The following is a 144,179-nucleotide window of genomic DNA, read 5'->3' on the forward strand; positions in this document are numbered from 1 at the left end:
CCCCAACTTTCCAAGCTGTGTGACTTGTCCCCAACTCTCTCCTTTTTCAGTCTCTGTGGATTTTCCCTCTACCCTGTTTAGGGGACAGTGGGGCTGGGGTAAGAGTGTGAGGCAACTCTGTCCTCTGTGTGGGTCATGTCAGGCAGGCAGTAATGGCCCACTCCTTGGTTAGGGACAAGAAGAAGAAACAGCACAGGCACCAGAGTCCCCATCTGAGGGAAGGAAGGTACACTGATTTTGTCACAAGTTCTTCTCAAAGGCTATTTCTGAGGGTGCTATGTTTCTTTTCTTTTTTTCATTTTTTTTTTTTTCAAGACTCTGGGTGGATTGTTAATGGAGAAGAAATAGGAATGAGGCTTATATCTAAGGTACAAAAATCTTGTATTTGTAATAACCTAAATTTATAGATATAAAACAAGTCTTTTAAAGACCCCCCTAAAGTACCCAATATAAAACAGGAATTACTTCTCTTAGATCGTCCTTGGCTAGATACACATTATTCCCTGTGCAAAAAGCTGGTGGACATGAGTAAAAGCTGCTGGGTTTATAATTTAAGAAAATGTTTTTTCTCCTTTCAACAATACAGGTGTAGGGTTGAAGGTTATTTGTATCAGAGGAATATTTTCTTAAGCATTTTGGATACTCTTGCTTCTCAATTTATTACAAAGGTGTCATGGGTCTCCCTCAGTGGAAGGTGACTCAGCTTAGAGTAACTTTGACACAATTTGCCAAGAGGGAAACAAAACTTCACTTGCTAGGTAACCCAAATGTGTGGTTTAATATGTTTACCAAGGTAAGAAGTCATTCTCACCCCCTTCCCAGCTGAGAACACTCATTGGAGAATGTCTCTGCATAAAGCAGGATGTAGTACCAATGAGGCCACTGGACTGCTAGAGCCCCCGGCTGCCAGGTGATCAGAGCCACCTCAAATATTGGGCAGGTTCTGATCCAGCAATGGCACACACCCTGTCACTCTCTTACAAGTATCCCTGTGTGCTATGTTAACCAAAGTAGGCAAAATACTTATGAAACCATTTTTTTTTCTGTAAAGCAAAATAACTATATACAATTCAAGATTCTTTTCTAAAAAGGTACAGATGATGTGAGTGGAACATCGGCAGGAAAATTATTAACAGAATCTGGATGTGTAATAAATAAACATGATTGATGATCATGTTTTCAAAGTTTTAAGGGACCAGGAAGTCACAAAAAAATAGTTAGAAGAGTGAAAAATAACTGTGAAGAGCACGGAGATACACAATTGCATGAAACTTAAAAAAAAAAAATATCCACAATCCTTAAATTGATCTGAAATCTTATAGGGACTGGAACCATTATAGAAACTGGTTTCTGTTTTGCTACCAAAATGTTATTCCATTTTAAGTATCTTGTGAATTTCTGTTTGCTTCTGTAAACTTGCAAAAGAAGTGATGAAGATTGCTGATGTGGGGTGACATGGCCGAGCAGCGGTCTGGAAATGTCTCCTGTCCTCAGCTTGTCTCAGTGGCCTTCGTCACTATTTGATGAGCAGGCCCAGTCATAGATGACCAACGGGATGCTGACCAGGGAAAACAACACCCCCAGGCCCAAGAAGAGGGCAGCCTGGAGTAACACAAAGGCAAGGGTTATTTTCAGTGAAGCCAACCACATACACCTGGGAAAAAAATAGAAATGCCTTCCCTCTCTTTTTGTGTCCCCTTGTATTTGGGGTTTGTTACAGCCATTGCTGACCTGTGAGAATCGTTCCAAGGCTGTATGGATCTGATTCTCCAAGGATGGGGAAACAAGGACTAAGCTATGCAGGGCCATCCTCTCCAATCTAGTTCTTTGACTTCATGGTCACCTCAGAATGAATCCATTCTGTAATGCACTGGGTATCCTTACAGTTTCTTTCAAACTCAGACTACAACTAAAAGGGAAAAATGGCCTTTAAAACCATACAGGTCATTTTGTTGCTTTTTACCAACCAACCTAGGTTATCGCCGGCAGGCAAACATTTCTGTTTGAAAAAGTGGGGGGAAAAGATATATAAGAGCAAAGTAGATTTGATCAAGTGAAATAGGAAATGAGTATCCACAACTAAGTTATTTTAAGGGTTGAGGAAGGCCAGAGTGGGGATAGGTTACTAAATCCAGAATCTGAAGAACATGAGGTTAGAAATTGCTTGGCCGTAAAAGTGTCCAATGAGAGCTTTGCGGGGAGAAGGATAAAGCAACAGAAGAGCCAAGGGGTTGGACTGGAGCCTGGAGGACAGAGCTAAGGGAAGGAGAAAAGGTGAATGGTGGAGTTGTACAGATTTCACTGTCAGAGAGCTGGTCTGACTCCCAGTGGGGCCCCACATGGACAGGATCCCTTGTCTAATGCTATCTGGTAGATCCTATGACCAGCTTTAACATGGGAGCAGGGTTGGGGAGGCCCAGCGAATTCATGGGCAACAGGCCTCTACCATTTTCTGATTTAATCTGAGTATATTTTACTGCTGTGCCAAAGTGACTGCTCCTTCTCTGTCCTTGTGAAACCCCTACTGGGAAGGTTTAGAAGGGTTTGGGACTTACGGCTTCAGGGATAATCCTGTTGGGGAGGTAGGTGCTGTATCAGCATCAATGCTGCCTCTCCTAAATGTACAAGGATGATCCCTCCTGCCTACATCTCTGCTGACTCTGTAATACGTGCAGTTGGAGCGCTTACACTATTTGGGAGGGCAGCTGAGAAGCCTTCTCCGAGGCCAAACAAAATGGTGCTCCAGAAGGTACTCATGTAGCAGCCACTTCACCCCTGCTTCCCCCACTTTCTCCAAGTGCACCACCTCCAAGATGCCTTTGAACTTCACCAGACCTGGAAACAAGAATCCCAATATAGAAAGGTAGTTTCTGAATCCAGGTCTGTTGTTCGAAAGCATTTTTGTCAAATCATAAAAAAGGCTCTTTAAGCTAACTCAGCCACCTTAATTAAGGTGTCCCATGTTCCCTGGGTTGTCGGAAGGAGTTGCATGACTAGGAATTTTACAGAAAACAGTGGGCTACGTGAAATCTTTGAGTCTCTTTCCCTTTCCTGTCTTGATAAAGACAAAGCATTGCCTTACAGAGAAATAGGATGACAGCTGGCCCTAACCCTAGCTCAGAGCAAAAGCTAAGGTACAGTAAGAGTAACACATTTTGAGAGAATAGAGAAGATTCTGATGTGATATTTTAAATCTCCCAAAGGGGAAAACTATAGGACTGGTATCCCCTTTGCAGGTCACTAACAGTAGGATTAGGTGGTGGAGATGGACTATTAATTTGGTAAATTTAAATGAAAAACTAATCAGAAAACTTAGAGTGGCCGGCATGAGACATACCCAAATTCTTTGAGTCCCTTTATCTCCATCCTGACTTGTGATTTTTAAATAAAGAGATGAAGGAAGAATGAAAATAAGCATGTTAGCAGATGTAACTCCTGTAAAATAAGAAAAAAAAAAAGTTTGAAGTTGTTACGGTGAAACTGTAGCATTCTAAGCAGCTGTTGTAGAATGAGGAGCATAAAATAAAGCCATACCTACGACTCCAAAAATATCCTTCATGGAGGGTATGAAGATCACCAACAAGTTGATAATAACCAAGAGTATGAAGGTAACCAAGACATGACGACATAAATTAAACTTTGTTTTCTTAGCCAGTTCAAATAAAGATGAACGAACCTACAGGATCAAAAAACAAAGATTCTGTGAGGGCCTCTGGCCCGGCAACCCTCACATTCTCAGCAGAAACGAACATACTGGTGCATGGGAATCTGTGAAGTGTTTTCTAAGACCTTGTGCAGTATTATAACCAGGGGTCTTGATTTTAGGCAGGTATTTTTATTTATAAATAGGTAGTTTTCTTTTGTGGGGAATAATTTCTGTGTGTGTTTTTTTTAAGTTTATTTATTTATTTTGAGATAGAGAGAGTAGGGGGAGGGGCAGAGAGAGAGGGAGAGGGTGTGAGCCTCATGAGGGGCTCAAACTCATGAACCATGAAGTCATGACCTGAGCCGAAATCAAGAGTCAGAAGCTTAACTGACTGAGCTACCCAGGGGCCCTGATAAATATATTTTTTTAATGTTTATTCATTTTTGAGAGACAGAGTGCAAGAGAGGGAGGGTCAGAGGGAGAGGAAGACACAGAATCTGATAGGCTCCAGGCTCTGAGCTGTCAGCACAGAGCCTGATGTGGGGCTTGAACCCATGAAGCACAAGATCATGACATGAGCTGAAGCCAGACACTTAACTGACTGAGCCACCCAGGTGCCCCCCACTTTTTAAAAAAATTTTTTTAGTGTTTATTTATTTTTGATAGAGAGAGAGAGAGAGAGAGACAGAGCACAAGTGGGGGAGAGGCCGAGAGAGAGAGAGAGAGAGAGAGAGAGAGAGAGAGAGAGAGACAGGGAGGGAGAGGTAGAATCCAAAGTAGGCTCCAAGCTCTGAGCTGTCAGCACAGAGCCCAACACAGGGCTCAAACTCATGAACCATGATGAGATCATGCATGACCTGAGCCGAAGTTGGACACTTAACTGACTGAGCCACCCAGGCACCCCTGGTAATTTCTGTTTTTATCTATGACTAAGTATTCTCTTCTGGTCCTTTTATGTTCTCTCATCATGGACAATCAAGATTCAAACATTCTATCTACATTTCTCTGTAAAGGAGGAACAGATTAATTAGAATTAAGATTCATTCCATCAAAGGCTACCCTATCTCACTGATCCTACTTTCTTTCTGAAGAGCCTCAACCGAGTCTCGGGGTCCTTTCCTGATACAGTTTCAGTGACACAGGATAGTTACCTGCAGCAGGCTTTCTCTGGAACAGCCTCCTTAACACAGAAGGAAAGGCGACACCTCAACTTTCCTCATATTGCACCGAGGCCTTTTACTCACCGTGAAGAATAACACCGGCACTGTGAGGATGACAGCAACAATTACAGCCAGCCGCACTGTCAGGATGAGAATGTCATCTTTACTCTGGTACTTGTGAAGGAGGTCTGATTGCACATTTTCTAAACCGAGGAAAAGAGAGTATTAGAAAGAAAGCACATGGCCGAATGACAGTTTTTCTGAACATCAAAGAATTTATAAACTAAAGGGCAAGGAAAGCAATGTTCTGGGTGTTGAAATAACTATTAAAACAATTTATAAAGTTGAAAAGAAAAATCCCCGGTGTGAGACATGCTCCACCTGTCCATATGTAACTTCAAAAGGAATTTATAGTAATCACTAGAAAGAAGCTACACAGTGTAGGGATGCTTAATTTATACTAAATTCAACCTAGGTGTGAATTGGGATTAAAAATAACATACAGCTGAAGAACAAAACCCTTCTGGAGCACCTGAGTGGCTCAGTCAGTTAAGCGTCCAACTTTGGCTCAGCTCATGATCTTAGGGTTTGTGGGTTTGTGCCCCGTGTTGGGCTCTCTGCTCTCAGTGCAGAGCCCACGCAGGATCCTCTGTCTCCCTCTCTCTGCCCCTGCCTCACTCACACGCACTCCCTCTCTCTCAAAAATTAATATTTAAAAAAATGTTTTAAAATGCTTTAAAAACCCTTCTAATAATCTAGATTTTCCATCCCTTGTTGCCACTCATCAAACAATGCCAAATTGCTGCAGTCTTGCTGAGGGGACTATGGGCTACATAGAGCATTTTTCAAACCCTCCTCTTTTCACACAACTTCCAGTGGCCAAGCAACAGAGGTTCTAATGGAACTTCACCACAATCAGGAAGTAATTCTCTTTCATGTATGGTTTTCTTATTTAAAAAAAGTATTTAGCTTCTGTACCACTTTGAACTTTTTCTTAACTCTGAGCTTCTGAATGTTATTTCAAAGACAACCAAAGCTAGAATGAACCAATCTCAAGAGTCTGGGGGTGGGATTCCAATTCTATGCTGGGCCATAGACTGGCCTCAGTTTTGGAAAAAGGAGCCTAGGTTGTAATAAAAATCTCATTGGTTTTAATTTTCTTGATTTAAAACTCATAACCATCTAAAAATAGCTGAGCCTTTCGCTTTAACCTAAGAGTACGAAAGGGTTTGTATTCTACTTTATGTGGAAAAAGAAATGGATTTGCAAAGAAAACTCAAAACTTGAACAAGATAACAGTGAGACTGTTCAACTAACATGAAGCTCTCCCTCCCTCCCTTTACCACCCCCTCTCCCAGGCCTGCAACTCTGCAGGAAACTTAGAAACACCATTTTTATGCAAAAATTTAATGTGGCATTTATGGATTCATCAGACAATGCTGTCTGCCACTGCTTGTGAAAATGGTAATAATACAACTATATAATCAGGGTAGCCTTTCTCTCCAGGCTGAATTAATCATCTCTAAACATGTTTAAATTTTGAGGCGTTTGTATTTATGAAAAAAATGCCCCAGAGAAATATTATTTAATAGAGAACAATGTGAAATATATGTATTCAAATTTAAATCAGCTCCCAAATTATAATAATAATGAAACATGTTAAATACAGCTGGAGGATAATTTGAATAGGAGAGGATGAAGACTTAGTAAAAGAAGGTAAACTATTCATACAAGGTCAATAAATTACAAATAAAATACAGTATATCTCTTTTTCAGGTTTCATTCCTTTTAACCTTCTCTGCCATTCCTTCAAATCTTTGCAGGGCTCCAAATTGCAGTGAACAGTCAGGCGTTTTATTTTTAATTAACACAAGTGTCAGGAGGGTAGCGCCCTGCTCTTTCTCACTTGCAAAATCTGTCTCTGTCTCTTTTCTATTAATGGAATCTGACCCAATTCACAATAGCAATTAAGAAAGCCTCCTCTGGTATAGTTTTAAACTTTCCTCGGTAAAGGTGGAACACTTATAAAATGCAATTTCTTTTAAAGACAGTAGTAGGAGAAAAAAAATACAGTATCTTGTTTCAGTAATTATTCTACTGCGCAGTCTGCACAGATATATAAAGGAGTCATCACCATTTGTATAAGGAAAGACCAGCAAAATCAATGGGTAGATTTGTGGCTTTTTTGGGCTATCACGTTAAAAGTTATTTGGATACTAATTTTCGCTGATTTATTTACAAACACCTCTATTTATGTGCTAACAGAAGCCACTTACCATAGAATGTCAAGTAGCCAAAAATGGCAGTCAGGAAGTACATAACAAACATGGCGAAAAAGGAGATGTTGGAAACCATCTGCATCTTTTTCTGTGATCGACTATGAACAAAGATAAAGGAATTTTAAAAATTAACAACCATGTTACTGAATTTAAGTGCCAATGTTAATACTGAAGAATAATAACAGCCTTCTATCAGGCTAGGACAGATCTGACCAGCTGAAATTACCTCCCTTTCCCGAACCCTCCCCTGCCCCCTGCAATTTCGCCAGCTTAGAATAACTTCTTTTATACCAAATGGGTATTGTGACAGAGAGATTCATGGAACTAACAATCCCTTAAGTGTTCTTCCCCATTCTTTTGAAAGAATATCAGGTTCTCATCTGAAGGGCAGAGAATATTTTTTAGTATTTGTTTTTGATATTATCTCCATACTCAGCATGTACGAGGAAAGGGGCAGAATAAATTCAGATGCTGTTCTCCCAGCCCCAGAGATCAGGGGCAAAGCTGGAACTTGACCTCAGGTGTTCTGTTGCTAAAGCTGCAGTTTAGGTTCCTTTTTTCCCACTAAGTGGCCCAGGGATGCACCAGAAAGTCTCCGTTTCCAGAGCGATTAGTACACAAGTGGTCATGGATACGATGATGAAGGGCTCCTAACTCTTAGGTCAAGTTTACCCTGAGAGTTTGGACAAACCTGTAAGTTGCTTTAATGGCCCAAATAATTAATCTACAAGACTTGTGCTCAATAAGAGACCACGACAGTCCTAACTTTTGTTTGTGTCATAACAGGAAATACGGCAAACAAGAAAAATTAAGAATTACACACATCAGAAAATTACAAATGAAAAGCTGGACTATTCAATTTAAAAGATGTTAAAGACATATGTAAATACCCTAAGTATAGGATCATAAAGTATGATTGATGTACATTATGATTGATGTACACATAGGTAGCTGTAGGTATTTCAAAATTTACCCATATATCAATTAAATATGAAAGAGTCCTGAGTGAATCAATGCTAAATGACATCTATTTTATTTTTGTTTCAAAATGGAAATAGACAGCTATATTGTATACATTTGCTGAGCTTAAGACTATGCCATGATGACTATTTTTGTATGGAAAGTCTGCTGACAGTGGGCTAAAAAGAGAACCCAGGATGGAATTTATAAGCAGGACTTTAATTTTCTCAAGAACAGCAATCAAAAATGTATCTATAGAATCATCTTAAGAGTTTAAAATGAATAATAATATACTTTTGTCCAGTTTGTGGCCTTAACATTAATTTCTTTCTGCCTGATTGAGCAGCCTTTTCCATCTAAACCAAGAGGCAAATCAGACACAGCGCATTTTGCAACCTGATTATTATTATACACTTATAAAATAAGCATAAGTTACGTAAAGCAACACAAATACTTGAACTCGCCTAAGCAACACAGTATCTGAAAAATCAATTTAACAAAAAAGTCCACACACTTGGCCACTTTATATATTTATGGTCAAAATATGCTGCAGCTTTCTGATGTTTCTTGCTCTTTTTTTTTTTTTTTTTAAATATACTACTTGCTCAAGAATGTGAGAAAGTAAATGCTGAAGCTGGGTGATGAGTCTGTGGGGTTCATTATACAAGTCTATTTATTTTAATATAGGATTTTCCCATTAATGAGGGAGATTATGGGGAGAAAAATGATTAAGGGGAGAAAAAAAATCTCTTACTCTTTAAGTTCACTGTAAATCGGCAGGACTGATGGGTGGCAGACAAAAGCAAACGCAATGGTTGGCAAAGCATACACGGTCTATTGGGAAGAGAGAAATAAACATTAAGAAAAAGCATTCTTACCATAAACCTTATTCAGCTCCAGTATTTTTTATTATTATTAATATGTTTAGTTATTTTTGAGAGACAGACAGAGAGTGGGTTGGAGAGGGGCAGAGAGAGAGGGAGACACAGAATCTGAAGCAGGATCCAGGCTCTGAGCTGTCAGCACAGAACCCGACCCGGGGCTCGAACCCATGAATCGTGAGATCATGACCTGAGCCCAAGTCGGATGTCTAACAGACTGAGCCACCCAGATGCCCCTTTCTGAGCTGTCTTTTTGTCTGATAGCTCTTCAGAATCCCTGGATTATTTGGTTATTAGTAGGGCTTTGATCTCTAAAATAGAAGCAGCTTTTCTAAGAGGTCTTATCTAGCTGGAGACATTAGGCACTTCGCACAGAGGGGTTCAAGGTTCACCTCACCTATAGCATATTTCACATACTTCAAGCATAGCATCGTGCTGGCTGGTCACACAGCATGTTTCCTACGTTATTTCACTGAGTCTCTACAACCACGCTGATTAGTAGACAGACCACTGCTTTTCTCCTTACTCCCTCCAACAGGTTAGGTGACATGCCCAGGACTTCCGCCTCTATTTCACTGCTCTTTGCTTTATAGGGCGTGTCAATCAGACATAAAAGATAGCTCTAAAAAGAAAACTACTTCCACATTCACTACTTTGGCTGTATCATTAGAGTTGAGAGAGAGAGATCTATTTAGTTTTCTTAGATAAGACTTTTTAAAACTCAAACTCAGTGAGACTTCTTATGCAAAAAGAAGGAAGAAAAGTGACAATATATCATGCTCCAATTCTGCCCGAGCACGATACCAGGCACATTCTAAAAAATCCCATAAGATACAGAACAGAATCCTGTTTTTCACAGGGTTTGGTAACTTGCCTAAGGATTTAGATCCAAGCCTGACTGGTTCTATAGTCCACTGTTCCCCCATACTATTAACAATATCTCAACAGTATGCAAGTTTCTTAAGCGCCAGTTTGTGGTGGTATCTGTATTTCTGCCACCAGCAGATAAGGCGCAGTGGGCTAAAGATGTTATTTATCATTTTTAAAGATCTACAAGCAAGAGAGGAGCTGAGACAATTATCCAGAGAGAGATTTTCACAGAGAAAGCTTAAAGTTGCCCTATGTGTAAACTGGACAAGACGGAGCATGAAATATAGTATTTGTTTATTTCCCAAAGGTCTCTAGATTGTGGGAATTTGGAAGTACTGGTATGCTGTTCTATCGAGAATGAATATTTTCATCAAGGCAATTTAACTACAAATATGAAAAATATAATTCCCTCAATAAAATGCTCTTTATTATATTTAAAAGATAGGGAAACTTACCTTTGAATTGAAGGTAACATATTTTGGTGTACACATGTCAGGATTGGTTAAATTAGCACTTGTTGTTGAATTTAGCTCTGGAACAATGCAGGGAATTTGAAATTTCTTGTAGATAACCTGGTATTAAGAAATATGGGAAAAACAATATAGACTTTATCAAATAAAGCCAAACAATGAAAAATTGCTGTGTGGCCTTGTACTATGGCAAAACCAAGCCAACCATTTTCGTCAGCACTTACCACTATTAGGAAAAAAACCATACAGCTCAAAGAAAATCCACTGGTATAGCCAAGATACCCTAAAAGAAAAGTTGAAAAAATTTATTGTTATTATTTCACATATCACCTTGTTTCCTCCAATGCATCATTTCAAGCATAGTTCCAATAATATGCAAATATGCTTATGTAAATATAAGACTTATTACTTGAGAGTGCTACTTGATTTGGCAATATAATGGTGACTTTAAATAAAAACATCATATTAATGTTTTGATTCCAGTTTTCGCTGATAACACCAGACAACGCAGATTCCCAGATCTAGGGAAAAAGAGACTCCCAAATGTGGCCATTGCTCTCTTTTGCTATACTCTGATGGATTCCTATTGCCAAATCCATTTACTCTTTGACTCTGATCTACTCAATAGTTCTTTACTATGCACCTATTGTGCACGTACTGAATATCAGCTATAATGCTTCTCTTCTCAGATGAGGGGGATGCACAGAGGAGATGAAGTGATTTCTAGGAATAAACTGAGCATCTGGGGATCTTCACACTGGCTGCCCTTGGGATCCCCCAACCCCTATAACCTCCACATGGGCAGAGTTAAGTTGTTTCTGGGAGGATGCGCTATTCTTATCCCTGGAGAAGAAGAGGCCTTCCCTCCTTAAACTGCAAAGAGATAGGTGTATATACATAGACAAGCCAAAACACAGACCTCAAAACCAGAAAATTAAGTCATTTTTAAAGAAATATACTTATTTACAGGGGCACCTGGGTGGTCAAGTGGTTAAGCGTCCAACTCTCAATTTTGGCTCTGGTCATGATCTCACAGTTCATGAGATCAAGCCCTGCAGTGGGCTCTGCGCTATCAGCAGATTGGGATTCTTTCTCCTCTCTTTCTGCCCCTCTCTGGCTTGCGTTCTCAATCTCTCTCTCTCTCTCTCACAACAAATAAAAACATTAAAAAAGAGAGAGAAATATCTATTTATAGATTTTACAGAACAGCTACAGAGGCTTGATATTTTTCATACAAAACACTATGGTTACCAATCATTTGGGGAAGAACGTTAATCTAAAAATGTCTGCCTTGAGGGGTGCCTGGGTGGCTCAGTCAGTTGCATGTCGACTTTGGCTCAGGTCACGATTTCACAGTTTGTGGGTTTGAGCCCCGCGTCGGGCTCTGTGCTGACAGTTCGGAGCCTGGAGCCTGCTTCAGATTCTGTGTCTGCCTCTCTTTCTGCCCCTCCCCTGCTCACACTCTGTCTCTCTCAAAAATAAATATAAACATTAAAAAGAAAATGTTTTTAAAGGTAAATGTCTGCCTTGAGTTAGCCCAGAATTAAAGGAAATGCATTTTGGATTGGATAGCAGTTTGGCCACATTACTCAATGTGTAAAATTCCCATAACATCAGGCACGTTTGTCTCTGAATACACACAAAAAAATGTCAGAACCAAATGAATGGGACTTAGTGATTATCTATTGAGTTTGATTTCACTTCTCCCTTCCTCCTCAGTAAAGCAAATAATTGAAAATGGTTAGACTGATAATTTAAGAGTGATTCATAATACTTTTGGGGATAAATATAAGCAACTTTCTGTCTTGATAACAGATTTTTTTTTCTTAAAAATTTTTTTTTAACGTTTATTTATTTTTGAGACAGAGAGAGAGAGACAGAGAATGAACAGGGGAGGGGCAGAGAGAGAGGGAGACACAGAATCGGAAGCAGGCTCCAGGCTCTGAGCCGTCAGCCCAGAGCCCGACGCGGGGCTCAAACTCACGGACCGCGAGATCGTGACCTGAGCTGAAGTTGGACGCTTAACCGACTGAGCCACCCAGGCGCCCCTTGATAACAGATTTTAAAATCTACGTATCTAAATTATCAGGATATATAAGATCTTGTGTAAGGAGAATTCCATTTTTGGAACTTTTCTCAGAGGAGCCTGTAGGTTATGCTATTGGACATAGCACTGTGTGTGTTCCTGACCCCAGAACCTCCCTTTTCCCTCCACAGCCTGGTAGAGGGATTGCTGAGGAGGTCACATATTGACCAGTGTTTTTATCTCATATTAAAGTAAAGCCTGATTAATACTCGTAATTTATCACTCACTTAATCTTGACCCTACAAGGGAAAGTAGAGGGCAAAGTTGTTCATTTGTATTAGGTTTCTGATTCATCTGGGTTGGGCACTGTAGAGACATGATAAAAGCAAGATCTTTCCTTACCTAAGTTCTTCAAGAGACACAGAGGGAGGATTATGCCAAAGGTAACTACCACCACCAAAACACGGCCATCCACATACCAGGCTCTGAAAAAGGCGTTTAAGTGGTTGGGTCATATTTTCTTAGAAAGTATTATTTTTTCTCAAATGTAACATTTCACAATTTTACTAATTTTTTTGCTATCATTATTTTCTATTATTGCTATTATTATTTTGCCTTTTTTTGCTATTATTAATTTTTACCATGAATTTCTATCATTATTCAGGTTTACCCAAACACTATAACCCAACCAACCACTCCCGTTTACTACAGTCTCTCCCAAGTGATGGAAGAAAGGGATTATTTCCCGTCCCCCCATCCGCTAACTGTGGCATTCCTTTGAATTATTCACCTGGTTTCAAAGCTGAATGCATACACTGCATTCAGTCAGATTACAACATGTCTGATCAATTATTTAAGGAGAAGTTCCTTTTTGTTGTGTTTGGCTAATACCATTGAAAAACAAGTCACCACAGGTAGGCATTGCTTTCTCCCTAATCTCTTGTACTTGACCTTGAGCCCTGGTGCTACACCACTAGGAACTCTGGCTTCTAGGATTCTCCCTTGAAAGAAAACAGAGAAACTAAGACTAACAAGAGCAGTCAAAGAGGAAGTCAAAACAAGGGATATGTCAGGTGCAGCTGTAGCGTTTGCCAGTTGGCTCATGTAAATTTCGCTCTCCAAGACAGAGACTAGGGTCTTCATGTTGTTGCATGTTCCACTTCTGTGTTAAATATACTTCTGTGTTAAAAATACTCCCTATCTGTTCTATTTTCTAGAAACCAGACATAGATTTTAGGTGCTTGGGGAGATGTAGCATCTATTGTTTGCAGCATGACAGATAAAGCTACCTTTTAAATGTTCATATTCAAATAGCTTTCCCTGCTTCTTTCATTTACATAACCCCAGGGAAATTTGTTGGAGCTAGGAAGAAAGAGAAAAACAAGCTAGGGAAAGCTAGGGTTTCTGCTGTTTTCAGAAGACACAAACTTTGGTCAGTCCACATTTAAGTTAAAAATATTTTAGTTATCTCACAAAGGAAAAAAAATGGTCCGTAACTTACGAAAATGCCTCTTCCTTTCCCATCAGAAACTTTATGGCAGAGGGTAGTTCATTTTTTACGATGAAGAGGTAGCTCAGCATTGCTAGAGGAAGATGAGAACATTTTTAGAAAGGAGATACTAAGGCTCACGTTGCAGGCTGCATAAAAGGCTAACAGCCTGTTCTTACACTGACCTTCAATAGGACACAAAGACAGTTTTAGATACTCAGTATACTTGGTTTTGAGTAAGTGCTCTCTCTGCTTCACTTTCCATGTGCCATTTAAGCAATGAGAAGGACACTGCTTCCATTTTGTTAAAATTCATGTGGCCACCCAACCACCAGAATTAGAAAAGATAATAATATTCACATACTTCAAAGTTATGTATAGAAAAGCGAGTTCTTTTTACCTCCAGTGTTCTGTAGAGAGGTGGCTCCGAAGATTACGAGCTTCCCTGTGGTGCCAAAGACCTGTTCTCCCAGCTTCTCATAAACCATGCAGCCTATTTAAAAATCATAGTTGAGGACACAAGAAATGACAGCGTTCTAAAAGCTAAAGAAAGCCAAGATTTCATCGTTCTATTGACTATTCCCCAAGTTATTCTGTGTCTTTCTCAAAATTACACAAATGGCCTTTATGGCTTTGCAAGGGTTAAGGTGTTGCAACCTCTTGACATTTTAAAATGTCAGACATGACCACTATTTCTCCTTTTTCAGGTTGGCTACAAAAGCATTCCAATTAAATTGTTAGGTCGTAAGGCTTATTTTTGACTATCTCAAAGAGTCTTCCTACTTTACTGGGGGGAAATTCCTACTCTGACCTCATTCTCAGGTTTGGTGCATATCATTAAAATAAAGATTTGATTTAAAAATAAAAATCCTGATGACTGGGATGAAAGTTTCCTTTTGAATTAATTACATGAACTGATTAGGCTAACAAGGAATTACCTTAATAATATTCCATGAATGCCTCATGTGTCCTAAATAGAGTAACAAACTTAGAAACATAATAGTCAACACCAGAATTTTGATCATTTGTAAAATTTACTTCAAAGATATGCCACTCACAAAAGAGACCAATAGATAAATCTGTCAAAAGAATAATTTGGCTACAGCAAAGTCCTAAAGTGTTCAACTGGCTCATCTCAGTAAATACTAAACTGTTAAACCATTCATTAAAAAAACATGTTTATATTTCTTTATGACAGTTCAGCTCATGTTTTCAAAATGTTTACAGAAAGCAATATGGGTCAGACTATAATTAAACCTTTGTTTAATCCTTCATAAGACTGGTGTTTAAACTAGACAATGGTAGATCCTCCATCTATTACAAAATGTCCCAGTTAAATGGAGCCGTCTATGTACAATAATAGCTGGCCAATGTGGTTTTAGCCATTGTAAAAGTCAGAGTATTACAAACAGAATCCATTCGTCCCAGGAATAGAAAATAAACACTTCAGGTAGGACACTGCCCAGAACTTGGAGCCTTTCCACAGTACCCTCACTCCCACGTTGCCTTGGGAGTAACATTTTCTCCTTGGAATATACACAAAAAAAGAATGAAAGCTCTGTTTACTTTTAAAATCGTGAAGGTTATAATATCAAAACATGGGATCCTTGTTCTGAATTTATACAGAACTAAGGAAAAACTGAAGCCTTTCACATGGAGTCATCTTAAACTAGAAAAACAGGTATAATTGAGGGTTCACTTTAAATGGCAACGCTATTTTCTCAATGTTCATGACAATTTAATTTCTATGGTGCTGTATCTATTTCTCTGGGTAAATACCACTAGAGGTTTTCGAGTGACTGTAGGCCAAAGTGCTCTTCAATAATCAGTGTCTGAACTGGGAGGGTATCATTTGTTCACAGTACCCTGGCTTTCACAAAATAGACGTATTATCAGCTTACCTGTTTCCTTTGAACAGATCAAAAGAAGGTTTATTGAATATATAGACAGCAGTGTCACAGAAGTCAAAAGTATCCTAAAGCAAAGAAAATAAGTCTTGTAATAACTATAAAAGAACATACTATGACCTTACATTTTTTAGAAGGGCAAAGGCTTGTTTATATTGTTAACACTATTCGTTAGTAGCACCCAAATTTTGGGAACTATTAGTCATGCCCTCTTTAAAATCCTGAATAAAAATGTTCTACCCAATAAAGAACTGCTATTTAGAATCAGAGTAGCCCTAACAGTGCAAATCCCCTACATAATTCAAAGTCTAAATAGCTCTCTGAGGTCATTTCAGTTGAGATGACTTTCAAACAATATTATGAAAGATAGCTTTTATGGTCTATGATGCACTTTCCGTTACATCCGAGTGAGAAAGGGGTGAGAGGACAGGGTGAGGGTGGGGGCTGAGGAAAAGGCTTTTGTGACTCTTAGGTCAATGACTATGTGACTTTAGGCAACTTGCTCAATTTCTCCCATCCCTAGATTCCTTACCTATAGCATAGACACAGGCTCAATGATGTCTAAGGTACTTTTCATCTAACTACTCTAATGACTCTGTGGCTACTTTTGAATCTATACACTGGACCACAAAGATAATCCACTTTTTTTTGCACCTGGTATCTTACTCTTAAAGAAAAAGCACTTCTTTTAACTGATGGGAAAACTTTGATAAGAAAAATAAAAAGACTTTTTTGAATGACGACCTCATGTTTTTGTTTTAGTACATCCGGCTCATTATCAAACCCTCCTCAAGAAAAAGCACAGTTAAAATGATGCAGGAGATTACACAGATTATTTCTGAATCATTTGGTTCATATTTAGTAATTGAAAATAAAGCCTATTTACTAAAAAGAAAAAAATTCTAGTCCCCGTAGTGAAACCACTCACTTTCCTGAGGTAGGGAAATATAACCTTAGAACAATACGTTACTGCAGTTGATTCAACGTTTGAGTAATTAAGGCAATGATATTTCTAGCAAGTGCCATTGAGAGGTACTTGGCACATCATGTGTGGGCTCTCTCTTCCCAACCCTTCCCCCACCTTGCACACCCTCTGAACCACTGCCCTTGGGCCCAGCTCAGATGTCACCTCCTTGGGTGCCTTCCCTTGCTCCAGGCAGAAAGACAGCTCTGTGGCTCTCTCTTGTCTTACATCTCTCATGGCAGTTTGCTTCTCTTGTGTGCAGTGTGGCCATCAGGAGATAAGTGGGGACTACAGAATGGTTAACTGCAAAGTAGATGGAATGCCAGAGATTGGCCACAAAACATAAAAGAGGGACAGAGCTCAGTAGAGGTAAAACAAAACACTGGGAGAAATAATAGAAAAACCTAACACTTTGGGTGAAGACCAAACTGACCAGCTAATAAAAAGGGGAATTTAGGTTAAGATAGGATTGTAAGAAAGTGTATTCAGACACAGATTGACCTAGCTAAGATCCTTGAGTAGGAGGGTGATTAAGAGGGTAAGTCCCTTATTATCTATTCTGGCTGAGGGACTCGAGAAATAGATAGTTTCTCAAGAAACTGAGAGCAAGCATTTATTAACCAATCCAGTAGTTTTGAGATATGGTAATGGAACATGATTGTATATGCTCTGCCAGATAGGAAGATATAGGACACAATTGTGGTATGACTTTTCTTTCATCTCGAAGAGATAAACAATATTTATTTTAAAGAAGCAAGCTATGAAATTCACTCAGAGCCCACTCATATTTTTGGGGACACTGAACACACACTGGCAACTCCTACATGAGCATGCAACAAGCCACAGAGAAATTCTGTGTGACACAGAATAGCATGGACTTCCAGTTGGGGACAGGATAGATATCATTTTAGGAATCGCCATGGAGTAACCGACATCCTCGGAGAGTTTGTGTCCCCTGAGAAGAAAGAGGCCTGTTAGGAAACAATTCTAGACTCCTGGATCAGGGAGACAGCTTAGAGGCCACCCTGTCAAGCTTTGCACCCAGCACAGGAAACATCTATGCTCCATCCAACACACAGACATCCAGATCTATAGAGTTATCTTACAGGGGACACATATGCAACCCATTGTGTTTCTGGAAAGTGCCATGCACGGGAACTGAGGCTGAGCTGAAACTACCGCTGCTATTTCTACCCTTGGGTCCTCATTTCATCCTGTAAACCTACTTGAATCTGCTTGAAACCCTCTTCCACCAAACGGTCCATCTGATGGGCACTCATTTTAAGACTGTACCCTTTGACCCAAACCTCTCCAGTTCTTCCAGCTTTTGTCCTGTGATGGAGTGCTCAGGTTCTACATCTCAGTCATGGTCCAGTTCCTCCACTGTACTTTTTAATGGCTGTATGCCAAGAAAAGCACAATGCTGTCACCTCAGTTTCGGGCCCAACAGTACAAAGCATGTTAAGATTATTAACTTGAGTTGGACATCATGCTTTCTTTAAGGCAACCTATTTCAGTGTTTGTTTTTATGGTGGCCATGCCATATTCTTCATTCTTGAGCTTCTGCTGTAAACTGCTATTAGGTTACTCTTCCTGGTTCTATCCTATGTACTTTTTTTGAAAGCTAAGTGCAGGACTCTGCACTTATTTCCACTACATTTTAGCTTTCCAGTCTTGTGACATCTTTTAGAATCGTTGATCCTTTCTCCTTATGTGCCAACTACCTCATCAAGCTTCATATCTTGAATTTGCCTTCATCCAAGTCACTGGTACCAACTTTGAATAGAACAAGACCATCTAGAAAACGGCCCACCATCCAGTCAACTGCTCAAGCCAGAAACCTGGGAGTCACCCTTGATCTTTTATCTACTCTCTTATCCCTCATACCTAATTCACTGGCAAATGTCCTATCACTTCTACCTCCAAAACATATCCTAAATCCATATGCTTTTTCCCCCCAATCTCCATGGCCACTACTCCAATCCAAGTCACTATCACCCATAATTTCTGGGCAATTACAGTAGTCTCTATCTGTCTCCTGTTTCTTGCCCCCAATGATCCATCCTCTACCCAAGCACCCAAGTAATCTTTTTATTTCATTGCTTTATTATGTTCCTCCATTACTGGACAGGCCATGACAGTTTAATTTGGAGTCATGGCCTACCCTCTTTGCCTGTTTACATACAATACCAAACAGAGGAACACTCTTAGCTAAGAATAAGTGCATTTACAAAATATTAGAATCTCATTTGTAAGTCATGTGAGATTATGCCAAATGTCCTGCTAAAATCAAGATACACTTTGCCTAAGACAGTCCTGTGACCTACTAGTTCACTGTTGTCTCAAAAGATGAAGCTAGTTTAACACAACTATTTAGGAAAACACTACTGGCCTCTGTGGAGCAATATTTTCTGCGGTATTTGCACATAAACAAGCTATTTAATAAATTGCCCTAGAATATTACTTGGGATCTACTTTTTACCACTTCTGAAAGCTGGGATGAAACTTGCCTGTTTCTAGTTCTCTGGCGATACTACTGTTCTCCATGGTCCATGATATATTTACTGTATCTGGTGCAAGAAAATTTTGACTCCTACCTTAAACAGTAACATCTAAACATCTGTTTCAAAAACATTTATTGATTGTTTTGAATCACATTGATAAGACAGTAATTCTTTGTTCTTCCATAACTTACCCAAAGATTACATGGGTGACCTTATAATTTCATTTCTTAAAGCACTGTGTGCTTAGAAAATGGAAAACCATGAGAATAAACGGAACCAAAACATTCAAGGCAATTGAAATGTTCTATCCCATGACTGTGGTGGTGATTTCACAACTGGATTTGGGCAAACTTATCAAATCCTATCCTTTAAATTGGAAAATTTTGTTGTATATAAACTATACCTAAAACAAAACAAAACAAAGGACCAACGCCACATCACTTTAAGGATGATGAGATTATCTTTTAAAAGCCTAGCTGAATAACAAGAAATCATATGACACACTCCCCACCCAGCACCAGAGCCCTGGAAAGAGGTGGAGATGAGGCAGCAGTCACTGCTGCGGATCCAGAAATAGCACTGATGGGGGTGTGCAGAAGGGGGTGTTCGGGGCTGCCGTGCAGGTGAGCGCTTTCAACTCCTCCAGGACCCACCCACTCCTCTTAAAACATAAGGGAACCCTTCCCAATTACTCTCCCCACATTACTCTCCCTGTCCTCTTCCCTTGCCAAAGTTTAAGGCAGTGTCCTCAGACTTTAATGCTCCATACAGATCTCCTTAGGATCTTGTTAAAATGAAGGTTCTAACTCAGTCGGTCTGGGGTGGGACCCGAGATTCTGCATTTCTCCCAAGCTACCAGGTATTGCGGATGCTGCTGGTCCAGCACGTATCTAAATCTGCAAGCTCTGGCCCTGTGGCATACACCATTCAGCGTTTCTGTTTCTCACAACCGCTGAACTGGTGCCGCATCGCCTGCCACACTGTCTGGGTGAGGGGCCATGCCAGCACCACAACGTGATTAGCTGTAACACGGACCCCCCGGCTGTCCAGGTGAGACTGTAGTGAAGGGAAGCATTTACAGCTGAATCATTATTGTTCCCGTGGGACACTGACTGGTTCTCAGTGTGAATGCAAGGTCTGGTCAACTTCCTCAGGGCATTAGGGCATCACTTACTTGACCAACGTGTATATTTTTAAGTGATTTTCAATGCCAGACCTCTCCCCCCGACCCCACCCCCCAGCCAGGTCTCTTTCCTTCCAAAAGGGATCTGAGGCTCACCACACTTTTTAATTCTTCCTCTTCTAAACCAGGTTAAAAGTATAAAACTTTTGGGGCACCTGGGTGGCTCAGTCGGTTGAGCGTCCGACTCTTGATTTTGGCTCAGGTCATGATCTCACCTTTTGAGTTCGAGCCCCACATCGTGCTCTGTGCACTGACCATGTGGAGCCTGCTTGGGATTCTCTCTCTGCCCCTCCCCTGATTGCACTCTCTCTCTCTCTCAAAATTAATTAATTTTTTTAAAAAAAGCTTAAAACTTTTACTGTCCTCATGGCTAGAACAGTCCATATAAAAACTCCCAGCACTGGAAGAAAAGTAGTCTTTAGTATTAGTCTTGCTTTTACCTACCATCATCTCCCGCCAAATCCACAGCCCCTCTCTCCAAAACTCCGAGACATGTAAGCTGGTTGAGGCAGAATACTTACAAGAAAATTTAAAACTCCAATACAAGGGAATTGGACAAACTGTAGGAAACATATTGTTTTCTGGCCCGCCATCTTTCTCCAGTCCTTATCCTTATTACTGGTCTCTCCCTCACTCTTTTCTACCCCTTCCCTTGGTCCTACCTTTCCAAACTGTCTCCCCCTTCCTGTCTTCCCCCTCTCCACTTTTCCCTCATCTGTAATCTCCACTAACTCTCCCTACTCTTCCATCCCCTCCCTGCCAACTCCTCCGAAGGGAAGTATCAAAATGAGGTGAGTAAGGATTTAAAAACACAGAGAGCAGAGCACTAGCTGGGGATGAGGGAAGGGTTGGGCAGCATGGAGAACCCAACTGAGGAGGAATTGAAAGTGTTACCCATCTGTGTGGTTAGATAGAGCTCAGTTTCGGGGGGTTTCCAGCTAGTGTGACAGAGAGCCAGTGGAGAAGGGAATTTTAGCGTGTGGGAAAGAGAGGGGTTTTCAAGTGAAGGGCTTGTGACAGCTACATGGGACAGGAAAAGCAGCATAGTCCAGAGGTTCTCCATGACAGTAGAGGACAGGCACAGTGGCAATATCCAAGGGAGGAGCCTGGAACTGGAGGGGGCTGTGGTCAGTAGTAGGATGTCCGGCGGGTAACTGCAGAGGTAGGGTGGTGCATGCCAGCAGAAGGAGACAAGAGGAAGGATTGTCTATTTAATGAGAGCCCAGATGGAAGGAGACATCCCTGAAAGTGAGGAGAGAAGAATGAGCTGTCTGAGTCCCTAATTCAGTGAAAATTTTAAATATTTTGGAAAAATCAAAATTATCTTTTGTATATAAATGCATTTCCTAGAACTTTAATAGGGACTCAATATAATTACTAAAACACTTCACTGATCATTACTAATAATAAATTTAGCATATTTCCACTATGCCAGGCCCACACTAAGCCCTTTTTTTTATTAAATATTTCACTTATGGATAGTACTATTACTACTTGACAGATAAGGAAATCGAAGTTCAGAGAGGGTAAATATTTGTCTAAGGTCACACAGCTGGCATCAGAGCCCCAAACCCTCATAGTCTGATTCCAAAGTCCTTACCCACTATGCTATATTGTCTGCCAAAGTCAAATGTCCACAGAAGAATGAGAGTATAAAAGGTAAAACCTGGGGCGCCTGGGTGGCTCAGTCGGTTAAGCGTCCGACTTCAGCTCAGGTCACGATCTCGCGATCCGTGAGTTCGAGCCCCGCGTCGGGCTCTGGGCTGACGGCTCAGAGCCTGGAGCCTGTTTCGGATTCTGTGTCTCCCTCTCTCTGCCCCTCCCCCATTCATGCTCTGTCTCTCTCTGTCTCAAAAATAAATAAACGTTAAAAAAAAATTAAAAAAAAAATAAATAAAAGGTAAAACCTAAGCAAAGACAAAAAAACTTGGAATGAAATACGCCACAATGTTACCAGAGCCTGTTCTAACAGTGAGACTCTAGGTGATTTCTTTACACTTAATTTATTTTATGTACTTTCAAAATGGTCTTTAATGATTATCTTACTTTTACAGTAATAGTATTAAAATGAAAAATATTTCAAATGATAGTATTATTATTCGAAACTTTTTTTGCGGGGGAGGGGGAAGAGTTGCATTTGTTTAAACCCCCAAGGTCAGTCATTAATATTGTCCCTATTTCATTTAAAGAGCTCACAAAATACTTTAAAGGAGCAGAGGGGCGCCTGGGTGGCTCAGTCAGTTAAGCATCCAACTCTTGATTTTTTCAGCTCAGGTCATGATCCCACAGTTCATGAGTTCGAGCCCTGCACCGGGCTACCAGAATGGAGCCTATTGGGATTCTCCCTGTCTCTCTCTCTTTGCCCCTTTCTTGCTCATGTGCTCTCTTTTGCTCTCTCTCTCTCAAATTAAATACATAAACATGAAAAAGAAAAGAAAAGGAAGGAAGGAAGGAAGGAAGGAAGGAAGGAAGGAAGGAAGGAAGGAAGGAAGGAAGAAAAGAAAAGAAAAGAAAAGAAAAGAAAAGAAAAGAAAAGAAAAGAAAAGAAAAGAAAAGAAAAGAAAAGAAAAGAAAAGAAAAAGAAGCAAAAATGTAAATATTCAATCCCAAAGTGCACTTTTTATCATTAGATCCTGATTGACTTTCAACATTCTAAGAAGCAGAGGACCAGCACACCAGGTCTGATAGCATGCAATTATTTGTAATATTTACACATTAAACTAGGGAATGAAAGGGATGGTTTTTAAAGGCTGAGCCAGGAACAGGCAGGGATAAATTCTTTGTACAATTCCTTCCATTTATTTCCTCGTAGGTAAGTCTAAATTGGTGCAAAGTTGCTCTTAAACTAACCTCACTGCTGGTTAAGTATTTTGTTTTGTCTAATGAAAGAAATATGTCTCACTGATGACCAAATCAAATAATATCTAGTATAATCCTAAAAAAAAAAAAAAAGAAGTATTGAAAAGAGGTATGCAGATAGAACTTGTTGGTTTAGTTAGTGCTTTAAGAGGTAAAAAATTTAGGAGGAGGTCTGACTTTAAGTGAGGAAGCTGTACTGGTAAGAAAGAAAACTGTGCACCACCACCACTTCCTGTTTTTGCCTCCCGTCCTTAGAGGGGGTTGTGGGTTTTATGAACTCTCCCTTTATAACTTGACATGTCCTCCTTCCTCTTCTTCCACTCCACAAGAATAACTAGCTCCCTTTCCCCTCAAACCTAGATCCTTACTTTTCAAAGTGATGCCCTCTTTATCACATTCTTAAAATGTATCTCCTGAGTGACAGAAAATGCCATATAACCATTAAATAAAGGTGTGTGCTGTTTTGGGTGGGTATTTTGGACTTCCACTCCAGCAGGAATGGTGGATCTGGAGCTTCATTCATACTTTCCTACTCTTTTTTTTTTTTTTTTTTTTTTAATGTTTATTCACTTGAGAGAGAGAGAGAGAGAGGGAGGGAGGGAGGGGGAGGGGCAGTGAGAGGGAGACACAGAGTCCCCAGCAGGCTCCAGGCTCTGAGCTGTCAGCACAGAGCCCAACATGGGGCTCAAACCCATGAACTGCAAGATCGTGACCTGAGTCGAAGTCGGAGGCTCAACCTACTGAGCCACCCAGGCACCCCCCTCTCTCTTTTTTTTTAATGTTTATTTCTTTATTCTGTAACGTGGGAGTGAGCAGATGAGGGGCAGAGAGAGAGAGAGAGAGAATCCCAAACAGGCCCCACATTCAGGGCAGAGCCCTATGTGGGGCTCTATCCCACGACCATGAAGTCATGACTTGAGAGGATGTCAAGAGTCAGACCCAAAATAGACTGAGCCCCCTGGGTGCCCCCCCATTATTCTGTTACCTTGGTAACAATTCACATTTAAGGAGAGATGGAAGAGTTCAGAGGACTACACCAGGGGCTTGTTCCCCTCCCTCCCCAGCCCCACCACCAATCACACTGTCATCCTAACAAGTTCCTTAGCCTCGTGAGTTCTTAAGTTTCTTTACCTATAAAACAGGAATGATAACTAGGGGTTGTTCTAAAGATCCCATGACACACGTATACTTTATAACTAGCTTCTTTTTTTTCTAACTCTTAAAAAAAGTAAAAGCTATTCTCAGTCAGCAAGCCACGCAAAAAAAAGAGGCTGCAGGTCAAAAGAGGTTTTGGTCAGTATGTTGTAGTTTGCCAACCCCTGGGTATAGACGTAGATCACTGATACGAGGTACCTGATGTGAGGTGAAGCTTGTGGTCATAGAACAAGGCAAAACTAACTGGCCCACACCAGGGCGGTTTCCCACTCTACTAAACCAACTACCACTCTGAATAGTAAAAGTTCAAGCTAACTCGGAAATCCCAATTTCTGAACTATGCTGACCTGCAGTGCGGATACACATCTGGGCTACTGCAACCCAGGAAAGTGAACGAAAAGGCCGTGTGCATCGTGGAGGTATTAACACCGGTAAGACCTTAGAGAGTACACTTAAGTTGCCTCTTGCAGGCTACGAAAACACAGTGCTACAAAATAGAGGCCATGCTCTTCTCCTTGGGTCCTCGTCCTTGCCCGACAGCAGGTGCAACTCAGCGTCGATAGGACAGAGCCCACTCTCCGCACATGCTCTTGCACTCGCGCGCTGCACACACACGCCCACCTCTCTGGGGCCCCGAGAACTGCCTTCTCGGAACCCCTTATCAGACACATCTTAGATGACTCCCCAACTAAGCATAACTGCTCAACTTTTAAAAACAATGGGTGGGACTCCTCTCCTACGCTTGCCAACGCTCTCCGTTTAGAAAAGAGGCACTCGTTTTAAGCACAACATTAACCACTTTCCTATTTCCCTATTTCTGAAAAGCTTCTTAATCCAATGCATTTCAATAGAGTTCAATGGTACTGCCACTGTCCTTTCTACATGTATTTCAAATGTTGGCAAGCCTGAATGTGCCACTTCTCCCCTTCCAGCATTATTATTCCCAAACAAGAGGCTCTGATGCCAGTGATTTTCCCTGCCAGCTGAAGGGCAACAATTTTCTCTTCAGATCATTTCTAAGGAGCGGTGACTATAACTCAAAGAATTTTAAAAACAAGTAACTGATTGACAAGAGGGTAGATGAATGTGACTATACGGATGGGCCTCCCAGGATCACTGGAAGAGCAGGGCTTCCCTATTGACTTCCTCTTTAATCGCATCATTTTTATTTCACAAGATCCAGCGTCGTCTCTCCTCAAGAGGCAAAGAACTGCTGGCTTAGGAGCGCACAGGGGAAGACAACTTAACATTTACAAGGAAGAACCTGATAAATAGCCACACAGACCATCTGCATTACTGCTAAGAGCAAAGTGACCCTCTTGGCGAGTGTGATTCATACTTTTGGGAATCTACATAAAGTAACGAAGCAATGGCGGTTCTTGAACGTGCAGAGTACATATTTGTGAAGCTGTGCTGCAATCTCACCCGAACTCATAGAATTTGCTGGAAAAGATGCAGACTTCAGAGCTATGCTGAGGCACTTATGTAAGCCTTATGCAAGCCTCCTGATATCAGGAGAAGCCCATTTTTGGTGACAGGATAATAATGATGAAATACCTGTAAGACATGAACAGGACTCAAGGCACTGTGCTGATGGGTCTCTGGTTCCAATTCCATTTCTGTCTTCCTTTATGTAGGCGAAGGCCCCTGGAAGTCTGATCTTGGTTTACAGAGATCCTTATATTTTAGATTTACCCTTACTGGCATGGCTATTTACTGGTATGTTTGTAAACACTGTAATTATAGGTAATACAATGTTGCATCTTTTTGGTGGAAGGATAATGAAAAACACGCTCCACAAAGGTAAATATTAAGAAATAGACAGAGAGAATTCACCTACAATTGAGGCAAACACTCAACCACAAAGTGAAGGTAATTGCTGTAAACTAAAAATGACAATTACTGTCCTTTTTGCAAGTAGCAATTTAACAACAAATGCCCTTTTAGCAACGCAATACCAACCTCTTACAGTATTTAACAGCCTCTGAACTATTTAGAATTTTCACATGAAGGAGGCAATCCCAGGAAAGTAACCAAGTAATCACTTGTGGTGAGTCCCGTGCTAACCTTGTTATTATCATTACATCTCCAAAGCCCATTTCAAATTTGAGGGTGAACTAAGGGTTTTGGTTGATATTTTCCCTCTGATAAGTCTGCAATAATTATGAGAGCCCTTGTTTTGCCCTAAAGCCTTGTTTTTTGTTTTGCAAAATCTAATTCTTATATATTCATTCATTCATTCATTCATTTCAATGAAACTTTATTGAGCATCATCTTATATGCAAGCAACTATTCTAGATCTTGTCGGGGCAGAGGGGATGTTTGAACAACGAAGAATTAGACATTAGTCCTGCTCTTGTAGGGCTCAGAGTTCAATTAGGAAGGTAAAATATATGCCTAATTAATGGAAGTAATACTTGTAATTAGAAAGGTAGAGATTACACTGGAAACACAAGAGAGGGAGAGCTTCCCCTGCACGTAGGAGGATCAGGGAAACATTTTTGGAGATGGCATCCAACTGGGCTTTACAGGCCTATTGGCATTCAGCAGCAGAGACGGGCACGGGCATAGGGAGGTGAAAAAAATCAAGGTGACGAGGACAGTGCAGGTGACCTTTACAGAAAAGAAGGGGATTAGTGTAGCTGAAAGGGAGGCAATCTAAAGGGAGATGGGGTTGAAAATATAGTTTGGAAAGGTGGCACAGCACCAACGGCTTATTCTCGCTCTCGTGGTCTAAACATCAACACTGAAAATCTGTTTTTCCTCAAGTTTTCTGTAGGCAAGAGGGAAGAAAAAAAGCCTTATTGCATTGGTTTTAAGTTCTCTAAAACACAAGGTTTTTTTCCAACTAGATTCGTCCCCCAAAAACACATGGTAGAAAAGAGAATACAGGGGCATCTGGGTGTCTTAGCTGGTTAAGAATCCAAATCTTGGTTTCAGCTCCAGTCATGATCTCATGGTTCATGAGTTCAAGCCCTGCATCAGGCTCTGTGCTGACAGCTTGGAGCCTGCTTGGGATTCTCTACCTCTGTGCCCTTCCCCCACTAGCATTCTCTCTGTCTCTCACAGGATAAATAAACTTTACTTTAAAAAGAAAAAAGAGAGAGAAAGAAAATACAAAGAGCGTATTTGCACTTCTGCTCCACCCTAGACCCCGTGTCACTCTCCAGAAGTATCCACTGTCCACAGCTTGCTTATGTGCCCTCCCGACTAGTCTGTAGGGTATATACGTATACAGTCTCCCTCTCTGCTCACTTCCACCCAGCATTCAGGTTTTTTCACATAATAATATTCTGGGGAAATTTTTCCACACCAGTACATATAAATCTAGTTTACTCTTTGACATAGTAGCCTAATATTTTATTTTATAGAACTACTATGATTATGTAAGCAATTCCCTAATAATGGACTTGGCATCATCTGACATTGCTAGTACTTGTGTTTTAATTCTCAGGAAGAAAATTTAAATCTTTGGAAGGAATTAAATCCAAGGGCTCATGAAGACAGTGGGGAATCTTAAATAGCCACATGAGACCAAGTCAGGTGTAGATATGACAAATATGAAGCAGTTCAGAAGTTATATTGGTTTTATAATATACTTTAGGCATATATTTTACTGGCTGTGACCAGGAACTTGACCACTGCTGATCTACAATTTGGTGCATTTGATATTGCAGAACTATTTCCATTACAATGGTTCTTTTCGAAACAGTAAAATAATCCAGGAATACTGACAGATTACACAAGATGACTTTATTTTTTTTTTTTCTTCCAAGATTTTATTTAAATTCAAGTTAGTTAACATATAGTATTGGTTTCAGGAGTAGAATTTAGTGATTCGTTACTTACATATAACACCCAGTGCTCATCACAAGTGCCCTCCTATACAAAGTGATTTTAAAGCTAAAATATTAACTTGCTAGTATCTATTGATAAGAATAAAATTTCTCTTGTGATATACAGTAATAATGAAAATTTGGTTATGGAAGAGGCATCACTAAAAGGCAGTATAGTGTTTTGTCCCTTTTTCTTTTTAATGTTTATTTTTGAGAGAGAGAGAGAGCACACGAGGAGAAGAGGGGGGTGCAGAGAAAGAGGAGGACAGAGGGTCCAAAGCAAGCTCTGTGCTGACAGGAGAGAGCCTAATGTGGAGCTCGAACTCATGAACCATGATATCATGACCTAAGCCGAAGTCAGACACTTTAATAACTAAGCCAGCCAGGCACCCAAGCAGTATATAGTTTTAGTTTTATAGTATATAGTTTTAGATCACACAGGTTCTAGAGTCAAGAAAGCCTGGATGGAACCCTGGTTCCCCAACTTGCTAAGTAGTTATTAAGCCTCAGTTACTTCATCTGTAAAATGGAGCTAATACTTCTGAGTGGTGATGAAGATTAAATGAGATAATATGGCAAGTAGAATAGTGTTCAATAAATGTTAACCGTTATTTAGTGACTACCTAATTAATACTTCAGCAAATACTTACTATATAGTGCTACTGAATACCAGGTGTTACATTACTGGTACTCTCTTCATCTCTTTCTCTCCCTCACACACACACTCACAACATACACACCCACACCCACACACCCACACACTCTCTCATAGCAGCCCTGTGAGGTTGGAACAGTACATAATCTTCTTGCGTGCCACTTTTCAAAGTGTTTTTAGCTATTTATCTTTTGTATCCTTACAGCCATAGAAAATAGAAAACAAGACTCAAAAAAGTCTGGAGTTGTAATGAACCATACTAAAATTTAAACTATTGTCTACATAGATTGTTATGTTGTTTTAGAATTATATTTCAAACAGGTGGTTTAAAAACGCACTGTTTACAATAAATGATGACATCATTGAGCTCTCAGAAGTATCATGAATTACATTCTCCTTTTTCGTGGTTTTATACCTAAGGGCTACATTATTAAAATAATAATAAACAATAACACCTGCTAAGAAGTTATGGGAAAACATAAAGCATTTATTGCTTTGTCAGATTCTGTGTAGTTTAATAAACCTCTCATTTACCTACTACTATGAGATGATACGTTCTAAAGACATTAACTTTCTATATAATGTATGCCTTTAATAGATATCTTTAGAAATGTAACTTTCCCGTTTTGGGCCAGAGTGAGGGAGACGGTAAAGTGAAATAAAAACAAAACCTGCCATTCTTACATGCCAATATTTACTTTTGATGCCACTTTGGCTATGACAGAGTTAAGGAGAAACTATGTAAAAAAAAAAAAATTAGTGGTAGAACAGGAAGTTACGGTGGAAGATTCTTCAGCACCCATTGCATTTTCCTAGGATACCCACTCTTAGGAAAACTCAATTCAGTGGGTGCATTTTACCCTGAGATACTTGTGCCTCAGCACATCCCCAAACGGCTGCCTCTGGGTACGGCCCCGTTTTGTTTCCAACAGAGAACACCTACTGTCAGAACAACGGTCAGCTGAGATTCCCCATTCCCACACCTCCTGTTCCTCAGATGGAATTATAGGGCTTCGGAATTCAGGAAAACACAAAACTGAACTGTATTCTTACAACAGGGCAGAGTTCGCCGAATCCAACTGAATCAGATGTGTGCTAAACAGGGATGACAGCCATTATGGTTAGGTCAAAAAAAAAAAAAATGAGCCCCAAACTCATCCAAGAAAAAGAAATCACTCCTGCAAGTTTTCAGATGACTCCAGTGAAGAGCTCCGCACCCAGCCTCAGGGAGACTCGGAGGAGCCTTCCGGCTGCTTTTCTAAAGAAGTTTGGACAGGCTTGGACTCTTTTTCCATGTTGGCTAATATGAGTCTGGAACAGGGCCTTGTACCAGATGAAATATCTTGATCCTGCCAACTGCTTCTTGGCTTTGAGCAGCTGTAGGAGCAGCTGGTTTTACAACACACAGAGTGAGTCCTTGTTCTACATTTTGTGAAAAACTTTAAGTTTGGGTCTTTATACAGCTACCTTCGTGAGCTTTCACTTGATGATTTGTTGCGCCCGCTTTTCATGCATCTTGCAAATAACCGAATGATCTATAATAATTTTATGTGGGGGAAGTCTTCCTGCAACCATAAGAGTCAAGTTTTTCCAGTTCTTTGCTTCAGTTGGAAACTAAAGAGTCATGAGACAAGAGATCAATTATCCCTGAATCACTATAATTAAAAGTCAACTGAATTCTAGGAAAGGTAGATTGAATACAAGAACTTACTCCTGCTCCCTCCTAAGAGCATGAGAGGACAATAATAACAAAATTTCAGAACTGGAAAGCAGACAAAGCTGAACCTTAAATTAGCAGTGGAGAAAGCCAAGACCAATCTAATTTTCACCACAGAATTCTCAAAAGGCCCTGAGGGCATTACTGGAAATAGGGAACACTGGAAGGGATGAGCTAGAATAAAGGGGATCTTCAAGAGATAGTGAGAGTCCCCAGACCAGGCCCCTGTTCTGTAAAGCTATGATTGCTCCCCCTCCATCTGGCAGAAGTATATACGTGAAGATACATTCTCTGGAAAGTATAAAATATAGGTCTCTGGGTGAGGGACTCAATACAACTTGTTGGGGAGTGGGTACTGTCATGAAAGCTGGGATTCGGTGAACACATGCAAGTGAGATATTCACCACAAGCCCTACCCCCACCTTGGTTCCCAGAAAGATGGCAGAAATGCTCAGACCCTCCGGCAGGAGACAGGAAGATGCTGGGCAATCTGAAACAGCCAAAGAGTTACTGACACTGGTGGTTCCCCAAGTAAAGGGCTGTAGACAACCCTTTTAAGTGAAGCTATTGCCAACAAGCTCCCACTCACCTGTGCCGGGCTTGAATTAGGCTGGTTTCCCCCATCCCTTATTTTTAAATATAACAGACAAAGAAGTACCACCCGATATCTGAGGAAGGATTCCAAAATGAAAGATAGAGTCCAAAGCCAACAAACAAACCAAAAATGAACTTGCAACAGAGATACAATCAGCACAATTCAGACTGTGGGACCTCTATAGGACAAATGGCCCAGTTTCTTCAACAAATATATGGAATAGAATACAAAGGAGAGAGAGAATTGGGGGAACCTATAGATTAAAAGAAATTAGAACACATGTCAACCAATTGCACTATATGGACTTTATCTGAGTACTGATTTGGAAAATCCAATTGGTTTTTTTTTAAATGAGATAAACAGGCGATTCAAATATTGTTTGGCTATTTGATGATATTAAGGAACTGTTGATAATTTTTAGGTACGACTATTATGGTTATGTTTTAGTCGTCCATTATATATGTATGTGTATATATATATATATACACACACACACATACATATATACATATATATACACACATACATATATATGCAATACATATATATGTAATAAATATACATATGTATACATATGTAATACATACATATATGTAATACACATATATATATATAATGAGAAATATACGGAAATATTTATGGATGAAATGATATGAGAGCTGGGATTTGCTTTGAGAGAATCTAGGTGAGGTGGATGATTAAATAAGTGAGGCCAGGAGATGACGGGAACAGGGGAATCTCATACTATTCTTTCTACTTTTTGTTCAAAATTTTTCGTAAAAGAGGAAACCTGTCATTAGAATCCTTGGAGAATACACTGAAATCATAAAACAAAATAACAGAATATCAAAAAAGAACATTCCAAGAATTTTTTAAAAGCTCCTGTAAATAAAAAAATAATAACAGAAATAATATTCACTAAAGAGCTGGGAAAAAATTTTCCAGAAACTACACATATTCCAGAAACTACAGAGAAAAATTATCAAAATGAAAATTTAAGAAAAGAATAAAAATTAGAGGACAAGTCCAGAAAGGTCCAGAATCTGGGGAGTAGTTCCAGAAAGAGTAAAAAGGGGAAAGAGGAGGAAGAAATTCATTAACACAATAGTGTATAAGAAAATGTCCCCTGGGGCACCTGGGTGGCTCAGTCAGTTAGGCTTCCTACTTTGGCTCAGGTCATGATCTCACAGTTTTTGAGTACAAGCCCCATGTCAGGCTCTGTGCTGACAGCTCAGAGCCTGGAGCCTGTTTCAGATTCTGTGTCTCCCTCTCTCTCTCTGTCCCTCCCTCCCTAGCCTCTGTCTCTCTCTCTCAAAAATAAATGTTAAAAACATATTAGAAAATGTCCCCAAACTGAAGACCATGAACTTCCAAAAGAAAAGGATGTACCAACAGCCTGACACAATGGATGAAAACAGGCCCACATCAAGACACATCACTGTAAAGCTGCAGAACATGGGGGACAAAGAGATTCAACAAATTTCCAGAAACAAAATAAAATAAAACAAAAACCCTGGCTATACAAGGACCGGGAATCAGGAGGATATGGGACGTCACACCAGAAGAGACCGGAAAACAAGGGAGCAATACGTTCAAAATTCTGAAAGGAACTTACTGCCAATATAGAGTTCTATATCCAGCCAAACTGCCAATCAAAGGTGAAGTCAGAATAAAGTCATGTTGCAGACATGGAGGCCTCAAAAAATTATTTCTATTCATCCCTTCTCAGCAACAAAAGGAAGAACATTCAGAAAGAGGAAGAAATGGAACATGGGGAACAAGGGAAGGGATCTAGCAGAGAAGAGAGGTGAAGGGGATTCCCAGAATGGTGACAAAGAGAGATTCCAAACTAAAAGTCTGTTCTCTCTGTCTTGGTTCCCTCATCCATCAAGCAGGGAAGTACTAATAGGACCTATCTCACAAACTTGCAAGGATTCAGCAGAGAACACTTAAGAATAGTACCTGCTACAAAGTAAGAGCTGCAAGAGTTGCTGTTGTTACCACCATCAAAGAATGGACCCTTCACTATGTTAAACATAGAACTAACTACTTGATATACTGCAGTAACTAAAAAAAAAAAAAAAGTAAATCAATGTAAAACACATTTCTGAGCTGAACATATTTCCAGCTTTGGAATAACTAAAATTAGTCACAGAACCATAGGGTTTCGGAGGTTGGCAGGGTTCTGAGATTTTTCTAGGGCAATTTCCTTGTTTTACAGAATAGGAAACTGAAGCTCAGAGTGGCCAAGTCACTTGCTTAAGACTACACAGCCATTTAGAAGAGGAATTGGGACTAGCAGTCAGGTGTCTCCTGCCGCTGCTCTGAAAACCACAAGCGCAGCTGCACAAGCCACCCCGTGGCATCCTCAGAGGGTCAGAATTCCACAGATACCAATAAAAAAATCGCCAGAGAAATATTTTGTCCAACTCTTATCATTTTACCCTAAAACCTGGCACCTGGCTCAAGATATACATAAACAGAAAGGCTACATAGAAAGATCCACCCAGGGCAATAAAGAGAAGAGGCTACAGTTGGATTTACTGAGTTGGATGGACAATAAAGAAGAAATGCATTGAATTCACTGTCCTATACAGAGTTTTAAGTCTAGGAAGGACATCTTTAGTGATTTACACATAACAGTATTAATCACTAGAGGCGCCTGGGTGGCCCAGTCGGTTGAGCGTCTGACTTCGGCTCAGGTCAAGATCTCGCGGTTCACGAGTTCCATGAGTTTGAGCCCCGCATCGGGCTCTGTGCTGAGAGCTCAGAGCCTGAAGCCTGCTTCGGATTCTGTGTCTCCCTCTCTCTCTGTCCCTCCCCAGCTAGTGCTCTATCTCTCAAAAATAAATAAAAACTTTTTTTTTTAATTTATAAAGAGTATTAATCCCTAGTGCTACTGACCAGTATGGCACAGCATGGCTGGACATCACTGATCCCTGAGTAATGGAATGGGTAACAATGTACTTTCACTGCAGTTTTCTAAGTCTTTCTAAAGGTATATGCACAATTTGTAGGATTACTAGCCATTTTGGTCACTGCTTCCAAGCATAGATGATGCTCCTATCTAAACGACCCAGGGATACAGACTACTCAGCAAGGCCAACAAAGACGTGAGTGTAGTCTTGTGGGGAAAAGGCTGGAAGAAGAGAATGTCCTCCTTGCCTCATCAGGCAAAACACCCCTGACACTCCTTAGAGGTTTGAGAAGGGAATCAGGCTGGGTGAGAATTTTCCTGGTATAAATTCTATGTCTGTTTTCATCTTGTTCCAACTAAAAATAAGCTCTCTGTACATTTGCAGAAAATCCCATTCAACAGTGTGAGAAAAAGTTATTTAAAAACAAAATTGCCTAATTTCTTTTAACTAACTCTCAGAGAAAAGTACATGCTAATTTCTCATCTGTGCTTCTTGGCTATTTATTACAAACAAATTTACAATCACCTTTGGATATAGTACATGTTCCACTGCAATCCAAACACCGAAGTGGTGAGTGGTTGGATTAAATACCTCTTAATATTTTGACCTTTTAGCTGAGATTTAAAATGACAGGTAAAGAATCCAAAAATACCAAAAAATGCTATCTTGAAATCTTTTAATCCTTTTTATAAATGCTTATTTTGGTGTTTTTGATTAATGAAAAGATTTTCTCCTTCCATTTTCTTATAAACGTTAGGTGCAACTTGGAAAATCATTCCAATAAACAATATAAAAGTATGTACTCGCAACTTAGCCAAGTTAGTAAAAACATAAAATGAAATAAAAACTACTTGGAAATATTTCCAGTGTCTTCTGTACATGAACAGGAACATACAGAAAATACAGTTTTAAAATGGAAATTACAGCACTGTCAACACTCACAGAAAAAGTAGAATTCCGGTGTTTGCCAGGGCAAAGGCGAGTCCCAAAATCCCACTGCCCATAATGGCATTGCTTAGGTTAAAAACAGACATGCCTAAGGAGGTTGTTCCTGGAATCTAAACACAGAGACAAACATAAGCAAAACCGTCCCCAAGAAAGTTCATCATGTCAAAGTCTTTAAAGCACTATTAGGAACCAGTGCAGAAATAAAATTCAAGAAATACTTGTTTAGTGGTCTGGTTATTTTCCAAAATGGGTTTCAGGAGAAAACACACAGGGTCCATGGAATATCCTGGGGAATATAAATAGCTATACTTTTGGTAGGATGCTACATGCATTAAAAACATCTGTCCCAATTTATGGGATTCAAACAAATAAGCAAACTTTATTATAATGACACTTACATAGTCATCACATTTCTTTTTTTCCAAGTGGCTGTTAGTGAGACTTCTTCTACTTTCGCGATCAGAAATAAATTTGCTGTAAAGACATGCAGAATAATTTAATTTCACAATAATGATTGAAGGTTAACATTATTACTTATCAAAACATCACACAGGGAAAGTTATCAGTCAATTACTTAAGAGTTTACAGCCCTATTCAACCACCTTTCTGTTTTATTTTGCTTTGTCCCTTGCCAGTATTAGTTGTTTACACTCTTGTTTTACCAAGTAAACTATGAGTGTCCCAAGGGCAGATACTTTGCCTCATTTGTTTTTAATTTTTTTTAATGTTTATTTATTTTTGACACAGAGACAGAGCATGAGCAGGGGAGGGGCAGAGAGAGAGGGAGACACAGAATCCGAAGGAGGCTCCAGGCTCTGATATGTCAGCACAGAGCCCAACAAGGGGCTCGAACTCACAGACCACAAGACCATGACCTGAGCCGAAGTCAGACGCTCAACTGACTGAGCAACCCAGGGGCCCCACCTCATTTGTTTTTATACCCCTCACTGTACTTAGTACAAAACACTATTAACAGCAGGTGCTCATCCTGAGATGAAGTGAAAGACAACCCTAAATCAAAAAGAACTATAATCTCGAATCATTCAGATTCGAATCATTCAATACTAATAAATGACTATACACAATACAAGTTAACTTTTATGTAGATTTTTCTCTAACTGAAAATTAGGTAATGTCAAGGATACTATAAAGCTGGCATTTATTTTTTTAAATGATTATTTATTTTTGAGAGTGGGGGAGAGGCAGAGAGAGAGAGAGAGAGAGAGAGGGAGAGGGAGACAGAGGGTCCAAAGTGGGCTCCGCACTGACAGCAGAGAGCCCGATGTGGGGTTCGAACTCACAAACCGTGAGACCATGAGTCGGATGCTTAACCAACAGCCACCCAGATGCCCTATAAAGCTGGCATTTAAAAAAATACTGGAGCGGTGCCTGGGTGATTCAGTTGGTTAAGTGTCTGACTCTTAATTTTGGCTCAGGGCATGATCTCAAGGTTTGTGAGTTCGAGCCTTGTGTTGGGCTCCTAGCTAACAGCCTGCTTGGGATTCTCTCTCCCTCTCTCTACCCCTCCCCCACTCGCGCGCGCACACACACACACACTCTCTCTCTCTCAAAATACATAAAAACATTAAAAAAAAATAAAAACAGGGGCGCCTGTGGGGCTCAGTTGGTTAAGCGTCTGACTTTGGCTCAGGTCATGACCTGGCAGTCCGAGGGTTCAAGCCCCACGTCAGGCTCTGTGCTGATAGCTCAGAGCCTGGAGCCTGCTTCAGATTCTGTGTGTCTCTCTCTGCCCCTTCCCTGCTCATGCTCTGTCTCTCTCTTAAAAATAAAAAAATAAAAAAAAACTTGACCCTCCCCCACTCATGCTCTGTCTGTCTCAAAAATAAATAAACGTTAAAAAAAAAAAAAAAAGAGGGGCACCTGGGTGGCTCAGTCGGTTAAGCGGCCGACTTCGGCTCAGGTCACGATCTCGCGGTCTGTGAGTTTGAGCCCCGCGTCGGGCTCTATGCTGACAGTGCAAAGCCTGGAGCCTGTTTCAGATTCTGTGTCTCCCTCTCTCTCTCTGACCCTCCCCCACTCATGCTCTGTCTCTCTCTGTCTCAAAAATAAATAAACGTTAAAAAATAAATAAATAAATAAATAAATAAAACTAAAAATTAATAAATAAAATTTTAAAAAGTATGTTTTAAAAAATTGAAGCAGGAATTCAGAAAGCTCTAAGAATCATCAGATATATTCAGTGTTAATATGAGAACTTTATGGCCTAAATTTCTAATTAAAAAAGAAAATTCCCCATTAAGAAAACAAATGTTATTATTGTCAAAGAAAGGGCCATTCGTAGGTAAACTGTTGCATGTATTAGTAAAACACGTTAGGGATGCTTTTAGGCTCTTCTTCTGAAAATGTCATTGTCTGGTCTCAGCAAGAACTAGTCACAGTGAATTTTTTCACTACCAAACATGAAGCCGCTTGAACTGGACTATTTTCAAGCAGGTATCTTTAAACCGTACACTAGATTTTCATAAGCTGTTTTGAATGATGTGGTATTTCACAATAAAACATTTTTAAACGAAAGACAGACATCGTCAATGTTGGTTTACTATAGCTACCTACCTTTTTCATCTTTAATCTAAGAGGTCTGGCTTCTCCCTGGCATTACTTCTCCAAGTTTGCTTCATTTTGCCCTGACAAACTAAAGACAAGCAATATACATACTATAAACTTCCTCTGGGACCATCACCTCATATAAGCAGCACAATCTCTGGCTTATTCCCTTCAGCATCTGCCTGTGTCTACAACCTGTCCAGTTACCGTGAGAGAGCGAAAGGAGGTAGAAGGAAACCTCGGTCTCCTGACACTCAGGAGAAACTGTGCCACTAAAACCAGAATAGGTTTGACTGTGCAAACCTGAGATGAGATCAGGAATCCAGAGAAGGAAACGCTTCTTCTATTGGGTGGGACTAGCCAGAGGAAACTTAAAGGCAGACGCCTAAGAAATAGTATTGCAGGCTCTTAGCAAGAGAATGACATAATGAAAGTATCTTTGGAGACCAATCTGGCAGCTGGATAGCATTGTTATTAATGATTGGTGTGGCCCTTCTTTTGCCCTTAACATTTTAAATCTTTACACAGAACTGAGGTTTACAGATCTGGCTGAAGAGGGGCAAGGGAAAGGTGTCTTCCTTTTCACACAGGCAGCCCAAAGAAAGTGGGTGCTGGACTTGCCAAGGTGAAATGGACTCCTATTTAGCGTTGCTATTAAGTAAAAGGCTCTATTTAATCAGGTTAATTTTAATAACTCAATCCTAACCAAATCTTCATCTAGAAGCTCCCTCATTTGCCTTTCTTGTGGAGGGACCTGTTTTCCAAATAGAATTTCCATTATTTTTTTAATGTTTACTTATTTATTTTGAGAGAGAGAGAGAGAGAGCGCGTGTGCGCAAGTGGACACACAAGCAGGGGAGGGGCAGAGAGAGAGAGAGAGAGAGAGAGAGAGGGAGAGAGAGAATCCCAAGCAGGCTCCGTGCCATCAGCACAGAACCCAATGCAGGGCTTGAACTCACAAACCATGAGATCATGACCTGAGCTGAAATAGAGTCGGATGCTTAACTGACTGAGCCACCCAGGTGCCCCCAAGAATTTCTATTATTTTTAAGTCAAAAGAAAAACCCCAACATTTTCAAAGAAACCAAACCAAACACCGATAAAACGCCTGTGACAGCAGATCTAAGTTCCTAGCCTGGCGGCACTCAGAGCTGGTGGCAGAGGACTGGTGGGCAGGGGATGGGCCACAGACACCTTGACACCAGGGGCCTTCAGTAGGGTCAAACATTGTGCAACGTAAAAGGATAAAGAATAAAGTCCCTGCATGATTGCTGGGTCTTTCTTACGGAACTTCTACAGGGGGAGTATGATAAACTGACATACAGTAGCAAGTAACCATTAAAAAGCACATTAGAAAACATTGTGCATCAAGTGTCTTCCTGATTCTGCTCTTCCAGTCTACTTTCTGCGGAGGTTAGGCTTAATAGGTTTTCCCAAAAATCTTCACTGGCTCCCCCACTGAAAAAGCTTCAAGTACAGATTCCCTGTACTGCTTAATTTAATTTTGTCTCAATGTCCCAATCTTAGCTCCCCTGCTTCTCAAAATGATCTTCCCAAGAGGGGTGAGGCCTGAGACAAGACCAGTGCATTTTGAGAACAGAGACTGAAAACTCTGAAAAACAAGTACAGCTGACCCTTGAACAACAACAGGGGTTAAGAATGCTGACCTCCTGTGCAGTTGGAAATCTGTGGGGAAACAGGTTTTGCTTACATAAATGAGTTAGAAGTTTAGGACAGAAAGCCGCCACCATGGGGCGAAAGCACCCAAGGTTAGCTAGCAAGATATTATAATGGGATCACGAGTAACTTGTTATATCACTTGCTGGAAATTACTTTCCATCTGATGCCAATATACTATTGTGCTTTGATCACAAACTCCACTTGCCCCCCAGACCCTTTGCTTCTTACACACATAAGTTAATGATTACTGTCTGACTGTTTTCTCCATGCTCACGTGTGTAATATCTGGTTTTCTTCATGCTCACCATGTGGGTAATATCCTGTGAGCTCAATAAATACGGAGACAAAACACCTGTTTGGGGCTCTTGTCTCCTCCCTGACATTAGCCTGTCTTGTATTCAATTCTGCATCTGTTCTCTTTCTGGACAAGAGGGCACTCCAGACTCATAGTCTGCAACAGAAATCCACGTATCACTTTTGACTCCCCCAACACTTAACTAGTAATAGCCTACTGGAAGAATTACTGATAACACAAACAATTGATTACACATACTTTGTATGTTACATGTATTATATACTGTATTCTTACACTGAAGTGAGCTAGAGAAAAGAAAACTGTATTAAGAAAATTATTTCCGGGGTGTCTGGGTGGCTCAGTCAGTTAAGCGTCCAACTCGTGGCTTTGGCTCAGGTCATGATCTCACAGTTTGTGAGTTCAAGCCCTGCATCAGGCTCTGCACTGACAGTGTAGAGCCTGCTTGGGATTCTCTCTCTGTCCCTCTCTCTCTGCCCCTCCCCTGCTCTCTCTCTCTTTCTCTCAAAAACAAATAAAAACTTCTAAAAAAAAAAAAAAAATTATTGCCAGTACTGTACTGTATTTGCTAAAAAAATTGGACCCGTGCAGTTCAAACCTGTGTTGTTCGAGGGTCAACTATAGTCGGAATCCACTCTCTCTTCAGGAGACCCTCCTCTCAGCCAGTGCAGTTCTGCCTGTTCAAAATGCATTTTTTTTTTTTTAAGATTTTAAAAAGTTTATTTATTTATTTATTTTGAGAGACAGAGAGAGAGAGAGAGAGACTGCAGGAGGGGCAGAGAGAGAGAGAGACAGAGACAGAATCCCAAGCAGGCTCTGCACTGATAGCACAGAGACTGACGCAGGGCTCAAACTCAAGAACCTTGATGATATGACCTGAGCCGAAATCAAGAGCTGGACACTTAACTGACTGAGCCACCCAGGCATCCCTGTCCTCCCAGTTCAAAGCCCTCATCTTCCATGAGTCTTCTTATACTCTGGTCTGAATGGAGTTTTCTGACTCTTACCTATTTACTATTTTTCTGTGGCACAGACTGAGCCATGAGGTCACTTTGCATCCCGAGCGGTTATGTGGTGTCCTCACTCCCTCTCCTTCCAAATGTACCTGCCCATGCAGTAGCAACTCAGAAGACCCTCCACAAACCAAATATGCATCTTCTTTTTAGGAATTATGGAGTAGCTTAGGCTGCAGGGAAATCTAGCTCAGTAAGAATGAAGTACTGAAAGAACGCCTCTTTATTCTCTTTGTGTTGTTCCAAAATGTTCTCCTCTTTATATCTCTTTATATCTTTGTATTTCTGTAAACTATTTTCTAAAAACAAATAAAGCCAACCTTTTTTGTAATGGAAAAGTCTATTCAAAATAACTAGGTCATGCAGCTTATCACAAGTTTCTGTTATCTCACTATTTAAAAACTGCAATTGCGTGTTAAAAAGCACTGACCTCTGGCAAAGAAACTGAAATAAAATTTCTATTTACTGACTTAAAAATGGGCTATGGGCAAGGGTGCCTTTGACATGTGGTCTCAGATGATAAAGGTATTATTAAAAAAAGAGTTTCCACAGGGTCGGTCTGTACCCACAAAGCAGAATTCAACCAACTCTTAGGTAGCCAATTGTTCTGCAAACAAAACAAAACAAAACAAAAACCTACAGTGTCTGTCGTGGTGACCTTCAATAGACAAAGCCTTAAAGAGGATGTAGGCGTTATACTGAGGTAGTGTGAAAGGAGGAGAGAAACATAGAACAGTTATTTAAAACCAAAAATAAATCAGCAACAACAACAATCCAGTTAAGGATGGGTTGTACAACAAGAAGAAAATCTTCCTATTGTAATCTCCACCAATCAGGTTCTTACTAGATTATAGTGTTACATTTGAAGATTCGTCACACCAAAGGGATGAGTGGTTGAACTTAAATGACCTTTGTGAGTTCCTTCCCTGAAATGTTAACAATCTATTAAAAAGGAAAAGGAAAAAAGAACAAGAGCAAAGAAGCAGGTAACAAAGAGACTGGAAAACATGAAAGAATGAAAGACACAGGAAGGCATTTCAAGAGAAGACTGATACAGATGGTCAACGACACATGGAAAGATGATCAACATCACTCATCATCAGGGAAATGCAAATCAAAACCACAATCAGATATCACTCCACACTTGTCAGAATGGCTTAAATTAAAAAACACAAGAAACAATAAGTGTTGGTGAAGATGTGAAAACAAAGGAACCCTTTTGTACTGTTGGTGGGAATGCAAGCTGGTGCAGCCACTGTGGGAAACAGTACAGAAGTTCCTCAAAAAGTTAAAGACAGAAATGCCATATGATCCAGTAATTCCACTACCAGGTATTTACCCCAAGAATATGAAAACACTAATTTGAAAAGATATATGCGCCCCTATGTTTATTGCAGCATTATTTATAATAGCCAAATTATGGAAGCCACCCCAGTATCCATTCACAGATGAATGGATAAAGAAAATGTGGTATATATCTACAATGGAATATTTCTCAGCCACAAAAAAGAATGAAATCTTGCCATTCACAACAACATGAATGGACCTAGAGGGTATTATGCTAAGTACAATGTCAGTCACTGAAAGACAAACACCATGATTTCACTCATACGTGGAATTTAAGTAACAAAACAAATGAATAAAGAAAAAAAGAGACAAAAAAACAGACTCTTAACTATAAAGAACAAACTGATGGTTACCAGAGGGCAGGTGGGTGGGGGGATAGGGGAAATAGGGGACTGGGATCAAAGAGTGCACTTACTGTGATGAGCACTGAGTAATGTACAAAATGTATACAATCGTTGAATCACTATATTGCACACCTGAAACTAATATTACACTGTATGTTAACTATACTGGAATTAAAAAATAAATTAATGAAAAATTAAAAATAAATAAAGAGAAGACTGAGAAGTAAACAAAGCCTTACTTGATGGGTAAACTCTACTGAAAAGAGAAAAAAAGGAGGGGAAGGAGACTTTAACGGGAACAGGATCCATTAAAGAAAGGAAAGAATTTTCTGACATGAAAAACTGAATTCAAGAAGTTATGGAATCTCCTTCCCTAAGGTTTAGACAAGATAATTAAATTTTCAAGGGTCCTTCCAAGTGATACATATTTAGTACATAAATTCTGAAAGATACAGAGGGACCAAAACAAAGGCTAGTACAGGGCATAGTGACAAGAGTTGTCCCAGATTCTTTTAAGAAAAATCTTAGTAAGACACTCAAATTTTGTTAGATGCTTCTAGGGTCATAACAACACTAACTCTACATCGAGATGAGAACAGCAGTAGATAGATATTAAAATACATGAATATGTGCATGGACACAGAATAATCTACTAATATTTCGACAACTTTAACATTTCAACAGCTTTAAGGTAACAATAACCGGCCACCATGCAAAACCTTAAGCAATGCTATTATTCCTTGGGGTGGAGAAGACAGACGTGCTTACCAAAGAAAGAGGGTTGCACTGTTATTGATACATACTTTTCTCATACTAAAAGGCTTACTATTGCCGGACACTGCCAAGTACTTTACATGGGTTTTCTCATCTGTTTTCACAATAATTACACGGGCTAGTACTATTATTAGCTCCATTTTAGAGAAATTAAGTAACTTGACCGAAGTCACATTGCTAACAACTAAAACTCTTGAGCCAAGATTTGAATATGAGCTGGCTGAATGCAGAGCCTGAATTTTAACCTACAAACAGTATAACAGTATTGCATTTAATATTCCCCAACGATCCCATGAGGTAAGGTATTATTATTATCCCTGTCCCACAGGGGTGGCACTAAGGTTCGAAGCACCAGACCACACAACATCTATTGATGGAGCCAGGATTCAATACAAGTCTAAATCCAAACCATGCACTAACTGTTCTGTGTGTGTGTGTGTGTGTGTGTGTGTGTGTGTGTGTGTGTGTGTCTTTGTCTGTCTCTCTCTCATTTAACAGATATTTTGTAACATCCACCCTGTACCAGGCACTATTATCATACCATATCATACCATTACAAGGTATAAGAAATAGAAAGATGATTAAGATGGCTCTTTCTCTTAAGCTTACACCTAGAAAGTTTAGAGCTTGCTACTACTAAAGTGTAGTCCATGGATCAACAATAAGGCATCACCTGGGAGCTAGCTGGAAATTAGAATGTCAGGACCCATCCCAGACTTCCTGAACCAGAATCTGCATTTTAACAAGGTTTCCAGGTGTTTCATACGCATGTTAAAATATCACCACTACTGGTCTAGTGGACATTTTGAAAGGATTTGCTGTTTCAGGTATAGATTTCTAGGACTACAACCCAAAAATCAGGGCATGAAAGAAAACAAATGAACTGGAATAAGGGCAGGTGTCCTAATACCAAAATGGCTCTACTCTATTTTTAACTAAACTTAAAAAGACTAGTCTTTTTTTTTTTTAAGTTTTTTTTTTTATTTTTTGAGAGAGACAAAGACAGTGCTAGCTGGGGAGGCGCAGAGAGAGGGAGGAGACAGAGAATCCCAAGCAGGCTCTTCAATGCCAATGCAGGGCCTGATGCAGGGCTTGAACTCATGAAACCATGAGATCATGACCTGTGCCAAAACCAAGAGTCAGATGCTTAACCAACTGAGCCACCAGGTGCCCCAAAAAAGATGATTCTCATAGTATCCTAGTGGGGAGTTTCTGGGCAAAGTTGCCAGTTACATGCCAGGTAAGGAGAGACCAACATTTGTTTTCAACATTCTCTCTAGCTTCCTAAAAAGAGGCAGTGTGACCTAAAAACTCACTCCTTTGGGAGTTGGCTCTCTTAGATTCATATAATTGAGCCTACTTTCCTCTCACCAATGTGAAAAAGCCACAAGAAGTGTGAAAGGTATTTAGGTACAGCTTTTGCAGGAATCATGATGGGTGTCTTTTTTGTTTTTAATTTGCCTTTTTTTTTTTTTTTGGCTTCTCGTTGTCATATCCTGTTTTTAATTTGAATTGTCCTAGAGCCAGGAATGAAGCAAGATTCATGAACTGTGTCAGTGAAAGAGAGGATATTAAAGAAAGAAATGCCTCACACTGTATTTGCAGCAGCGGAACCAAATTCCACAAAGCAAGCGGTCAGCACCAGCCAGCTCTCCCGCTGTAGCTGCTTACTGCCTGAGTCACAGCCTGTGAGGAAGTGAGCTCACCCAGGCAAGGTGCCCAAGCCACAGGCGAGAATGGATATTTCCAGTCACTGCAAGCTGTAACCTCCTCAAAAACTTAGTATTTTCAGTTTAGTAAGTACAACATTTAAAGATCTGGCTCAGATTCTAAACTGAATATTATCAATGACTCACTTGAAGGTCCTCCAGGTTTGCACTGCTTTGGGAATGAAGCTTCATTATCAAACCAAAGTGTCCTAGTTGTGAAATGGTTAGAATCCCATGCACCATTAAGTGGAGGTCAGTAGTGACTGCGGGACGCTCCAGGTATACAGAGCTTAAAATAGCACTGGTAGAGTTAAATAAAACCAGTAAAGACGATCTTTTTCATTAATGCCCCAGCATTATAGTCAGAGGTGGCAGGAGAGAAGCAGAATGACAGGGATTTCTCACAGTCCTGCGTGTGCCCTTGGGCAAGTTACTTTATTTCTCAGAGCCTGAGTTTCCTTATTTGTAAAAGGCATTTTTAAACCATCCTTATTTGCAAAAGAATGCATTGTATGATGTTATAAGGAAAAATGGCAATATATGTAAAAACACCTGGCGCTCAAGAAATGGTAATTATTATTGATAATTACTCAGAAGAGGTGCAAGAAGCAAATTTGCATCCAACAATAAGAAACATCATGTAACACAGTGAACTTGGATAGTAACGAGGAAGTGTCTGGGTTGCAGACTTAACCTCTAAGAACATTTAAGGAAGGGAAAAGGGAGATGAGGCAGGGTCGGAATTTCTGAGTTTGTAAATGATGGCAGCTGAGTCCTTTGCTGGACTTCCAACTGTACACTGTATCAGAACACAGAGCAGATTTCCAGAAACACTTTCCACAAAGATGCCTGGTGAGCTGACATGTTTTCATTTTCCTCAATCCCAGTTTCCTTCTGACCACCCCCCAAATGTATAGATCGGTGGTGATCCCAATTTCCTTCTGACCACCCACCCCCCAAATGTGTAGATCGGTGGTGTTCTGATAAGGGATCGTGTCTACTCTGCTCTCTTCCCCTGGTCTTTTAGGAGGGCTGCATTCTTCAAGCAAACCACAACACTGAGTCCCAAGCTGGAGAGCGTCCTGCTAAGGGATCTACATATGCTGGCTATAAAATCAGTATGTCAGAAAATGCCTCAGATCACTTTTTTTAAAAAGACACTGGTCCTGGGACACCTGGGTGGTTCAGTTGGTTAAGCGTCTGCACTCAGCTCAGGTCATGATCTCACAGTTCGTGGGTTAAAGCCCTATGTCAGGCCCTGTGCTGACAGATTCTCTCTTCTTTCTCTGCCCCTATACTGCTTGCACTCTCTCTCTCAAAATAAATAAATAAACAAACCAAAAAGAAAAAAGACACTGGTCCTACTCTTCTAACTTAAGAAACATAGGACCCGAGAGCTGCAAGGACACGCTGAGGTCACAACTGGGGCCGAGAACTCTGAGGGCAGACTCTTCCCATCTGCCTCCCTACTTTCTCTCACTTGTGCTCTGTTTTCGTTCTGTTTCATGTACTAATTCTCAAATACATTTTCTCAGAGAGCCACTGGGGCTAACCCATTGTTATTATTATTTAAAAGCTGTGTCATAAATGATGCTTGCAATAATGTGTTTGCAGTTTTAAAATGGGAACATTGGCAAATAAGACGTGGACCATTGTTGGTTAGTATGTGGGTGAGGGCAGACGAGAGTGTTACACACTCAGATACGGGATGCGGCGAAATTCCAGTAGTCTGTCTAATTCACAAGCACAGAGCTTTGAAAAGTTAGGGCTGGTTGGGGTCCAGTGTATTGACATTTTTTTATTAGACTCAATTGAAAGGATGAATAAATTACTTTCCTATTTGTTTCATCTGCTATTGCATACTGTGCCCAACAGATGTCACATAAGAAATTCAGATTAGATTTTCAAATGGAGCATAACTTTAGTAATGAATAATTCAAGGGAAAAACTGAAAACCAGAATAATATTTTAGAGACATTTCTTTCATTGGATAGAAAGTGTTAGTGGAAAAATACTCACCTATTTATCTGACCATTTTCTACTTCAGTGAAGTCATTGGAATCGTTGCTAATGTTATCATCTTCGGGCACGGTCATGTTTTGCAACTCTGTTAATTCGAGTCCACTTTTGAAATGCATCATGTTTAGAAAGTATCTGTGGTCAAAAAATTAGTCCAAATTCTGCTCTGAGTGTATTACAAAGGGATAGCAGCAAAAATAGAAGCTTGACACCCCTAAAATACAACACAAGAAAACATTGTTAAACATATGAATACCGCCACTGATTAAACTATTACAAGCAAAAAAAAAAAAAAGTTTACCAATAATTTAACACATTTTGCTATCTAATGCATGAAAGCAATCTTTGTACATCTAGTTATAGAGGCTTATCTCTAAATTTTATGCCTGTCATAAATCTCTCTCCATCTCAACTACAGAGGGAATCATGTCCTGTAATCTTTGTGTTCACGTTTATAGGAACACCATGTCAGCTGCAGGCAATACCGATGCCCTTTTATGAAACAGTTGTGTTTAAAATGAAAGCGACTCAGTTATTTTAGTGCATCTGATCACAGGGCACACACATCGTGGGTGCAGACGACAAAGACACAAAAGCACCTCTGATTTAGCAATCCCAGTTTAATAACAATGCAAATCCTCAATAAATGGCATCATGAGGGATCAACTACCCAACCTGGAGGTCAAGCAGCAAAGGACAAATCTGTGTTTTGAAATTTAGCAAACACTTTATCCATCAACTGCAAGAGATTAAATCAATCTCTTCAATGAAATCACTCCATGTCAGGGAATTAGGGAATTAAAAACTCATACTCTGGGGATTTAGGTTAATCCACCTAAAACTATATTTCCTCTCCAGAAACGAAAGACTTGCAGAGTTCATATTCTCCCCCACATGGATGAGCAGAACTTACATTTCAGTGGTGTAGAAGAAGGAAAAGAGTTTCAGACACACAACATCACAAATTAAGAAGCAGATGGCAGAGTGCCTGGGTGGCTCAGTCGGTTATGCAGCCGACTCTTGATTTCAGCTCAGGTCATGATCTTGTGGTCCACGGAGTCAAGCCCTGTGTTGGGCTCTACGCTTAGGATTCTCTTTCTCCCTCTCTCTCTGCCCCTCCCTCATTCACTCTCTCTCTCAAAATAAATAAATAAACGTTAAAAAAATAAAAAAAAAGAAACGCAACCTAAAAAGCCAGGTCTATGCACATAGAGGAGCCTCAGCAGGATCATCCCAGTGAGGGGATAGAGACCATGGAATGAAGCAGAATGCCAGTAAGTTTGTTCTTCTTTTTACCTCCAATGGTAAACCCTTTTGGATGACATTCTGTCTGATCCTGAAACCTGTAAGATGACGGTAGCCTAGTTAAGAGTCAAAACTCTAGGGGCTCCTAGGTGGCTCAGTTGGTTCAGCGTCTGGCTCTTGATTTTGGCTCAGGTCATGATCTTGCGGTTTGTGGGTTTGAGCCCTGCATCTGGCTCTGCGTTGACAATGTGGAGCCTGCTTGGGATTCTCTGTCTCTCCCTCTCTCTCTCTGCCCCTCCCCACTCACACACATACTCTCTCTCAAAATAAGTAAATAAACTTAAAAAAAATAAAGGGTCAAAACTCTAATGTGCCCAGCTAATAAGCATCCTAGTATATCCCAAGAAGCATTTTGCGAATTGATAAAATTTTCAGGACCCATAGAAAGTACCTTAGAATGATACCTTTTTTAGAAATTTTCTTCTTCTCTTTCCCACAACCAGGCCACACAGTATTCCCGTTTGTTCATGCAGACTCACATCTAGAATGAAACTTTCCTGGCTCCAGAATCCTTTACAACTTCCAGCAGGGAGATTCCCCCAGTGCTGGGGACCTTCTGTTCCCCTTTGCACCTGTCCTCTTGAGCCTGGACCCCCAAAAGGATGGGGAGAACCTTAGACACCAGGCATGGATGAGGCTCCATGGGGCCAGGGTAAATGGACCCCGGAGTGGGGGCCTGGAGCTTCCTCCCACGCCCCCAGAGAGAGGGCGACATCTTTGTCCTCTGCTTGTGAAGACACTCTCACTGCCCACTAGCAGTGAGACTGGGGAAGCTAGGCTTCAAAAAAAAAAAAAAAAAAAAAAAAGGAAAAAAACATTTCCTAATGCCTCATGGTTTGAGAGCCTCACCTGCCTGCAGGGCAGGGCCTCTCCTGGAAAACAGGAAGCCAGGACAGGGAGAGTTGAGTGCCATGTCTCCTGGGCTAAGGCAAACCTGGCAGCTCAGGGCTGATTCTTCTAGCCAGCTAGCAACAGGGCCTCTCTGTTTTCTGTGCCTTCACACAGCAGCAATGTTTACAACTGCCTTTACTTCATAAAAGCTGAAGTGCGTTAACATGTGCTCTTACTTGCTGACCACCTTAACGAAAGCTGCACGGATGGGCTAGACTGGGCACTTCCCAGGAGTCTTGCCACACTAGCTGTCTCCTGTGCAACTTCCTCAGAGTCTGAAGTGACATGAAGCGATACCAATTCAGATACTGAAGTGACACTACAGGGCTGGTAGAAAGTTGATTCACTGGATGGCGTTTCCAATTTGGGTTGAGTCCTTTTCTCTCTCCAAATTGGTAGAAAATAGGACACTGGACAAAAATTTTCTGGGGACAGGAAAGATGGACTGATAATAGATCTAAAGTCTCCTGTTTGAATTTCAACTTTCATATCAATATATATATGTGTGTGTGTGTGTGTGTGTGTGTGCATGTGTGTATACAAATCATTTAATAAATGGGCATAAAAGCAAAAGAATAAAAAGACGAGAGGAAGTCCTGGCCATGAAAATATGTATTAGGCAAATCCCAGTACAAAGTTAATCACACAGAATTAATCCCCCCCCCCCCCCGCCTTTGGCTTAAAGAGAAAATATTTTTTCACAGTTCTGGAGACCAGAAGTCCAAGATTAAGGTGTCAGCAAGTTTGGTTTCTCCTGAGGCCTTTGTCCACAGCTTCTGGCCAGCTGCCTTCTCTCTGTGTCCTCACGTGGTCTTCCCACTGTCTGTGTGTTGTCTGTGTCTTAATCTCCTTTCTTTCTTTTTTTTTTTTTAGAATAAATTTTTATTGTTATGAAATAACCTATCTGAAATCTAACTTGTTCTTGAAAATGAAAACTGGAAAATGGGGTAAATTAACAAAGTTAGTGACACCTCTCACCAAGGCTGAGGTCACATTTAGAAATTACTCTCTATTCAGTTTATTTATTGAGGCTAGATGATTAAGGAATTTAAAAGGTTGAAAAAGGTCAAATTCAGGGATCTGAGGCAGCTTTGTAGAAAAGTCACATTTGGACTGCCTCTTGAAAAAGAATTTTTTCTTTTTCTGATTCTAAAACTAATACATACTCACTGTATAATCTTTAGAACAGAACTTGCAAAAGAAATCCCACCTGCGGGGGAGCCTGAGTGACTCAGTGGGTTGAGCATCCAACTCTTGATTTCAGCTCAGGTCATGATCTCACAGGCTTGTGAGTTCAAGCCCCTCTTGTGCTGATCTCTCTCTGCCCCTCCTCTGCTCTCTATATCCCTCTCTGCCCCTCGCCTTGCCCTCTAACTCTCTCTCAAAATAAATAAAAATAAACTTAAAATAACATTAAAAAAAAAAAGAAATCCCACCATCCAAAATTGGGCCACTGTTAGATACTGGTGTGTTTCCTCTCTTCTTTTCTTCTTTTTTATTATAACCCTTTCCTTCTTTTTCTTTTTCCCTCTCTAGCTCCCTCTCCTCCTCTTTCTCTTTTATTAACATTGGGATTTTAGACTCTTTTTAACCTACTTTTCTTCTTGTAGCATTACATTATAGGTACTTTGGAGAATAGAAATGTTTTTTTAAAAACATTACTTCCTTATTAACAAATAATATAAACCTTTATAGAAAAATTAGAAAATACATGTTTGTAACACAAGTAAAAAAGAAAAAAGTCACCTCGTATCTCAGCAAACAGAGATGATCACTGTACATATACAGGAGTATGACCTTCCAGGGCTTTTCTATGCACATAGATACAGTGCCTGGCATACAGCAGGCACTCAATAAATACCTGTGAAATGAAAAGAATGAATACAAATAAAAAATAGGTATACATTTACAAACATGGAAATTGTACCAGAGTTTTTAAAACGTATTTTTTCACTTAACAAGATATGATCTCCTACCCTGAGTTATGTCGAGAAAGTAAACACAGCCTACACCATTACTGCAAATGCTTGCTTATCTGCTTGATTGTGCCATAAACTGACATCCAACCTTTACTGCTGGACAGTCACACTGCTTGACAGACAAGTGACTGACTAGAGATGGGGCCTGAGCTGAGACGTCTCAGTAAAGGAGAGCATGGTCAATGGCACAGAGGCAGGAAGTGCAAGTTGAGCTCAAGAAGCAAAAAATTACAGTTTCACTGAAATACAGATGCGATTATCAGATCACATACAATTAATTAAAAGACCTAATAGGATCATTGTGTGAAGATCATGATGTTAGCCCAACCATAATTACTATCTCTCAACTTTTATAATAGCTTATAAATTAAAATTTACTCAGCACAGAACATCTTTTATCCTTTACCACAATCTTGTGAGGTACTCTTAAGCAAGCATTATCTTGGTATGCTTATTGGTACATTTTACTAATAGTACCAACATAAAATACATAAGCTTATTCTCTATTCTTCATAGTGTTATATATCAAAGGAGAAGATCTACAGAAAAACTTGTCTGGCCTTACATTGCTTAGACCCTGTTTAAGCAAGCAAGACCATCCCATATAAAGTGACAGTATACTATAAAATATCTGCATGATAGAGACCAAACTATATGGCAGAATAAAGGAAAAATCCAGAAAGATTTCAGAGATACACAGACATACCGATGTACAGAAGGAAGGAAGGAAGGAAGAAGGAAAGGAAGGAAAGAAGGGAGGGAAGAAGGGAGGGAAGAAGGAAGGAAGGAAGGAAGGAAGGGAGGGAGGGAGGGAGGGAGGGAGGAAAGGGAGAGTTAGAGAGTGGGAGGGAAGGAAGGCGGCAAGAAAGAGAGAGGAGAGAGGAAGGCAGGAAGGAAGGGAGGAAGGAAGGAAGGGAGGAAAGGAGGGAGGGATGGAGAGAAGGAAGAAGGAAGGAAAGAAGGAAGGAAGGAAGGAAGGAAGGAAGGAAGGAAGGAAGAAAGGAAGAAGGGAGATGGGAAGGTGGGAAGGAAGGGAAGGAGGGAAGGAGACAGGTATGAAGGGAGGGATGGAAGGAGAGAGGGATGGAAGGAAAGAGGGATGGAGGGAGGGAGAAAGGGAGGGAGGGAGGGAAGGAAGAAGGAAGGAAGGAGGGAAGGAAGGAAGGAAAGAAAATAAATGGTTGCCTGGAGAAAGTGCTAAGGTTTTACAGAGTTAGAACTTGAACTATGTCTAAAAACAGGTGGATTTAGACCAGGGGGTTGGGAAGGCATTGCTTGTACTGGGAACAACACAGGCCAAATGTACACAGAACAGCCCTGAGTGACCATTCAGATGAACCTACCTAGAGTAAAGGGAGCAAGGTACATGTTCTTAAGTAGTAGAAGTTTTATAGGTTTGGTAAAAGCCAACTGAAAGAAAACCAAACCAAAGAATATATTGTAACTTAAACAATGTCCAAAATCACTTTTAGGGATAAATACAATTTCAATTGCTCATGTACTTTGTGGTGGATCCTGCTCAATATTTGCTCCTACTTCTTTCTAGTCTAGTTCTGTAGATGATGGAAAGTTGATGGCATCCATTCTGCTGGTACAATTCTAACAGGTGCAGCAGAGAGTTCTGGAGCCAACAGCGTGGCTATGGATTCCTGATCATTGGATGTGGCTCAAGCGATGTGTTCCTGGAGCACGCAGTTGAGACAATAAGAAACTGGCTTCATGGTTTCCTGCCTTCCTGACAGAGGCACAAGTAGCAGTTCCCTTAGCAGACTGTTTTTAAGTGGTGGTATTCGGGTAATTATTTCTAAAGACCCAGCCTCAGGCCATCTGCCATCTCTTCTAACCATCTTACAGGTATTTAGTTGTTTGTATTAAATCTCTTTCACTTAACACACATAGGAAGATCTCTGTTACATGCAACTAAACCTAATTGATATTCTTATTTTTATTTCCCCCCTTTCAAACTTTTATGATGGGAACTTCTAAATACATATACAAAATAATAGACAGAATAGAATAATGAACCCTCATGTACCAACTTCAACAATTATCAGGTCAGGCCAATCTTACTGAAGTTTTACCCCCAACCATCACATAGAATTATTTTAAAGCATTCTGATATCGTATCATCTGTAAAATATTTTAGCACATATTTGTAAAAGAATGCTTTTATAAAACAATACCAACAGATCACTATCAAACCTAAAAACTAACAATAATTCCTTAATATCACTAAATGTCTGGTCACACATACTTAATTCTAAAATTGTTATGAATCCCTCTTGTTTTTTTTATTACTATTATTCTGAAAAACTAATAAGATCAAACCTTTCCTAGTTCAACTCCTGAGAATCAATTATAATAACTGGGCCAATAGTTTTGAGAGAGTGTTAGGCCTTCAGGCCAGTGATGGTCCTCTTCCTCCTGCCGTCTCTTCCCGGGCCTGAGCCAGTTTACCCACCTGGGATCTTTGGATCACCTGGCTCTTAGCTGGTAATAATGCGAACCCATGAGCTGCTTTTGTGTATCTCAAAAGGCCTCAAACATGCCAAACAGGTTGACTAAATGTCAGGTATCCTTGCTTTTAACTAGACTGCATTAACTTGGTGTGATGATCCTAAATTCTAACTGGCAATTTTATGTTTCTTTGAATAACAAAAATAGGAAATAAATTCATATATTAAGGTTGTAGTCAAAACTCATTAAACGGTATCCTTAAGATCTAGATATTGTATCTCATATAAATTATATTTCAATTAAAACAAAAGCTTAAAGGGGTGCCTGGGTGGCTCAGTTGGTTAAGTGTCCAACTTCAGCTCAGGTCATGATCTCATGGTTTGTGGGTTCGAGCCCACGTCGGGCTCTGTACTGATAGCTCAGAGCCTGGAGCCTGCTTCGGATTCTGTATCTCCCTCTCTCTCTGCCCCTCCCTTGCTCGCACTCCGTATCTCTTTGTCTCTCAAAAATGAATAAATATTTTTAAAAAATTTAAAAAAAGAAAAGCTTAAAACTGATAGAATCTTTGAAAACCTGTGATCTTTGGACCATGGGGAATAATACAAGTGCCTTTTGGTAGTGAACAGGCTGGGAGCCAGTAAGCAATCTCAAACTGTAGATGTTTTCTCTCTTTCTTATTCAAGACTCACGTCTTAACCAAGTGCAAGTGGCCTCAGCCGTGCCAGCACTTTGAATCACCACTTCCTCTCTGCCGGTTTCCCTGACTTCCTCCAGTTACTCTCAGCTCCATATCTGGGAAGTGACTTTGTCTATAACCTTGAAATACCACCCCCACCCCCTTTACTGCCAACAGTCTGAACAACTTGCTCCTGTCTTCATCACTCCCCTGAAACCACACTCAAGTGGCAAATTCTGGCTCTACCAATTAGGAGCTGTGGACCCTGGGCAAGTAGGTTTTCTCTTTGCCTCAGTTTCTTCATCTGCAGACGGGAGACGCGGAATACCCACCTCATTCGGTCTTCGGTCGTTATAAAGGTTTTACGATCGGCGGGGGGGGGGGGGGGGGGGGGGGGGGAGGGGGGGGCCTGGGTGGCTCAGTCAATTGAGCGTCCAACTCTCAGTTTAGGCTCAGGTCATGATCTCACCACTTCATGAGTTTGGGGCCCACATCGGGCTCTGTGCTGAGCGTGCAGAGCCTACTTGGGATTCTCTCTCTCTCTCTCTCTCTCTCTCTCTCTCTTCCCCTCCCCAGCTCACACTGTCTGTCTCTCTCAAAATAAATAAGTAAACTTAAAAAAAAAAAAAAAAAGGAGATTCCACTATCGGGCACATGGGCAGCACACACACCAGTACCTGGCCTAGTGCCTACAGGCTACTGTGACTATGCTTGCTACCACTGCTATGACTTCTAGTCAAGGCAGGTGGCCTTGTCTCAGTCCTCATTTTCCTCAACTCCTTCCATGACAGGGAGCACTGCTTCCTGACCTCCACCAACATGCTCCGGAGCACTGCCTCCAGGCCTCCTTTACCAGCCCCCTCGCTCCTCCCTTATGCAGGAAGAGGGGTAGCTCTTCGGGCACACGCTCCAAATTCTTTCCTTCTTAAGGTTTCAAGCTCGTAGTGTCAGGCTTCATCCCACAAAGGCATCTTTCCGATTTCTTTCCCCAGTCTTTTTCATCTTATAAAACTAGCATTCCTTTGCATTACGCAATAGGATCTCCCTTGTAAATACTACTTGATAATGATCGAGTCACTTAACATGTCACATGTTTCTTCATCTGTAAAATGAGAAGGCTGGAGGGAAAGTGGATCTCTCAAGCTCCTTCCTGCTCAGAAAAATTTCCACAAGTTCTTTGTAGACTCCAGCTGCCCGCTGGACTTCTCCACGTGGATGTTTGCCATTACCTCAAACTCTGCATGCCGAGCTGAACACATCACTGACCTCACGCATCAGCTGTCCTATTCCTGTTAAAGATAACGTTCCCTCTCCTCATCACTCAGACTTGGAGTCTGGGTATTACTTTAATGCTGCTGAGTATCTAATCAGTCACCAGCCCCCATCAACATTCTTTCATACATGCCCCCATCCTCTCTGCCCCTCATTCCTCCCCGCCCACAATCCTAACTTGCAGAGTTCAGTGCCTCTGTGCTACCTGCTGACTCTACCCTCTCCCTGCTGCAGACACACGTTCTGGCCCACTTCTCTTCCCCTCTTGCCAACTGTAACTTCCCAATGTCTGCAGGATGAAGTCTAATCTCTGGACCCTTACAATGCAACACGGATTGCTCATAACAATCTTTTTAATTTTCTCTCCCGTGATGTTCCTCCTGAACTTTCCATTCCCCACCGCGGATCTAGTTGTACGCAGTCTTCTGCTTTGTTCACACCATTCCTTTGGGCCTGAACGTGCTTCCTTCCCCCTTCCCGTGAAGCCCATGCTTACTTAAGGACAACATTTCTTTCAAAGCCCAGCTTGTTGACTTTCATGCTTTTTTTTTTCTTTTTAATTTCAAACCAACCTTCTCTGTGATATCTTTTTCCCATGACCAACCCACGACAGATTGTTTACCTGTGATGAACTCTTTCAGCACTTTTGTATAGATTACTCATTGGCTTACACAAGGATTCTTATATATCTTAATAGTGTTCTTCATTCTATCATCCTTCCTAATTATAATCTCAACTCCTTGAGGCAGGGACCATAAACCTCACAGCTCCCTAGCACATGGTAGCAGCAAATATGTTAACAGTAATAATGATAACTAAATTTAAAAAGCAAGCTATGATCATCTGTCTGCAGATAATGTATCAGTGATCCCCACAAACACACTTTCTCAGGAAAACAAAATAACAGGTTGACCCCTGTGCATCCTACCTTGTTCACAGTATCCCAACCCTTGCTCTCACGGCTCCCAGAATTCCTCTTCTGTTCTGGTTCCTATATGCTCTTTCAAATGTCTGTTATCAAAATGCCCAGCCTATGATGTCCGGGAATTAACCTAATCCACATTCAGATGTTTTGAAACTACTGTGATTTCTCTAAGACAGAAAATACTGATAAACTTCAGAAGTCAATGAAGTCTCTGTATTTAACTGTAACTCTGGATTTAAGAGGACAAACTGTATGTTACATTAAGAAAAATCCACTTGAAACTTAATTTAATGAGAACAGTGAGTGTATCTGAGCAGTGTGTATACCACAAAATTAAAAATCTTCCTCAATGGGTTCCTGGGTGGCTCAGTAGGTTAACATCAGACTCTTGATCTCTGCTCAGGTCATGGAGATCAAGCCCCGAGTGGACTCCATGCTGATAGTATGGAGCCTGCTTGGGATTCTCTCTCCCTCTCTACCCTTCCTCCGCACGTGTATTCTCTCTCTCTCTTAAAACAAATAAATAAACATTTAAAAAAATCTTCCTCATCTACTGAAAATTCATAGATGTAAGTAATTCCTAAAAACACAGAGTTGAAAGCAACCTGCAATAGTTCAGCCTTTGAGAAAATTCTCTTTCTTTGCACATGTATATTTTTGCTCTAATGATATTTTTGATTATGGTTGAACTAAAAACACTGGATGGGATTTTCTTTGTTATTAAGGCTTAGCTAAGCTATGACAGCTAGCTCCCAACAAAAATACTCAAGAAATAATAGAAATAAGGAGAATTTTAAAGCATCACAAAGTGGTACATGTAAAAAGGATCATTTGTAAAAGAAAAAAAAATTTACAAATATGCCTTTACATGAAAATAGAAAATGGAAAACACACTATACCCTAATACCAAATGATGTAATAATCCTTGGACAAGTTTTTCTTCCCTCTAGGCCTGTTTTCTCACTTTAAAATAGGAAGATCACATTAACTGATGCTCTCTCAAAGATATCCTCCAGTTTTAAAACCCCCTGGATTTATGATTCTATAATGTTTCTTAATGGATCACTTTCAGAGATAAGAAATGGGCTTGTGGACAAATCTTCTGAATAGGTGACTTAGGCTAGAAGTTGTCAGTTCTAGACAGAGAGGAATCACCTTGGGAGTTTTGTTTTTTTTTTTTTAAATAACCTAACACACACCAGTTTCTGATTTAATTGGTCTAGGGTGGGATCAAGCATGGATATTTTAAATGCTTCCAGGAGAGTGTAACGTGCAGCCAGTACTAAGGTCTACAGATGCAGACCAAGGGCTGCAAATGCAAACAGTGCCCAGGTCCACGAGAAAATGGGCAAGACAGACTGGCATAAGGAACTGGAGAACATGTACCCTATCTAGTTCAGTGGGAATAAGCCAGATCGTCCTTTTTTTTTTTTTCCAACAGATGCAGATTTTAAGTGAAAATCTGATGTTTAAATACTGACAACTAATTCCAAACAATTTTAAGAGAAAGTGTAGGTCACACAAAATGTACTCGCAGACTTTATTTGGCTTTATAGTCACCAGTGTACAACCTCAACAAAATGAGTCCCATCAATCAAACACAACTTTTTCTCTGCACTCTGTCCTGTCTCTCCTGCTCAGAGCCTCTTCCTCCTATACCTGGGTCAGAACCTATCCCTTTCCTTTTCCTTTCCATTGTCTCTTTCTTTTCCAATCTTCTTCATCACTCCTAAAACAAGGAAACTGAGATCCACACATTCAATCTTTTATGTGTGGCCCTGGCTGTATCACTGGACAGGATTTTGTGCCTGGGAAAATTCAGGTTGTAAATTGTAACCTAAGGCTATGGTCCCATGATGTCAAAACTGGTTGGGTTAGTCAAATCAGGGAAAAAGTCAGTCAAGCTCACAATTCTGCATTACTTAGACTTTATCAAGCAACATACGGAGGTCTTCATTTGATTTCTGACTTTGTTTTGTTTGCTTTAAAATCTAAGCCACTCAGTCAACTCAGTCAGTTGAGCATCTGACCTTTGATTTGGGCTCAGGTCACGACCCCAGGGTCGTGGGATCAAGCTTTGCGTCAAGCTCGCGAGGAGCATGGAGCCTGCTTAAGATTTTGTCTCTCTCCCCTCTGTCCCTCCCCTGCTCGCACATGCATTCTCTCTCTCTAAAATTAAAAAAAAAAAAAAAAAAAAAAAAAAAAATTTAATAAAATAAAATCTAAGCCACTGTGATTAGAATCATCCTTGGTGTTTTTAAAAAGCTCCTAAGTCTGGGCTCCACCCCAGGTCAACTAAATCTAAAGATCTAGAAATGGAATCTGGGCATTCACTGGTAGCTTTTCAAAGACCCCAAGTAGGTCTAATATGAAACCAGAGTTGAGAATCACTAATCTAACTCATCCCCTAAAGCGGTGGATTAGCAGCACATTTAACTCCAGATAACTGGTCATCTTGGATGACATCTTGAATAGATCTTTTAACTTGTTCAAGGGTTTCCTCAGCAATATTTTCATTGTTATCTTCACAACTCTGCGAGTCAGGGAGCTCAAAAACTATTACTAGCTTTGGAGAGATGAGAAAATGAGGCATAAAAACGTTAAATGATTTGTCCAAGTGTGCCCAGCTAGTTAATTGGCAAAGACACATTGTAACTTTACTTGAGGCAGAGTTCCTGGATTGTGAACTTGGTGCTCAATAAATTTCCCCAAAACATAGTGCCTTCCTGATCACCAAATTCCTTCACTCTCAGTAGGTAACCCTAACACATAGGTGGGCACTAGAAGGTCAGTGACTATAATGTGGTCCGATTTCAGAAATAAGTATAACAACGTTTTTAAAAGCCTCAGTCTAGGGTCAGTGGTCCAAGGTGTCTTTTTCTGAAGTCTATGATGTGATTTTGAAAGTGCTTACTTCTACACGCACCCTTCCCCCACCCCCACATCCCCTCTCAGAGTTTCCATTAAGGTATTATTTTGAGAAAAGCATTTTGAATGATTAACTATGCACACAATTTCAGAGGTAAGGGGAGCTTTGCTGATCAACTTTCCCAGCACCTCTGATAGATGACAAACCGAAAGTCTCTTTTAATTCAATACATACGCAACACTAACATGGTGCCAAGCACTTCATACCCGTTATCTTAACTACATCGTCAGGCTAACTCAATGAGATGGGTACCACTACCACCACCATTGTCATTCTCTTCATTCCCATTTAACAAACAGAAAACAAGGCAGAAACCCTGAAGTTTAGAGATGCTAAACAAGCTGCCCAATATCCCTGCGCAGGTACGTTGGGATCTGGAATTCGTATCTGACTCAAAGCCCCTGGCCTCATCCCCTACCTTCCATCACCGGGAGTGACAAAAGTGCAAGAAGTAAAAGATAAATCCTACGTAAAAAGTAAAAGGAAATGCTAAGAGATGATCAGTGAACACTTATTTGAAAGGGCAGAGAAGTGGTATTTGGGCTAGGCCTTCACAGATCCGTAGGATTTCAGTAGGCATTCCAGTCCAGAATCAACACCGATATTGAAGCAGAAAAGCAACAGGAAGAGCATTGGGTGAACTGAGAGAAAGAGAGGGAAAGATTCAAGGAGTCAGATCATGGAGGGTCCTGAGAGTCTGGCTAAGGAATTGAGACTGATTTTAGGCAATGGGAACCCCCTGAAGGTTTCTTTTTTAATTTTTTTTAACGTTTTATTTATTTTTGAGACAGAGAGAGACAGAGCATGAACAGGGGAGGGGCAGAGAGAGAGGAAGACACAGAATCAGAAGCAGGCTCCAGGCTCCGAGCCATCAGCCCAGAGCCCGACACGGGGCTCGAACTTACGGACCACGAGATCGTGACCTGAGCGGAAGTTGGACGCTCAACCGACTGAGCCACCCAGGCACCCCGAGAACCCCCTGAAGGTTTTTAGAAGCAAAGTCATTAGGAAAGCAAACTGAGTTTTAGAAATACAGATCTCATGGAAATGTGGAGATTGAATTAGGGGAGCAGAGCTTGGTACTGGAAGAGAGCAACCAGAAAGCTGTTAACACCTCATTCATTCCCTGCTTCACTCTTAACCACGTGTCGCACTTCTATGAAGCACTGGTTTCTTCAGGGCACCTCCACATCTGTTTCATGGTCCTCATACCCCAACACACTACTCGAATTGCCATGTCTAGGTCAGGTGACAGGAACCTGAACTTGGGCAAGTGGGAATGGAGATGAGAAGACAGGTTGGAGAGGCATTTGCAAGGGCCTGGTAACCCAGGGGATAGGGGAGTGGGTAAGAAGTAGGGAGACGGTAAGAAAGAAGGAGAAGCAGGGGAGCCTAGTTGGCTCAGTTAGTTGGGCATCCAACTTCAGCTCAGGTCAAGATCTCACAGTTCGTGAGTTCGAGCCCTGCGTCAGGCTCTGTGCTGACAGCTGGGAGCCTGGAGCCTGCTTCAGATTCTGTGTCTCCCGCTCTCTGCCCCTCCCCCACTCAGGCTCTGTCTCCCTCTCTTTCAAAAATAAACAAACATTAAAAAACCTTTTTTTAAAGAAAGAGAAGCAGAGTTTAAAGAAAAGAAGAAAAAAAATCTCTCATATTTAAACTTGGGAGAAAAGGGAACAAATGAGATAGAAAAAGGAAGGGATGGTCACCAGTAGCATAAAGAAATGAATGAGGTGGCTAAGGTCTCAATCCAAGAGGCATTTATTAAGCTGCTGCTCTGTGCTGGGCACTAGGGGAACAACAGTGAGTAAGATTGGTTTTTGTCCTCAACTATCACCAGGAGGGAGGAAAATATAAAACTAGAATAGCCAGATGCCTGGCCTCCTAGTCTCTGGACAAATGTCACCCTCCCACACAGGCCCCGCTAGAGGGTTATCTATTTCAAGCACCCATCCCTATCATGTGATCCTGTTTTACTTCTTCAATGCGCTAACAAAGATCTGAAATTCATTGTATGTGCGTTTATTGTATGTTTCCCCCACAGAAGCAGGAACTTTATATGGTTACAAATAGTTAAGTCCTCAGTAAGATATATTTATTGAATGTGCTGGGGGTGGGGAGAGTAAATAAACCTCATCAAGGTTTCAAGACCTCAAACCAAACTAGGCAAGCCTCCTAGATGCGGAGAATTGAAGCCACTCTGAAGAGTAAAACCCGTTTTGAACTTGGGACCCACAACCGGTCGGTGCCCCAGCTGGACTGTTTCACATAGCTTTCAACCCACCCCGCGTGAGATGTTTAAGAATGAGGCCGGCCGGTCACCTAGCTCAGGTTTTATTTCCGTTGTTCCTCTGACGTCAGAAAAAGCACGAGTTGCCGCACAGTTTCTTCTATCAAGGTGACAATTACAGCCTCGCTGTGCCCCGCAGTCTGCAAACCATACATTTATTCTCTCCTCCCCCTTATGTTAAAAAAAAAAGAAAAAATTTTAAACTTCACTGCAGAGATGTCAAATCCCCATTTGCGTGTAAATAAATACCGTTTCTTAGTGCTGGGGGTCTTTTTCACTCTTAACTACCTAACATCGCCACGGATTCGTCAGAGAAAGTACGTGATCCTGGCGGCTCTAAGGTTTCCACGGGAGAAGCAGTGCTATAAAAACCGGGTCCGCGCCGCAGAGCGAGACACAAAGGACTCTCAACTGTAGCACCACCTTCTCAAGCCCCAGACAGCCTGTGAAAGGCATCCCGAAATGCGGTGACGCTGTGACCGCGAAATTCCTTTTGCCACCATAGGCTCTTGTACACCCTGATTACAGTTCACCCCAAACCCAGGGGCGGGCGATTCCGCAGGGAAGCAGCGCCCATGCAGCCCCGTAACCTGTGGGGTCGCAGTGGGTGCTGAGCAGTTCGACGCTAGGGAAGCGGATTATGGGGGGGTGGACGGGCGCCCCAGGGCGTGCATTAGGACCGAGGAGCGCTTTCCTTCCGGCACCGACGCGGCGAGTTCAAAGGCCTTTTGTGGCAACATTTAGGAACGCGAGCGAGGTGCCGGGGACTGGGGGGTGGCGGGAGGAGAGGAGGCGAGGGCAGTCCGCGCCGGGGCCCCGCGCGAGCGGTGGCCTTTTGTTCGCCAGCGGAATCCAGCTCTCAGAACAGCACTTCTCTTTCTCCCCTTCTTCATTTAGGAAAGCACCTCTTCGGGGCGGGAAAGGGCAGTGAATCACCGCCGGCATCCTTTAGTAACCTTCCCCCCGCATCCTCCTACTCTAGTCTCCCTACAGAGAGAGGCAGACCTGGAGGAGAGACTGCAAACGTGCTCCTGTTTACTCGCGCTCGGCGGCTCGGTTCCCCGGCGGCGCCCAGGCCTCCAGCCCCAGCCGGACGCACGCATACCCCTGGGGGCATCACCTGCCCTCCTCTGGGCCAAGCGGACGCAGGAAATTCCCCCCCAAAAGTCCAGGATTCGAGCACTTCTCGCGTACGCAGCAGCGCCCTCACGCCGGCTATACTCCTCCACCCCCCCCCCCCCCCCAGACCCGCGTGGTCCCTGACCCCTCGTATCGTTTAACTAGATAACTAGATCTGGAGCCACACTCTCCCGCTATGAAAACAGACTCAAAAAGTAAGCCACAGCTCACGCAAAGGTGAAATCAGAGGCCCCTGCGCCTCCTTACGCTGCCGAGTGCGTCTGAAAGAACAGAGGACCTGGACTTTTCCTAAAAGCAAAACCCGAACGCATCCGGTAGAGCCGCACACTCATTCCTTCCATGCCCGCATGGGTGCCTTGTACGTTACCGCCTCCTCTCTCGCATCTAAAACATCCCTTTCCTTCTCGCCGCCGCTCCCTCAAGCTCCCCTGGAAAAGCAAAATCGCCTTACCTCGGGCAATAAAGGGAAAAGTGGCCAAAGGAGACCAGGTGTCCGCCCTTCCGGGATTACCCCCCGGCCGTGTGATGTCCTTTGTATCAAGGTCTGGCTGTCTCGGCCGGGAAAAGGTGGCCTCCGTCAGCGAGGGCTGGGCGGGGAAGCTTGGCGTGGCGTGGCGGATTTCCGAGGAAGGTGAAGGGCGGAGGTTCCCGGCGACCTTCAGGCAGAGCGGCGTGGCCACCCCAGCCCGCGCTCTCTGGCTCTCCTCCTCCTTTCTGGGCCGATTGCATCAGAGTCTCCCCCCACCGCCAACCCCCACCCACACTCTGCTCGCCAGCCTCGCACTTACATCCACACGCTAGGGCGCGGAGGGTCTCGAATCGCAGTCATTCTCCTACTGGGGGGCGCGTCGCCTTTGCGCATCCATGGCTCGTGATGGTTTAAAGGGGGAAAGTCAGGCCATTCCTCCGCGTCCCGCGTCCCGCCGCCTCCCCTCCCGCGCGCCCGCTCTTTAACCAAAGCTGCGTGTCACTGAGCGGTGCCCGTCACATGGTGTCTCCGCTGGCGGCCGCGCCTGGCGACCTCCCTCTTGCCGCTCTCAGAGGATGCAGCGACTGCGACTGGCGGAGACCGAGCATCGGGGAAGGGGCGAGGGAGGGGTTGCGGGGCGTGCGTGTGCCGGGCGCACTGACGGCGGCACCGGGAGCGGAGGCGGCGTGCAGCCTGGACACCTGCCCCACACCCCCCTGGGGCCTGGCAGCGGGCCCAGAACCCGGCTGCGGGGCCGGTTGGAGACCCGGAGCCCTTGGGAATGGAAGTGGGGGCGGCTAAGAGGGCGCCGGCGGAGGAAGGCTGTGTTAGGGGGCCGCATTTCGGGGTACGCCAGAGAGCAGATGGGCCGAGGGAGCCAGGGGAGTTGCATTGTGGGAAGGGCGCAGCGTGAGGATGGCCGCGGGAGTTGCTGGTCCGCGCGCAGCCCTGCAGGCGGCTGGCAGCGTCTGGAGCTGCGGGTGGCGATGGAGCGGTGTGTTGGCTCGGGGGACCGCACCGAGACGGGCCAGATCGGCTGGGGACGGGGGTGGGGGGCAGCAAGGGCACCTTTGGAAACCCTTTGTCCCTACCCCGCGGTGGGAGGCGCCTCCCCTCTTCCGGATCCAGCACCCGCAGACCTAACCAGCCTTCCCTGAGACCTGTGCTTTGGCGCTCTGTTTGGGGGTCTGGGTGTGACGCGACCCCATAGATTTGCCGAGCTCGCAACGCGCACCTGCCTGGGCGCGAAGGGGCGCTCTTAATTCAGGGGCAGTGGGGAGCGAGGGATCAGGATGCAGGGGAGTGGGCAATTCGGCCAGTTTCCCTTTCTTTTGCTTCCTCTTTGTTTCAGGCACAGACCCTTTTAACTGGGCACTTCCCTGCAGGGGAGTTGTGTTTCCTTAAAATGGCGACAGGAAATCCCACCTGCGTCCCAGCCAATTAGGCTGTCATTATAGAGCGAAGTTGCGGGGTGGAAACTCGAGCTTTTTATTGACAGGAATCGTTCAGTCTCCGTGTTCCATCAAAACAGGAAAGGGAAGGTGAATCATAATTCAGAAATTAATCTACCTGGAGCGTTTCAACCGGGCAGACTGAATACGCCCTTATAGTAGTGGAGTGGTTATCACTTTTTTATTTTTTATTTTTTAATCACTGCTGCAAAAGTGAGAGGACAACCAAATTTCAGACTCTTGACAACTAAAATCCTTTTTCCTTTCGAGCGGCAGTAAATCGGTTTCGTTAATATAGCAGTAGCCTCCTGAGAACCCTATTTCGAAGGTAATGTTCTTGCATAAACCCGAGAAATTGAAAATGCAGTGCAAACAGAAGGGGGCAGAATGATGGCCGCTTACCTCCCATGGACCTGTGTTCAGGACCTGTGTTCAAATTCTGCCTTTGACAGTGCTGCCCTCCCAGGCCTCACTTTTGTCTTAGCCCTGTTTTCCCAACTTGTTGACAGAGGGTTAATTGTACCCACATCATAGTAATGTTCTACAGGTCCTCAAAAAGTTGATTTCTTTCCTACAGAAAGCTAATTTAGTATGGACTTACTAATTTGAAGTAGTGTGTGCATCTTGCCTGGCAAAATAATTCTGATAAATAAGGAAAGAAATCCGAATAGGCAAGATAGGTTAAACCGTGAGCATGGTTCTATAAGTCTCTTGAAATCTTTACTGTATGGGACAGAAGGTATATTCACCAATATTTGTTCGGAGAGCATATGATCTCAAGCTCATCCTTTGATTAACTTACTTGCCAGTTTCAGGGTACCAAAAATGCTGCAATTACCTGGCATTTTTTTGAATTGGATTCAAGAGTGATGAATTGAATTCTACTCCTTGCCAGCTTCTGTGCTATGCACTTTACACATAAATATTACCTCATTTAATCCCTTCAACCACTCAATTAATTGGGTATTATCCTCTTTGTATAAACAAGAAAGCAGGTTCAAAGAGGCTGAATTGGCCTTGTTCACTGAAGGCAGAACAAGGTGAAGGTGGAAACTGGGAAGTAATCCCTGGTCAGGTCTCAACTGAAAGTCTGTGCTCGAGTCTTAGCCTTTTGCAACTAGACACTCTTGGTCCTGGAGTTGAGAAAGATCTTTGGCCTCATCTGGATGTTAGTTGACAACCTGGAAGGGGAGTGCAGGCATCAACATGGAAGCTGAAATGAAGGACTTCTGCTGTGTGGAGAGCTTGGGGAAAGGAGGGAAGAGGTAGTGTTCAGGACAAGTGACCAGTCACTGCAGTTAGTGTGTTTTTCTTCAGGACTGCTTGTAGGTGAAACTTCCTTTGAGTAGCTTAGCACTTAAACCCAAAAGCTGTGGCCTCAAATGAGGACCAAGGGTGTCATGGGGACAACTCCCCCATTCACTTGATGCTTACTGAGAGATCAGCATCAGGATAAGCACTTTACAGATGGTTTCTTATTTAATCCTCGAGACATTCCTAAGACGTACAGACCATCTGAATCTCTGATTCAGATGTTCAGCAAATCATCGCAAGTTCACACAGGTCTAATTGGCACATCTAGCTCTAGAATCCCAAGCTGACTCCAAAGCTGATTCTCTGTGTGTCTGGCTCTAACATGTTCCCCGATGTGTGAACAGCTTTCTTTGGAGGGCCAGGAGGTGGGACAGGCCCCAGGCCACTCCACCTTCAGGTCCTTATGACGGCCCTGTTTCTGGAGAGCTCAGGGAGTCAGTTTGCTCTGACGGCTTTCTGAGTTCCAAGGGCATTGTTCCCAAACGGTACTAAGGTGGTCAGGACACATTAACGGTAGTATTGTGGGCTGCCCTGTGGAACTGAGAAAATAAAAATTCTCTGTCTGCCCTGAATGTAATGCCGGAGAAGGAATCTATACTGTGAAGGAAGAGTTTAGTCCTCTCGGGTCACCTGGGAGTTTTCTAGTACCCCATGGTTTCTAGAACCACCCTTTCTGGATGGTTCCAGGAAGGAGGTGTGGCTTTGTGAAGAAAGATCCCCAAAGGAGATTCAGCCTGAACTTGAGTCACATCTGCTCTCAATCCAGCTTCACCCCGTACTCACCTGGGCTGCAGGTTGCCCAGGAGGACAGTGGGAAGGGTCACCACTAGCTGCTCACTTACAGAGACACTATGCCTTCCCCCATGCATTTCCAGAGCTTTCCAATATTTCTTGTGGATGAATTTTGAGTAATGGGATAAAAACTGTCTTCTGAATATGTAGTTTTTCTTTTTAATCTGTAAAGAACTGTTTTAGGACAGTCTGAATTTTAAGAATGGCGAAACCAGAAAAGTCAACTGGTGAGGTTAATTCAGTCTAAGCGTCCTGTACTTTTTCTGCTTGTAACAGAAGCAGTACAGCCATCTGTGAACAAACCTTACCTTGTTAGAAAATAAGTTATTTATTCTGAAATCAGTTTTTTGTTCCTATGTATAGGGTCCACTCTAAAATAACAGATGGTCCTTAACATTACTGGTCTTTCTTTTGACTGATGTAATCACATTTCTTTGCCTCATTAACCCTTTTTACCATCGTTGGTCTTTGGATCTTATCCATAGATGACAATATTTTGACACTAGGAATTAGTTAAGCAGCCACAGCAAAAAGCAATTTGCAACTGAAGTTCCCAGTTGTCTTAGCCATCTTTCTGCAGATACATAGCACTGTGTGTTCTAACCCCTCTCCACAGCACTGTGACAGGGCCTGCTGTCACCTCTTCCAGCAGTGAAATGAACATTCTACCTCATTGGATTTGTAATTGATTGGTCCTGGCAGGAGGTCAACAATCCCCCTGACTCTAAACTGAATTTAAATTAAAATCTCTGAGTGGGCCTCTTTCAAAGTGTGTATTGTCTCTGATTTTGGCCCAGGGCACCTTAGGGGGGTCCTTTGTTTGTTTGTTTGTTTGTTTGTTTATCTTGGGGAAGCAGGGAGTAGGACTCATTAAGTATTGTGACTGTATGGCAAGCTGATAGAGAACCAGGGCTGAGATCAGTGTAATTGATGTGTAATTTACCTGACACTTATGCATCATTGTACAGGTCAGCCGGGAGTGTATCTCCCTAGCTTGTTGCCAAATGGGGTAATGATACCCATCTTATGGTCAATGCGTCAGTGTGTACAGAGTACTTACCACGATGCTTAGTACATAGTAAATGCTGAATAAATGGTATCTGTTATTATTTTCACACTTTGCAGAAAAAAGCATGGAGCAATGACTTTTCAAAGCCTGAGTTTAGAGGCACAAACTATCAAGCCCACACCTCTACGCCCATTTGTCCCACTGTGGGAATGGGGAGACAGACGGTGTCAGAGAATAGTTAGCCCTCTGTTTCAACTCTCAACCTTATCTTTAAGGTGAGAAAGCAAAGTTTAGGATCTACCTAATAATGTATTAATTAAAAAGTAGAAGTGTTCCCAAACAGTATGGTCTCTACTTACTAATGGTGCCAGTGTAAATTGGTACCACTTTTTGTAAGGTAGTAAGTTAGGTGGTTGAGGGTAGGCTCTGGGCCAGATTTCCTGTGTTCTAATTCTGACTCCATAGCTTACTAGCTCTGTGACACTGGGGAAGTTACTTAATGTCTTTGTGCCTCAGTTGCCTCTTCTTTAAAACAGTAATTCTTCTTTAAAACAGTAATAAACAATAATACCTATCTCACAAGGCTATGTGAAATTTGTATGTTAATAAGTGTAAACACTTAAAATAGTTCACCACATATCTTAAGTATTCAACAAATAATGAAAATTGTTAGTGGAAAACAGTATGGCAATAAATAGAACTTGGATTTCATTGGTGTCACTTCTGAGACCCTGTATCCTAAGAAAAATGCACAAAGATGTTCACTACTAGCACAGAGGGCATGGGCACAGGCAAGTAAAGGTTAAAAGCATGTTTATAAATATTCATTTAAAGCAAGGATGACATAGGGACGCCCGGGTGGTTCAGTCAGTTAAGCAACTGACTTCGGCTCAGGTTATGATCTCACAGTTTGTGGGTTTGACCCCTGCTTCGGGCTCTGTGCTGACAGCTAAGAGCATGGAACCTGCTTCCGATTTTGTGTCTCCCTCTCTCTCTGCCCCTCCCCCTGCTTGCAGTGTGCCTCGCTCTCAAAAATAAATAAACACTAAAAATTTTTGTTTTAATAAAATAAAGCAAGGATGACATAAATTCATAAATGACATATTGAAATAAAATACTCTACTGGCTAGGCTTGGACAGAGCTATAAACCCTTCATAAGCCCTTAGAGATACTTTGGGAAAGAGGATACAGGGCTGACCTGTCCTTTATCCTGATCCAATGTGATCCTTCTTTCCTTCTTATCAGTTTGGGTGCCCAAAGGCAATAGACCTAGAGAGAGGATCTGCATCCAAGAGTGAGGGTTGAAAGGCATCAGGAAAAGATTAGAAAGATAAGAAAATGAGAAAATGAATGACAAGATCAGGAGACGTGAATGTCTGAAACAAGTCACCTGGCAGGGCAGGACTAGAGCTGGGCTCATCTCAGGATGTTGGAGGCTTTCATGCTGCTATTTGATGCTACAATCTTACTGGGGAGAAATAAGGGTTTTTGTCTTTTCTGATGACAAGATAGCTTTGAGAAGGAGGGGCTGTTTTTTGTTTTTATTTTATGTTATTTTATTTTTTACTGCTGGCAGTACTTAGGGGGAAGAGTCCTATTCATTACTTGAGTAGAGTAACACGCTTTACTAAAATAAGATTCTATTCTAAATGATTGTTCTTAAAATAGGAAATACCCAGAAATATCCATTTTGAAGGACTCTTTATTCAGTTATATTTTAGGCACACGAAGCTACTTCATAATCACAAAGGGGATAATTTTAACAAGAGATTTAAAACTGATAGTCCTCTGTTGATAAGTATTTATAGTTTTTTATACCAACATATATTTATGTGCTTCTAAAATAAAATGCTCAAGGTTTTTATTCAAATGTAACATGTCCGAGATTGAACTCATTACTTCTTTCCCCGACCCAAAGGGACTTCTCCTCCTGTAGACGCCACCTTGGGAAACAGCACCACCATGGACACAATCACTCAAGCTACGAGAAGGGGAGTATCTTGGCTGTCTCCCTCACTCTTCATGTTAAGTTAATTAATTCTTTGAATTAACATTTACTAAGTGTCAGGCATTTTGCTGGTCTATCATGGAGCTTGAAGTTAGAGTGGGAGGCCAATATTCCTGAGGTGGTTTTGGCAGTGGATGTGAAAATTACAGATGGAAAGGAGTGCTCAGAGGAAAAGAGCATGACCCTGTGAGCGTAACAGAGGAACATGTACTGGCCTGGGAGTCAGGGAGGCTCCCCTGAGGATATGGGCCTTCTTGGATTCTGTCCTCTTCTTACTAAGGTGGGTGTTTTTTTTTTTTAATTTTTTTTTAGCGTTTATATATTTTTGAGAGAGAGAGACAGAGCATGATCAGGGGAGGGGCAGAGAGAGAGGGAGACACAGAACCTGAAGCAGGCTCCAGGCTCTGAGCTGTGGGCACAGAGCCCAACATCGGGCTTGAACTCACAAACGGTGAGATCATGACTTGAACCAAAGTTGGACACTAAACTGACTGAGACGCCCATGCGCCCCTTTACTAAGGGTTTTAATAGGGAAGGGGTGATGAACATGGTCCAGTGTGCATTTTCAAAGGAATAATTGCCAGTCCCATTGCTCTGCTGCCTAAATACCTCTGGCATCTGTTCCTTTTTCTCTATCCTCATGGCTATCACTAGCGTGAGCTTCCATCAACTCACTCCTGGCCAAGTTCCTTCCAAAGAACATTGATTATGTACTTAATCATTAAAAAGATCTGGATTATACTTACTCAACACAATATGTACATGTATGTATTTCTCAATAACATATATGTATTACTGTCCCATTTATTATGTACCTTAAAAACGTTCCCCCACATTTTTAACAAATAGGATTTTACATTTTGTATTTATTTGTTAACAATATTTTATTCTATTACTAAAAAGATTCCTAATGGTCATTAAAACATTAACATTTAACTTTAAAATTTTTTTTCAATCTTTATTTTTGAAAGAGACAAAGTATGAGCGGGGGAGGGGCAGAGAGCGACGGAGATACAGAATCTGAAGCAGGATCCAGGCTCTGAGCTGTCAGCACGCAGCCTTACACAGGGCTCAAACCCATGAACCGTGAGATCATGACCTGAGCTGAAGTCAGACGCTCAACTGACCAGGTGCCCCAAAATATTAACATTTTAATTATGTAAATTGATTTAGTATACTTTATTTTTATTTTTTAAATATTTATTTATTTATTTTTGAGAGAGAGAGAGCAAGCAGGGGAGGGGCAGAGAGAGAGAGAGGAAGACAGAATCCCAAGCAAACTTCGTGCTGTGAGCACAGAGCCGCATGGAGGGCTCAATCCCACAAACAGTGACATCATGACCTGAGCCAAAATCAAAAGCCAGATGCCCAACTGACTACACCACCCAGGCACCCCAGTATACTTCACTTTTTAAATTGTGTTTAACACTCTGTGATACAGCAATTCACAAGTCTGGTTCCAGTTTTGATTTATTTTGACTCTGAATTTAGTGGCTGTGGCAGCTAGAAAAGAAACCTCATAGACACATGTGGACCCAGTGGAGACAGTGCAGAGATGGCTGCACTTACCAGATGAAGCCAGTCATTTCTTCATCCCATCCGCTAGTTTACAAAGATGTATTTTATTCATTGTTCATCTACAAATGTATGCTTAGATGAGTGTCATCATTAATAACTATGGAAGTGAGCCCATAAACCCTACTTGATACTTCCGTATTGGTTTTGATGGACTTCTTAACACCTTTGTTTAGATGGGCATTTCTTTACCTTGCAATGTGGCCAAAGAGCTCTTATGAGAAGTGAAAGTGTCAGCTCTACTTGTTCTTATTTCCTTATGCTTGTATTGTCCATTTTTGGAGGACAAGTTAAACTAAAACGTAATTTAAAATTTTAATCAACTAAGCACACAGAAATGCAATACATCACAATATGCCAAAAGGTGACAAATTAACAAGGGCATCATTGTCACCCCCCTGGGTTCCTTCCTCAAGATACCCTGAGTGCTGCAAGTGACAGGGGGCCATCTAATGTGTGGGCTGAGGGAGGGTCACCAATGATCTATGTATTAATCTAAAGAGGAGTTCCAATATTTTCTCCATGCAGTCTACTTTGTTACTCCATGTCAGCCTTCCCCCAGAGCCTTCTAGCAACTCCCTCTCCCCTCTCTTGATCACCTAATCTCTCCACTGCAGTTTAGAAGCTATTGCCATTTCTGAAATCCAAACTAGCTTAAATGCTTCTCTGAAATTATTTATTCAAAGACCACCTTCCCCACTAGTTGACAAGCGTCATAAAGGCAGATAGCGCGTTTTCAACTGTTTCCAAGTTCCTCAGACATAATGGAAGTTCAATACATATTATTTGTCAAATTAATGAATGTATGAATGACTAAATAGAATATCTCTATAGCTAAATAGCTCTAATTCTTTCATATTAACTTTAAATGTCAGGTCCCTAAAAGGACAAGGAATATAACAAAAATACAAAATATGTATCAAATGTACATTTAACTAAGTTTTGAAAGTTTAGCAGTCTGTATATGTGTATCAAGTGAACAGCCTTATTTATTTATTTATTTATTTAGATTTATTTATTTAGATTTATTTATTTTTGAGAGAGTGAGCATTCAAATGGGGAAGGGGCAGAGGAGGGTGGGGACAGAAGATTCAAAGCAGGCTCCGTGGTGACAGCAGCTAGACCAATGTGGGGCTTGAACCCACGAACTGTGAGATCATGACCTGAGCTAAAGTTGGACACTCAACCAACTGAGTAACCCAGGCGCCCCTGAAGAGCCATTTTTAGAATCTTGTGATGAATAAATTGCAATTTTAAAATGCCAAGGGTGTCTATTGAACGTCATTCTTAAAAGGGAAAAAAGAAACCTCAGCCTATGTTTTAAAAAAATAATATATTTAGGGGTACCTGGGTGACTCAGTCGGTTAAGCATCCGACTTCGGCTCAGGTCATGATCTCACAGTTGGTGGGTTCGAGCCCCGCATCTGGCTCTGTGCTGACAGCTCGGAGCCTGGACCCTGCTTCATATTCTGTGTCTCCCTCTCTCTCTGCCCATCCCCCACTCATGCTCTGTCTCTTTCTCTCTCAAAAATAAATAAACATTAAAAAAATTTTTTTAAGTAATATATTTGGTTTAACAGTTTTCTAGTTTATGTGAATTATCTGGGAAATTCAGAACCCCAACCACTTCCTTAATAATAAGTATCGTTTTTACTTCCCGAATTTTCTGGATATGTGCCAGTGTTCTCCAAGTCACATTCTCTGCATGATATTAACATTTGTAAACGCAGTCTAATTAAATTTTGTGCTAAAAAAAAAAGTTACAGTTTGTTCTGTTTTTCCTTCTTGCTTTTCATATAAAAATGAGAATTTAGACATAATCCTATAGTTAAGATAGAAACCATTCAGCAATGTCAATTTAATGATGAATATGATAGTTCTTTGTCTATATTCAGATTCTCATTTTTAATCTACTGATCTCAATTTTGAAAAGGAGCAGAATTATAGAAAACAGTCTTATTACTGCTTGGCATTCGTTCGTTCATTCATTCGTGTGTTCAATGGATGTGTTCAAAGTTACTTCCTTTTAAAGGCAGCATTCTTTATTGGGTTCTCTCACCTCCTTTGGAAACTTGCTCCTGAATTTATTTTTTTACTACTGTATTTTCATTCCCTTCTCTACTGAGAAGGTAAAATATTCAAACCTCTCATCATTAAAAAAATAAGATAGAAAGGAAGGAAGGGCGAGGAAACAAGAGAAGACAGGAAGACAGGGAAAAAGAAAGGGAGTAAATGTCCCTGGATTTTACTTCTCTCTAGGTACAGCTTTTATCTTCCTTCTCTTTAAGAACAAGTTTCCCCCAAGAATAGCTAACAATATGTTTCCAAGTTTTTACCTCCCATTCATTCTTTAAACACACACACATAGGGGCACCTGGGTGGTTCAGTTGGTTGAGCGTCCGACTTTGGCTCAGGTCATGATCTCGTGGCCTGTGAGTTCGCAGCCCACTTGGGGCTCTGTGCTGACAACTCAGAGCCTGGAGCCTGCTTCGGATTCTGTGTCTCCCTGTCTCCTTGCCCACCCCCCCCCCCGCCCCCCCTGCTCATGCTCTGTCTCTCTCTCTCTGTCAAAAATAAATAAACATAAAAAAAAAATTTAACACACACATGTACACGCACAAAATTGCAAAATTGTTTCTCACTGTAAAAAAGTTGGAAAATGCAGTAAAATCTCAAAAAACCCAAACTCATCTCTAAGTTCATAGACCATTAAATAAACACTATTGATATTTGGTTAATTTTGTGTATGTGCCCATCTTTTTAAAATTCAGAATCATGTCTAGTTTTGCATTTTTTAGCAACATTAAATTATGATCATTTTACTATATCATTAATGATTCTTCAAAAACATAAAGTTTAATGACTACAAAATATCCTATCATATGGTTTTTACATTCTCATTAACTTCAGATTTTTATTTTATTTTATGCACATAATACTTTTCCCCCATCTCTGATTATTTCTTTTTTTATGTTTATTTATTTATTTTGAAGGGGGGATGGGAACATGCGCATGGGCAGGAAAGGGACAGAGGGAGAGGGAAACACAGAATCCCAGGAAGGATCCATGCTGTCAGCACAGAGCTGACACCAGGCTGGAACTCAGGAACTGTGAGATCACAACCTGAGCCAAAATCAAGAGTTGGATGCTTAACCGACTGAGCCACCCAAGCACCCTTGACTATTTCTGTAGATAAATTTCTAGAAGTAGAATCAAAGGGTTTAAGTGTAGCAATATTTTAAAATATTTGATATAAATTTAAAATCACTTTCTAGAAAATGTATGCATTAAAACATTGATAGTATGTGAAGGTGCTTGTGACGTTGCATCTTTAGCAGTCTTGAGTATTATAATTTCACTCATTTTTATTAACTTAGTAAGTGAAAAAGAATTTCTGGATTGAATTTGCATTTCTTTTGTTACTGGTTTTATTGAACTTTTAAAATGTGCTTATTAGACCTTTTATTTCTTCTATGAATTGTGTATCATATGCTTTACTCATTGTTCTAATATTTTGATGTTTTTAAATCTATTTGTGCAAGATTTTATACTTCAAAAGACATAATTGTAGCTAATTGTACATCTTTTCAATTTTTGCTTTATATTTTTTATCTTCAGAAGTTTAAACTTTTTATGTCAATGAACTGTCGAATTTTTTTTGTACATCTACAAGTTCATTTCTCATACAGACACAATATTCACCAGAATTTGGCCTTAGTTCCTATGACTTGGGTTCCCTTCCCCCATTTGTTTCATCCACCTAGGAGTAAGAGTTAAGAATCTAAATTGATTTGTTCCAAAGCACTAACCAATTATTCCAGTACCAGTTGTGAAAATGCCTTCTCTTTTCCCCTCAGCTGTGGTGCTTCCTTTATCAGATTTTATTATATTTTAATATATATATATGTAATAAGGTTCTACTCCTGATCTAACTATTCTGTCTGCTGATCTGTCCACTCTTTTATCACCTATATGTATTTAGTAGACCCTTCTTGTGTGTTTTAATATCAATTAGGGCACAAGTCTTTTTATATTTTTCTTAGCTCTTCTTCTCTGTTTATTATTCTGGGTGAATTTTAGGATCATCACGAAGACAATAAAACAAAACCCCTAGATTTGGACTTTTATTATGTCTATAAGTCAATGCAAACACACACATAAAACATTTACAATAAAAACACATAAAAATCTAGGAATTCCCTTGAAAAGAAATGTGTAGGCTCTCTTTCTGTAATTTTGAACATATAGGGGTGCTGGCTCATAGCCAGCTGGCTGGCTCAGTTGGTAAGGCATGTGGTTCTTGATCTTGGGGTTGTAAATCCTGGAACCCACATTGGGCCTAGAGATTACAAACAAACAAACAAATAAATAAAATACACTTTAAAAAGTGAACATGAAAATTGTCTAATATATAAATGAAGTACTGCATACATTGAGAAATATACCATACAATCAGAAGGTAACGAATTTTCCTAAATTAATTCATAGAAAATTAACTTTGCACCAAGATACTTTTTATTTTTTTAAGATTTCATTTTTAAGTGATACGATACTCAAAGGTGGGGCTTGAACTCACAACCCGGAAATCAAGAGTTGAGTGCTGTACGGACTGAGCCAGCCAGCAACCCCCCCCCCCCGCCCCCAGCCCCATAAATACTTTTAAAAAATAATAATAAAATGAATTATGTTAACCGTTCTCAACTAAGGCAGCCAGTTTTAGGTAAATTACGTTTCTATATTAGGAAAGCATAAATCATAAATAAGAACCTTATGTGCATGGGTTTTTTCTTTTTGGTTTTTGAGTTTTGGATTTTGGTTTTGTTTTTGTTGAAAAAAGCTTCATTGTTTCCCCTCAATCCACGGTTGTGGGGCGGGGGGGGGCTCCAAGTGGCTGAAAAGCTGCCTCGCGGCCGCCCAGAGAGGCTCAGGCAGAAGCCCCGGACCCAGGCGGAGGCCCGAGGGGCCCCCAAAGGCTGCTGGGCTCCTCGTCGTGCTTGGGGGGCGCCTGGGGCAGGGCCCCGCGCCCAGGCCCGCGGTCGTGCGGGCAGCGAGGAGCCGGGCGCGTGCGCGGGCGGCCCCGGGCCTGCACGAGCCGCACGAGGGCCTCCGCGGGCGCTTCTCCCGGGCCGCGGGCGCTCCCACGGCGTCCAGGCTTTGGGCCCTCGCGGCTCGGGGAGCAGGGGGCTTCCGCACGCCCTCCGTGTCTGCACGCTGAGGCGCCGCGGGCGCCGTCGGGTTTCTCCCGGGCCACTCGGGGGACGAGGCGCCCGCCGTCCGGAGCCCGGGCCTGGCGGCGGACGGGGGCCCGAAGACCCGTGAGTAGGGGGCCGCGAAGATGGTGGCGTGGGTTGTGACTGGAAAGGAGGTTGGAGGGTGGCGGGAGGCTGGATGAAGGGGCGTCCCTGGGGTCTGTTGACCCAAGAGACAGATCCGGGACTGCCAGGGGTATAGCCCTTAAATATGCTTAAGTTTTAACCATCTACAATACATTTGTTGCCATTCTTACTATATAGGTTGAAATGAAAGACACCCCTTGTGTTTGCTGTATAAAGAGAATCTTGGTCCAAGTTACCAAAAATGTTTAATAATCAACCAATTAGGTTATCTGTCGAGGGTTGGGTTCTCTGGGGAGGAATCCAAGACCGAGATTAATGAGCAGAAAGTTTATTAGGGAGTGCTCTTGGGATCCACATTTGAAGAAGGTAAGGAAGCAATACTAGGGAACAGATAAGTGGGACTATGGCACAGTCTCAGAGAGGGCCTAAGCACCCCCTTAGGGAGCCCTGAGGTTGTGATGGCCCTTCAGAGTTGTCTTGAGTTAGGGTGAGGGGCTATCTTTTTACCGGCTTGTGGCCCAGTCATTGGATGCCGAACGTGGCGGGAACAGAGTGTGACCTTGGGAGAATCCGCTTTCTGTAGCTGAGCTATTTCTGTAAGACAGCAGATAAATGAGGGCTTCTGCGGGCCTCTAAAGGGGGACATGGACAGTGTCCCATGGTGTCCTCTGCAGTACGGACTTAAAGTAGGCCTTACAATTCTACATCATGTATCAGTGCATACTCAATAAATATAAATATAAATGCAGAAGTAGAAAATCCTTGGGAGAATTATTTTTAAATACAGCCCAGTGTGCTTCATGTCACAAACAGGAAGGAATATAAAAGGAAGGATTCTAGGGTTCTCATCGTTCTGACTTGTCTGACTCTTGAGCTTGAAAAACTAGAATGGAAGAATTTGAATCTCATTTCCTTTGCTTTCCAGTCATTCCTTTCTTTAGTGAAGCAGCAAAATAAAAAGAAGCCAGGAGACATAGTGAGGGATCAAAGTTCACCATACATTCTTAAACAGGCGGGGAGGGGTTGGGGCAGTCAAGATTTCCTAGACAGCAGCTAAGCTGAATTCAAACTCAGACCCGTCTGCTTGTATTGCCTGTGTTTCTTTTTCTGTATGCTATAAATATTTGAAATAGAACAGGACAAAACAATTAGAAACTATTCCTCCATTCTAGCATAACTCCGTTTTGTCATTCACTGGTTTAATAAATGTTGATGGAGTGCTTACCAGGCACTCTACTATTTGTTTAAAAAAAGATATAGTAGGCACTTTACTGCTTGATTAAAAAGAGATGGATGACATACAGTTTTAGTCATGAAGATCTTCCGAGCTTATAAGTCCCGTTAATTATTAGAGTGTTTGTTTTGCTATTTTGTTCCTATGCAAGTGGCAAAGTGACTGAAATAGTTATCCAGTTAATTCCTTTGATAGCTTGCCCGAGTTACCTAAATCCATGTTGAGTGGGCATCTGAAAGCCATTAAAAACATAAGGTACACGTTGAAGTAGATTTTTGGAGATGAAAGGTGAATATGCTAGCATGGGGAGGGGGGACACAGGCAACCCATTTTTTTTAAATAGAAACAAAGTAAAAGAATGTCCTATAATGGGAGTAAAAATGCAAGCGAAGAGGGGCATTCCTGAATTGTTTGTTGACTTTAATGAAGAACCTAAAATAGTAAGTTAGATGCCATTTATTCTTTCTTTTTGTATAGGGTCCTGCTTACAAGCATGGGCTTTGTTAACTAAATATACCCAAATTCTAGTCTTATCCACGCAAGATGCATGTGTGGGCAAGTAACTTAACCTCCTCAGTCTTGTATCATCACTTGTAAGCCAGGGATGATAGTACCAATCTCATAGGATTGTTGTGTGGGTTACATGAGATACAAGCTTAAATAGAGCCTGGCACTTACTGCTTACTACTTCTTAGCTCTTGTTAAGGATTCGTATTCTTGGGGCACCTGGATGGCTCAGTAGGTTAAGCGACGAACTCTTGATTTTGGCTTATGATGGTCTCATAGTTGGTGAGTTCAAGCCCCACTTCGGGCTCTGTGCTGACAGTGTGGAGCCTGCTTGGGATTTTCTCTCTCCCTCTCTCTTTGTCCCTCCCCTGCTCATGTGTGCGCACTCTCTCTCTCTCTCAAAATAAATAAATAAACTTTCAGCCAAAAAAAAAAAAAATTGGTATTCCTTACTTGAACACCTATTTAACTCTGTTTGTAGTTAATATAGGAGATGGTAAAGCCTGATGGTTACAAAAATGGTCTCTAGAACCAGACAGCCAGAGTTCGAACCCAGTTTCTGCCTTTGGCAGGCTGCATGACTTTGAACAAGTTACTTACCCACATTGTTCCTCAATTCCATTGTCTGCAAAGTGGAGATTATACAGTTCCTACTCATAGTGTTGTTGTGAAGACTGAGTGAGTAAATGTCTGCAAAGCTTCTAGCATACTACCATGTAGAAAGAGCATGTAGAGGAGCCTGGGTGGTTCAGTGGGTTAAGTGCCTGACTCTGGGTTTCAGCTCAGGTCACGATTTCACGGTTTGGTGAGTTCAAGCCCCACATTGCTTGGGATTCTCTCTCTCCCACTGTCTGTCCTGCCCCCACTCTCAATGTCTCTGTCTCTCTCAAATAAAATAAAATAAAACTTAAAAAATTTTCAAAAAAAGAAAGAGCCACATAAATATTAGCTATCATCATCACCATCATCATCATCATTATCACTGCTTGGGTTGTTAAAGACGTGTGCTTCTCTAAACAATAAACAAAACTAAAAGTCAAACGATGGAATGGGAGAAGATATTTGCAGAAGCTATATTGGATAAAGGGTTAATATCCAAAATCTATAAATAACTTATCAAACTCAACACCCAAGAACAAATAACCCAGTGAAGAAATGGGCAGAGGACATGAATAGACACTTTTCCAAAGAAGCCAGATGGCTAACAGACACATGAAAAGGTGCTCAACGCCACTCATCATCAGGGAAATACAAATCAAAACCACAATGAGATATCACCTCACACCTGTCAGAATGGCAAAAATGAACAACTCAGGAAACAACAGATGTTGGCCAGGATGTGGAGGAAGGGGAATCCTTTTGAACTGTTGGTGGGGATGGAAAACTGGTGTAGCCACTCTGGAAAACGGTATGGAAGTTCCTTAAAAAGTTAAAAATAGAACTACCCTAGGAGCCAGCAATTGCACTACTAGGTATTTATCCAAAGGATACAAAAATGCTGATTTAAAGGGGCACATACCCCAATGTTTATATAGCAGCACTATTGACAATAGCCAAATTATGGAAAGAGCCCAAATGTCCATTGATGGATGAATGGGTAAAGAAGATGTGGTATGTATATACAATGGACTATTACTCGGCAGTCGAAAAGAATGAAATCTTGCCATTTGCAACAACGTGGATGGAACTTGAGGGTATTAAGCAAAATAAGTCAGAGAAAGACAAATATATGATTTCACTTATATATGGAATTTAAGAAACAAAACAGATGAACATAGGGAAAGGGAAGGAAAAATAAGATAAAACCAGAAAGGGAGGCAGACTCTTAAATATAGAGAACAAACTGAGGGTTGCTGGAGGGGTGTTAGGTAGAAGTTGGGCTAATTGGGTGATGGGCATTAAGGAGGACACTTGATGGGATGAGCACTGGGTGTTATATGTAAGTGACAAATTACTAAATTCTACTCCTGAAACCAATATTATATGCTATATTATATGATAACTGCAATCTAAATTTAAAAAATAGAATTAAAAATTTAGAAAAATTTAAAAAAAGACCTGTGCTTCTCTAGATTAGTTGATGTTGCAAGACACGCAGCCCTCAGACATCCACCAACACACTGGAATGCACACAAAGGCAAACACACCCCAGCTACAAATAGTCCAAGCTGCTACACACCGTTCTCTGGGGAGACTAGCAGAGCACTTATCCTCTACTGAATTTCTCTGGGAAAGGGAACCAACTTCTCTAACAGTGTAAGGGCAAGATAAGACAGGAGGAATGAACTGCCAGCCCTGGGGCAAAGGGTAACCCTGGTGCCCTTCTCACCTCCCTTATCAGCCTCCTTTCCTTCCTTCTGCCACTCCCACCCTCTACTGCCCTCCCCCCCGCCCCCCCAGGGCCTCTCCTGTGTCTAGTCCTCAGTTTCAGTGACTTTCAACAATGAGCTCTTGCCAAAGCATGAACTCTATTTAATGTATTTGCTGAGAACTTCAGGTACAAAACCTCCCAGAGGGCCTTTTCTTTTTTTTTTACAGGAGGAAGGGGCAGTCCCTGCTTTGTTTCTTCCACCTCTCCAACTGTCCCTCTTTGTAACATCTGTTACGCTCTTAGTGAGAGCCCACAGCAGGTGGAGCAGTGGGACTGTTCATTCAGAACAGTGCCGGAGGTGCTGGGTTATGTGTGCAAGGTTTGCTGGACACAACCCACGTCAGCTCTTCCACTCCCTTACCAGATTATGAGTCAACGCAGGGGTTCCTACCTTTGGTTTAGAAAATGTTGTCATCAGTCAGTCTCTCTGACTTGTCTCCCATAAGAAACGTTCCCATTTTTAGTTGGAAAAAAGAAGGCAGCCATTAAAAAGAGGAAGGAGAAAGAAGTTTAAGCGAGGGCTTTGACAGGTTCCTCAAACCAGCTAGACCTGCCTGAGTATGCCAGTGGCCAAGCAGGTGTCGCTGAATGTGTGAGCAGACAGATCTTGGAAGCATCATAGAAACACAGCATTCCAAGCTGGGACTCTGGAATTTCCTTTATAACATCCCTGATAAGTGGATAGGTCTAGCCAGTTGGGTTATTTATTTTGTTTTCAGGTTATTCTGTTTCTCCTGACTCTGTCCTTACCACCCCACTCCCCTCTTCCCTCTGCCACATGACAGACACTAGAGCAGCCTCTCATGCATTCTTTCTTTAGCCACCATCTCACCCAGGCCAACCCCACCCCAATCTGTCTTGTCTTCTCTTCCTCAGCATGAGTATTTCTAGTTCCCTTGATCATCCCATATATGTGTGTTGACAATATGTTCTGCACTTAAAATTTTCCAATATGTGATCTGTGCTCACTTTGGCTATTCCATTGTCAGACTTCACATGTTCTAAATATTGTTTGGAGAAGATGTTGCTCTGGACCACTAGGCTATTCCTCCAAATCCTCTAACTCTGACTCCTGATCTTGCTCTCTTCCTCTCCCTTCAACAAATTACAGCTTCCTAAATACTTTGCACAGGTACCTGTAAAAGTTGCTGATCCCTAAAGAACCCTAAACATTATCTGAAGGTAGTGGTGCATGTGCAATTCAGGAGTGACCAGGATGTATTACTGGTAAATCTTAGATGGTGGAGGGGAACACAGAGTTAGGGTCTAAAGCTCATATAAAAGAAAAAAAAAGGACATCTAGTCAAGCTTATACTCCCTTTAAACTTTGGGTCTTTCTGTTCCTTAATAAATATTTGCCTTTTGTAAATGATTTTTGTTTCTTTATCTCTTTATTCGTTGATAGTTTTCTATGGGCTTCAATTAATTCTTCATTTTCTTCCTGGAGAATATCTACCCAGCCCTTGCTACTCAAGAATCAACAATGTGGGCATCCCATGGGAGTTTGTTAGAAATGCAGAACCTTAGGTTCTTCTTCAGACCTATAGAATCAGAGTCTGCATTGTGAACAGATCCCTAAGTGGTATTACCTTGCACACTGAAGTCTGAGAAGCACTGTACTAAGCCATCACAGCCACCTGCAAATATACTACTGTTCTTTGTCAGTGGCTAGAAAGTCTTAAAATAATGATACTTTGTCCCAAAATTCCACCAGTATACACTAATCATTTTATCCATGATACATGCATTGGTTTTTTTTTTTAAAGGTGAGTACAGTTAAATTCAGGGCCTTCACTATAATTCTAGGAAACGATAGACATTTAAATCCTTGTCTTTTGATAAAAATGGTGATGAGGAAAGAAAGGGGTATGAGTAGAATCAAAAGCAACCTCAGGACTGGAGCTGTTTTCAGGAGTAGACCTGGGATGACCATGTTTGCTTGCAATGAGAATGAGTTAACGGGCACTAACACAATCCCCGTGATTGGAAAGCTGAAGCCATGTGGGGGCAGTTAATAGAACATCTTGTGGACAGTTGAGCAAAGAAATCATGTGACTAAAAAGGGCTTTGCCATTTTTTTAGGGGGCTGTAAAGGATGGGCTGGAACTTCTCTAAGCCTTGGTTTCCCCATCTGGAAAATGGAGGGTAATTTCCAGTGTACAGATTGTTGTAAACCATGCAAAGAGCTTAGACCAGGATCAGCACATAGGAAGCCCTCCACAGGCACAGAGGTGGTTGTAATTATTCAGGCATGGGGGATGAGAGACTGAGAGCAGAGAATACATATGGGAGGCTCTTCCAATAGTAATAATGATAGCAACAGTGCTTAGGTGCTCCCTGTGGCAGGGCACTATTCTAAAAGCACTTTACAGGGGCACCTGAGTGGCTCAGTCGGTTAAGTGTCCAACTTCTGCTCAGGTCATGATATTACAGTTCATGGGTTCGAGCCCCGCACCGAGCTCTGTGCTGACGGCTCGGAGCCTGGAGCCTGCTTGGGATTCTGTGTCCCTCTCTCTGCCCCTCCCCTGTTCACACTCTCTGTCTCTCTCAAAAATAAATAAACATTTAAAAAAGCGCACACATACTTTTCACCATAGTCCTATGAGGTGGAGATTGTTATTCCCATTTGTCAGATTGGAAACTGAGGGACAGAGAGTCTAAGTGACTTAAGTTTCCATAGACAATGTTATGCCCAGAATTCGTGATCCCCAAAGACCACTAGGGAGCCGAGTCCGATGCAAAAGCAAAGAGCCTTTATTCGAGCTAGCTCGAGCTCAATCCCCTACCTGCACCGACGCAGCGGTGAGATACCAGGGAAAGAGAGCGAGTTTCAAAAGGACAAAGGTTTTATTGGGGCCTGGGGGCAGTTGGTGAGGTAATGGCTATGGCCTCAGCCGATTGGCTGGGGAAGGGTCCTGGGAAAGGGTCGAGTCCTGTTAGGCAGGTGAGGGGGGGGTTACTCAAGGGGAGGAGGTGTGGTCAAGGTGAAGGACACAGAACAAGATGGAGTCGGCTGGCGTAGGCCCGCCCTTTCAACAATTCAAATGCACAGTGTGACTTTATGACACTCCTGACCACCGTGCTATTCTTTTCCTGGTGTCTCTGTGAAGACGAGGAGGGGTGTGATGGGAGAACTAGAAAAGAAGGGGAGGAGCAAATGCCCATCGGTGAGGAGAGATGGCAGTGTGTGAGCAAACAGCCCTGGATGAATAAAGTCCAAAATAACTCTGAGCTGGTAAGCAGAGCCGGAAGGAAAACGGCACCAATGCCAGAGATGGAGGCTTGTTTTGTTTTTGGCTTACTCTCCTTGAAATGTTTAAGGTTTGATTTAAAATGCTGGGATCCTTTTGGGGCTATAAAAAATTATTTCTGAAAAATAGCATTGCTTTTGTTTTTTGAACAAAGAACACTTCATTCACCTGAAGCCTGTGTGTTCAGTGATTAGTTCTGTACACAGGTGAGAATTTCTCTCAAGTAGCTTATATTTAAAGAGCATAAGTGGCTTTTTTTCACACCCCATTTAATTTACACTGGTTTTACCTTCCTGCACAGATGGCCTGCTTTTCCTCTTCCTGTGCTTAATTCTCACTGAAGCCAGAGAATGCTAAATGCCCATGAGGATTCAGCGGAGTTAAGGAATACAGGAAAAGGAGTCATATAGTGCTAATATTACAACACAACTGCAGGGAATGGTCCCTAACGTTCCGATGTTATGCATAAAGCATTGAAAGCATTTTTGCCACACAGTCAGTAAAATGGCAGAGATATAAGTAATGTGAAATAAAAGAGAAAACTCAATAGTATCTGCAGTATGATTCTCAAATGGTAAAATTAAAAAGCGTTTATAAGTGTATGTATTTTTTAAAGGCCAGGAGTTTATTTCAAAAAACCATTAGTGGTAATTTTGGTCGAAAAGACTTAGGGTGATTTTATTTTATTCTTTAAATTCATTTTCAATTTTCCATGCTGGGTATGTATTCATTTTATAATCAGAAGAATCCCATATTTTCAAAAAAAGAAAAACGGCATTTAGAATCTGTTTTTACTGTTAGGTGTTTGAATCTAAATTAAGGCTGCAGTTTCAGCTGAGGTTCAGCTGAGTTTTTTGCCTGGTGGGGGCAGTATTGGTCCCCAAGATTTCTGCAGTTACCATGTTCTCCGTGCGAATGGGAGAGCCTGAAGTGCAGGGAAGAAATGAGGCTCCTTTTCCATCACCAGTTGTTAATTGATTAGCAGCGCTAAGTAGAATTGTTCTTCCTATTAAGGGGAAGAGTCAGCCTAGAAGAACAGAAAGAGGGGGTGGTGGTGAAGGAAGAACCTTCAGGAGAGCTTCCTCTTCAGCATTTTTCAGTGATGATTACTCCAGGGTCTCAGCCAGCTGCAGCATGCAGCTGTGTTTCCAGCTGTGCCTAGTGGGGCTGGATAATGTATTTGGCAAGTGCCCCAGTGGCCCTTCTCAGGGGCATGTAGACCAGCCAGTAGCTATGGTAGAGCTGTGACCACACTGAAACTCTAGGGAGCGAGCTCTCCACACAGCCCTCATAAGGTTGAAGGTGTACCTTTCAGGTGTCAGAAAGATCAAGTGAGCCGATATACATAAAATTGAAACCTACAAAGCACAATTGTGATGTGTTTGTATGAGGTTACAATTATTTCTCTCCTTAAGCTCTAAAACTTTAAAGCTTAACCATTGTTATTTTCATAAGTGGAATAGACATCATTTTTTATTACTAAGCATATTTTAAAATTCCGAAAACAATATTATAATGATCATAAAGAATGCTTGAGAACAAGAAGAGGATCCATGATCTAAGAATCTAGTTAGTTTGGAGCTCCTGGGTGGCTCAGACGGTTGAGCGTCTGACTTCGGCTCAGGTCATGATCTCACGGCTTGTGAGTTCGAGCCCCGCGTCAGGCCCTGTGCTGACAGCTCAGAGCCTGGAGCCTGCTTCGGATTCTGTGCCTCCCTCTCTCTCTGCCCCAACCCACTCGCATTCCATCTCTGTCTCTCTCAAAAATAAACATTTAAAAAAAAAGAATCCAATTATTTTCATTTGGGGGGGCCTTGAAGTATTTATATGCTTATAAGAATAATGAAACTATAGGGGCGCCTGGGTGGCTCAGTAGGTTGAGCGTCTGACTTTGGCTCAGACCATGATCTCAAGGTTCCTGAGTTCAAGCTCCACCATGGGCTTGCTGCTGTCAGTGAGGAGCCCCACTCCAGATCCTCTGTCTCCCCTTCTCTCTGCCTCTCTCATTCAAGTGCACGGTGGGTGCGCATACATGTTCTCTGTCTCTCAAAAGATAAACATTAAAAAAAAAGAATAATGAAACTATATTACAGAAAATTTGGGGGAAAAATGTTATCCCCCTGAGATTATACTACCCTAAGACAGCTGTCACCAATTCTGTGTATTATTTTTTTAATGTCTTTTTATTCATTTATTTATTTGAGAGAGAGGGAGAGCATACGTGAGTATGTGGCAGGGGCAGAGAGAGAGGGAGACAGAGAATCCCAAGCAGGCTCTTCACTGTCAGCACAGAGCCCCACGTGGGGCTCGATCTCATGAACCATGAGATCATGACCCAAGCAGAGATCAAGAGTTCAATGTTTAACCGACTGATCCATTCAGGCTCCCCCAATTCTGCCTATTTTCTTCCAAGTTTTTTTGTAGAGGCAACATCTTTAAGTTATAGTGGATATAATAATTTTGTAACCTGATTTCTTTTTGCTTTTCTGTTTAACACGATATTAAATAGGAGATAGTTTAGGGTAATGGTTAAAAATGGTTAAAAATCCATGCTCTGAAGTCAGGTGAGACCTTCTTTAAGGAATTCTCTGTTAAGTAGAAAGGGAAGTCAGGGTGGAGAGATAATTGAAAGAAAAGGGGGGATAAAAAAGAACCTTCAAAAGAACTTTCAATAGGAGTAATACCTACATCACAGAATTATTGTGAAATAGAAATGATATCCACAGTATAGCTACTATATGGCCTGGGACATACTGAGTATTCAGTGAATGGTAGCTATTGTACTGTACATATATTGTTTTATAGACTTCATAATTATTTTAATACCAATATCATTATTTTAATTTCAATATGGAATTTCAGCAGATACATAATATGATAATATCTTTATTGGTAACCATTAATTTTCTTACAATTTTTCAGCATAATAAATAATGCAAGACATGGCTTTTTTCACATTTTAGATTTTTTTTGAGACTATATATAATTTAATAGAATTATTGTGTCAATGAACATTTTTATAGTTCTCAATACATTTTGTTTTATTGATTTTTAAACATGTTCCAATTTACAATGCCATCATCAATATTTAAAAGCAATAGTTTTAGTGTACCGTTGCCAGGATTGAATATTAAAGTTAATGTATGTGTGTGTGCGCATGCTTGCATGCATGAGCACACATTGTGTGTTTGTGTATGCTTACTAACATGGTGAAAAGCTAATGATGATACAGGAGTATTTTTGCTAAGCCACAGCAAAGCCTCTGATAGGCTGGCACGTGGAATTAGGAAGCACTATTCCCCTAAAGGTACTCTGCAGGATCTGGGTGAATTAACTTTTTAACTGCATTAGAAAGTTCCAGAAATTTAACTCCCACAGGATATGTGGGACAGATGCCCAAGTATATTTCCCAATTTGCATTGGTCCAGGAATGTAATGGGAATGAATTAAAATTTAGCTTACAAATGGGGCTCAGATGTAGAAAGTTTTAATGGTAAAAGAGAGATTTTCCGGGGCGCCTGGGTGGCTCAATTGGTTAAGTGTCTGACTTCGGCTCAGGTCATGATCTCGCGGTCCGTGAGTTTGAGCCCCGCGTGGGGCTCTGTGCTGACAGCTCAGAGCCTGGAGCCTGTTTCAGATTCTGTGTCTCCCTCTCTCTCTGACCCTCCCCCATTCATGCTCTGTCTCTGTCTGTCTCAAAAATAAATAAACGTTAAAAAAAAGAGATTTTCCAAAAAAATGAAAGATATGTTACAGTTCAGGAAGATGCAATGGAGAGTTTGAGGAAAAAGTTTCTTTGAATAAAGATATATTCTCACAAAGTGGCTCAGGTTCAGCAGCAGGAACTAACTGCTGAAAGGAGCTGGTGTGCTTCTGAGCTCTTAGAAAGAGAAGATGATAATAAAAAGAAAAAATATCACCTAGGGTACAATATCTCTGCTGTGGCAACCTTTCTCTGAAACAGCTGGTTAGGAAAAGCAGGTGTGTCCCACTAGCTGGAGAGTTATAAAAGCCCTAGAATGGAAGGAGAGGCAATGTGTATGTGAGGGGGAGCAGAGCAGTGGAACAGGGATAGCTGAGACCCCAAACGCTGAGTTGGTTGGGGGGAGCAGCAATGCTTTGGCACCACTGAAGATACGTTAGACTGTGGGCCTGCCTGTAGCTGCTCACTTTCCTCTTTCTAAATTGCTGCTGCTTATCTACTATGGGCTTGGAAACCAGATACCTAATCTTGTCAGAATTGTGGGTAAAATAACAATAAAAAGTTTCTGGGATGATGGTGGAATACCAAGTGCCAGAAATCTGTTTCCCTACCTAGACAAAAATTGTACTGGCAGAATCTGTGTGATGTAACTATTTTGGAACTGTGGAATCTGTGGAAGGCTTGTAACTTTCAGAGGAAGGCTTGGATGGTAAATGGCAGTAAATTTTGGTCACTTTCAGCTCTTAGCACAGTATCAGCTACCCAGCCCTCACCCCCTAGATCCATGACAGGCAGCCATGTATGCATTCCAGAAGAAGTTTGTATGCAGCTTACAGGAGCCAGGGTAGGCAAATGTTGGGGATCTGCACTCCAATTGCTAATTACTGCTCTGATCACACAGATGCAGACAAAGAAGGTGATGGCCATTGTTGTTGCACCTCCCCCCATTGTTGCAAGCCCCCCCCCTCCTCTAGCTGACATGACTTCCAGAGAACTTAAAGGGCCAGTGACCTTTTTTGCCTTCATTTTTCTTTTTCCCCTTCCATGAGCCAGACATTAAAAACCAAGACATTAAAAAACAAAAAAGACCCCAAGATTTTTCAAAAGCAACTGCAGGGGTGCCTGGCTGGCTTAGTCAATAAAGCATGTGACTCTTGATCTTGGGGTGTTGAGTTCAGGCCCCATGTTGGACATAGAACTTACTTAAAAACAAAAAAAGGCAACTACATATATGGGGACATTGGAAAGTCACTGCACACACCGAGGAAAGAGCACAAGCTCAGAAAAGACCTGAGAAGACATTAATATTACTCCTCAGGTCGGTCCCTGGCATAGAGATAGCTCACATCAATCGAAACAAAAACAAAAACAAAAAATAAAAACAAAACAAAACGGAGCAAACCCTGGGCAAAGGGGAGAATTTGATCTTCAGAGTTACTATATTATTAGATTCAAATGTTAAGTTTTCAATAACAACAAAAAAATCACAAGACTACAAAGAAACTGAATAAGGCCCATTCAAAGGGAAAAAAAACATAAATCAAAGAAAAAATTGTCCTTGAAAAAGCCCTGATGGAAGATCTTCTAGACAAAGTCTTTCAACAACTGTCTTAAAAGGCTCAAAGAACTAAAAGAATATGTGGAGAAAGTCACAGAAACAATGCATGAACAAAATGAAAATAAATCAAACACAGCAACATACACATTGTGGGAGTCCCAGAAGGAGAGGAGAGAAAGAGGCAGAGAGAATATTTGAAGAAATAATAGCTAAAACTCCCCAAATTTGATGAAGTCATGAATATAACCAGCCAAGAAGCTCCATGACTCCAAACAGGATGAACCCAAAAACACTCACACTAAGATACATTATAATGAAACTATCAAATTATCAAACTATCAAAACACAGGTATCAAAACCCAAGAGTGAGAATCTTGAAAGCAGCAAGAGAGAGGTGACTTGTCACATATAAGGGATCCTCAATAAGATTATAAGCAGATTTCTCCTCAGAAACTTTGGAGGCCATAAGGCAGTGGTCTGATATAGTCAAAGTGCTAAAAGAAGAAAATTACCAACCAAGAATCCTATCCTATCCAGCAAAACTATTTGTCAGAAGTAAGGGGAGAAATTAAGTCATAGCCAAATAAAATCTGAGGGAATTTGTTACCCCTAGACCTGCTTTACTAGAAATGTTAAAGTGAGTCCTGCAGGTTAAAATGGAAGGACAGTAGACAGTAACTCAAAGCTGTATGAAGAAATAAAAAGCTCAGTAAAGGTAAATACATGGGCAATTATAAAATCTAGTATTTTCATAACAATGGTATGTAACTCCATTTGTGTTCTGCGTGATTTAAGAGACTGATAATTTTAAAAAACAACAATTATTAGTCTAAATGCTAGTATCATTGTGACTTTGCTCTATAACTTCACATTTTGTTTTTTACATAATTTTAAGAGACTAACACATTTTTAAAAATTGTCACTTTATGTTTTGGGACACACAACGTATAAAGATGTAATTTTATGACATCAATAACTGAAAGGGCAGGAGCAGAAATGTAAAGGAGCAGTTTTTGTATGTTAATGACATTATGCTGTTATAAATGCAAATGTCATAAATGCTGTTAAAAATGCAAATAAATGACATTATGCTGTGTTGTAATGTTAGGATGTTAAATGTAATCTCCATGGTAACCACTAATAAAATAAAACAATTCAAAAATAGGCAAAGGACCTGAATAAACATTTTCCCAAAGAAGATATACACATGGCCAACAAGCACTTGGAAAGATGCTCAACATCACTAATCACTAGGGAAATGCAAATCAAAACTACAGTGAGATACCACCTCAACTCACTAAGATGGCTACTGAGAAAAAAACAACAACAGAAATTAACAAGTGTTGGCTAGGGTATGGAAAAATTGGAACCCTTGTGCCCTGTTGGTGGGAATGTAAAATGGAACAGCAGCTGTGAAAAACCATCTGGCAATTCCTCAAAAAATTAAAAATTAAATTTCAGTTTGATCCATTAAACCCCATTTCTAAATTTTTTTTTTTTTTAAGAATTCAATTACATTTTATTCCACTGGTGGTTTCATTCCTCCCCTCCCTCCCCCACCCGCTCCTTCATTTCCTAATTCTTTGCGGGACTGCAGGGTGTACCGTGTCTTCCAAAATGATTAAGGAGGACTATTCCATCCATCCCCAGACTGGCAGAGTTGGAAGGGATCTTGGAGGTGATGTCAGGCTGCCATTTACAAGTTCTAGTAGATGAATCAGTTGTGCTTCAGAACCACAACTGGAAATTCTGATTGTGTGGGTCTCAGCACGGCTTGGGAATCTGTACGTGCCTCTGTGAGTTTCTCTACCAGTTCCCGTTCAGTCCCTGTTCGGCCTTGCTATCCCCTGAGTTGTCCGATCTCAGTTACTCCTTGGTAAAAGTGATGCACCTGAGGTACCCAGAATTCCTGGCAGGGCTGTGACCAGGACCCGCCTCTCTCCACCCTGATAGCAGTGCTCCTGGTCTTGGAGCCCATTTCTAAATTTGAAGGCCGAGTCTTGAAGAGATGTTTGTTCACCATGTTCATAACAGCATTATTCACAATAGCTAAAATGTGGAAACAAACCAAGTGCTCATGACAAATAAATGGACAAAAAGAATGTGATATATACATACAATGGGGTATTAATCAGCCTTAAATGGGAAGGAAATTCTGACGCATGGTGCAACATGCATGAACCTTGAGGACATTATGCTAAGTGAAATAAGTCAGTCACAGCGAGACAAATACTGTGTGAATCTATATATGAGGCACCTAGAGTAGTCAGATCATAGAAACAGAAAGTAGAATGGTGGTTTCCGGGCCTGAGGGGAGGAGGGAATGGGGAGTTACTGTTTAATGGGCATAGAGTTTCAGTTTTGCAAGATGAAAATAGTTCTGGAAATGGATGGTGGTGATGGTTGCACAACAGTATGAATGGACTTAATACCACTAGGCTGTACACTTAAAGATGGTTAAGATGGTAAATTTTACACTATGTATATTTTAGCACAATAAAAAGTCTCTGAGAACCTGAGGAATTATCATATAAACAATGTGTGTGTATTTTAGTGTACAAGGTTTATAAATTCCATTTTGACTACTTACTCTTTTTGTTTTTTTCCTTGATTCTCTGCTCTGTTTTATGCAAAAGAGTTCGTCTAATAGCTGAGTTCGATATAGGTGAAGTCCTTTGACAAATTTTATATAGGGTTTTTTTGCCCTCATTCAGGTTCATAATATATAAAGGCACTTTAACGGAATGGATAAAATTTTAGGCTCTGGAGTCAGAAAAAGTCAGGAAGACCTGGGTTTGGATCTGAGTTCCACAGTGACTACTTAAGTGACTTTGGGAAGTTATGCAGCCTGTGTCAAAGTATATTCATTCATGAAATGGAGATAATAAGTTACCTGTGGGGTCCCTTGGGAAGATTAACAAGAAAATGGTTGTGTAATGGTACAGTGCATGATGCCAGATACCAGTCAGGGTCAAAGTGTATTAACACTATATTGAGAAGCTCCAGCAGGATGAGGGCGAGGCAGGGAGTCTCTCTTGTTCATTCTGCTTGGTGGTGAGTGACCATTTCAGCCAGTTCACTTTACAATGTGGAGGGGGAATTACACCCAGAGCATTGCTTTATTATTAGATGTTATCAACAATATGCAGATTTATAATGATAAAATTTGTAAAACTTCTTTTATAAAAGAAAAAAATGATTTTTCAATTAAATTTAGAAAATGGGCAATGAGAAAAAAACTTATTTCACATGAGTTTACCCTATGATCACAAAGTGGGCCTGAGTGAGCATATGGCCTCTTAGAATAAGGGTAAAATAAAGTCTTTCAAGACCCAGTGGGGCACATTGGTTTTCCCTAAAAGGCCTAGGGACCAGATATTCAAAAGAGACATAACCATATTTAAGTTTGAAGGCCTTCTTTCTCACTTTTTATTTGCCTTTTGGATGGAAGCCTGTATACATACACATACAGGTGCATGCACACACACACACACACACACACACACACTGTGTGTGTGTATTCTTAGTTTGCCTACTTGTATTTCTTTTTACAGAAAAAAAAAAAAGAAACATACAGTTGCCGGATAACCTTGGTGAATACACTTCTTCATTTGGAACCAGGAAAGGGATGTTTGGGGTTCCAGGTCACCCTCCTTTTACCTCTCTTACCTATTCTCTTCTTTATTCAGACTTAAAGACAATGTGAGAGCATAATTGATGATAAAGTGTCTTTCTTTCAGAAGCAGGCACGCAGAAGGAAAAAAGCATATGTCGAGAAGCTATACAGATGTATACTGGGATTGAAAGCATATGTCCAAAGACTTGTACATGAAAGTTCACAGCAGCATTATTCATAATAGCCAAAAAGTTGACATAACCCAAATGTCTATTCCCTGATGAATGGAGAAAATGTGGTGTGTCCGTACAATGGAATATATCTGTGTATATATAAGTATATACATATTTGTATTTAGTTTATTCAGCTTTGTTGTATTCACCGAGTTGTATACCTTAAAAGTGTGAATCTTAACAGTATGTGGATTATATCTCAATAAAGCAGTTTTCAAAAAAGGAAAAGCCTCAAAAAAAAAAAAAGGAAAAGAAAGGCATGACAAGGTTCTCATAGAACTGTTGGTTTTATGACATCTGTATGTAACTTCACCATAGCAGAGTTATAACATTTTCATGAATAACCTGAAGGTTATTTACATAGAGCCAATTTATTCTGAAAAAAAAAAAATTCAGAGTTTTCCAGGAAAAGCAGGCAACATTAATGGTAAATTAGCTCCAACTCTCTTGGAGGATTATGGAAATATTTGCACTCTGTATTCACATTCATCAGTTGAAGCTTCTAAGGCAGTGTTTGTTTTCTGAATGTTTCACGCTTCCTGGAGAGGTTGAAAAATTCTTATTATTAGGAGTAATACCAAAACAGCATTACGCATTTGACGTGAAAAATTCAAGAGAATGACTAACAAAGTTCTAGCAAAGCTGCTTTTACATTCTACCTCTGTTCTCTGCTAATGTGTGTAAGTCTTGTTTTCCGATGCCTGTTTATTTAAGCAATGAATTTCTTCCAGAAATGGAAAACCCAGTAAGCAATGATAAAGTCCACTCTAAAAACAAAGTTGAGAAGTTGAGTTTTTCATTGCTTTTCCATTTGATCTTCTTTAATGATTAAAATGAACAATGTCCTCAATGTGCTAAAGTAAGGAATTAGATGGAAATAATATTACAGGCTTTAAATTGTGCAATGCTTTTAATCTTATAGGTATGGCAACTGATATTTTGGGGCTAGGGATCATTTCTTAACTATCAATAGAAAAATTCTTTTACAGAAGAAACGTACATTATGTGGTTAGATTTAGAGCTTATTTGGATCATACATTTAATTATGCTTTTTGAAAAAAAATAAATTCTAATCTACAAAACAGATTAGAAATAACAGCGCAAATCCTTTTAGCCTGCAAGCCAGTTTTATTGTCAGTTATTATCAGAAATTATCTATAACATTCAGTGAGCCAGTCCACTGCCAGCTCCTCTAAGAACATAGATTCCAAAATAAAACAAAAATAAATTAAATGAGAAATAGAGACAGAGTCTTTCATTTGCAACCTCCTTAAAGTCAAATGAAATGATTCCTCCCTGGGTCCAAACAACTTTCTTTTCAGCTGATGTCACTAAAGAATTCCACACCCAGCAATGCCTGAGGGTTATAGTGGAAGTGAAGGGCAAAGATACCCTGGTTTCCAGGGACAGCTTCCTGGACTAGAGACATTGGAAAAACTGCCCCCTAACAAGTCTTTATTACACATTTTTAAAGTTCTGAAGTCATTGTTGGTGGCCCTACTCTTGATATGACCCATCCAGCAACGAGGCGCCCATGGCATCTGATCAGGAAGTAGGGACCACTGCACTCACATCTGATACCTTGGGAATCACTACAGTAGACTTACGTTTTCATCAGTGTCTCTCCCATACCATTTTAAAATCTGTAGCTCACCAAAGTGATACACTGTTCCTCTACACAGCAATCCCATTTGCCTTAATTCTCACTACCTCTGCTTTGCTTGTCAAGGCATACATTTTCTCTCCATGTAAACAATCTCTGTGCATGCCAATTTTGGAAAAAATTCCAAATCTCCATTGAACACTCACCACCCACAGATTGGTGGAACATATTAAGCTGGACCTAGCAGAACAGCTCTATCTGTTGCTAGACATTCTACAGACAGCTGGGCTAGCAGACTACTGAGCCACTGTGGTATTTACAAACAAGGCACCACTTCTCCCACAGTACATCCACTTCCACACCAATTGTCTGTACTCCCCACCTGACTCCTGAGCTTCCCTGCACCATAGTTTCTCCAGCACCTGGCTAATGTCTGAAAGAACGACAGGCAAGTCATGAGAACTTTCAGAAGAACTTCCAGTGTCCCAAAGAGCACAAAGAATACAACAACTGGCTGAGAATGTCCAAATGGGAGAGACTATTAGGTTCTGCTTCCAGCACACATGTCCTCTGCATATATCCTGCATTGGAAAACCAAAGCATGGAAGTCATCAGATTCATCACCTCCTCAAGTCATCTATCCCAGGCTATTTGCAGTGACCTCTCTGCAGGTATTTTCTCTCTGCAGGTACCTCTCTGAGGTATTTTCCCCACCAAGACCTCTATCCTTTCATATCCCAGGGCCCACTTCAATAATCTGATAGTAGAAACCCAAGTACCTTATCAAAAAGATTCTGAAAGAATGACAATAATAAAAAACATGGACAACAAAAAGTGTTGCTGAGAATATGGAGAAATCGGAACTGTGCTAATGGTGTAGCCACATTGGCGTATGATTTAGCAGTTCCTCAAGAAGTTAAAAGTAGAATTGCCATATGACCTGACAGTTTTACTCCTGGGTACATACCCCAAAGAACTGAAAACATATGGCCACACAAAAACTTGTTAACAAATGTTTACCACAGTATTATTCATAATAGCCAAAAGGTGGAAACAACCCAATCATCCATCAGCTGATGGATGGATGAACAAAATGTAGTAAGTCCATGTGATGGAATATTATTCAGTCATAAAAAGGAATGAGGTACTGATACATGCTACAACATGTATGGACCTTGAAAACATTATGCTAAGTGTAAGAAACTAGTCACAAAGGACCACATATTGTAGGATTCCATTTATATGAAATGTCTAGAGTAGGCAAATTCATGGAGACAGAAACTAGATTAATAGTTGCCTAGGGTGAGAAGAAATGAGAAGTGATGGGCTCTGGGATATGATAAGATAGAGGTCTTGGTGGGGTTAATGCCTCAGAGAGGTGTTAGCGTTAGGGTCATTGCACATAGCCTGGGGTAGTTGGCTTGGTGAGGTAATGAAGCTGATGACTTCTATACTTTGGTCTTCCAATGTGGGATATATGCAGGGGAGCAGGGATATATATGTGTTGGGAGCAGAGCCTGATAGTGTCTCCCATCTGGATATTCTTAGGGTGATGAAAACATTGTAAAACTAGATAGTGGTGATGGTTATACAATGAATTACTTAATTGTATACTTCAAAAGGATGACTTTTGGAGCACCTGAGTGGCTCAGTCAGTTAAGTGTCCAACTTCGGCTCAGGTCATGACCTCACGGTGTGTGGGTTTGAGCCTCGCATTGGGCTCTGTGCTGACAGCTCAGAGCCTGGAGCCTGCTTCAGATTCTGTGTTTCCCTCTCTCTCTGCCCCTCCCCCGTTCATGCTCTGTCTCTCTCTGTCCCAAAAATAAATAAGCATTAAAAAAAAAAAAGGATGAATTTTATGGTATGTGAATTATATCTCAATTTCAAAAAGATACTAGATTCCTGGTGAAATATCCAGTTCTAACATCTGGTTCACTGAGAAGCATATAGGCCAGAAGAAATGGGAACTTGCCTTCTACCTCAGAAAAGTCTTAAGTCTAATTTATTAAGACTGTCCACCCATGATGAGATGAATCAGAGAAGTGCCAGTGCAGACAGGGCAGAGGTTGCATTCATGTAAAGCCAGCTCCTAGCTGTCTTTGCCCAAGTTTATCTTCCTCTTTGTTTCTTCAACCCACCTATACTTGTTAGTCTGCATTTGCCCCACCCCCAACCTCAGCCCATTATCTATTCTTTTCCACCCTGAACTGTGCTTTTCCAGATTGACCTTCACTGATGCAGCTTCTGGGTTTTTGGCTTTTTGGAGTCTAGTTGGATTTGGCCAATGGGAGGCACCAGAAGTTAGATTGGAGGGCGAAGGTGGAGAGGATGGGATATTAATTCTTCTGGTCTTCCTTTCTCCCCAACTCCCATTCTTTGCCTCCTTGGGATCCTGGTAATGGCTTCATCACTCTATAGCCAGAGACCCTTCTTCCACATCTCCTGCTCTCAGCAGGCATTTCCCTCCCTTTGCCTTTTCAGACCGTGTTGTGATAATGGCTTCCTGCTAGTGCTTGCTGCAGATGCTTCATCTTCCCTTGTTAGTTTCTTTAATCCTGCCCCAACTGTTTCTTGTTGGGACAGTGGCTGGTATCCTACTCCTTTCCCTGTGTATCTCCCTGATTTCTAAGTCTGAGGCTTCTTGGTGCAGCTCCTACTTCTGAACGCCTTCCTTATTCTCTAGGAATAACCACATTGGTGATGGGGAGTGGAGAAAGAATTGCAGATTTATAATTCCCTTCCTTCTATTTTATTCTCCAAATATTATTGAGAGATGGCAGCTACCTGTAACACAGTGCAGGGCTTTCCTGTATCCAGAACATTAGTGTCTTAGAGGGATAGAGACAGAAGGGGGCTCAGTGGACAGTCTGGCTGTGCACCAGTGGAATTTTTAGAGACAGCCTGGGACCCAAGTTGCCCTGAACCATTGAGGACTTCATCCATTTTTATTTCTAAACTCCGCAGCTTTTGAATGAGGGTTTGTGTTATATAGACCCTGGCTTCATTTTTCCAGGAAAGGGACAATCTTTAGAAAGTTCAGACAGTTTTTAGAGTCAAAGTAGGGCCTGACAAGAACCTCCAATTGTTTCATTATATAAAATACAGATCTTCCAATGCCAAAAGTTTATAGTGAGTTGAACATTTTCTCTTAGTCCAATCAGCTCCAAACCACTAAAATCAAATCCTTTATTAGGCAAGTCAGGTTTTTTTTGACCCATTGCTATGGGACAAACTACAAGGCATCTCACTAAACAAAGGAAAAAGAGTTAGAATTGATAGAATTTTGGAAGAGTAGAGTTTAGGTAAAATTTAAATAAATCAGTGTTTTGATGGGTTCCAAGCAAAGCAAGGCTGCATAAAGTGATTAATATCAGATCCCGAATGCAAAGTAGACCAAGGGCCTTATTTCCTTGCGGGGGGAGGGGCAGGGGGAAGTTGAGATAGATGTGGAATGTTGTGTGTTAAAAATCCTTATCTGAAGGTCTGCACCTGGGCTGTAAATCCAGATTGCTTTTCTGTGTCCAAGTAAGTTACCCCCAACCCTGGGCAAGTGGGTTGTTTCATTCTTACTGACATCATTTCAAACAATTTAAATCAAAGTATTTAAAATTTCGATAGTCTCTGATTGCAGGCAATAGTTTCTCAGTGAGTGAGAAAGCAGTAGTCTTTTAAAGGAGGAGGGTGTTATGACAGTTTACAGCTGCAGTGTGTCCTCGGGGGAAATATTGTTTCCTGTTAACTCTGCAGCTGGCTTTATCTGTGTCTTTTATTCCAATCTGATGAATGGCGGACAGATTTTTACAGTCCTAGCTATTTTTACTTTCTCATTACCTTGATGAACTGCACTGGACACGTAGCATAAGAAAGAAATAAACTTTTGTAAGATTAAGCTGCTGACATTCTGAGGTTTTTGCTTTGTTTTGTTTTACCAGAGCATAACCTAGCCTATTCGGGATGTTATAGAAATTTCTATTTTAATTAAATTTCCATAAAATGAAGTATTGGCTTAGGGGTTGGTAGCAGGTGGTAGAAAACTATTACTGGAAAATGGAAGCCTGTATATCCGTATTATGCAGGAGCAAAACATTTGGTACAGTTGTCAGCTGAAGTAATTTGTAAGGCACGTTGAATTTCTAATAATTTGAGGTTTGAGAAGAAGAGGTTGGAAAATAGAATGTTTATAGCCTGTGTTGGTTGCTGATGATTATGTTTGGCAAAGTGTTATAAGAAATAGATAAGCTCAGGAAAGAATTGGCCGGTTTGCAGACGGGAAAGGGAATAGTGTCCACAAATTTGGGAATTTATAAGGGTTGCAGAGGGCAACCATTTTGGAACCTCAGAGAGCAAAAAGCATTGAGAAATGCTCTAATGACAGAGTCTGATTAAAACTCAAACCTGTGGCAAGGATCAAATCAAGGTTAGCCATGGGACATATTGTTAAAATCTCTGTATGGGTCGAGGTGGCACTTGCTATATCTTTTCAGTTGGGCAGATTAGCTCTGGGTAAATGTGGCTGTCCCACCAAAGACAGGCCCAAAGTAATTGCAATTGAGAGCAAGAGAGAGAGACACAGAGAGAGAGAGAGGGAGAGAGAGAGAGAGGAGCGGTGTGTGTGTGTGTATGTGGTGGGGGGTGTCAAGAAAACAAAGAAATGTGGAAAATTCAAGAAGTATGACTAAAGAGAAATGAAAACATATGTCCATTCAAAAACTTGTACATAAGCATTTATAGCAGTATTCTTCATAAAAGCCAAAATGTGGAAACTACCCAAATGTGTGTCATTTAATGAATAAATCAAATACATGTATCCATACAGTGGAATATTATTCATTAGTAAAAAGAAATGAAGTACAGATACATGCTACAACATGGATGAACCTTGAAAACGTGCTACGTGGAAGAAGCCAGTCACAGTAATTGATGGTCCTCTTCTCTTTTTTTTAATTTAATTTTATTTTTTTAATTTAATTTTTTAAATTTACATCCAAATTAGTTAGCATATAGTGCAACAATGATTTCAGGAGTAGATTCCTTAATGCCCCTTACCCATTTAGCCCATCACTCCTCCCACACCCCCTTCAGTAATCCTCTGTTTGTTCTCCATATTTATGAGTCTCTTATGCTTTGTCCCCCTCCCTGTTTTTATATTATTTTTGTTTCCCTTCCCTTATGTTCATCTGTTTTGTCTCTTAAAGTCCTCATATGAGTAAAGTCATACGATATTTGTCTTTCTCTGACTGACTAATTTCACTTAGCATAATAGCCTCCAGTTCCATCCACGTAGTTGCAATGGCAAGATTTTATTCTTTTTGATTGCTGAGTAATACTCCATTGTATAGATATACACCACATCTTCTTTATCCATTAATCCATTGATGGACATTTGGGCTCTTTCCATACTTTGGCTATTGTTGATGGTGCTGCTGTAAACATTGAGGTGCATGTGTCCCTTCGAAACAGCATACCTGTATCCCTTGGATAAATACCTAGTAGTACAATTGCTGGGTCATAGGGTAGTCCTAGTTTTAGTTTTTTGAGAAACCTCCATACTGTTTTCCAGAGTGACTGCACCAGCTTGCATTCCCACCAACAATGCAAAAGAGATCCTCTTTCTGCGCATCCTCGCCGACATTTGTTGTTGCCTGAGTTGTTAGTTAGCCATTCTGAGAGGTGTGAGGTGGTATCTCATCGTGGTTTTGAGTTATATTTCCCTGATGATGAATGATGTTGAGCAGTTTTTCATGTGTCAGTAAGCCATCTGGGTGTCTTCTTTGGAGAAGTGTCTATTCATGTCTTTTGCCCATTTCTTCACTGGATTATTTGCTTTTTGGGTGTTGAATTTGATAAGTTCTTTATAGATTTTGGATACTAACCCTTTATCTGATATGTTGTTTGCAAATATCTTCTCCCATTCTGTAGGTTGCCTTTTAGTTTTGCTGATTGTTTCCTTCGCTGTGCAGAAGCTTTTTATATTGACGAGGTCCCCATAGTTCGTTTTTGCTTTTGTTTCCCTTGCCTCCAGAGACGTGTTGAGTAAGAAGTTGCTGCGGCCAAGACCAAAGAGGTTTTTGCCTGCTTTCTCCTCGAGGATTTTGATGGCTTCCTGTCTTACATTGAAGTCTTTCATCCATTTTGAGTTTATTTTTGTGTATGGTGTAAGAAAGTGGTCCAGGTTCATTCTTCTGTATGTTGTTGTCCGGTTTTCCCAGCACCACTTGCTGAAGAGACTATCTTTATTCCCTTGGATATTCTTTCCTGCTTTGTCAAAGATTAGTTGGCCATATGTTTTTGGGTCCATTTCTGGGTTCTCTATTCTGTTCCATTGATCTGAGTGTCTGTTCTTGTGCCACTACCATACTGTCTTGATGATTGCAGCTTTGTAGTATAGCTTGAAGTCCGGGATTGTGATGCCTCCTGCTTCAGTTTTCTTTTTCAAGATTGCTTTGGCTATTAGGGGTCTTTTCTGGTTCCGTACAAATTTTAGGATTGTTTGCTCTAGCTCTGTGAAGAATGCTGGTGTTATTTTGATAGGGATTGCATTGAATATGTAGATTGCTTTGGGTAGTATCGACATTTTAACAATATTTGTTCTTCCTATCCAGGAGCATGGAATCTTTTTCCATATTTTTGTGTCTTCTTCAATTTCTTTCATAAGCTTTCTATAGTTTTCAGTGTATGGATTTTTTACCTCTTGGGTTAGATTTATTCCTAGGTATTTTATGATTTTTTGTGCAATTGTAAATGGGATCAATTCCTTGATTTCTCTTTCTGTTGCTTCATTGTTGGTGTATAGGAATGCAACTGATTTCTGTGTGTTGATTTTATATCCTGCAACTTTGCTGAATTCATTAATCAGTTCTAGCAGTTTTTTGGTGGATTCTTGAGGGTTTTCCATATAGAGTATTATGTCATCTGCGAAGATTGAAAGTTTGACCTCCTCCTGGCCGATTTGGGTGCCTTTTATTTCTTTGTGTTGTCTGATTGCAGAGGCTAAGACTTCGAATACTATGTTGAATAACAATGATGAGAGTGGACATCCCTGTCTTGTTCCTGACCTTAGGGGGAAAGCTCTCAGTTTTTCCCCATTGAGGATGATATTAGTGTTGGGTCATTCATATATGGCTTTTATGATCCTGAGGTATGATCTTTGATCCCTACTTTCTCGAGGTTTGTTTTTTTTTTTTTATCAAGAAAGGATGCTGTATTTTGTCAAATGCGTTCTCTGCATCTATTGAGAGGATCATATGGTTCTTGTCCTCTCTTTTATTGATGTGATGAATCACATTAATTGTTTTTTGGATATTGAACTAGCCCCTGCATCCCAGGTGTAAATCCTACTTGGTTGTGGTGAATAATTTTTTTAATGTATTGTTGGATCCGGTTGGCTAATATCTTGTTGAGGATTTTTACATCCATGTTCATCAGGGAAATTGGTCTATAGTTCTCCTTTTTAATAGGGTCTCTGTCTGGTTTTGGAATCAAGGTAATGCTAGCTTCAATGAGTTTGGAAGTTTTCCTTCCATTTCTATTTTTTGGAACAGTTCAAGAGAATAGGTGTTAACTCTTCCTTAAATGTTTGGTAGAATTCCCCTGGAAAGCCATCTGGCCCTGGACTCTTGTTTTTTGGGAGATTTTTGATTAATAATTTGATTTCCTTACTGGTTATGGGTCTATTTTCTATTTCTTCCTGTTTCAGTTTTGGTAGTGTATATGTTTCTAGGAATTTGTCCATTTCTTACAGATTGCCCATTTTATTGGTATATAATTGCTCATAATATTCTCTTATTGTTGTTTTTATTTCTGCTGTTGGTTGTGATCTCTCCCCTTTCATTCTTGATTTTATTTCTTTAATTAATTAATTAATTAATTAATTTTAATTTATACCATGGGCTTTTGTTTTCTTTTCAAGAAAACAACAACAAAAACAATTTATAAAATTGTTTTTCAGATTATTACTTTACTCTTGTTAAAAGTCCCTTTCCTTTTTCTTTTTGATCAAACTGGCTAGTGGTTTATCAATTTTGTTAATTTTTTCAAAGAACCAGCTTCTGGTTTCATTGATCTGTTCTATTTTTTTTTTTTTTTTGGTTTTGATAGCATTAATTTCTTCCTAATCTTTATTATTTCCTGTCTTCTTCTGGTTTTGGGTTTTATTTGCTGTTCTTTTTCCAGCTCTTTAAGGCGTAAGGTTAGGTTGTGTATCTGAGATCTTTCTTCCTTCTTTAGGAAGGCCTGGATTGCTATAAACTTTCCTCTTATGACCGCCTTTGCTGCATCCCAGAGGTTTTGGGTTGTGATGTTATCATTTTCATTGGCTTCCATATACTTTTTAATTTCCTCTTTAACTTATTGGTTAGCCCATTCATTCTTTAGTAGGATGTTCTTCAGTCTCCAAGTATTTGTTATCTTTCCAAATTTTTTCTGGTGGTTGATTTCGAGTTTCGTAGCGTTGTGGTCTGAAAATACGCATGGTATGATCTCAATCTTTTTGTACTTGTTGAGGGCTGATTTGTGCCCCGGTATGTGGTCTGTTCTGGAGAACATTCCATGTGCACTGGAGAAGAATGTATATTCTGCTTCCTTAGGATGAAATGTTCTGAATATATCTGTTAAGTCCATCTGGTCCAGTGTGTCATTCAAAGCCATTGTTTCCTTGTTGATTTTTTGAGGACCCACTTATCTGTTATCCTCACCAGTCTGAGTTCTTTAAGGGCACTATATCTTTGTATTCCCTGCTTCTGCAAATAACAAATAATCAATAAATGATGATGACAACAAGTGTAACTTATGGAAGGCTTACTATCTATCTGTGCTAAGTTAAAGGCTTTACCCACATTATTTCATTTAATCCTGATAAGTCATGTGTAGGTCTGTTTAACACAAATCTGGTTGAATGAACCTCCCCAAGTCTTCCAGGAGTCCAGGATCTTTGTGTCGTTAGCACACAAGTCAATATCATGTGAGCCCTTACCATAACTGTCTTCCCCAGGATTTCTGCGCCCTTCCGAGAGCTTGTTTTTTTTTCCATAGTGTCTTCTTGCTTTTATTTTTCCATTCCTCCTGAATTCCTGACCTCACTTGGATCTTTCCTCTTGCCTGTGTCACCTCTCAGCTTTATATCAAACATGGAACATAGGCCTTTTCTTTCACTTCACCACACTCATTAGCATAAGGTAGTTGCAGGTAGCAGATTTTTTACCAAAGTCTTGAGAAAAACAAAGTGGCATATTGCATTGCAGCACAGCATGCACTATAAAATTGATCATTATGCCAAATATCTCTGAAGGGATGCACAAGAAACTGCTAATTGCAGATGCCTAAAGAGAAGGGAACTGGAGGGTTAGGGCTCAGGAGTGAAAGATGGGCTTTTAATTTATACCATGGACGTTTGTTTTCTTTTCAAGAAAACAACAACAACAAAAAAAGCAACTTATAAAATTGTTTTTCAGATTATTACTTTGCTCTTGTTAAAAGTCCCGTGGCCATTCTCATCCTCAGAACATGTCCTCTGGCTGCCTCTTGTAGTACCTCAGCTTTCTGAGGTGGACTCTCTCCTTTCTCCCGACTCCCTTTACTCTCAACCCTTCCTTTATTCTCCACTTCCGCACCTCTTTTTTGGTTCTCCCTTAATTGTCCCTTTTTTTCCAATTTTCCAGACTAGGCCCAGAAGGATAGAGAAGGAGGAGTCCTATCTTTCATGTCCAAAGAGACCATCTAGCTTCTCCATGAATCATGCATCAAGTATAGGAAGCTGCAGTCTGTTCTTATTTGAAGTCACACCTGCTAAAATGACTATAATTTTTTAAAAATGAAAACAACAAGTGAAGATTGTGAAGATTAGAGAAATTGGAAACCTCGGGCATTGCTCACAGGGGCGTAAAATGGTACAGCCACTATGGAAAACGGTTTGACAGTTTCTCAAAAGGTTAAACTTAGAATTATCATATAACCCAGCAATCCCACTCCTAGGTATATATCCACAAGAATTGAAAGCAGGGACTTAAACAGATATTTGTATGCCCATGTTCATAACACAGTAGCCAAAAAGGTAGAAACAACCAGTATCTACCGGATACAGATAAACAAAATGTGGTATATATGTACAATAGAATATTATTTAACCATAAAAAGGAATGAAATTTTGTTATGTGCTACAACATAGATAGACCCAAGAAACATTATGCTTAGTGAAATGAGCCTGACACAGAAGGACAGATATTATATGGTTCCACTTTATATGTGGTCCCTAGAATAAACAAATTTATAGAAACAGAAAGTGGGATAAAGGTTACTAGGGACTGAGGGGAGGGGATAGGGAGAGCTATTGTTTAATGGATATAGAGATAATGAAATGGGGATATTGAAAAAGTTTTGAGCACAGAGAGAGGTGATGGTTACACAACATTGTGCATGTATTTAGTGGCACTGAATTGCACCCTTAGGAATAGTTAAAATGATAAATATTACGTTATGTAAATTTTACCATGGTAACCCTCCCTCCAAATACCGTATTTTCTATACCTGCTATGTACAATTTCCCCCATGACAGAGATGCTGACTCGGGCTGAGGAAAATAACATTGTCAAGGACACACACCTAGGAAGTGCAGATTGGAATGTAAATCCAGTTGTGGACTCAGGCCTTCTCTTAATCCTAAACCACTAAATCATTATCTCTTATTTACTGTACTGGTTTGTGATAACACTTTTAATGTTAAATTGCAGTTTACTGTTGGTTTGTTCCCCTGGCTTGATTGTGAACTTCTTAAAGGAAGGAAAAGCTTTCTCCATATTTGAATGCTTAATGATTAACTCAGAGGCTGACACATGGAGTCTTCTGGAAGCTGGAGGCGTTGCTAAGGGTTAGGCCAAGACCCAGCCAAGGACTTGATCTGAAATGGGGCTGTGATGGGTTCTATTAAGGAACTCTGCAAATGTGAACATAGCACTTATGCCAGGTACTGTTAGATGTTGGGGTGCAGGGCCAAGGAACACAGTCTCCGACCTCAGGAAACTTGAGTCTAGTGGCCCAGGTGTGAACAGTGAGACAGTCTTAGAGAACCACCAGACACATGCTCAGAGAGCGCATAAGGTACAATGGAGGAGGCAGCGCCTGATCTGAGTCTTGTTGAAAAGACGGGGAGAAGAAGAGCAGGAAACAGTGTTCCAGGCAGAAGACAAAGCAAGTGTGAAGACATGGAGTGTATAAAAGCATGGTGGGTACTGGGAATAATTCTTTGTGGCTGGGATATGGAGTAAGGGGAGGGAGATGTGCTATGATCCAAAGCCGGAGAGGTGGAAGAAGTCCCAGCCAGGAAGGGCCACTGAGATTTGGGACTTCGTGCTGACAGATGGTTGTAAAAAGACAACTGACAGGGGCGCCTGGGCAGCTCAGTTGGTTGAGTGTCTGTCTCTTGATTTTGTGTCAGGTCATGAGCTCATGGTTTGTGTGATCAAGCCCCGAGCTGGACTCTGTGCTGATAGTTCACAGCCTGCCCGGGATTCTCTCTCTCTCTCTCTCTCTCTCTCACTCTGTGCCCCTCCTCACCTCAAAATAAATAAATAGACATTAAAAAAGAGAACTGACATGATCACATTTGTTCTGTGGAAAAATCAGTCCGAATGCAATGTGGGGAATGGATTGGATGGCGACGGACAAGGCTGGAATCCCAGGGTGGATTCCAGAGATGCCAGTGGCTTGAAACCATCTGAGAAGGCTTACAAGCCAAGAGTTACAGGCAGGGCCCTGTCACTCAAGGGATGTAGCACAGATGTCAGAAATAGGGACTGACAGCCAAGCCTGACAGTCTAAGGAAGCTGCTGTCAGAGAATGGCTGCAGAAGTCAAAGATGGAGTCCCAGGAGCCAGGCTGAGTCAGAAGGCAAGAAAGCGGGTGCCAGCATGGGGCATGGATTCCAAAACTGGGATCTCAGGGACCCTGAAGAGCCTTCAACATTACAGAGGAAATGTCAAAGCAGCAAGACACATCCCCTTGTTATGAGAGGCGGGATGACCAGGAACCAACCATTTGGGTCCTGAGATCTGTTCTGATTCACTTCTCTGTGCCCAGTCCCCTCTACTTACTCTCCACACAGTGTAATCTTTTTCTTCTGTTGAACTGCATTGAGATTTTGAGTGACCATTAATTCAATGATTATTCAGCACCCCAAATGAACTTATCACTTTGACAGAGTCCTTGGGACACAGAGGTCAAAAATTGGTAGTGGGATGGAGACACCTGTCTTCCTTGGAGCCTCGGCTGAGGGGCACTGATGAGTTCAGGGTGCTACAGTCTGTGTAAGCACCTCATCATATTAAGCAAGCTCAAGAAGGGATAAATAGAAAAAAACCCCAATATTTATTGATTAGATCTTTTTAGTTCAAAACTAATTTTGAAATTTCCAGTTGTGAAGGTGAAAATTGAGAAAAAATTGACAATTTCATGTAGTTCAGACATGTAAAAGTCACCTTGTTGTGAGCCTCAGAAACACATAATTGACTTAATCAGTCACATTCACCATTGGTTCAAGTTGGCCACATTGTTGTCTGTCAGTTTTCCCACCCCCCACCCCCAACACCAAAGAACTAGAGCACTGACCACAGCATCCATCTCTCTGCATACTTGCCCCACCCTGCCCTTTCCAGAACCCTCCTGAAACAACCACTGTCTTGAATGTTGCGTATATCACTCTCTCTCTAATCGTTGTATCCAGCACATAGGTAAGGCTGGTCTAGATACTGTTTAGTTGTTGTTTTGAAACTTATGAAAAGAACATAATGCTGCAAGTATGTGATATTCTGAGGCCTTGCATTTTTCATTCAAGGTATTACTAAAACGAACTGTAGTTTATTCATTCTCAATGTTTACAGTTTTCCGTTGTGTGATATACACAGTGAAAGGCACTTTCTGGGTTATTTCACTCCATCTCCAAAACAACCCTAAAAATGGGCGTATAATATTCATCCTTACTTTGGGAGCAAATTAATTAATGGCACATCAGGACTGAGGCTTGAGTCTCAACTCCCTCACTTTCTGGGCAAGTTACATAATCTCTTAAGGTGAGACTGGATTTGTAAGCCTCACTTTCTTCTTCGGTAAAATTTGGATTGAAAAAAAAAAGCCCCTCCCTTAGGGGATTGTCGTGATTATCTCAGCATGGCACCTGGCAGGTGGTAAGTACTAAATGATGTGAATTACGTTAGATTTTATTACAAAGTGAGGCAACTGGGCCATTGGCAGGTTAAGGAGATCTTTCTGGAGATCACACAGCTAGCAATGGCAAACCAGAACTTGAACCTGTCTTTGCACAACTACAAGGTTATGCTTTTCCCCCAGACCTTTAAGTGTAGTGTGTGTGTGTGTGTTAAAAAAAAAGGGTGCTTGTTTAAAATGCAATTCACTAGGTTCTCTCTCACAAGCAAGAAGGAATTTCTCTTGCTTCATTGCCTTTAGTACAGGCGGTAAGTACTAAACATTTCTTTTTGGAACAGTTTATGAGAGAAAAATGTTTTCAAATTTATGAGGCTCTCATGCATTTTGAGAAGAGATTTTCATATTCCACATATTTCCTTCTTTGGATCTTTCTATTTAGGGATCAGTTTAAAAATACAATCCCTCTCTCTGGAGCAAAAAGGTTGTGAACCCTGAGTTTCATATCTCTTGAGATTTTCAGTCACTTTAAAGGAGAAATACAAAGAAAATGAAAGGAAATAAAAAGAAATATAGCTTATTTTTGGCTTGGAAAACAGCACGATTCCATGATAGGCTGCAGTAAATTGGAGACACTGAAAGAAAATTCATCATTTACCAAAACTTATGGGATGCTTTTCCCCTCAAGAAAAATAAACAGTTGCGTACTGGAATTACATCCTTAAAATAGGCCTCTTCAATATATCTGGTTCCTTTTACTGCCTGTTGACCAGATGCCTCTCTTTAAAAAATTTTATTGATGTGTGATTTTGCCACATTTTTAGTAACAATGTATATAGCTTTAGAAGCTTAAAGCTCTACTTTGAACACCTAGAAGTAATGTCCCAAGCCCCTAAGAAACAGATGATTCACAGGATTTGTTTGTGCTCAGTTGTCCATTTAAAACTAAAGACCCCTAGAACTAGATCAAACCAGAGTTCAGTTTTGTTTTTGTTTTTTTCAAAGATTTCTCTACCTACCTTTTTGAAAAGACCACATCTTCTTTCAGTGAACTGAAGGCAATTCTTGGCAATGGCATCATTGTTGACTCGGGGACAGGAAATGGATTGTTCAACATCTATGTCTGTTTTCTACTTTGATTTCTTTACCTGTCCCACATTAGAGATACCTGGAAGGACATGAGTGTTTCCTCAGCAATATATACATATCAAGGAGACTTGGCCTCTGTGTGACCCAGTATCAATCATGAGATTAGTGGGCTGTTCCAAGGTAAAGATGATTGGGTTGTAGACGGGATGCCTGGGCCACCATCTTGTCAATAGGGGAGAAAGAGACTATTAGAAAATGGTGACTCAGTAGTTGAACTTCAGGCCAGCAGGTTCTTGGTATCTCGGGGTCTTGTTCTTCTGAAAGAACTTAGACTCATGTTTTCAAAGTATGTTCATGGGGCTTTAGATTTTAAAGTAGCTCCTTGTGGGCCATGGTGGAGAGATGAAGCAGGTAGAAAGGGTTTGGGAGCCAGAGCCGTTAGGCTCTAGACCTCACCCCTCACCATTTCAACCCACACAGCTCTGCTTTTATCTCATTGATAGATTGGACCTTACATCAGATATATTTTTTTAATGTGTATTATTTATTTTGAGAGAGAGAGAGAGAGAGAGAGAGAGAGAGAGAGAGAGTGTGTGTGTGTGTGTGTGTGTGTGTGGGAGCAGGACCTGGGGAGGGGCAGAAGGAGAGGGAGAGAGAATCCCAAGCAGGCTCCATGCTGTCAGCACAGAGCCCTACGTGGGGCTCCATCTCACAAACTGTGAGATCATGACCTGAGCTGAAATCGTCGGATGCTTTACTAACTGAGTCACCCAGGTGCCCCTACATCAGATATTTTTAATATAATCATATAAGGAAGTTGAACTTACCAGAACTTCTTTCAGGGAAAGTAAGTGGTTAGGAAGACTGCTAAGATGAGTCCAGTAAATATGTGTCCAGTAAAATGCCATCTCAGGAAAGTGAGTCTTAATGACTTCAAAACTTTTGTTCGTTTGAGAAGGATAAGCAGGTTTGAAGACAGAGTTGAATTGCTCAAAGACAGAGTTGAATTGCTCATGGGCATCAAGGACAGGCTGTGTGTGTGTTGTGGGAGGAAGGCCAGACAGAGAATCTCTTGTGCACAGCACAGCCAAAGGGACTTGGGAGAAGAAATGTGTCAAATGGTATTTTATGAAGTGGCACACAGTAGGACATGTAATGTAAAAAATCTCCTTTACTGTCCAATCCTCTGAACACCCACATTCCAAACAATATTTAGTCAAACTTGCTCAGTGATGCTTTGAGGCTTTCATTGTGAGTAGATTCTTCGTGGAGAAGGCAAGAGATACTGAGGTTTGTAAACTGATGGTGTAGACAAGAAACAGACACCATACGTGTTTCATCTGGTGATTCACCAGAAGGACTCCCAAGACTCAATAGCTGGTAATACTCACTACTGAGATTTATTACAGCAAAGGGTACAGAGCAAAAGGAAGAGGAAAATGATACGTAACATTGGAATCCAGAGAGGTCCGGCACATGGTCCTAAGAACTTCCTTGTCTGAGGCCACACAGGAATGAGTGCTTTTTTTCTAGCAGTGAACTACAGGGACGTGTGTGGAATGTCTCTGCTCAGGGAAGCCAAAATGAGTCTCAAGGTCTAAGGCTTTTATGGGGGACTGGTTACGTAGGCATATTCTGCTTGGCAACCAGTCTTGGCAACCAAAACTCAGGATCTCAACAATGAAACCAGGTGCACATCATTAATCTTGGTGTCTGTGTAGAGCAACCTGAAAAGCCAGGATAGCATGGTCCATTGCTTTAGGTATATGTAACAATACCATTAGTCACTAGCATAAAAAACTTTCTGAGGTCCACATTCCCAGGAGTTGGCCAAGAGACATTCATGGTTCCCTTGAAGACATAAGTAGTGAGCAACCAGACTTACTGTGTGAACTTTTCCCTCACAATATGTGGAACACAACCAAGTCTGACTAGGATTCGAAATAGATTTCACCACCGCAAAATCACATGTATGTAGTAGAGGTTAAAGATGGCTTCTGCCACCTGGAGGCAGATCACAGGCTAGGCAAGAAGCCTTCCTGTCATAGGCTATTGGTTGAAGATGAAGAAACTATTATCTTTTAAGTCAGAGTGTTTAATTTCATGGTACTTGCTGTATTTATTTTACAAGCATTTAGTAAATTTTTGCTTAAAACTTGGAGCCTTTTCTCAACTTCTGTGTGATGTGCTAGATTGTTGTGAATGTTGGGGATATATTAATGAAAAGACAGGTGTCTGCTCTTATGAAACTTACGACTCATGGGGGGGGGAATCAGAAAAAAAAAGTAATTTGAGGAAGATATAATCCATTGATTTGGGGCAGAGTTGTAAAAGAAGACTGGTGTTCTCCCTGGGAGGCTAGAAAAAGGAAATTAGAGAAAATGAGATTATCAGTACTGCAAAGCCGTTTTATCACTTTCCTGCATGCCTTGCTAGCTAGGGTGACCAACCATCCCAGTTTGAATGGACTGAGGGGTTTCCTAGAATGCAGTACTTCTAGTGCTAAAGCTGTGACAGTTGGTGACCCTATTTCCAGCCCATGACCATTTCACTCCTCCTCCTCCTCCTCCTCCTCCTCCTCCTCCTCCTCCTCGGGGAACTGTTCTCCCAACCACGGGGTTGGGTCTTGGTAGCCCTTTTTGTCCTGTGTCACCCTGCCAACCTGGCTATAGTAGAGATCAGGACCCAGTATTAGCCAATGTTTATCTAGAGAAGTTGGCTGAGGAAATTGCTCACAATCTAACTGCAGAGTTCTGTAGTGAAGTCTCACATGTTTCTGTCACTGAGGTCTCTGGAACAAATCTCGTGTTTGACCTTTCGGAAGCCTGTTTTTCTTTTAAATCTCTGAGGGTACCTGATCTCCTTCTGAGTTCTCTTCCTTTGCCACCATTTTTGCTTAACCTAATTTAAATGGATTTTCTTTACTGTTACCAGAAACTTAACTAAGCCAATTGTCCAGGAAAGAGTATTGCCAAGTCAGGACAGACTGCTCTTGTTCTTTAGTTAGAAGTGTTCCTAGAATATTCCTCGGGTTTACTGGAGTGATCTTTTGGGAATAGCTAACTACCTGGTTATAGAACTGTATTTTCATCTCTTGAGTGGACCTACCCACCAAATATATTCCTAGTTTCAGATTAATTAAATTGGTATTCTGCTTCATTTCGGTATCCCTTTTCTTTTTGGAATGGCTCAAAGTGTCTGGATTCTGTTAAAACTGGAGTGTGACACACAACCTCATCTTTCCCAAGGGCATGTTATTTGTATGCAGTAGGTGTGCAATGAACACTCAGATGAGTAACTGACACCTCTAAGCCTTTTGTTAATTGGGAGGTATTGCATATTCTGCTCTACTTTCTAACCACAAATAATGCCCTCCCACTTAACCATTGCACTTGCAGAAAAATTGTGGCCTTTGCAACCACTCTCAAGCACACCTGTGCTGTATCTTCTTTTGTTTTGGCCTTGGATACTTCACTGCACATGCTCTAAGCTTTGAAGGCTATCAGTAGGCCATACCTGAACTACCGTTGTGTATCTTAGCAACCCCTCTCCCATCTAGTGTCACTCAGATAAACTTCAGCCTGTCTGTGGATTCGTCTACAGCCACAGTGCTGATGCTTTCCTGGGACCTCACCTAAGCTGAACTCCACGGGACTTCTTCCTAGGCCTATTTCAGCACCCCTTAGTTTTATCTGTGCCTCAGCATCAGCTGGGGTAGGTTTCTGGGGTGGGGGTGGGGGTGACCTGTGGGCTGCCCTCCAGACCTATGGAATCAGACTGTGTAGCTGCACTCATAAAAAGCTCCCAGGTGATCCTGATGCACTACTGGCCTACCCACAGCAGGCCCAACTCTGGGTCCTTGGGAGGCCTTTCAGCAGGTTCTTCCTTCCCTCTTCACACTTTTAGGAACTTGAAAACTTTTTTCTGACCATTCTCATCATACTCCTTACCATTATATGGACACCTCAGTAGGTCCTGATGTAAAATACATCAGAGACTGTTTATCCCATTACCTCAAAGAAAACACGGACTACTCAGGATTAAGCATGTATTTATTTTAGTTCAGTTAAAACAAACATACATTGTTTCATTGAAACGGTGTAGCACTCTTTGCCAACAAGTCCTGGTGGAAGTGTTGGCCTCTAACAGTACAGTGGGGGTATTTACACTATATACATAAAGCTAACACACCCAGGTTCTCAAAGATCTTTCATTACACTAGATCACATTTGATTTCATTACACTAGATCACATTTTGAAACTACTGCATTTTGAAAATTAGACCTTATTTAAAATTTAAATAAGAGATCTGAATTTGCACCAAGTTTTCATGAAAAAATGTGATGTTCATCCAGTCTGTTTATTGCAAATACAACTTAAAGAATACTTTAAGGTTTTAGTGTTTACATAATTTGTCAATTTGTTTATATTGAAATCTCTGTACAGGTACTTTGGGGACAATTCTTATAGATACATAATGTGAATTCATCAAAATGCAGTTAAGAAACTTACAGGAATATATACACTTGAACCCAGACCCAAACCTGACATTATATACATTATATATTACAAATACATATGGACAGACAATGTATGTACAGATTATCATAAATATTGAAAAATAGGTTAGCTTTAATGGATTAATGCTGTTCTATAAATAACATTACAGTTATAACTGAAACATCCACGGAAGACAGTAATGCAAAATGAGGTGACAAGACAGTGGTTTTAATACTGAAGACTGCTCATTAATGGGAATTCACTGTTTAGGAACCTCAAGGCAGACAAGATAGCTCCAAGAATATCATGCAATGGAATTTACTCTAGGCAGTTCATTTTGAACCTCAAACGGCCAAAGAGGATTGAAGGAGCCTCCCCACATCAATTCGCTGTGAGAAGAAAATTCTTTTTTCCATTCCTTTCTGGTTGCCATGGTAGTTTCTCCCACATTGAAAGGATGTAAACTGTAGAAAACAACTCTACTTGGTATATTCCCTGGCAGGTCTCAGATACAAAGTCGGCAATCCTTCCAGGAACTCAAGTAGAAGTGCCAATTCTTGGTCTGAACTAGAGGTGAGGTTCTGGATTTGAAGGGAGTGCCAAAGCCCAATTAAATGAAAGCAGTGCTGTAGAATCCATCTTCTCACTGCCTTTCTAGATGGTCCCCAATTACTCAATTTTTGTAGAAACAAAAATGGACCATTGGTTTCACCCAATGTAGCACTACAAGACGTCTTCCAGTTCCATCCACAAGGGTCTTTACAGACACATCCTGTCTGCAATTTACTCACATATAATACAAGAATGTGTAACAAAAACCATGTCTGCCACATTTCTGGCCCTTGCCTACAACTAGAAATGCTTAGTTCAAGAGAAAACCTTAAGAGCCAGATGACCAATTAATGATTCCATTATTTGCTTCCCTCAACCACTAATGGAATTATGTATATACTGGATTTTAGACATTATGCCTGATGAGCAAAGTACCACATTATTTAATATATTCACCATACACCATAACGTACAATAAATGTGCTCTTAAAGCCAAGTAATTTTTTTCACTTCTAACTGGCATTGAAATGGCAGGGTGCACATGCAGTTGGACCAACTCCTTACACTCAGGTTGCACTGGTTTCCCTAGCTAACCACTTGTTGGATGTAAACAATTCTGTGTTGTACAAGAATGAGATGACAATCCAGTGCAAATGAGTTTTTAAAAAATTACTGCATGAGAAACCCAGTGGCCTATACAAAGAGAACTTATACCAAATATCGGTGTAACCTGTGAAATTAGACCTCTACTGTAGACAAAACATGAACACAACTAAGCCATACATTATCAAGTAATTCACACTTCCAGGAGCAGATGAGCATTTTGAAAAGTTGCACTCTCTGGATACAATAGTTTTGGCCTGTAGCCATCAAATGCTCATTTTCCACTGCTGGAAGCAATGTCAAAAAAGGGCTGGCCCAAAACCCAGAGCTGTCAATACAACTCTGGAGACAGATGCAACTGAATAAACCCTGTTTTACCCAATTGCACTATTTGGTACCTCAAAATTAGTTATTTTACTTTCCACAGAAATATTTGCATTGTATCTTCCATTCTAACAGACTGAAGCCATAAATATCTCAGTCTGAACGAAGCAAATTATTTGGGGCCACAGAAGAAAAGTGATGAACAAGTTCACCTGATTTGGTATAACAATATTCAATTATTCTTTAATGGTGAAGTCTGAATGGAAAAAACTATGCTCCTATTCATGGTATAATTTTTCATTACATCATTTTCTTTAAAAATTTTTTGGGTAAAAAAAGTATTTGGCTTATTATGCCTACAAAAAGGCAAATAATTTCATAATACTAACATTTGTTTTTAAATACCAATGACTTTTTCTTAATGGAATTTGTTGACAGTTGTTTTTGGAGAAGGTTTAAAAAAAAAGCAATTTTTTTAAAAGTAAAATAGTGCTTCTGAGGTCTTTAAATATTTTTGGTACAAAAACATAATAGTGTTTTCCTCAATGGTTATTTCAATACTTTGCTGTAAATTAATAAGAACTGTTTCTCACATCGAATGGTTCCATTAGGCACATTCAAGTAAAATCATAAAATATCCAAGTTAAACAATGACACAGCCAAACATGTGGCTTGATAAAAGTTAAGAGTTCGTCCATTCTCTGGAATGGAATAAAATTGTCACTTCCATTAACCCGAGACTCGTGGTTTTGTTGTTAATATCCATTTCTAGTATACAGAATAATTTCTTTAAAAAGAAAAAAAAAAAAGTTCACTTATTCTGCACTCAGAAGAACCAGCGAGGAATCTGCACTTCAAAAGGAAGTGAAACTGAAAACATTAGGTGAAATTTCATAGTGAGTTGAGTTGACTCAACACTGGCATCAAGTGGACTATGGGAGTTTCAGTGGTGCCAGTTAATGGCCACCTCCATGGGCATTGTGCACCCAATCCAAAACAATCAAGGCCATGCTTCCGGTCATCACCACTATGCCACTTAATAGGAAGAACACAGCCTGCAATGAGCAAAGAGAAATTGATCAGCAAGCAAAGAAATATATCCACTCAACATTCCTTCTTACTTTTAAAAACAGTCTTGTAATTACTAAAATTACGCTGACAGCATTTCACATACCTTGCTAACTTGCTAAAGATATTTAAACTGTTGTTAAGGTACCAGGGGGTTACCTGCAGTACAAAATAAGTCTACTTTTGAAATCTTCCAAAGTTTTGCTTTTTCATTCCTTTGTCTCAAATGAAAAGGTAAATAAATGTTCTGTGCTTAATAAACTCCTTCATGTAATAGAATGGGACTGATTTTTTGTTTTGGGTTTTTTGCATTTTTTAAAGCAAAAACTTCAATCACAGAATCAAACCGAAGTCATCCTAAAATGCAGCCTGCATCAGACCCAGAAGTTTTCCAAAGAGACAGGAGTAACTTTACTCCTAATTCTACCCCCTGCAATTATTGCCACTATGTATTTTGAATAAAACAAGATGGCATTTTTATAAGCAATTCTAGTTCTTTAATCAGACTCGAATTGTAGCAGAGTAACAACTAAAAAGCAGTCTTCTCCCTAAATAGCCCCACCACCAGTTAACATATCATATTCTTTGTAAAATTAGTTGTTATTCCACTTTAAAGTACGTTATGGCACTTTGACGTGTTGTGACAGCTCCCCACAGCTTTGCTTTGAAGATGGTTAGTTCTGTTCTCTCCTTTAACAAGAAGGCCTATTTGAATGTCTGTCACAAGGGGCACTCCAGCAAACACCAGTTAAACTACTACTGAAAGCTGAGTCAGTATCTCACTCTTTATCTCTATTCCTCTCTCTAAAATATCTCAACAGCTTTCCTGCAATTAACTTAGGCTTGCATTAGAAGCAAAATGGTCTTTCACCGCCCGTCCCCCAACCTTCCACCTGTATGCAAAATATACCATTATAGAACTATTTGCTAGAAACTCATAAGTATAACCACAACAAACAGCTAAGAGACTAAAATTAAAACCAGGTGAGGAAATTCTGGTTAGAAGATTACAGTTTCTGGTAGTCAGGGTATCTCACTCACCCCAATCTTCTGTACGGATTTCATAGGTTCTTTCTTCACTAGCTTGATATAAAAGGCAGATGGAAGAATAAAAATCAACATAGCAGCTGCAGATGCACCTGTAAAAGAAAATTTTCTTGACAAATTGTCTTGACAAATCAGTGAGTCGCTTGTCACTCATTTTTTAAACTTTAAAATCCCCGATATGTGAAAAAACTTCTGACACTTGCTCAAACTTACCAATGAAACCAAAGATGTCTCTAATAGTTGGGACAAAGATAACAAGCAAATTGGTAAACGCCAAGATAGACACTGTAATGAGACTATGACGCCACCAACTGAAATCTTTTGCTGCACACAACAAGTGAGTTATGGAACTCCGGATCTGCAAAAGAAAACGCATACAGAAATTGCAATTCCAGCTTTGAATTAATGGGAGAAAAAAATCCCAAATAATGGGAAATATATCTAAAAAAGCAGCTTTCTAAATTGTTAAATTGTGTCCCTTCCTCTGCTGCTGTTTCCTTAACATCTGGATGCCGGAAGATCATTTTAGATCTTCAATTATGGAAAAAATGCCCCAAGATGTTTGGAAAATCTACAAAGTATTAAAAAAAAAAAAAAATCCCTCAAAAACGACCATCAACTTGGTGTTGCTCACAAATCTCCACATGTTTAAAAACGCATTCCTACTGAATGAAAGCAGAGCAGGGAGGGGATTACTTACCGGGAAAATCACTACTGGTACTGTCAGAGTGACAGCCACTAGCACAGCCAGCCGAACGATGAGAAGGAGGATATCAGTTCCCATGATAGTAGAGTAGGTATGAAGCAATTCTGACTCCACATGTTCTATGGGGAAAGACAAAAAAAAAAAGCTTCAAGTGTGCCATTTCCTCTAGAGATCAGGTAGAAAATCTAACAAATCTAACTTACAGCAAATTTACACCAGTTATTAGCTACTCACAAAACGACTATAAACTAAGAGGCTAATAAGATTAATTTGGAATTAGGGTTAATGCAATTAAAATAACATTGAAGGGAAATTTTCCTAAATACCAAGCAGATTTAGCCACATGACCCCCATCAAAAACAACAGGAGCTAAATAGCTAAATCCCATGGTCTGGCTTACAGTTTGTGTTGTATAACAGAAAGGTGATTGGAAGAGGAGGTGGGGAGGATGAATTTAGGTGCAAGCGCATCACATACAAATGCTATCACATGACTAATGAGATGAACCTGGACTTGAGAAGTCACAGATTAAATACACTATATTCCTATAGTCTAAAGCTCCAAATTCAGGTTCTCATCACAGATATGAAATATACCAAAATAGACAGAATACAAGTGATAGATTATACACAAGAAAGTATCGATTTTATTTCACAAAGTGTCTTTTTCTGAAATCCAGACATTACCATAAAATGTCAGGTATCCAAAGAGGGCAGCAAGCAGGTACATGAGAAACATAGCGAAAAATGAAATCTTGGACACATCCATCATTCTTCTACGGCTGCGGCTGTGTAAGTTCAGAGAAAAATACAAATCTGTATTTTAGCAGTAGTTATCGCAGTAATCTAATACTTTTCTAACTTTCCCAACGAATGTATATAAAAATAAGTAAAGCACTCACCCTTTCAGCTCTTCATAAATGGGAAGAATAGCAGGATGACAGACAAATGAAAAGGTCAAAATTGGCACAGCGTAGACAGTCTGCAAAAAAAAAGTAAAAATTTACTTAAAATCCTTATGGAACACGTTGTGTTACCACAGTTTTGCAGCTTCTATTTTGTATTAATGAATTTTAGGACCAGAACCTCAAAGTCTCCCTTGCATAATTAGATTCCCTTCTAATCTGTTCACTAAGTGTGACCAACATCCTAACTTCTAAATGTGTCAATTATTAACATCATAGGATTAGTTCATTTCTCCATCTATATTAAGATACAAACCTACGGCTTTCTTCTCAGTCCTCAATAATTCAATAACTAGCTACTCATGGTTGAAGAGTAGCTATTAACTCTCCTCCCTTTTCCTTGGGAACTAATTTCTGGTGGAGAGTTTCCCTCTATTTCCTTAAAGTAAGATTTTAGGGAAGAAGAAAGACTATATTCAGTTACCTGGGAGTTGAAGATAAAATAACGTGGTTTGCAAGTATCGTCATCAGTCACATTAAATACCATCTCAGGTGCAAAAGCTGTTGGCTGTGTTAAGGTGCTGTTTACGGTTTCGTTAATTATCAAGGCAACTTCCACAGGACAAGGGATCTGGAATTTCTTGCAAATCACCTGAAAACATTATTTTGCATTTGTTAAATTGAATAATTTTGCATTTGTTAAACTGAATAGTGTGACTAGGCTCATAAGAGAATCTCTAGTGTTACAGAAAAATTATACCTACCACAATCAGAAAGAACATCATGCACAGTAAGGAAAGGCCACTGGTATATCCCAAATATCCTGTAAGAGGGGCAGAAATTAAACTTTAATTCAGCAGATTGCAGGCAAGTATATTTTCTCAACTAAATAACTCAATGCTGCCTAGAAGACTTTAGTATGAACACAATACGAAATTTCTAATTCTTATATACCCAGGTATAGAATTATGTAAAAATAAATAACAGAAAGAGTGGAAACTTTCATTTTGTATGATTATTTATGAAGCAGAGATATTATCAAATGTCAACAAGACATTCTAGCCCCTGGCCACAGGATTTTGAAAGGCCTACACAGGGGTGTATTCTCCCGCTTCCAAAGTTATGTGTTGGGGACCTTTTGGCTTTCCGTTTCTATTAAGAGCAAGCCAACTAGCTGGTGAGAGGCTCATTTCAATTCTTTTGAGAGGAGTTTGCTCACCTAAGTTTCTCAGCAGTGACAGAGGAAGAATGAGCACCAGCGACACCAGCAAAACCAAATAGTCACCGTTCAGATACCACAGTCTGAATTAAAGAAAAGAGAAACAAGGTCAAAACCAATCACGAAAATCCCCAGAACGTTAGACACATCTTCTCCTGGGACTCATTTTATAGAAATACTATAAAAATAAACACACAAAAAAGACAAGTTTGGAAAAAGTGCCGCTTATTCACAGACAGAGCATAGGCAGGAATAAATGTCTAACTCTGTGCTAGCTGAATATTCACTCAGGTTAGAAATGGGGTGTGAACAGTATAACTTTTGTCCCACTGTCTGCTCTGGGAAGGCTGCCAGCTGATTCATAACATAAAATGCTTCTTAAAGGCTTGATACTAATGTAAGGAACAAAGCAGCATTGTTAGGCCAGTAATCTTATCTTGAAGCATTTTTAGAAGAATTGTACACCAACTCTGTAACAGATAGCTTTAGAGCCTGCAATTTTTAATGCTAGAGACAAGAAAATTTAAAACAAGTTTCTTTCAGACATCCATTAGCACAAGTACTTATTCAACACGTCAACAAGGAGACTTTTTCATACTAAGGTAAAATACACAGGCAAAGAAAAGACAACAAAACCCAATTCCCCAAATCAGGATTTATTCCAGGTTGTCAAAAGTATGTTGTGACACCATGACCCACCTTGACTCCAAAAACAGTCAAAAGGTCCCTTCTGAACTTAGAGAAAAGATTACCCATGTGTCCTAAGATTTCTAACGAGGTCTCTTCCTTTCCAGGTAATCAACCATACCCTCTTTTAAATAGCCGTTTCCAAATTCTAAATGCCCTGTGAATTCTACTCCACTTACTTCGGCAACAAAGACCCCACAGAAAACTAGTGTTTAAGGTGGCTTATTAAATTTCTCAAGCCAAAGAGATAACCACATTGCTCTACTTTGAGATAATGAGCTGCAGGCGGGCAAGTGAATGATCCTTCCCCATGTTTACTTTAGATAAAAACCTGTTCCTCCACTGGGAGGAATAACTTTGCTACAAGGATAAGGTTTCCACAGTGTGGTCATACATTTTCTGGTATTATACATTTTGAACAGATTTAAGCTTTAAGAATTTCAAATTTACAAAAAATCAGACAGGATTGGTCTTTAACATTACTCAAAGCTTCAACCTCACTTAGGTTGGAGTATGTGTTATTCAGCTACAATCTCTCAATGAATATAAAAAAGTGAAGTTCTAGAAAACCTGTTTTCACACACAGGTTACAGAAGTTATTCAGAGTTACAGCACTAGCTTCAACCTGCCCTCTTTCTTAAGAGTTCAGCTCAGTTGATGGGGGACTTCTTGCTCAATTTCAACAGGAACACTTATGGAAAAATTATTGGTAATTATTTTGTATCCAACTTTGATAAAATGTATCTAACCATTTTAGACTATAATTTTTCTTATGAGTAACCTTACTTAGCACCTACCCAGTTGTATCTTCAATGTTCATTAATGCCTGGATCACCAAAGGTAACTCATATTTCACTATGAAGAGGTAGCTTGACATAGCTGGAGGAAAACAAAATTATACCATTACAAGTGCAAAATGTGGCATGTGACACCGAAAGTAACGTGTCACCACTCTGTGCTACACAAAGAGCAAAAAGTCTACCCAAATCACCTTTTAAAAATCCTTACCTCCAATGTTCTGCATTGTGATTGATCCAGAGGCTGCAAGCTTTCCAACTAATCCAAATGCTTTATGTCCCAACTGTTCGTATAATAAAGACCCTGTAATATGAAGAACACAGAAGCATGAAGGGAGAAAATCGTGATAGGCATAAATTGTTTTAGAAATCGCAAGAATGCTACCATACCTCCTTCATTGGCAGTTTTCAAAAGGAGATGAACAGAATACAGGGAAAATATGGACACAAATGTCAAGAGAATTCTGGTGAAGAGAAGGAAAAGGCACAGGGTTATCAATAAGCACAGCTGTATTTAAAGACCATTCTTTTGCTTGTAGCTACACATTAAATATGGAACGTAACGTGTCCTAATAGTTCTTGCGCTAGACAGAAAGCCTCCAAGGACTGGTGTTTACTCTCCTGGCTAGAGTGTCATCTTTTCTTACCTGGTACTAAAAACTTGCACCGTGTCTCAGGTGTTAGTTCTACAATACTGGTTAAAGCAGGGGTTTACCTACTGACTCAAAGGTGTCAGGAGACCCAGGAAAGCTCAACTTTAAGGTGGTGGACTCATGAGACTTGAACTTTGATTCTGGCACTGTAATATTTAACTGTATCCTTGCCACTTCTCTGCATTTTAATAGTTCCTTTTATCTATAAAATGGTGGTAATTATCTGCCAGTAAACCCAGCCCACAAGGCACTTGTGAAATGCAACTGAGACAGGTTCAGGAAAGATCTTGAGACCACCTGGACTACATAAATAAGAGGAGGAATGGGACTATAAAGGGAAAAGAGATAGTCAGGCACAGCTTTACAAACAACTGGGCACAAGTCAGAGAAGTAACCACTGTGACAATATACCATATTGCCCACCATGGTGTAAATACAGGCCCAGTAATATGACAAAGTTAAACAATGCCTGTGCTAGAACAAGCAGGCTATCAGTTGACTGGGCTATCTCCTCCCCTCCATCTGGTGGAACAGAAAAAAAGTTAAAAAATAGGGAGGAACTAAAGGTTCCCTAATGTCACTTAGTTTTAAGGGCACAAGTTCTTTCTCATTGCAGCTTTACTTTCCTCCCCTCCTGGGTAAGCCAAGAAAAGTATGGATTTCATTTTATTAAAAAGAACAACAACAACAAAAAAAGTCAAAACCAGAGAAAGCACAGAAAACTCCGCAAACAAGAGAGCCCCTTTTTTTGATTCTGTACACGAACACTGAATATGGTACCATATCAGGTCTGGCAAAGAACCGGATGTCTGTTAAAACCTAGGTGGTTGCATTAAAACTGCCATTCTCATGCCACAAGTTTCATGGGGTCTAGTCTGAGGTGGAAAAATGACACCATCAGCCTTACTTTTACTTCTAACTGTACAAAGTTGTTGGTGTAATCAAAAGCAATGTTCAAAGTATGTTGACAAATTCAGCCCTTCTTTCTTACACTGAAATTACAATGAGGGATGAATGGACTTCATAACCTTTGAGGTCACTTTCAATTTCAAGACTGAGTCTGCCTAATAAGCGTAGCTAGAGTTGTTTAACCAGACTATGGCAGCCACGTGGCTTTTGGCCCATTTACCTCCATACCTCTATATCCTCTAAATATACCTTGTAAGATACTGATGGGATTAAACACTCACTTCATCACTCCTGATGTTATTTAACCATTTATTAAAAAGGTTAATCAAACACAGAGACTTTACCAAAGTATAGGTAATTTCAAAAGTGCAAGGGTAACATCAGAATTTTGTTTTCACTTATGAAACAGGTGCCATTTTGTCTTGTGTAATTATATCATATAACCATACCAGCAGCCTTTAAAGACTATCTCTGGTTTTTATAATAAGAGCCAGGAAGGACTTCAAATATTTAACAATGACGCCATTCAAGCTCCCCAGTAAAAACTTTGAAACTCTAGGGTCCTTTCGATGTAAATTCCTGGTACTTCCCCTTAGTAAGAATTCTCAAAAGCTTCATGCTAAAGAAGCAAGCTGCTGGAATCCTAGCTTCCAATGCTCAAAGCCAGGCTTAACTTCAGTGTGGAATTTCACCACAAAGCAGAACTTTGCAAAGGTCTGCTTTTCCTTTCATGAACATGCTATTCTGCTGGAGAAAATAACTTGAGTAGATGGCACCAGGCAGCTAACTAAAACACATCTGTCACAAAAGGGACAATTCCATACTCCCTGTAAGGTATAGTTTCCTCATCTGCACAATAAATCACACTATCTTCTACAGAACTTGCCTTAGCCAGGAGCCCATAGGTACTTAACAGCTATGATACAGACATCACTGAAAATGTATGGTCAAATTTACATGTACTTTTGTACTTCTTCTTTTCTGGACATAATGTCCACACTTGTCTTATTTTCCAAGGATTAGTGACCCCACATCAGTTAACAACCACTGTCTTCTATAGCCCCCAAATTCTAGTCTAGGCATTTATGCTAGAAAGCACTGGAATAAGTAATTTTAATTGGGCAACTAAGGAGAAAAAAAAACATTTAAAAGCAAGTACTTATTAAAATATTTATTTCTTTGCTATGGCATGTAGCAACCACACAGACCTGAAAGAAATAAATATTAAAAAGGAAAAAAAAAAAAAAAAACCACACCACATATGGGTTCTTTCAGTGTCCAGAAAATTATGACTCACTTTTCTTAGAACAAACATGTTCCAGGTTAAGCAAATACCACCACACCCTATATATTTTAAAAAGTCTGTTTTCCTTATGCAAAGGTTCTTGGGGAAACTCATTTATAAACCAATTTGGAAGTACCATACTTATTAGTATTTTTGCTTTCCATTTTGCCAGAACAAAATTTCTAACCACCTTGGATTTATCAATAGTTCTTCTTCACAATTCAACCCGTTACAACTTTTAACTATTCCAATTGATTTAAAGACTGTTGGTTTAATTATTAGTTTTAAGTGTTGTACTACTTCTTCCTAATTGGCTTTCTTGGTATCATGCAGTTACACATCAGAATAAAGAGGTTTTTGGATTTTTCATTTTAAATTTCACACAAATGATTTTTAAGTCAACTACTTCAACTGTAAATTCCATCTCTGGAGCCAAAAGTATGTTTTATTGTCATATTAACTGCCCTGCATGGCAGACTCACTACTTACACATACTTACATAAAAAGAGCAATTCCAGTATTAGCCATGGCATAAGAAAGCCCAAGGATTCCACTGCCCACAATCGCATTGCTCAGATTAAATACTGACATTCCAAAGGAAGTAGTACCTGGATGCTACATAGAGGGAAAACGATAACCAAACATATAACAATAATTAAATGGAGAAAACCAGCTTTGGGCAAGTTAGATTGAAATCTAAACGTAAAACTATTCTTTTACTCCATAAAGCCACAGACACACAAATTATTATTTTCAACTTACAAAGTCTGTTTCATACTTCTTCTTTCCCAAATTCGATTCAAGTAAGAAGTTCTGGTTTTCAGGATCTACATCTGCATAATGGCTGTGAGGTTAAAAAGAAAAAAAAAAAGAAAAAGGGTAAACCTGAACTGTTTTTGAAATATACAACGGAATGCTTGAACACAGACTGCCCTTTAGTGCTGTCACACACCTTTAGTAAAACGCCTAAGAATTAAGTAGGAGTCAACTTTCACACGAAATACTGTCACTGCGACAATCGGATACTTTTTCAGAGATTACACACTCTCCAAATGCTACAGTAAATTAAAGCAACAGAAGCAGAGTCGGGGGTAAAGAACCCCGGACCCCCCCCCCCCCCCCAGCCGTTTTAAGAAAAAAAGCACACAACTTCTCCTACCTTTTCAGAGCAGCTTGCTTGGTGGGATAGGAGTAGTTGAAGTCGCTGTTGGAACTGTAGCTGCTGCTGTCCTCATCCGGGGAAATATTGAACCTTCCCATTTCGGCTTTCTTCATGCTGGCACCGGGAGGAAATAGGGTACAGCGATCAACACTGGGCTCCTTTTGTCCTTGGCAGTGCACCGGCCCGCGCGGCTGCCTGCGAAGAAGGTAGAGGCGGCGCGTCAGGACTGCAGCGCCCGCCCGCCCGCCGTGGTCACGTGACGCCGCGGGGAGGCGCAGCGCGGCTGATTCATCCCCGGCCAGGCGAGTGGAAAAGTACCAGCCGAGCGAGAGGGGCGGGGGCGCGCCAAGGGGCGGAAAAGTACAGACAGCGAAGCCGCGAAGAACAAAGATGGTCCCACCGCGGCGATGTGCCCGCAGAGGCCCGTGCCCTTCGGACCCTCTCCAACGGATTTTGGTACTGCACCCTCTCCATTATCCCAAGTATGAGGAGTGGGGTGCAAGGGGGCTGTTTTGCTTTTCCTCCAGCCTCTCTGGTCGTGCACAGGCACGCCGGGCATTGATTAGGTGTGCGCGCACCCCAGGCGCACCGCTCCCCGTTTCTAGGATTTGCAACAGCAGTGCGCGTAATCCGTCCTTTCGTGCCCACGGTCCCCACACGGGGAATTGCGTCTGCGGCACATAGCGGACTCGAAGAGGGCATAAAGGGCTGACAGGAGTCCTCTCTCGAGAAGGGGAGAACACCCGTTCCCCAGTAAGCAGAGGCGGCGAGGGTTTGTTTACACGCGCACGCCCGTGCCCTCGAGCACACTCGTCTACAGGCATTTGGCTCGCGAGCGCTTCGCCCGGGTGGCCCCTCCTATGCCCGGAAAGGAAACTGATGCAATATCGATCGCCGATTATCAAATGTTCCTGGCCCGTCTTCCCCAACCGTGGCCTCTGTATACCAGAAGCCCGAACCCACCTCCGCTGCTCCCAAATTCCAGGACCCCTCGATTTAATTTTTTTATTAATGCAAATCAGTCACAAGACTTGCCGCAGCGGGGCCGCGGGCCGGGCTGGTTCCCCTCCCCCTAACGGGAGGATGCGGCTCCCCTCCCGGCGGGCACGCGGCCCCCGCGCCGCGCCCCTCCCCCGTCCGGAGGAGGGCGGCGACCCCCTTACGGGCCGGGGTCGAAGACGGGCCCCGCCGACCACAAACCCCAGTCCTGGGAGGAAACGACCCCACAGCTGCCTTCCAGCCGCGGCCCCTCCCGGACGCCCCTCCCCCACTCCCGCTTGGGCCCGCGCCCTTTGCACAGACGCCCCCGCGCGCGTTACCTCGGTGGTCTCGGCTCTCGTATCCCGGAGACGTCACGAAAACGCCTTCAGTGGGGTTTTCTCAGCTAAACAAAAATCGCAAAACAAAAACAAAACCAAAAAAAAAAAACCCAACAATAGGCAGGAAAAATAATTTTAGCAAAAAAAAGGAAATGGCAAATTGCCGCCCCAATCGTCCGGCGTCCGCCGTCTCAAGGGAAAGGCTCGAGTGTACGGGAACGCGTGGTTCGGCTGCCAGCGGTGCTGTGGGTAAAGTGCTCCAGGACGGCGGCGTCGCGCGGCTCTGAAGCTGCCCGCCGAGCAGCGGGTTATAGCGGCCGCCCAGGAGGACGCGTTAGGGGGCGGGGCCGCAGCCGCCGGGGTGCTGTCTCTTTGTATATCAACACCACCTGGGCTCCGCCCCCGGCCCGCCCGGGCCCGCAGGCCCCGCCCCGTCCCACCCCTCTACCCGCGGCCCAGTCGGGGCCGTAGCTCCGCCCGCTGGCGCCCCCCGCCCTCCGGAGAGCCAAATCCCACTCTCTCCGGTCTCCTAGTCAGCCCGGAAAGACCCCCCATGCTCATCTTGGCCTGTTCATGTCAACCTCGATATGTGCCCAACACATGCGGTTGTCTTTAAGGAGCCTTCTGCTTCATTTCCCTCCCGTCCGAGTTACCAGCAGTCTTTGCTTTCTCCTCCAGGCTTTTTGGGGACACATCCCGCCCACCCAACTCTCTCCTGCCTGTTATTTTGTGATTTACTTGGGGTTTTTCTCTCGCAAACTTGGACTAACGCAGCAACGTTGTCTCCATGGTCGATTTCTGTTCTCGTTCTTTCTTCTCTGTCTAGACCTGCTTTCACTCTTCAAAACTAGCCTGGTGGGGCCAGCTCCATGTCGGTCTATCCTTTTTGTATGAACGTGGAAAACCCTCGTAGGGGAAAAACTACATGCCGACCAGCAAGCCAGAGACCCTTTGAAAGGGGATCCCAGATGGGCCTCCGGGGTGGGGGGAGCCGCTGTTCTGAGAAGGTGTAGGAGTTCCCAGTTTTCCTTTCGCAGACACATTTCACTCATTCCACCACCCCCAGGCCCAATTTGAGAGCACTTCTCACCTCGCCTTTCTTCCCTCGTATTTACAAAGGCGCTGCCTCCACTGGAATGCTAGTCTGGAAGACTTTCTCCCGACCGAGCCCGTCCTTCCCTTCCAGTGGTGATGTGGTCTTGCTGAGCCAGGCAACTAGGGGGCCCCTTCGCTGCGGAATACTCTGTGCTGCCGAAAGGCAAGAGTCCATCCCTTGCTGGAAACAAAGGCCCCTTAGGAGAAATGCTTGTTGAATGAATGAATAAACAAACGAGTTTGACCTACTGCTGTCTTCCTTTTGGGGACGTGGGAGAGATTGGGTAGGGCATAGAGGAAAGGGTTGGGTGTGATCACAATTTTTGCTTTCAATGTTTTCCTGAGGAAATCTGTACAGCTGTCTATTTCCGTGGCACGTGAGGCTGCGGATGCCCTGGGCCTGCACCAGTGTTCGTGATTGACAAGGGAGGACCCGATTTCCCCTTTGCACTCCTATGTTCTCCACCCCTTCTGGTGGTCAGACCAGTCTCACAGAAACAATATGCTTTCTTGCTTTAGTGCCCAACTTGCCCTCACCATCACCCAAGGCTTAGTCACGGAGCCTCAGGCTGCCCCCTCTTTCTGCAGGAACTCTTTTCTCAACCATGTGGTGCTGGACTTTTTAAACCTGTGCTGTCTTGTACTCAAAATTGTTGGAGTTTGTTTGTAGTCTGCTCTCCCCGGGGAGATGGTGAACTTCCCCAAGGCAGGTTTGGCATCTGACACACAATCAGGACTGAAAAAACTTACCTTTCTTCCACATTCTTTCCCTAATTAACACCAATCAACTCTTCTTGTCAGGAGAGCAATCTTAGTGGTGGGTTAGAGAGGACTCCCTGCAAGTTTCTTTATATCAGGTTTCAACTGATAAAAATCAAAAGGTTTGAAACCACTTTTTCATCCAGGTGAGTCCCTTTGCCCAGTCAGATGTGCTAAGGAAGCCCTCAGGGTCTGTGGTTAGGGTTGGCAAGGTGCACCCTCACAGCTGGATCTCTTGTCCTTTGGACTTTTTGGTGGTTTGTACTGCCACACACACTTAGGCGAACCTGCAAAATTCAGGGTGTGTGTGTGTGTGTGTGTGTGTATGTTAGTGCATATGTTGGGAGGAGAGGGCTGTAATCTTGTTCTGACTTCTGTATAAGAACCTGAACAGTAAATGACGAAAAAAGAGAAAAAGAGGGGGAGGTACTGAAACATCTGTTCTTTTATTGTTTTATTGAAAAACATCTTGTTTTTCAAAGGCCGATCTGAGGTCTATCTGCTAAGTCAAGTGACTTCCAATGGAGGCCTGATGTGCTTAGGTTTTTGTTGTTATGCTTTCAGTTAAAATGCATGCAGCACCATGCATTACTAAAAGCAAACCTAAGACAGAAAAATAATCACAAATATCGGTTGTCAACTTTAGATTTTCTTTTTTTAATTTTCATTTTTTATTTTATAGGGGGGGGCAGAGGAAGAGAGAGAGAGAGAGAGAGAGAGAGAGAGGGAGAGAGAATCTTAAGCAGGCTCCACACTCAGCTCAGAGCCCTACAAAGGGCTCCATCCCACAACCTTAGAATCATGATCTGAGCCAAAATCAAGAGTTGGATGCTCAACCTACCGAACCGCCCAGGCGCCCCAGCTGTGGATTTTCAGAAATGCATTGTCAAGGTAGGGTGTTAGAACTTTCTAGTGAGGATAGGTAGTTTTCTTCTGTAGAATTATTTGACCATTATCACCTGACAAAACACCAGGGGTTTGTTTCCTGAGGGCATAAGGAGTTAACTTTCCCAACCAGTTGTTAAACAACTGACCTTTAAGATGTTCCTCAAAATTCTATTTATCTAGCATTGTACTTTGCCTCAAGTGGGCTGAGATATTTACTTCTTTCTTCCCTACCATTTCCAACTACAGAGTTTCATTCTCAGGTGGGCTTTCGTGGCTTTCTTTGATCTGGCCGTGGCCTATATTTATAGCCCCCACCCTTAGTATTCCTTGTGGTAGGCAGCTCCCTGCCACTACCGTATGTCCAAACTCTATCTTTCCTTTGAGGTTCAGCTTGAATACCAACCTTTCATTAATTTTTCTTTATTTGATGCTATCATTTGAAATTGATCGCATTGTACTTTGAACTTCGTGCTTTAGAAGTATATTTTGTGGAACTTCTTTTTGTGATGTCTATGTACCAGAGTTTATGTTAGTGTCTTTTCAGGGTAGAATCTGGCTAATCATACCCAGCCTAGTCGCTTGTAAAGAGAAGGTCCTTTCTGAGTAGATGGATGAATTAAATAAGTTTTTTTCTCTATAATCACTAACTGAATTATATTTGTTTATTTACCTATTTATGTGTTTAGCTCCCTCACTAGAATGGAAGCTCCTGAAGGCTGGAATTTAATCTTGTGAAAAGTAATAAACGAAAACTTTACTATATGGATTGGGGATGCTAGAAGGGGAGGTTGGTAGGGGGTGCTGGTACCACTCAGTGACAATTACGGAGAAGAATTGTCAATTACAGACCAAACAGAAGAATTCTCAACAGGAAAGAATCATCATTTACAGGCCCCAACATGAGAAGAAGTACATTGCATCTTCTATAAGAGGTTAACCACCCCTGTAACTCAGCTGATGAGAAACTGTCATCACTTGAACTCTTGCTTCTCTCCAATGGACTTTTGTTCAAAACAACTCCTCCCAACTTCCTCCTTCTTCTCCATAAAATAAGGTTCCTCTCTTTTGTTTGTTGGACTTGCCTATGGTTTTGCCTTGGCTTGCCTGTCCTGGATTGTAATTCTCTGCCATTCCCAAATAAACCCATTTTTGCTGGTAAAGTAACTGGCAGTTTTATTTTTAAGGTTAACAGTCTGCTTTGATCACTGTTAGTGCCAGCACCCAGAACAGTGCCTGACAATACTTTGTCGAATGAATAAATGGAGGAGTAAAGAGTTTGTGAGGTTTTCTGGGACCAGGAGGAAACACATTATCTATTGTGCCTATAGGGCATCTCTCTCATCCATTACTGGCCCAAGCAGAACTCTTGATTTCCCTAGCAAAACTGTTCCTCTCCCATTTTTATGATTTAGAAGAGTAACACCACCATGCATGACTTCCTCATGGGGCCTTAGGCCCCAGACCAGGGAGTCATCGTGAGCCGTTCTTTTCCTCAAATAGCCAATCCATCAGCAAATCTTGAGGGCTCTGCCTTCAAATAAATTCAGAATCCTGCCACTTCTTACTATCTCCACTGCTCTGGTCCTAGTCACCTCTCTCCTGAATCACTGCAAAAGCCACAGTCTAACTCATCTCTGGGCTTCCGTTCTTGGTGCTCACAGTTCATTCTCCCCCCCCCAGCAGTCGGAAAGATCTCAGAATATAAATAAAATCCCTTGCTTAAAGGGATAAATTATTTCCCTTACTTAAGGCCCTCCAGTGACTGCTTTTCACAACCAGAATAAAATTCCATATTTCTCATTCACCATGGCATTGCCTGGTTGTGCCCTTGCCTACTTCCTCAACCTTACCTCCTACCCCTTTTTCTTTTCCCCACATACTAGCCACATTGATTTTATTTCTGTCCCTAAAACACTCTAAGTTATTCCTTTTTCAGGGTTCTGCTCTTGCTCTTTCTTCTGCCTAGAAATCTCCTTGCCTGGATCTGTGTGGTGGTCTTCTCATCACTTCGGTCTCAGTTGAAATGTTACTTCCTCAAAAAACAAAGAAAGAAAAAACTTCCTTGACCATTCCCTAGCAAAAGTTGCCCCTTGCATGAAATCTCCATTTCACCACTGTCCTATGTTATTTTTGATTGCCTTTTTTTCATGGTATGAAAACATATTATTTGATCAGTTGTTTATTTGCTTATGATCTCCCCCTTCCTGCCTCTCTGCCAGACCCCTTTGTGAAATAACTCCAAGAGGAAAAGTCCTTTGTTTTGCTAATCACTGAATCTTTAGTGCCTGGAACAGCACCTGATATACAGAAGGAGTTCTGTGAATTAGTGAATTCGTATATTTCACTCAGTGCCTAGCAAACAAGAAACTGAATAAACATCTGTTGCAATAGCTTGATGGTGGAAAAGGGCAGGTTTTTCTTGAACCCAGTCTTCTGTAAGCCAGTGTGAGAACTGATCCCAAGACTTGCTTTCTAATGGCTTCATTTCACCTAATTAATATGACCTTTTGCAATGTACAGAGGCTGACATTCTTGTCTGGACAGTATTATTCAAAATTCTGGTCCTGATATTAGCATTGTGAGGAAATACCCTTCCCCAGCTACAGCCCTCCCTTTATTCCAATGACTTACATATTTCTTAGCATTTGCCTTTCCCAAGTTCCTCAACAAATTCCTCACTCGACTCTTTACCCCTTTTTTTCCTTTTCTTATCATTTGGTGTATTTTATTCTTGGCATTCTGTTTTTAGTAGGGGCTCAATAAATGAAGTGTTGTATTTATTTTATCTTTGTAAGACAGCTCTCAAGCCCAAAGCAATACTATTAATTGTGAGCACCCTGGTGACTTTAGGCATGTTTCAATTTTGTGTTTTGGCTTGAAGTCTCCTATGAGGTTGCTGTCAGCTGACAGCTAGGTCTGTAGTTATCTGATGGCCTGACTGGCAAGCCCTATTCAAGATGTGAATGCCAGGAGGTGAGGATGGTTAGGGCTATCCTGGAGGCTGGCCACCACGGAGATGTTGTGAGCAGCAGAAAACCTTTTATTGCAAGAAACACAATATGCAATTAAAAATGGTTTAAGTTATAAGGACTCATATACTATTTCATATAATAGGAAGTCCATGGACAGGGCAGTCATAGGGTTAATTCTTGGCCTTGATAACCTCCTCAAAGATTAACAGCTCACCATTTCTTCACTTTGACATCTTTGACATGCTGGAGATGTCCCCTATCATGGTCACATGTTGACTGCAGTGGTTTCAGGGGTCATATGCAGACAGGGCCACATCCACTGACAAGGAAAGGAATGTCAGTTCCGTGAGTCAATTTTATTATGAGAAATAACATTCCCTGGAAGTACTGCTGTAGATGTCTCAGGTCGAAATGACCAGAATTAGGTAACATAGTCATACATAAAAAACATAAGATGTATATCGTGAAGCCATATGTTTGGAAGCATTACCGTTGTGTTAAGTACACACCTCATTTTTTCAGTCAGAAAAGGAAAATCTTGGTGCCCACAGAAACTCAACTTTAAAAATGAAAAAAAAATTAGAGAATTTTACAGATATTTTAGTATAAATGTATTCAATTCCGTCAGGACTGTAGAACTTCCCAGAGTATCAGTACGCTGTTTTTCTCATCTCCCCAAGCAAAGGGGGAAGGAATGGCTCGACTAATGACCTTTTTGTGGTATTTACCCATTGGCCTTTTCATGTGACCCTAGGATGGTCTATTTTGCTAGGTGTGGTATATAATAATGGATGTGAATGAACACACTGCAGAAAGATGAAGGATTTATTGACCATAGTTCTTGCACTGACACCTGCTAATTAGCAATAAGTGGCTTGGAAAGTGAAATGTGAAAGCAAAATCGCAGACGTGAATTCTCACGTACATGCTTCCAGGTTATTTAGAACGTGCCAAGTTTTCACTAAGAATCAAGAATTAAGCTAGAAGACAAGACAACATGGGCATATACTTAGTAAAGAGAAGATTTATGTTTTATCGAATAGTATACTATGCTCCGTTCTTTTGAAAATTAAAATTTTCAGACTCTTAACATTTTCCAAAATAAGGCGATTTAAAAATACCTTTATTTTTATGCTTGTTAGTGGTCTGTTTTCTTGTCCAAAGAGAAACTGAATGATGAGTTCTGCTTAAAACACTCTTAGGCCACAATGGACTTACGTTCGTTCGTTCTCGGCCTTCAGTGAGTTTCTGAAACTTTCTTTGCCCAAGGCTAAGATACTCAAATAGGGGTTTATTAACATTAACATACCTGTAATTCTGGTTCTTAGATGAAAAGCATATCTGAGCTTGGTTCTGGAATCCTTACTCAAGTAAAACTCCCAGTTTTGGCTGAAATCTTTGGCACCCTGTGTCTGATTAAGACGCCTGCATCCAGTTCCAAGTAACCCCATTTTGATACCACTTCTCAACCCCCCAACCCATTCAGTGTCTTCCACCCAAAAGGACAGTCCAGAACCAACCAGTCGCTGAAACCGTTAAACGTTATTTGTTTTCTTGAGATGAACCACGCGCATAACACACCCCTTTTGAGTGAAATAATGTCCTTGTGTAGCCATTTGTCACCCCTGGGTGGATGAGGCCAACGAACTCTCCAAAGTTGCTGTCTCAGGAATAAATTTCATTCGTGGTTGGAAAAACCAAGTGAGGAATGTTATGGGAAAGGGAAAATAACTTTTATTTGCCTGGTGGTTAAGTAGGGGTAAGTAAAAATCGAGCCGAGTACGTGCTTTGTTTGAGCGACGACGCAGTGCGTTGAGTGGAAGACAAGACGCCCATCGGAACCGGCTTCTCCCTTTGTCTTTCACTCCACCCGAGGTGGGGGGAGGGCGTGTCATGCGGATCTGGGGTGGCGGGACTGAGGGGGCTTGCGGCGCCCCAGCGGCGAAGGCGGAGGCGCCAGGACGCCGCTCCTGGCTTCTCAGGATGCCAGCCGGCTACACACAAGGTCGGGGGCAAGGCCGCGCCGCGGCTCGGAGCCCCAAGGAGGGGCGCGAAGGAAGTGAGGGCTGCCAACCCGAGGGCGAGCGGCGCGGGCGGCGCCAGCCCGGGGGCTGCAGGGGCGGGGCTTGCGCAGCGCGGCTCCCGGGGGAGAAAGGAACCTCTGCAGTGGCGGGGCCGGGCCGCGGCCGGAAGACGGGGGCAGGGGGGCAGCGAGGAGGGAAGCGACGGCGGGCGGGGCCTCCGGCGCGCAGCCCCAGTAGGTCTCCGGGAATTTTCCACTAAGGCGCGGAGCGCCAGAGCCGCCGAGGCGCAGCCCGCCTCTGCGCACCCGGGGCCCACGTGACGGTGATTCACCAGGCGCCGCCTCCCGAGCCCCGGGCGGGGAAGCGACGGGGTGAGGAGCGAGTGTGCAGTGGAGGAGAAGGAGCGGGGGAGGGGCGAGGACGGTGCGGAGAGTGAGAAGGGATGTGCGGGGCAGGCGGGTGGAGGAGGACGTCGGAGGTGCGGAGGCCCCTCCCGCGTGGCCGGGGCCTGCTGGGCGGCTGCCGTGCGCTCGCGGGCAGTGCTCGCGGGCCACGCTCGCCCGGGGCGAGCCCAGCGCGTGCCTGCGACGGGGAAACCTTGATAGCCCTCAAACGGCAGGGTTCTTCCGGGGTGCTTTGAGGAAAGCCACAGGGGGGCTGAGGTCCTGCGGGGTTTCCGCAAACGCGCCGGGCGGCTGGGGGATGCCCCGCTTGGGAGATCGCAGTGTGGGGAACAGTCACGCCCTGTTGGAGTCTGTCTGTTCCTGTGTACGTGGCTCCTGACGTGGACAGCCGCGGCGCTGGAAGGCGGGCACCGGGGGGAGGCAGAGAGGGACAGACGGACAGAAGGAAGGGTGCGGCCTTGGGCCATCATCCGTGGCCTGGGAGACCCACAGGCACCGGTATTTGTCCGTTTAAACCCGCAGACCCACCAGGAGACCCTTGAGGCTTCGGTGGACGTGGGGGTTGTCGTGCAGCTGGTTCCAGATGGTTCCCCCGTGACGACTTTTGGAATTGGCATACCAAAGATTTCCTCTTACCCTTCTGCTGTGTTGATTAGACATTACACAGACACCCCGCCCTTATCGCTGCTCTTGCAAGGAAACATTTATTACAGAAGTACTCCCTACTGTTTCATCTCTCGTGTCCTTTTAGGTTCTTTCGAGTAATTGTGACCTTTTCCTTTTCCTCAAGTTCCATCAAAGACTTGGAAACAATATAAAAAGAAAAAAAAAAAACTAGCCTGAATTAGAAAGTTAAGATCTTTGTTTACCAAATGCGTTGCCTGGGAAGGCATCCTTGTGGGTTTGCTCTGTTGAGGTTTCCCCAAGGCCTCTTCTGGGGCCTTTTCCTCTCATTTCCACCTCGAGGCAAAAGCTGCTGAACTTGCTGGATGCCTTTTCCACTTTGGTTTTAACTTTTGTGCCGGAACTATGTATATTGTTTTCCCATAGGTTTCTGCAATTAGAATTACTGTAACTAAAAAGAATAGCTAATGTTTGTGCACTGCTTGGGATAGGTGCTCTTTCAAGTTATTTATAAATGCGTGAATATTTAATTCATCAACACTGTATGGTGGGGGTTATTATACACCTTACCTCATTCCTTAGAGGTCGGGAAATTGAAGTCAGATAACTTCTCCAAGGCCATCCAGTTTGTAGGTGGAGGAACTGGAATTTGAAGCCAGACTGTTGGAGATAAATCCCATGCTAGTGGTCACTACGGTGTGGAAATTTCCCATTAACAAACATAATTGTCCTGAAATATTAAATGTACATTTTGGTGGAATTCCCCCCCCCCCCCTTTTATTTATTTAGCCTTCCTGAAGTTTATTTTGAAGAGATGTCTAAATTTAGTTGGGGTGGAAAACCACACACAATTTAAAAAAGAAACTTATGAAGAAATCATGCATTCCAGGGCAGTATTATTACATTTTTCTTACATGGAATATTATTGAAATATTTGACTTAACTTCTTTTTCTCGGAAGGGTTTGTCTTCAAATACCTATAACCCCTAGTAAATAGTAAAACCTCCAGGAAAATGAGGATGAGACTCTACAGTTGTCAGTGTTTGATAAATATATATTGATTGAAATGTGCTTGAGAAGTGAATACCCTTGAAATGGTCGATGACATAATGCAAAGTGAAAAGGAAATTTCCAAAAGAAACATGAATGTTGGATACGTTCAATAAGAAGATACTATGGATTTCTTTCCTTCTTCTCTTCCTCCCTCCTACCTTCTCTTTTATTTTTATTAAAAAAATTAAAAAAAATTTTTTTTAACGTTTTATTTATTTTTGAGACAGAGAGAGACAGAGCATGAACGGGGGAGGGGCAGAGAGAGGGGGAGACACAAAATGGAAGCAGGCTCCAGGCTCTGAGCCATCAGCCCAGAGCCCGACGTGGGGCTCGAACTCACGGACTGCGAGATCGTGACCTGAGCTGAAGTCGGACGCTTAACCCACTGAGCCACCCAGGCGCCCCCCAAAAAAAATTTTTTTTAAATGTTTATTTTTGAGAGAGAGACAGAGTGTGAGTGGGGGAGGAGCAGAGAGGGAGGGAGACACAGAATCTGAAGCAGGCTCCAGGCTCTGAGCTATCAGCACAGAACCCAATGTGGGGCTTGAACTCATGAACCGTGAGGTCATGACCTGAGCTGAAGTCGGACACTTACTGACTGAGCCACCCAGGCACCCCTCTTCCTTCTCCGTTCTTGTAAAAATATACTGAGTTGGGATTTAACAGAAACCAGGAGACCAATGTACGCATGGGGAACGTAGTCTCTGTCCATTCTTGGTCTGTAGTGAACTCATCCAACCTCCCTACTTTCTTACTTTTCCTTGTATTTTGTATACATTTATCTATGTTTACTACTAGATATTAACTACCCAGGTCTAGGGATACACATTTTGTTTGAGTGGGTGTATATGCCATTGGCCCACTTGTTATTTTGCATGTTATAGTTTTTTGATGTTAAATAAGAACAAAAACAACTGAAAAATTTTGTGTCTAGTTAGCCAATTTTATTTCAGGACCCAATTAATGGTCAGAGGCTTAATAACCATAGGCTTAATCCTGACCTCGCAATTTGGGATCCTTAGAATAATAGAATCATAGGATTTTTTTGCTGAAGGGGACCTTATTACTGCTCTGTCCAATGCACATCTACTAGCCACACAAAGCTATTTAAATTTAAATTAATTAAAATTAAATAAAATTAAAAATCAAGTTCCTTATAGCATTAACTATATGTATATATATGTATGTATATGTATCTTTCAAGTACTCAATAGCTATATGTGACTTGTGGGTACCCTATTGGACGGTATTGAAATAGACATTTTCATGACTGCAGAAAGTTTTTTTGGACAGAACTGATAAATGAAAAAAAATAGGTAGAACACTTTTATTGGCCTAACTATGTCACTGTTAACTAAAAAATATTTCAGATTGCTTAGTTCTTTTACATGCAAAGAACATCATATTTGGGGTGCCTAGGTGGCTCAGTTGGTTAAGTGTCCAGCTCTTGGTTTTGGCTCAGGTCATGATCTCACGGTTTTGTGAGTTCGAGCCTTGCGTTGGGCCCTGCACTGGCATTGTGGAGCCTGCTTGTGATTTTCTCTCTCCCTCTCTCTCTGCCCCTTCCCCACTTATGCTGTCTCTATATCTCTCAAAATAAATAACCTTAAAAAAACCCCACACATTTCAAATGTTTATTTGTATTTGAGAGAGAGACCGAGAGCGAGCAGGGGAGGGTCAGAGAGAGAGAGAGGGAGACACAAAATCTGAAGCAGGCTCCAGGCTCTGAGCTGTCAGTGCAGAGCCCAACACGGGGCTCGAACCCACGAACCATGAGATCATGACCTGAGCTGAAGTCGGACACTTAACTGACTGAGCCACCCAGGCACCCCAGCATCACATATTTCAGATGTTTGTTATTTCATATAGAATAAAATTTTCTTCCTTAACAGTTGTGTTTAAATTAATGCAAATTTAAACATATTCAGAAGAACTGATGGTTCAAAAGGACTCCTCTTTGTTTCCCTTAAAGTGAATATTCCCCCCCAACCAATCCTTTGTGAATCTTAGTTTTTTCTGTGTACAAGTGCTCTAATCAACTTGAGTCACTGCACAAGTTTGACATTCATTAGATTTGGCTGTACATTTTAAGCTTGCATGATTGAGAAACTCAGATTCTCAGTAATGTTGGTAAAGGACAAATGCCAGATGGTTTTGGAATGTCCAAATCTATATTTAATGACATCACACGTGCAATACAGACAGTTCTCAATTTACAAACACTTTATTCAGAAGCAGCCCAAATATAAAACATACTAGCATACCTTTTTTAAACTCCTCCTTAGAACAGTATTGCCAAGGTAGTCTGTGCAAGTTAGTATATAAAAAAATAAGGGTAAATCTTGAAGTTCTTAAAGAGTGTATAGCTTGAGTTATGGAGGCAACGAAAAAGCTGTGAAAAGCCCTGGGGAATCAGTAGAGGTTGTTTCCACAGTGGCACAGATTTGCTTAAGCGGTAACCCCCTGACAAAAATAGTCCAGTCCCACCTTTCCCCAGCAGACCCCACCCCTTCTTGCTCAAGATCTCTTCCACGCCCCCTGGGTTCAAAAATCCTCCACTTTCATTTGTACTCCAGTTTAATTTCTGACAGTTCGAAGTTTTGTGGTCTTGGGCAAATTTGGGTCTGAAGTTTCCTTTCAGAGAAGGAAACTTCTCTGAGCCTCAGTTTCCTAAACCCTACAGAAAGAATAATAGCATGCTGCTTATCAAGAATTAAAGGAAAATTTATGTAAAAATACTTAATAGATTAGAAGACTAGTATAAAAACAAGACATTATGGGGGTGCCTGGGTGGCTCAGTTAGTTAAGTATCCAGCTCTTTTTTTTTTTTAAAGTTTATTTATTTACTTGGAGAGAGTACAAGCTAGGGAGGGACAGAGAGAGAGGGAGACAGAGAATCTCTACCAGGCTCCACGCTGTCAGTGGGGAGCCTGACGCAGGGCTCAATCTCACGAACCCAGGAGATCATGATCTGAGCTGGTCGCTTAACCAACCGAGACACCCTGGTGCCCTTCTTCTGGCTCTTGTTTTCGGCTCAGGTCATCATCTCACAGTTCGTGAGATCAGCCCCCTCGTCCGGCTCTGCACTGACCTCGTGGAGCCTGTTTGGCATTTTCTGTCTTTCTCTTTCTCTCTGCCCCTCCCCCTCTCTATCTTTCTCTCTCTCAAAATAAATAAATGAACTTAAAAAAAAAAAGGCATTATGATTATATATTGATTAGTAAAGCTGAAAGACATCCCCCCGCCCCCACAAGGTTAAATGGTTATCAGTCACCTGCATATGATGGGAATCTGGTTCATCGGAATATTTAAACGAGTTGGTGGCTTGAATGTTCTTGGGGAATGAGGGGTGTTGGAAGGCAATGAAAAATAATAGGTCAAAATTTCAAAGGAGGTTGGGTAAATACCACGTTTTCTTTTAAAGAGTGAATGTAATTGCTTGCATTTTCTCTCTACTTCCTTCTTCTGTTTCATTGATTATTCCTAAGGCTAAAGTTTCTCCTTTACATTTTAATTCACCTGACATAGCATGTTTTAAAAAATTTAGCGTCGCTTGCTTTGATTTTCCAGTTGTCTTTTGCTGATGGAGCTTCTGTGAAGGGCAAACTCAAAGTACAACTGGCTGCCCCAGCACAGGGGAAGGGGAGTGGCGGTTGTGAGCGGGGACCCAGCAGCTACACCTTTAGCCCTCGCATGAGCAGTGCCAGGTACAGCTGCTTGCTGGCCCTACGGCAGAGGCTGCAATAGTTAGACCAGACCAGATCAATCAAACCAAACCAAGCAAAAAGGAGAGAGAGACTGAGAAAGAGGGAGAACAAGGGAATGGAAGTAGTGAAGAGGAAGGGAAGGACACCAAAGAGAGTGATGGATAATGTCAATAGTTCTAAGTACAGTACAAGTACCAGCTTATTTAAGCCTCAGGACAATCCTATGAGGTAAGCTGTGTTATTATTATCCCCATTTGATAGTTGAGGAAACTGAGGCACAGAGATGTTGAGCAACTGTCCCCAATGTCACACAGCTCCTAAGTGATAAAAGTGGGATTTGAACTCAGTCTGGATCTGGAGTTTGTGATCTCTTTTTTTTTTTTAAGTTTATTTATTTACTTTGAGACAGAGAGGGAGGAGAGAGAGAGAACTTGCATGTGCTTGAGGATCGGGAAGGGAGAGAGAGAGGGAGACAGAGAATCCCAGGTAGGCTCCATGCTGTCAGCGCAGAGCCTGAGGTGGGGCCCCATCTCATGACCCATGAGATCATGACCTGAGCCGAGATCAAGAATTGGACACTCAACTAACTGAGCCACCCATGCACCCCGGGGGTTTGTGATCTTAACCACTGCACTAGCTGTTCTCAAACTTTCTGGTCTTAAGACCCCTCCCCTCTTAAACTTTTAAAAATTATGGAAGACCACAAAGGGTTTGTTCAGGTGAGTTATATCTGTTAATATTTACCATATTAGAAACTTAAACATTTAATTCATTAAAAAATAATAAACCAATAATATGCTGATATAAATAACATGTATGTATGTATATATGTATGTATGCATTTTTTTAATTTTTGGGGGGGGAGAGAGAGAGAGAGAGCATGAGCCTGGGGGAGGGACAGGGGCAGAGAGAGATAGGGAGAGAGAGAGAATCCTAAGCAGGTTCCATGCAGCTTGGAGCACAACTCACAGGGCTCGATCTCACCACCCTGAGATCATGACCTGAGCTGAAATCAAGAGTTGGACACTTAACCAACTGAGCCACCCAGGTGCCCCTAACATAAAGAACATTTTATTTATTTATTTGTTTCTTTGTTTATTTTAAGTTTATTTATTTTGAGAGTTTCAGGGGGCGGGGGGGTGGGATGGGGGGAGACTGGGGAGGTGCAGAGAGAGAGGGAGAGACAGAGAATCCCGAGCAGGTTCCACATGGTCAGTGCAGAGCCTGATGTGGGGTTTGAACTCATGAACCATGACATCATGGCCTGAGCTGAAGTTGGAAACAATTAACTGAGCCACCCATGCGTCCCATAAATAGCATTTTAAAGTGAAAATAGCTGTATTTCTCAAAATAAAAACATTTAGGGAGAAGGATGGCATGGTTTTACAGTTTTGCAAATTTCTGCACTATGCCTCTTTTGGTGTGATGGTGGTTAAGAAGTGGGAAGGTAGGCACCTGGGTGGCTCAGTCGGTTAAGCGCCGACTCTCAATTTCAGCACAGGTCATGATCTCGTGGTTCGTGGGTTTGAGCCCCATGTCAGGCTCTGCACTGGCAGCATGGAGCCTGCTTGGGATTCTTTCTCTCCCTCTCTCTGCCCCTTCCCTGCTTGTGCTCTCTCTAAAATAAATAAATAAACATTAAAAAAAAAGCTTTTAAAAGAAGTGGGAAGGAAATGAGAGACCGGAGGGCATAAAGTGATGGGAAGTCAAGGCCTGTCTCAGTGAGCATGCCATGTAGCCTGTATGAGGAAGAAATGGTAACAAAGAATTGTCTGAATGGGATAGAGCAGCATCTGGATTTTTATGCCTGTCTTACTCTTCAATAGGTTGTTTGGCATGTCTCTCTCTCTCTCTCTTTCTCCATATATGTATGTATGTATGTATGTGTGTGTATATATATATACATATATATAATATGAATAATATATATATACTTATACACATATATATATTTACACATACACATGTATATGAGGTTCAATATAAAAGGTTGAGTGTAAGATTCTGAATTGGAAGGGGTTTTAGAGATTTGACTAATTTTATGAAGGGAAGCAGCTGAAGCTGGAACAGAACATCCCTGGTTGCACTACTGGTTAGTGGGAAGACTGGTGGTAGAACCCAGGTCTCCTGTCTTCTCGTTCCACTTTAGAATGTCATGTCATGGGAATTAGTAAATCTAATTATGCAGCTGTTAGATGCATTGATTTCCACCAGAAAACTTGTGAATTGACAACCATAGAATCTATGGTAAATTCACATGCTTCATCAGTGACATTGTGAAAAATTGCTCTTCTTTCAAAAGTGCCTCTCCCCAACTGTCTTGGTCTGGTATTTTGTTAGGACCCCTTACAACTTTTTGCTTCTTGTCTTTTGTGTCACAAGTAGTGCTGAAGAGAAGATGAGCTTGATGTTGAAAGAGGGTGAGGGTAGGAGAACCGGCAGTTCGGAGACGTCTGAGAACACCGATTGGCCAGTCTCTGTTATCTGCAGGATCCACTTTTCTTAAGGATGAGCATATTTTGGTCTATAGGTTTCCAAGACAAGCACATTCCTGCCAACATGATCCCTGGACAAGCTGTTCTGGAATTTGAACTTGCTACTGAAAAGGGGTTAAGTCCGGGACACACACACTCATTTCGGTGGGGGGTGAGCCATAGTTGGCTATGTTAGCACCTCATTATACAACAGTTTCGGGATAAAGTGATTCCAGATGTGCTCTCAGCAAGTACCTAGCACTTAACGCTTTTAATCCATTAGGCTAAAAAAATCCACCCTTCTGAATTTTGGAGGAGCCAGAAGTTAGTTAATTAACCAGTCATTCTTAGTTTATAAAGTTGATTCTCAATTGGCCATAATTTGCAGAATGCTTCAACCTAGCCAATTACAACCATATAAAATGTATATATTTACACATACATACATGAATTCACACACACATGTATCTGATGATGATTAGAAGTTCCTTCTGAGTACTGATTTAATGAGAGTTAAGTTCCTCTGTCCTGGAAATTTCATTTAGAAAAGTTAAGAGCACATGTATCTAAGAAGTAGTATTCTAGTTTCCTTCTTCCAACTGGCGAAGCTGCTTGTGACTCTGAAGAGTAAACTTTGTGGGACGTCCTGGTTAAAGACTTACCCCCTCCCTTGCCTTTTTAAACGCAATTGAAATTTTTGCACTTCATAAACTTTGTTACCTGAATTTACAAAGAAGAATTGAAGAGAAAAGGTGCTGAATGTCTTCTCTGACAAGTCAGATTTTTGTGAAGAACATGGGATTTTTGCATCACTTGGTTCTGGAAAGTGGGGAGCTCAGGGTGAGCATTTCACTTTGCTTTAAAATACGGTAAAACCTTGGTTTGCAAGCATAATTTGTTCTGGAAACATGCTTGTAACCCACAGCACTCATGTAGCAAAGCAAATTTCAAGAAACCATTGGCTCAGCTGTGATCACGTGACGTTTGGCAACATGTACTACCCATATTGCAAGACATTCCTTGTTTATCAAGTTAAAATTTATTACAAATGTTTGCTTGTCTTGGGGAACACTTGCAGAACAAGTTACAATCCAAGGTTTTTACTGTATTTCAGATTTGACTGCAGAAAGTATGTGGGGTTTTTGTTGTTGTTATTGAATGCAAAGCAAACCTGGTCTTTGCTTACCATAGTTGAGAACGTTGCATTCTAATATGCTCTTTTGATATGATATTAAACATATTTTGAAAAATTTAGGTATTATATCTGGTTTTAAGGACCACAGTATGTATTTTTCAAAGACTTTAGGATGTTGTTCACTGGATGGAAGTATTGGAAAATATATTCTTCAGAGGTACTTGTTTTGTTGCAGCTAGAGCAGCAACTACAGCAGACAGTCTAGATAAGAGAATGGACTCTGGATCTAGACTGCCTAGCTTGATTCCTGGTTCTGCTTTTTTTTTTTTTGCTAGCTGGGTGCATCCGCTTTCACACATGTAAAGGATGAATGATGACTGGTGAGGACTTAAT

The 144,179-nt window shown here is 41.3% G+C and overlaps 3 protein-coding genes and 1 long non-coding RNA gene across 8 annotated transcripts; all 4 read right to left on the minus strand.

Moving 5' to 3' along the window:
- Nucleotides 1-280: 280 nt before the first annotated feature.
- SLC38A1 (solute carrier family 38 member 1) lies at nucleotides 281-63,769 on the minus strand. Its single transcript, XM_015065830.3, has 17 exons — nucleotides 63,099-63,769; nucleotides 50,729-50,843; nucleotides 46,787-47,000; nucleotides 35,421-35,496; nucleotides 35,017-35,132; nucleotides 15,683-15,756; nucleotides 14,182-14,274; nucleotides 13,794-13,875; nucleotides 12,695-12,777; nucleotides 10,491-10,549; nucleotides 10,252-10,368; nucleotides 8,800-8,879; nucleotides 7,083-7,183; nucleotides 4,891-5,009; nucleotides 3,535-3,676; nucleotides 3,338-3,435; nucleotides 281-1,602 (listed from the first exon to the last, which is right to left on the minus strand). Exons 3-17 carry the CDS (start codon nucleotides 46,906-46,908, stop codon nucleotides 1,501-1,503), a joined length of 1,464 nt encoding a protein of 487 aa, XP_014921316.1. The 5' UTR covers nucleotides 46,909-47,000; nucleotides 50,729-50,843; nucleotides 63,099-63,769; the 3' UTR covers nucleotides 281-1,500.
- On the minus strand, nucleotides 28,406-35,004 carry LOC128316387 (uncharacterized). Its single transcript, XR_008300216.1, has 2 exons — nucleotides 29,875-35,004; nucleotides 28,406-29,836 (listed from the first exon to the last, which is right to left on the minus strand). It is a non-coding gene; the product is annotated as an uncharacterized LOC128316387 (long non-coding RNA).
- A 49,181-nt stretch (nucleotides 63,770-112,950) lies between the features above and the next one.
- Nucleotides 112,951-127,007, minus strand: SLC38A2 (solute carrier family 38 member 2). Of its 3 annotated transcripts, none has more exons than XM_027035961.2 (16): nucleotides 126,652-127,007; nucleotides 125,330-125,446; nucleotides 124,933-125,014; nucleotides 124,670-124,785; nucleotides 121,714-121,787; nucleotides 121,535-121,627; nucleotides 121,324-121,405; nucleotides 119,840-119,922; nucleotides 119,385-119,443; nucleotides 119,105-119,272; nucleotides 118,618-118,697; nucleotides 118,403-118,503; nucleotides 117,711-117,835; nucleotides 117,224-117,368; nucleotides 117,005-117,102; nucleotides 112,951-115,950 (listed from the first exon to the last, which is right to left on the minus strand). In XM_027035961.2, exons 2-16 carry the CDS (start codon nucleotides 125,443-125,445, stop codon nucleotides 115,852-115,854), a joined length of 1,521 nt encoding a protein of 506 aa, XP_026891762.1. In that variant the 5' UTR covers nucleotide 125,446; nucleotides 126,652-127,007; the 3' UTR covers nucleotides 112,951-115,851. The 3 variants fall into 3 exon arrangements, with proteins under 3 accessions (XP_026891762.1, XP_026891760.1, XP_014921315.1); XM_027035959.2 differs by having other exon boundaries at nucleotides 125,330-125,527; nucleotides 126,652-127,006; XM_015065829.3 differs by lacking the exons at nucleotides 124,670-124,785; nucleotides 126,652-127,007.
- Nucleotides 127,008-133,824: 6,817 nt separating this feature from the next.
- Nucleotides 133,825-139,010, minus strand: LOC113592935 (uncharacterized). 3 transcript variants are annotated; one of them, XM_053226149.1, is made up of 3 exons: nucleotides 138,735-139,010; nucleotides 135,988-136,077; nucleotides 133,825-135,847 (listed from the first exon to the last, which is right to left on the minus strand). In XM_053226149.1, exon 3 carries the CDS (start codon nucleotides 135,408-135,410, stop codon nucleotides 134,115-134,117), a length of 1,296 nt encoding a protein of 431 aa, XP_053082124.1. In that variant the 5' UTR covers nucleotides 135,411-135,847; nucleotides 135,988-136,077; nucleotides 138,735-139,010; the 3' UTR covers nucleotides 133,825-134,114. The 3 variants fall into 3 exon arrangements, with proteins under 3 accessions (XP_053082124.1, XP_053082125.1, XP_026891344.1); XM_053226150.1 differs by having other exon boundaries at nucleotides 133,825-136,077; XM_027035543.2 differs by lacking the exon at nucleotides 138,735-139,010 and having other exon boundaries at nucleotides 135,988-136,375.
- Between the last annotated feature and the right edge of the window lie 5,169 nt (nucleotides 139,011-144,179).

This window comes from Acinonyx jubatus, chromosome B4, assembly GCF_027475565.1.
Source record: "Acinonyx jubatus isolate Ajub_Pintada_27869175 chromosome B4, VMU_Ajub_asm_v1.0, whole genome shotgun sequence".
NCBI lineage: Eukaryota > Metazoa > Chordata > Mammalia > Carnivora > Felidae > Acinonyx > Acinonyx jubatus.

Excerpts from the sequence above, each read along its gene's own strand:
- LOC113592935 (XM_053226149.1), bottom strand. The coding sequence starts at position 135,410 with ATGCCAATTCCAAAAGTCGTCACGGGGGAACCATCTGGAACCAGCTGC.
- SLC38A1 (XM_015065830.3), bottom strand. The coding sequence starts at position 46,908 with ATGATGCATTTCAAAAGTGGACTCGAATTAACAGAGTTGCAAAACATG. Across the intron at positions 12,778-13,793 it reads GGAAAGGAAGAGGCATTTTC|AGCCTGGTATGTGGATGGCC; the intron begins GTAAGTTACGGA and ends CGCCTTTTTCAG. Across the intron at positions 5,010-7,082 it reads TGGCTACTTGACATTCTATG|AAAATGTGCAATCAGACCTC; the intron begins GTAAGTGGCTTC and ends TCCTCGGTTTAG.
- SLC38A2 (XM_027035961.2), bottom strand. The coding sequence starts at position 125,445 with ATGAAGAAAGCCGAAATGGGAAGGTTCAATATTTCCCCGGATGAGGAC. Across the intron at positions 125,015-125,329 it reads AAGCAAGCTGCTCTGAAAAG|CCATTATGCAGATGTAGATC; the intron begins GTAGGAGAAGTT and ends TTAACCTCACAG. Across the intron at positions 118,698-119,104 it reads ATTTTATCTTCAACTCCCAG|ACTGTCTACGCTGTGCCAAT; the intron begins GTAACTGAATAT and ends TTTTTTTTGCAG.